This window comes from Bacillus rossius, chromosome 7 (genome assembly GCF_032445375.1).
Source record: "Bacillus rossius redtenbacheri isolate Brsri chromosome 7, Brsri_v3, whole genome shotgun sequence".
In the NCBI taxonomy this organism is placed as follows: Eukaryota; Metazoa; Arthropoda; class Insecta; order Phasmatodea; family Bacillidae; genus Bacillus; species Bacillus rossius.
The window spans coordinates 66,029,385-66,139,223 of record NC_086335.1 but is presented as its reverse complement, the minus strand read 5'-3'; the positions used below and the strand labels follow the sequence as shown (position 1 = coordinate 66,139,223).

Genomic DNA, 109,839 nt, shown 5'->3' with positions numbered 1-109,839 from the left:
CGCGTCAGATACGGTTCACAAAAAAAAAATTGTTTTGCATTAAAATTCGGCCTGGAAATTTTACTCTCATCGCGCCCAATTTTAAAAATGATTCAGGGTTCAGGGGAGGTGCCAATATGGACCCCTCCTGGGTCGCTAGTGACCAAGATGGCCGATCCGTGGTCCCAACCCGTGTCCACCGGACTGCGGGTGCAGTGTTCGCCCCACGACCAGGGCGGCGGGCCCCGCTCCAAAACACCGCCATGGTTCCAAATTATATGAGACCAGAGTGAGATAACCATTAGCGTGGAACCTACTGAAGAATATACTTATACGTGCTTGTCTTCGGAAGTGACTGTCCGAACTGGAACCGAAGTATGCAAGAACGGAAGTAAACGAAACTGTGTAGGCTACTTCTCGCGTACTTCGAGTTGAAGAGAAGTCACCGTTTTGAAAATGTTTTTGAGGTTATATTTTATATATATATTTTTTTTAAATTTAAAAACTAGTCAAATCATTTTACTTCATATTTTACTGATATTAATAAATTAAAAGAAAAAATTATATTTAAATATATTTAGGTATAACGAAATTTCAACATCTACGATGTTGGTTTCAACCAATATATGTTCATACATACTGATTATAACTACGAAAAAAGTTAGAATCATAAAATGAATTGCCACAAATTCGTGAGACAGCAATGAAGAATTAATAATTTCATTAAAAAAAATATATGCTTCGAGAACCTTGCATGGGTAGAATTTACATGCATAATGAAAGTAATAATAGAACACTAGATACTCTTGTACGTGAAAAAAATTGTTAAGGTATTTAGAAAAAAAATCAAACATGGCTACCACCGCAGCCAAGTGCTCGGCTTCCATTGGTCGCACGGAGCAAACGTAGACGGAAGAGCCCAGCATTGCCGAGCTGATACGTACGGGTCCGTCTCCGTCTGCATGTTGTTGTAGAAACTCTGTTCCGGGTGATCCGCCTACGTTTCTGTGTCATTGTCGAGCGGGCCTGACCTGTAGGAAGAAGTTGCTGAGTTTTTGACGTGACAACGTCTAATAAATCGATGAACGCCGGCTGCACGCACGAAAAAGGATGACTCATTGTTCCGTTACGCATTTTGTCCCGTTACACTGTGTCCCGTTACGCTCATTGTACGCTTGCGCCGCATCTATCTCTCTTCCACTCGATTGGAACATCCATCGATTTGACTTTTTCGAGGCACATTAAACTTGAAACACTCCCATTCGTTTCCTACTTTTCCTATCATCGTTCTATCCTTAACATAATAACACAGATTGGAAGAAGTTAAATAGCAAACATGTATAAAAGTTATAGTTAAAATAATCTCTTCGTTAAAGTAATAAACATATTTGAATTAATGAGTGCAAATAAAAGTAAATTTATCAATTAAATTGTAGATTTCATTTCACTCCTTCTTTGTATCCATACAAAATAGTGATAATTCAACAAAAATGATTCAATTTTATACATAAAAGTATGCAATCGTTTGATCAATGTTTTGTTATGACGTTGTCACGTTAAACTATCGTCCGTAAACCGACTTTACAGACAACCAATTTTTTTTAAATTAACAATGGCGAACGATCTTCACGTCGCGTAACAGTTTGTAGTTTTCCCGGCAGGGGCTTTCTCCTGCCTCCAGCCGGCGGAAATGCGAGAGTGGGCATCGTCGCGTGCCTATCAGCATCTCGCGCGCGAACAAGGCTGCAGTCCGGCGCACTGATACGGACACGCAGCATGGCGCACGTTTCCGCAACATAACCTCAACGCCAGCGGCCGCTGCCGTGTCCGAAACCCGCTTCAAGTGAATACTCAAGCGAATTCACAATGCCACGACGAACACGACACGACATAATCCCGACAAGCCGTCGTACAGCGTTCCAGCACGACATAGTTAACAGCGTAATGTCACAATACCACGACAACATTAACACGACAAACTCCATTTTGGCTGTCGGCAAATATTTCCAAGCCAAGAGCGTTTATAAAACGCATTACAGAATGCGCGTAGAAGAGAAAAATAACATGCTATCTCAGCCCATGTTTATTTATTTATTTTATTTTACTGGATGATTTGTGTAGTCCTTCAACGCAGAGTCATACAAAATACCATTAGCTTGAAATTTATTAACTGAAAGTTCTTCGCAGTTCGTCCATTCTTTAATTAAAACTTAAACAATGTTTAATAATAACATTGAACGTAAACACAATGGTATCCGTCTATATAAACAAGCGAAGGCACACTATAAATGTGAAAGTGGACACTAGTAGACTATAAATGTAGTCCGGCTACTGGAGCCGGAGCGTGGAGGTAGAGCCGATGTCCGCCATATTGAATTGTAACGTCACGGCGGCCATATTGGATAACCTTGACATTGACCCGGCCGCCATATTGGAATACGCCACAATGAAATCGAAAGCCCCACGCACTAACGTTGCACATTTCGTTAAGCCTGCCATCTTTAATTTTTACGTCATGTACGCCATCTTGAATGCCGACGTTATTTCAGCCATACTGAGTTCTGATGTCAAAACTCAAAACTTTTTAAGTCTGTATAAAAAAAAACTAATTTTATCTTTCCAAGCGCACATTCACCCTGTTTACAACTAAACTCGGCACTTGGCAGTGGGGGTACGAATTAATTTATGAATTTATATATGTATAATACAATACACAAACACAAATACACCTAGTTTTAGTTCGATTTCGATGAACATACTGCATTCTTGACCTTCGAAACAAGAGGAAGGTCGCTGTCGCCGTGAGATTCCGGAAAATCACCCCCATTCTCTATTCCTACATCCATTAAAGGGAATAAGGCCTCGCTACCTTTAAATTCCAAATATTTTGGTACTGCTTGCAATGAAGCTGACGTGCTATTTTTTTTTTTTTGCTTTGACTTGGCCACTTATTGAAGCCGACCTTTGCGAGCTGGTGAGGTTATCATGACAGTTGTAGTCGCCCGCGATAAATAATAAGTTGTTTCCTCACGGCACTTACAGACTGGAGCCTGTTGATAAACATGTGGTCGCAACAAGTTACAGGAGGTTTGGGCGAAATGAGTTATAACTTGAAATTTAAAAAAAAAATGAAAATTTCAAAATTAGAATCATGCACGAATATGGAAAGAAGAAGAAAAAAACAAGATGGCGGGACCTAATTCCTCTTACGCAGAATCCCGGTACTTTTCATCTGTCACTGCGAAGAAAACGTTCTTTGATTTTCGGCGCCCTGTTGGTTGAGAAGTCCGTGGATGTAGAGGGGTGTATACCAATTGCCCGAGTGTCCACTTGTCCGAGCGACCAACTGTCCGAGCTCTGAGGGGCGGGTGGTGTCTCCCACCCGCTCGACCTTAGAGTAGGTATAGTAGTGTAGTGCAGTGCAGTGCAGTGCAGTGCAGGGCAGGGCAGTGCAGTGCAGGAACAGACGTGGCTGGTCAGCGCCCCGGGGTAACGAGGCCACGCGCCGCCCTCCTGCGCCCCAATGGCGGTCCATCGGGGTCGCGGGAGGGGATCTTATCGGGCCAGTCACGGCGGCCAGCATCCCGGTCCAGCGCCCAGCGGTGGCCTATGGGCAGGGCCGCCAATCCCTTCCGCACGCACGCTCCCGTATTTACTCACAAGTAGGGGCAGGCATTTTTCGCGAAAAAAAATCTGAACACCTTTTAGACTGCAACAAGGTATACCCACACCATCGGTTTCTTCCTCCTGATTGGCGGCCGGCCGTCTGCGAGAGAAGTCGTTGCCTTATCTGACCGAGCCACTCAGGACGCGTTTGCTTCCGCGCTGAATTACTGTGGTTGGAGTTGTAACTTTCGACATGTACTTGAAAGAAACTCACACAATCAAGAAACTCGGACGTTGCTACAGTTTTTTTTTTTTTTTTTACTTTCAGCTAGTCCCGGAATCTTTTCGCGAAATGTGCATGCCCCTACTAATAAAATATTCACACTGGTAGGCGCCAGCACACGGGAAGCCTTCTTTTCACAGACGAGAGAGCCACACCCGAAGTTTCCCGAAGTTCATGCTCGCTTTTTTTCCCCGTTCCATCTCATTGTATAAACCCGTGTGGCATTAAATTTTGCGGTCGATTAGGATAGGTTAGCTACATTATAAATACTCGAAAACATTGTGGATGGTTGGTTATATTAGGTAAGTATAGCTACATTAAAAATACCGTAACATCATTTTATGGTTGCTTAGGAAATAACTTTTTAATATGTAGCTATCCAGGGCTAGGAAACCGTTTACATGATTTCACAGTATCTTTAATGTAGCTATCCTAACCAAATCAACCGTCCACAATGTTTTAAAGTATTTATAATGTAGCTAACCTAACCTTTTACAATTAACAAAAAAAAAACCGAAGATGCACGATCGGAGGTTAGGCTCTCTCGTCTGTGAAAAGAAGGCTTCCCTTAGGACACAGCCAACTGTCTGGTCGGCTGAGTGAGGCAGGAGGCTGAGGCCCTAACACCTTCCCGATCAAAGGGGGGAGTAGTCCCGTCACAGTTCAGTCTCAATTTTACTTGCTCTGGAAGTTTTCAAACTGTTCTGTAAGCCGATTTCCGATATACCCTTAAGGGGCCCGCCTCGTCAGGGGTGTATCTGTATCAGCGAGGCGGGATGATAGGCGCGACGCTCGCTGGTGCTTCTAGCGCGGTGTCTCCTCTGGACTGGCGCGCTGTCTTCTCCCAGTGCACAGGACAACTGTGAGACCCGAGCCGTGACTATAAAATAATATTGTGGAGAAATGAAGATAAAGGTGTTTTGCAATTCCCTTAAGTGCTTTCAAGAATCTGTATCGGCGGTTTTACGCCTAAAAATTACTTTGAAAACATGCGTTTTAGCCATTTTAACTCTTCTAAAAATACAGTTTCAAAACTTAATCCGAAATCAAAAATACTTTTTGGCCCTCAGCGAACTCTTAAATGCTTTTCGTAAGCAGAGCCCACTCGGATATCTTGAGAAGTTTTGAAATCGCGTTGTTTTTCCTGAAGCTCTGCGCACCGTGTGTGTGCCCGGGTGGGCGGGGGCCTTAAGGGGTGAATATTCGGGAGGAGTGGTGGAGGTGCCGGCCTTGAGTCGGAAAACAGTTGGCATCACTGCGCCAGTGTCTAGTACCAGCTCATGCACACTCCGCTGCGGCAGTCTACAGACAGAACACTGCTCGTCACACACGGCCCTCCTTGCGGACACGTCACTGCCGTGCCTCAAACGAAAAAAAAAAAAAAAAAAATTAATTAAAATTTTGAAAATCGAATCATGAAACAAAAAATTGGTTGTCTGTAAAGTCGGTTTACGGACGATAGTTTAACGTGACGTCATAACAAAACATTGATGAAATGATTGCATACTTTTATGAATAAAATTGAATCATTTTTATTTCAAAAAAAAGAATAAATACTTGAAATTATATTAGTAATCAGATTTTTTAAATGCAAGAATAATTAACCTTTATTGCCGAAATTGTTGTTGTAATAAGCAATGAAAACCACATTAACTTTTCACTTCACTTTATAAACAGTCGAGTGGAAGAGGGATAGATGCGGCGCAAGCGTACAATGAGCGTAACGGGACACAGCGTAACGGAACAATGTGCGCAACGGGACACTTTTTCGTGCGTGCAGCCTGCGTTCATCGCTTTATTAGACGTCACGTCAAAAAAATCGGTATAACTATCATAAACGGAAATAAACACACGTGAAAGATGCGATCTTGGTTTCAAAAGTTTTTCAAGGCCTTCAAATTCACATTTATTTCACATACTTACTGTAGGACTGACCAGGGGGGTGACAGTAGATAGCACGAACTGAATCCTTAAAAATTGGATCATACCATGTTTCACCAACATCGGGAAAAATAGATTTCAAGTTTTGATCTCTTTAGATTATTACATGTCCAGTTGTTATTAATTTGTGTTAATCTAAGTTGCTATTACAGTACTAGAAATTAATTCTAGTCTAATTATAAATAGTTTCTTTTGATGCCATTGTTGTTGTATTTGGCTGTAATTTTTTCTTTGTCAAGTTGCAAAGAAATGGTATGATCGCGAGGGTTTTGTTTACAAATTTAAGCGAATGATCATTACTATGGGAGTGGCGCCTCTCCCTTTACTTACTCTATGGGACTCACCGCCATCAGACTTGGTCGAACACCATTTCCGCGGAACAACAGGACGATGGCTTCACCTATGTCACAGCGCGCCGTCTCCTGACATCTGCTAACACCTTGCTCATAACAATGTGCAAGCCTTGTAAAAATAAATGGGTGCGTGTACGCGAATTAAAAGTTATACTTACTTGGCTCGATAAAAAAAAACTAACTTTAATTCTGCATGCAAATAATTAATAGGAATCAAATTATAAAAAAGAACTGCAGTGAAATTATGAACACGGTTGGTAAAGTATGAATTCAATCAAAAATTAAATCAATACTCAGTGTCCATAATTAATTTAAACTAGTGTGTAAAATTAATTATTTAATTTAGTAAAATAAAAGATAATAATTTTAGTTTATAAATGAAAATCAATAAATACGCTGAATTTGTATTTATAAGGCTAGCAGTGACCGCATAAGAAGTTTTAATATCAGAATAAGATTTTTTATTTATTTTTTATTTGGAATTTGTCACATGCCCACCGACAGTCGTAGCCTTTAGTGGAGGGCACTACATGTAATAACAGGAACACAGTTATCAATACCAGTGTATGGACTCCCACCTCCGTCGGTACCATAGGAGGAAAACATCTACAGATGGCCAGCAAAACGAGAGCAAGAGAACCCACACACTAGCAGTGATGATAACAAAACAGACCAAACACTAACAAAGGTTGTTATCCTGGACGTAACACGTCTGACTGCGACTCCGGAAGTCCCGAAGCGCGCCGCGCCACAGCCGCTGGTGAGCCATGAACCCGCTCCGGATACGCAACTGGGCCACGGAATGCAGATAATTGAGCGCCTACCAGCCGCCGAGACCCACTTGCCAGCCCCGCCGCCGGCACTGGGTCCCTCCCCCCCCCCTGCCCCTCCCCCCCAGTGCGGGCCCACACTCGGTATCCACTTTTACGAACACCCCCCTGGGATGTTCCGTCACCAGAGTTCCTTGTCATTGGCCTTTGCCTGCGCTGCTTGGCTTCTGGGTTCCAGCCGCGTCGAAGACAATTGATTGATTTCGCCGATGTTTCGGTAGACCTCGCAGTCGCCATCTTCAGACCCAGCACCGACTGACTGGCCAAAACCATAGACACAAAAAAGGAAGGTTTCCGATGGGTGTACAGCTGCAGCCAAATCAGGAAACACTCTCTCCTCTCAGGAGACAGTGTTCAAGAGCAGGAGAATTTCCAAGAACCTCATAGTAGGTAACTGCCACCGTAGCTAAGGATGAAACATATCTACAGTCTGTCTTGATGTGATTTGTACTTTAGCCGGTCACCCGAGACCTTGTTACTCTGATCTGTGGTCCTCATCTTCACCTTGGAGAATTCCGAGCATTCGTACTTTGCGAGCACGCGCAGGACACGGGTAGAAGCACTGGCTACTTATCGGACTAACGCCTGTTATGACACCTGTGGCCAACCTGCATGACGTCATCAGTTATTCTCTCCCGGCAGTTGCAACACCGAGTCACTTATCATAATTAACATCAGATGGTTTCAAGGTAAAGAATTCTTTTTTTCGAAGAGACATACTTCGAGAGTGGCCAAGCTGTCACGTAAATGGCTTGATGTTCGTACAGTAAGAACCAGATGCATCAGTAGCGAGGAGGAAAAGACGCACTTGCCCTATTTAGTTTGGCGTAACTGTACAATCTGGTCGGAGCTGATGCTTGTACCTGTTGACCTTTTTGTACGAATACCGGGGTTCAAGTTCGGGTTGTGCGGACTTTGTTTTTTACATATTATGTTGCCTCCTTCACGAAGATTTCGGCTTCCAAGAAGTTTTACGGCCGGCTTCTCGAACCAAACGAGGTAATATTCTATGTACGTCTCCGAGCTGTTTTATCTGCACGACCGTGGGTCCGGTGGTGAGGACTCCTGGTTGGTGGGTCAGAGTTCCCGGCTTATGTTACCTTCGAGTCGGGGAGTTGTTTTTCACGTGTGGAAGATTTCCTTTCCGGGTTCACGCTCAAGTGCCACGTTGTCCTGCACCTCGTGTGGCGGAAGGCAGCAGCAAGCCACAGCTGTGTCATCTCGCTAGTTCGCCCCAGTCAAACCACGGCTGTCTCCTAGTGGCTATGACCACCTGGCTTTAAGACGTACTCTTCATCACAAAGTTGCCCTGTCAACGGCATATTTGTTCATTTTAGAAATAAATCTTACAGGGGCGCACACTGAGGGAAAGGTTTGTTTGCCTCAAAAAAAATATTTGTTTATATATGGCGAAATAAATATATTTTGTTAATTCAAACAAATATTTTTTAGTAGGAAATATTCTGTTAACCCAACAAAATGATTTTGTCAACTCAAATGTATATTTGGTTAGGTGTAACAAATTATTTTTGTTACCGAGTTTGGTTAAACTAACAACATATTTTGTTCCACCAAGTAAATATTTGTTTCGCCATACCTATATAAACAAATATTTGTTTGATCCAAACAAACGTTTTTCTTTGTACAGATAAGAAAAATATACACAAATCTTCAATAACCTATACATAAATGAGATTACGGTCATCGTTTAGTCATTAACAAGAAACTTTGTAGCTTCGTCTAGCTCAGCCACCGCTGTAATAATCGGCAGTAATTATCGCAATACAAACACACTGCATACGTTTCAGCCATCTTGAGTAATTACTTTTCAACTTGATTTTGTTTAAGGCCCTGTCAAACACGCCATGTTGATTTTTCGTTTTCTTCCCTTCATTGCTTTTATTGAAGGGCTACTCAAGGGCGTCGCCGGAGGGGGGGGGGAGGGCAGTTGCACCCCCCCCCCTAGAGCCCTAGAGATTCAAAAAAATGTAGCCAACTGCAAAAACATACATAGTTTTCCCACAACTTGCCCCCCCCCCCCCCCTAGGCCATCGGCTGGCGACGCCCTCGGGGCTACTTATAACATTTTAACTGGACATCTCCCTTAAATTTGTTTTTCTGCCACATATATTGTCAACAGATATTCACCGAGTGTACCTAATATTATGGGTGTAAAAGGGCACACAAGTTTTCGAAACTATCATCAGTTGCGCGAAAAATTTTTTTTTCCCGTGCCGTGTTTATTGCCGTCTCGAGTGACCTCGTATCGATGAGACGTCAAGGCCTTGCGGATTTTTTTTTTTCGTAATTACTTTTTTGTAAAGGGTATTTCTAAAATTTCAACTCGACAAACTCATTGCATTTGTCCTGTCACAAATATTCTCAACGGATATTCTCTTGGGCCAGTGTTCAAAGACACAAAAATAAGGGTTTAGGTGTGGAACATTCTACACCTATACCTTAGCCTTATTCCTAGCGCACGATAAATACTCTGCCAGTCCCTTATTTTTAGGGAATGAATTTCAGTGTCCTGTCCATTGCTGATCTGTAGCCCAAATTCCGCACATGCGCGGAATTTGGGCTACAGATCGGCAATGGATAGGACAGTTAACCGGCCATGTAATGGCAGTAACCGGCCATGTCCTATGAAGTAGGACCCACCCCAACATTTGTGCCTGAGGTGATCTCGAGAAACCGCGAAAAAAACAACAGGGATTCGAACCCGGCGCCTCTGGAATGCGAGCGCAGTGTCTCACCGCTGAGACTCGTTCACAATGGCGCGGAGACGGAGACGGATCACGTAAACGGAGGCGGATCACCCGGAACAGAGTTTCTACAACAACACGCAGACGGAGGAGGACCCGTTACGTATTAGCTCGGCAATGCTGAGCTCTTCCGTTTACGTTGCTACGTTGCTAGTAGCCGGGTACTTGGCTTCGGTGGTAGGTCAAAGAAAGATTAACACAAAAACAAGCCCAAAATCAGCATATGCCAAATTTTATACGGCCAGCACAGACTATTGGGCAAAGTTGATTTATTGCAAGTAATTAGTTAGTGTTTGGAAAGTTCGAAATTTAACATTTAAAGTTAAAATCACGGGAATTTATGTTTGACAAGTACGGGAGATGTGTTGACGTATTATCTGCGCATTTGGCGGTGGCCGCTAAGGCTTTGAATATATATACTGTATAGAAGTCGCCAGCCCAGGTTAAAATTTCTAATACGGTTTTGAGGTAGTTGGTTAATTCATCGCCGCAATCGCCACCATCTCTAGGGCATCGACTTGTGGTGGTCCCTAGCGGACAAGTGCCGAACTCTTCAAACACCCCTTCCCCCTCCCGTTGAACGACCTCGAGCTGCAGTGAATGAAGGGTGAGGGGTGAGGGGAATGACAGCGGGCGACAGTGCTGCATTCTAACGTGTACACAACAACTAAGACGATACAGTACGTTACGGCAGCGCACTGCAGCGGTAAAGTTCCCAAGCTGCTCATTTTACGCTCTTGAGAAACGTAGAGTAAATCCTATCCACTCGCGACTTCTATACAGTATATATATTCAAAGGCTAAGGTCTGAAGGTTCTGGTCGGCCTACAAAACGCGCAGGCCTATTAGCACGGCTGCTCTGGGCGACCGCAGCGCCAGCGGACCGCGGTGGCGTGCGCAAGAAGTGACACAGTTGAGGGGCCGCATTCCTCGCACGGGTCCCTGTCACAACTGTTCCCCCCGCGGTCAACCACGGCCGGCTCCTTATCTTCTTATTGGCTGTCAACCGCATTTCTGGATCGCTTTCCCGTGGCAAACCTCGCTGTTTCCTGCGCCACCCCCACCCCTTCTCCCCCTCCCGATCGCACTCAGCCACCGGTCGAGGATGACATGTAGCTAGGGGCTTTTTTCCCCCCCTGCGAAAATATTTCTAGAACACTATAACATCATCTGTGTCACAGAACAAGGAAGACGTAGAAGTGCGACACGTACGGTGGAAACCGAGACAATGTTTTGCGCGACATCTGTTGGATGGGCCCATAACTACTTGCAAGAACAACTCGGACGGGAGGATCGGATCCCAAGTGTTAGCTTTATAATTTGGATTTAATTTTGCAAAGAACACTTAATGCTGTTTTGTAATTTTAAAAAAAAGTTCTACATAAATGAGTAAAAAGATGCAATATTTCTGGTATGCCGCACCACAAAAAAATGTGACACCAAAAATAAAGTGAATAAATTTTTCACTGGTTTGCTTGCCCGATAGTAGCTGATGAATTACTTCTCACAATCAATGTAGTTATGTTAGTAATGTATTATGAAATCTACTATCTAGCGGATGGGCCCGAAACTAATTAAAAAAAAAAAAAAACTAGGTCTCAATCTTGGTAATTAGAGTTTCTACCCCCCCCCCCCTTCCCCCAAATGGTCCTTGTTTCGTGATTGATCGGGTTTCTTTCAGGTACGTGTTTACTGTTAGTGCACGAATCACAGCCATTCAATTTGGAAGCAAACGCGACCCGAATCTTGAAGATTGGCCGCCAGTTACAAGGAAGAAAAACCGCTGGAGCCTGCATACCTTTATGCATTATAATGAGCGGTCAGATTTTTTTTTTCCTCGCGTAAAAATACATGGCCCAACGTATGAAAATGTATGCACCAAATAGACAAACCTCTTAGCGGATAAAGGTCATCGTTACAATAGTAGTGCATGAGGTAGCAAAACGTAAAATGGCGACCGCCAGTGTGTTTACCAGGATACTGCAAGGCACGAAGATCGCCATGTAGGATAGTAGCTGCAGTCACGTGATGGCAGAGATGCTTCACTGTCGCGGAAGCGCGAGGAAATGGCCGCGCAGCGCAGCGCTGGTAGCGACGACGCCATCCAAACAGGCGGGTGCCCCGTCGTCAGACACTCGCGTCTGCGATCCCGTCCTCAACACCCGATCTGCCTAGTCAACAACGAGAAGCCTAAGATGCACATCAAGTTCTGTCCCTGCCCGAACACGCCCGAATGTTCACCTTCGGCCAACCTCGGGATTTGTTTTATTTTTGCGCAAGAAAAATGAATTCAAATATTAAAAGTGGTCGGTTAGGTTAGCTAAATTTAAACACTTTAAAACACTACGGACGGTTAGTTAGGTTAGTATATCTACATTAAAATAAACAGAGAAATATAAATATATATAAATAAACCCGAGGTTGGCCGAAGGTGAATATTCGCGCGTGTTCGGGCAGGGACAAAACTTGATGTACATCTTAGGATTCCCAGTCACAACGTTCAGTTCGTTTTAATTTATTGTACAGTAGAATATTTTTGGTCTGATGCAAGTTTTCACAGAGATATTGGACAAGGTCATGTTATACAATAATACTATGAAAATAACGTCAGACAAAAATTTATCCTCTGCTATTGACTGAGTGCAGCTAGTCAGCAATTAATTGTCACATGTAACAAAGGAAAAAAAAAACATCAAATTTAAAAGTACATACATTAGTACACATATTGATCGATACACAATCAATATTGATAAATCAAAAATGCCTTAATATTTAAAAAAATAAATAATAAATACCAATGTTTCTGCTTCCATGATGTACCAAACCAGTAACAGTTGTAAGTACGAAGTTGACAGAACATTTTTGAAAACAATGTGTTAATTCTCCATTCAACAGTTTGTGTGCGTTTCAGCCCCATGCCCAAAGTTCTGACGCAGACAACTGAGTCACGGAGGTTGGACGCAGTAAACTTCCGCACAGGTCATAGACGGGGGCGGGGGTGAAGCCAGTTTCTAGTCGGACAAAGTTGCAAGGCTACAACTCCGTGCATTGTGACCTATAGATTCCCCTTTCTATGGTTGTGACGTCTTGCTTCGTCGGTTGTTTGAAGATAGTTGCTGATCCCCACCATCCAGTTTTAATTTCAAGTAATTAACTACGACTGCGGTGAAGATCACAGGCCACTAGCAAAACCGTTTAGTAATGTCAGTTCTCAGAAACATGGCGAGAACCTTATATCGCCGTGTCCACAGCCGCGTCGTCTGCTCCTGCTGAGACCACCTGACCTCTTTCACTCCGGTAGCTTCAGCAAAAAGTGTGGCCGAAGTAGCTTGGCTTCTGGATCGTAGCCGTGTCCTTGGCGAATAATTCACCGACGTTTCGGTCGACATTGCACTCGCCATCATCAGGGAGCAGTTACCAACTGAAAGCCTGAGAACATTATTAAGAAGAGTGGCCTCCAACCCAGACGCCCAAGCACTACTCGGCACTAGTCGGCGGTCTCAGCAGCTGGAGGCAGAGGAGATGCGGCCCTCGACAAAGGCTCGGTCCTGGGTCGCTACTGCAGTCGGGGCTCGTGGACTGCTATTGGCTGCCGCCCGTGAAGGAACACCCGGCATTTCCTTCCGGCCACCGAAGCTGGGTTCATGAGCCACGCAAGGAACACAGCGACGCAATAACACAACGCGCAACCAATAAAAAGATAATCACGTTCGTTCATATACCGCAAGACTTCACCTACCTTACAACTTAAAATTGCAAAACAATAAAAAAAAAAAGAAGTTGTTTCCCTGAGCTTCTTTTGATAGTTTATATCTATGACAGCAAAACGTTTCGTGGTACTTGTAGAACTTTGTTGAATTCAACATCATCCCAACACTTGGAATTCCATCTTAAAACAATTGTTCAGCTCCGATTTCTAAGGCAAGTAACACAGACTTGGTAAACAATTCAGACCGTAAGACGTACATGTTTTCGACTTATTTTTTTCGCGATGAACCTGCAAGCGAAGGAATTAAAAACCGCGAAGCTTGAGTGTACCTAATTTTATTTTCGGGAAGGGTGCATGCATGCACCCATAAATATGTGTATATACTTAATTAAACAAAAAAATTACGTTTAAAATGTCAGTTCTCTATAAAGTAACATGAAGTGCTTACCATTTGAACATTGAGCCAAGTTTAGAATCATATAATAGTTTCGTCTCAACACCTAAGTATACTCAACAAATTAATATGAATTATTTTTGTGATGTATTTATGTATTTCGAAATTTTCCTAATCAATACAAATTTAGGCCTTGGATGGCATCCGAGAGAGAAAACAATCTATGTAAATTGGTGTATTAGTCAGAGTTGCAGCCGTCCATAGGCTATTAAAGGAAGGGGGGATACCTCTAAAAAATGTAGATACACGTCATTATAATCAAACATGTGCAAAACTATTTTTTATTATTGAGTTTATGCGGAGCATATACATTGGGATACTTCCGGTTATTATTTAAGTCATAATGAAATTTTCACGGATGTGTCACCATCTCGTATTAACTTTGCAATTTTTTTTTGTTGTTGATGTTTGTGCCAGATGTACGTTCATTTATCTGCCATTAGTGAACTAGTTAACTTGCGGTGTTGCCACAACTGTGAGGCGCGGGAAGCCTTCTTTTCACAGACGAGAGAGCCAAAACCCGAAGTTCCCCCTAAGTTCATGCTTTTTTTCCCCCCGTATCTTTAATGTAACTATCCTAACCAAATCAACCGTCCACAATGTTTTAAAGTATTTATAATGTAGCTAACCTAACCTAATTAACCATTAGTATCCTTTTATCAACACCGCCATATTTATTTACAATGAACAAAAAAGAACCCCGAAGATGCACGTTCGGACGTTTGGCTCTCTCGTCTATGAAAAGAAGAAGGATTCCCATGAGGCGCACACGACTTCCTTCCATAGTCATGTGTCCGAGATGGGAAGCCTACAACTCACGTACTTTCGGTTCCCTGCAAGAATTTACGAAGATTTCCGAAGTTTTGCGTTTTGGTATTAACGCCACTTCAGCCGCTAAATCAGAAGTTTCCAATGAAAACAAGCATGTTGTGACTGACCTAACCTAACCTAACCCTTCGATTTTTTAAATTTCAATTTTTGAGAGAAATCCGAAGTTGCACGAACGTGGTAGGGAACCGGAACTACGTGAGTTGTAGGCTTCCCGTCCGAGATGCTCCTTGATAAACAACTGACAGGAGCTCGATGAGCAGAGCCAGGAAGGCGGGGCTAGTCACATCACGACGAGTCTCCGGCCGTCTGGACGTCGGGACGGGGCGCGGCAAGTGGGGCGTTGACCCTGATCAGGTCGCCTCCTTGAGGGGGGGGGGGGGTCCAGCCAGCCCCGGACGCAGACAGCATCCGTCTTCCTGCACCTGCTCCTCTCCCCACCCCCTCCACACTTCTCTCGGCGGAGAAAGTCCTCCGCCGGGAAACCAGGACACGCGTTAAATCTTAGCGTTTAATTTCTTTTTTTTCTTATTCTGGTTCTAAAACGCCCGGCGAACGTACACAGTTCATTGGGCTTAATACGCTGAGAAGAATTCACTGCTGTGAAAAAAATGGGTACGTGTACTTAGGTACGCGCGTGAGAAGTTAAACTTATTTGGCATCATTAAATAATAGTTTTTTAATTGCATGCAAATAATTCTCCAATGTAGCGTTATCCTCAATGGTAGCATTATTCTCCATGGTAGCGTTAAACGTTTAACGGAACCTTGTTGGAAGTCGCATTAGAAGTATAACTTCAAAAAAAATTGCATCCTGATCCCTCTCAGATTTGTCAGTATTGGGAGGGGTCTTGACATCTGCGTCGACGGAGCTGCCACAGGGTGTTTACCAGAGTGAGCTCTGCCGGGGAGTCCTCCACCCTCGACATCCTCGGATGTTGGAAGAAATGTGTATCTGGTGAGGTGGAAAAGCGTGGAAGCCCTCTCTGCAGGCAGCGGCAGAAGGTTCGGAAACTTCACCCTCTAGTTCAGGCAGGCGGACCCCCCCCCCCCCCCCCCAAAGGTCGTGGCTCAGAGGGAAATTTTAAACTATATAATAAAATTGCTCCGATAAAAGCGAAAAATATAAAAAAAGAAAATAACATGAAAAACTACTGAACTCCGGCTTTGGACCTTATTTTCGACAAGGAATTTTATTAAACTACAGTTCATATAGTCAATATTCAGTAAACAGTTAATACTGCAAAGTTTTCCTTTGGATTTGCGAATTTTGGTTCGCGCCATCCGCCACAGATGGCAGCACCGTGGTTGCACATTTCCGTTCCATGCGACTTCCGTTCTATTCACGGAATTACTCCTCCCAAATGTCATATACCGAGAGCTAGGATTTTACACATCAAAAATAAAGAACTAGTATTTATTACACTGAACGAACATAACCTAATCTAACATTTTACTTTGGTAAACTTCAGGTTGTGGTTGTGGCTTTCATGCATGTGAACTGTCTTCTACAATATTCGGTGGCAGTTGCAATGCCAAGGAGGTTACAAACTGTGATCCGTGCAGGCCTACAACCTCGCTGGACAAGATGCGTCGCGTGTGTACAAGAATTCGGGAAACGGCGTCACTACGTAATTAAAGTGCTGTAAGCCGAAACCGGATCTGGTTACACTACCAAATGGGTAATCTTTAAGAGCTAACAACCGTTACACGGCAAATTACACGGCGGGAAATCGGTGGGGCCGGACGTTCCACTTAGCAGCGGGAACATCAGAGGGCGACTCAAGCGAAGATACGTCTTCCTCAACAACCCGTCGACCCAACAGCCAACACAGAACGTTTGGAGCCCAATAGAGTAACTATCCGTATGTATTATTTATTGATATAAATTAAAATATTATTTAATATAATTAAAACAAAATATTATTAATGTTAAATATTTATTATTGGTAATTTAATATTTACAAAATAAAGAAATAAATTTAATAAAATATTTAATAAGAATTTTGTGATAAAAATGAAAATCGAACATCAAATTAAAATATTAATTTTTAATATTTATTATTAAATTGAATAATAAATATTTATAAAAATAAATGAACAAATTTAATGAAAACTTTTTGATAAAAATGAAAAGTGAATATTAAATTGAGAAAATAATAAATTTTTGAAAAATGAATGAACTTAAATTAAATTTTTGAATTTATTGATAAATTTATTTATTTTCTTTTAAAATATTAAATAAATCAATAATAAATATTTAAAATTAAGAATCTTATAATATTTAGTACAAATTATGTCATATATATTTATTATTATCTCAATATTATTTATTTAACTTGTTTTTTTTTAAATTATTTAATTAATTTAATTTACACAAGTACACGCACCCATTTTTATTATCACATGCAGCTCTATTGCACTTGTATGGTCGCAAACATCGCCAGGCACTCACCAAAGGTTATTTGAGAGCTGCAGAATGTAACACAAGGGATGGTGGTTATGAACACTCGTGTGATGACCTTGCCTCCCTCCTACCTCCTCCATTCCTGGGTCTGCCATACTGCAGAAGACAGCGGGGAACCTCTGCAGACTCCTTCCAGCTAGCTCGCCCCATGCCGTTGCCTCATAGCTTACCAACCCATCACCATCATCACAGACACACACAGGTGAGAAGTTAGGTGGCGGGTGTTGGCAATTTTTGTCATACTAATAATTGCAGACGATTTCCCATCTGGATAGCAAAACATTTATTTTTAATAACGAATTTGCCGATGTGTGGTCTGCACCATCTTAGTTAGACGCCCCAAACATTGTCTGTTTGCACTGTGGAAACTGTTTCGGTGTGACTATATGGTGATGGCGAGGTAAAAAAAATTAGTTTTCTGTAGAGTCAGTTTACGGACGATTGTTTAACGTGATGTCATGACAAAACATTGATGAAGTGATTGCATACTTTATGAATAAAATTGAATCATTTTTATTTTAATAATAAAATAATAAATACTTGAAATTATACTAGTAATCAGATTTTTAAAATGCAAGAATAATTAACCTTTATTGCCGAAATTGTTGTTGTAAAAAGCAATGAAAACCACGTTAACTATTCACTTCACTTTATAAACAGTCGAGTGGAAGAGAGATAGATGCGGCGCAAGCGTACAATGAGCGTAACGGGAAAATGTGCGTAACGGGACACTTTTTCGTGCGTGCAGCCGGCGTTCATCGATTTATTAGACGTTGTCACGTCAAAAAGTTCTATGTAAATAAGTAGGATAATAACTGATGCATTACTTCTCACAACCAATGTAGCTATGTTATTAATATACAACGAAAGCTCCTGTCTAGCAGGTGGGCCCGAAACTTCTTCACTGTGTCTTTGTCTCGACCACTAGAGTTTCTCCCCCAAGGGCCGCACAATGTGAACCTGAACAGAACGCGCATCGTTCCACGAGACTAGACAAACGCCGGCCGGGGTGCGGAGAATGTGTTACGCGTGATCTGCCCCCTCCCTCCCCCCTGGCCGGCCTACAAACCGACTGGCCTCCTCTGCCGACACAGTCTCCGGCCTGCTCGCGTCTGGACCAGACACCCCCCTGCCCCCTCGTGGCCGCACACCTGTGGCCCGATGCGACGCGACGGGGGAAAGTTCTCGCTGCGACACGCGCTCGCAGGCTTTTCCCGAGGTTCAAGGGCACCCCCTTCCCCTCCCTCCACACCTCTTCAAGGGTCCACCTGCCCCGGCTAACACACGGCGCGCAGGGCTACAGAAAAAAAAAACCACCACGCCATTTTGAAAATTGCTCGAGCTACCATAGTTTACGAAGAACATTCAAGAATTCATCGAGAGCCGAAAAATACTTTTAATTTCGGATTAAGAACTTAAACTGTTATGTTTAGAAGAGTTAAAATGGGCTAAACGGCGTGTTTTCAGAGTAACTTTTAGGCATGAAACAACCGGTAGAGACTCTTGAAAGCACTTAAGGGACTTGCATTACACCTTTATCTTCATTTCTTCACCATATAATGTAATTGTTACCGCTCAAATGTCATAGTTGTCCCTACGCACTGGGAGAAGACTGCGCGCCAGTCCAGAGGCGACACGGCGCTAGAAGCACCAGCGAGCGTCGCGCCTGACGAGGCGGGCACCTTAGCGAATGAACGAAAGAAGACCTGAATAACGTCTCGCAGAATACTGGGGCATGTCACCAGGAACAGGAACTTGCTTGGAGCTTTGAATATATATACTGTATAGAAGTCGCGAGTGGATAGGATTTACTCTACGTTTTTCAGAAGCGTATGATGAGCAGCTTGGGAACTTCACCGCTGCAGTGCGCTGCCGTAACGCCCTGTATCGTCTTAGTTGTTATTTACACGTTAGAGCGCAGCACTGTCGCCCGCTGTCATTCCCCGCACCCCTCATCCATCATTCACTGCAGCTCATGGTCGTTACTCGGGAGGGGGAAGGGGTGTTTGAAGAGTTCGACACTTGTCCACTAGGGACCACCACAAGTCGATGCCCTAGAGATGGTGGCGATTGCGGCGGTGAATTAACCAACTACCTCAAAACCGTATTAGAAATTTTAACCTGGGCTGGCGACTTCTATACAGTATATATATTGAAAGCTTGGAGTGACTTCGGGAAGCCAGCCCCGGGTGTCGTCACGTGGTTCTCTGGGAAGGGCAGCCTCGGGCGGAATGCACTGACGAGGGAAACCGGGAACATCCTGAGTACATACTTTGAAAAAAAAAAAAATATATATATATATAACAGCTTTTATTTTTTTTTTTCAGTTAAATGACAATCATTCCCACCTTCTGTTCTTCTCCTTTGGATCGCTAATATATGAAATAATTTAAAATACAGTTAAAATAATACTAGTTTATACTTATATTGTGCGAAATAAAACATCACATCTACAACAGAGTTACTAGTAAAGGGATAACATTAAAAACGGCAGTGTTTCTGTAAGGGCCGTCCCTGGTCGCTGTCAGTCAGGAAGGGACTGTAGCACACTCTTGCACGGAGGACGCGACAATGCCACGTCGCCACCTGTCGCGACTTTCCTCCGCCGTGACCCTGACCCCGCGGCGCGCTCAGTGGCGGCTGCGGGAACTACTGAGCGGGAGGGGCTGGCTCCTTTCTCATTCACGTTTCTTGCCGAGCCGCCAAACGTCATTTCTTCCAGTACAAGAGACGTCAGCTTGGACCCGCCACAGACCCCATCCATATTTACGTGACAGTCTGCTTGTAATAACTAACGGCCCCTATTATCTGTGGGCGCAGCTTCGGTTAAAAAAAACTGCGAAAAGAATACTCCTCAATATATCAGTAAAGGCGTCGCCAGAAGCGGGGTAAGGGGCCTTTGCCCCCCCCCCCTAAAGCCCTTGAGATTCAAAATATGTAGCCAAATGCAAAAAAAATTACATACTTTTCCCACAACTTGCCCCCCCCCCCCCAGGCCAACGGCTAGCGACGCCCTTGGATATCAGAATGGCGTCTGTTTAGGAGGGGGGGGGGGGAAATACACTGAGAGTGGACGAGCAACTGTTTCCGTGTTTTGTTATTAATCTGTATTTTTTAAGACTGAAAATGGCTAAAATGCGTGTTTTCATAGATGTGTGTGTGTGTGAAATAAAATCCAAATAAACCAATCATACTTGATCTTCAGGTTGTTTCCCTTTTTGCTTGATATTCACATGCATATTAGGCCCCGTCTGGGCAAGCAAGTGGGGAGCCTACTTTTCACAGACGAGAGAGCCAAACACCCGATCGTGCATCTTCGGTTTTTTTTGTACATTGTTCTGTTGATAAAAGTTAAGACCATAAACAAGGCAACGGTATTTATTTGTAATTGTTCTTAGAGGAGTGTCCGTGAATGTTTATTTTGGACAACTCATGATAACTAATGGTCAATTAGGTTAGGTTCGGTTAGCTACATTATAATTACTTCAAAACATTTTGGACGGTTGATTTGGTTAGAATAGCTACATATTAAAAAGTTATTTGCTAAGCAACCTAAAATGATTTTACAGTATTTTTAATGTAGCTATACTTACCTAATATAACCAACCATCTACAATGTTTTAAAGTATTTATAATTCAGTTAACCTATGATGTATGTTAATGAATAATTTTAAGAATGACATCTTATAAGTTAAACCCGCGAATTCCCCCCCCCCCCCAAATAAATACACCTGTTCTGGTACGGGGAAAAAAAAGCGAGCATGAACTTCGGGTGTGGCTCTCTCGTCTGTGAAAAAAAGGCTTCCCCAAGCAAGTGTTTGTTACCTTGGTAAAAAAGAGTGGTGCTTGCAGTGAGTGCTGGCTTCAGGTGAGGCTGGACTCAGAGTTTTCACCCCTTCCGCGTCGAGATCCACAAACAGGTTGTTGTTGGCTTGGACAGGAATTACAACAGCTCGTCGCTCCGTCCGTCAAACAACAACATGGCTTCATCCGTCCGTCAGAATATTGTCCCAAATCGCTGCTGCCAAAACAATCCATGTATATCTCTCAGATTTGTTTAGATATTGTTTACTGTTTATATCCTGTTACTCTACGTATCGTATTAGAAAATCCTCGGATAAATTCAGAGCCATGATGTAATTGTTCGGACGTGAGTTTTGAAAGCAGTCATGTTAGTATGCAAGTTGACAGGTGCCACCGAACCATAGATATAGTCTGTCCGTCCATAAAAAGTATGAGTTTAACAAACTTTAGGCGGACGGACGGACGGACGGACGGACGGACGGACGGACGGACGGACGGACGGACGGACGGACGGACGAAATTTTTCGGGCCTTCTGGATTGGCTGCAGGTCACGTAAGCAACGAACGGAAGGAGACGTCTACAATTGCACGTAAACGGAGACGGAACCGTAGGGATCTGCTCGGAAATGCTGGGCTCTTCCCTTTGTGTAGTTTCGTCCGACCAACAGAAGCCTAGTATAGTTGATAGTTATGTTTGTTTACGTTCTAAGTACGTTAGAAATTGTTTCACGTAAGTATTACTGTGTGGTTTATTATTTTTATAATAAGTGTAAATTCTGCCCATGTTACGATCTTGAAGCATAATATATTTTGACGTAACGTCTAATAAATCGATGAACGCCGGCTGCACGCACTAAAAAGTGTCCCGTAACGCACAAGGTCCCGTTACGCTCATTGTACGCTTGCGTCGCATCTATCTCTCTTCCACTCGATTGGAACAACCATCGATTTGACTTTTTCGAGGCACATTAAACTTGAAACACTCCCATTCGTTTCCTACTTTTCCTATCATCGTCCTATCCTTAACAGAATAACACAGATTGGAAGAAGTTAAATAGCAAACATGCATAAAAGTTATAGTTAAAATAATCTCTTCGTTAAAGTAATAAACATATTTGAATTAATGAGTGCAAATAAAAGTAAATTTATCAATTAAATTGTAGATTTCATTTCACTCCTTCTTTGTATCCATACAAAATAGTGATAATTCAATAAAAAATGATTCAATTTTATTCATAAAAGTATGCAATCAATCATTTCATCAATGTTTTGTTATGACGTCACGTTAAACTATCGTCCGTAAACCGACTGTACAGACAACCAATTTTTTTTTATAATAAGTGTAAGTTCTGCCCGTGTTAGGTACGATCTTGAAGCATAAAATATTTTTTGTAAATAAAATTAATATTTCGTAACCTTGAAATGCAATCCCACGTGTTAGGTTTCCGTGGCAAGAAGGGGAGACCGGAGAGACAACAAGTCACATGAAAAACAAACGCGGTAACGCTTTATTGGTTCACAATTGCAGTTCAGTCGTCCTGCAGGTTGTCTGTGACGGCGCGCACGTAGCTGACGGCCATCTGCCTGACGCGGGCGACGGCCTCCGGGCTGCCGTGTCGCTGCTCGAAGTCCAGGTGCTTCCTGAACAAGGTCCTCATCCTGTGCGGCGGCAGCCTCTGCGCCACTGCCCTCTCCAGCACTTGCCTGCGCATGGAAATAATAATAGTAATAAGATAATAAAAGACCTGGAGAGATATTACAAATGTGGTTGGTAAAGTATAAATTCAACCAAATTAAAACATTTAAATACATATTCAATATTCAATTTTAATATAAACACATTATTAATTTAGTGAAAAGATCAAGATACATTTTAATTACAAACGACATTAAATAAATAATATAAATGTTTATTACAATTTATTAATTTTAATTAATTATTAAATAATAATTTATTATTTATAATGGAACATACCAGAAAATAACCTCAATTATATATATAAATACACCTAAAAAGGATTATAAACATAATTTATATAACTAATATTCACAGTTAATAAACGTTTTTAATGATATGGACCGGTATTCAATATCAATCACTAAAGTATAAGATTTAAAAGCACACACACACATATATAATATTTATTTTCAGCCAGTAAAAATTTTGTTATAGTGGTGTGTGCGCATCGTAAAAATTAACTCTCATTTTTTTTTCATAACGCGCCTAAATAAGTATAACTTAAATGAAAATTCAGTTTACCATATTTAAAAGTAATAAAAATTTGAGGGTTTTGTGAAGTTGTGAAAAAATAGAATAAAATACTTGATGTCTTAAATAAAAGTAAGATACAAAAGCTTGAAAACTTGTATTTATTTTGGCAAGGCTGGAATCAGCGCTGGCGCCACTGGTGGTCGCGGTGGTAACTAGGCTTCGTCTCACGTGCTTGTCGGTACGAGAAGCCTAAGATGTACATCAAGTTCTGCCCCTGCCCGAACACGCCCGAATATTCACCTTCGGCCAACCTCGGGATTTGTTTTATTTTTGCGCAGGAAAAATTAATTCAAATATTTAAAGTCGTCGGTTAGGTTAGGTACATTCAAACACTTTAAAACACTATGGACGGTTAGTTAGGTTAGTATAGCTACATTAAAATAAACAGAGAAATATAAATATATATAAATAAACCCGAGGTTGGCCGAAGGTGAATATTCGGTGGTGTTCGGGCAGGGACAGAACTTGATGTACATCTTAGGCTTCCCGTTTGTTCTTGGGTCACAGACAACCGTATCCCCGCGTCGAAAAATGATGCATATAAAAGAAAAAAAAAACAACTTAAATTTAATATACACGAAATATTCATTAAAAAATTTCAATGTATTTTAAATTATTACAAATTAAAATTATTTCTGATGTTATAATTATATTTTTTAAACGATAAAAAGTATTTGACAAAAAATTGTTTTTAATGAAGAATCTCCTGAAGCAAAAAAAAAAAAAAAAACCTGCATTGCGTGTTGTCTCTGGTAATGAAATAAACTTCCTTGTTGTGGATTAGATTCAACAATACAGTAGCAGGGAGGCAAACATGTAGGATTCGCAAAGAAGGGATGTGGATGGCGGGGGGGGGGTGGGGGGGGGGGCGGGGGGGGGGGGGGGGGTGGGGGAAGGGCAGCGCGGACCCCAGATCGTGCATCTTCGGTTTTTTTTTGGTTCATTGTAAATAAATATGGCGGTGTTGATAAAAGTATAATAATGGTCAATTAGGTTAGGATAGCTACATTAAAGATACGGGGAAAAAAGCACGAACTTCGGTAACTTCGTGTGTTGTCTCTCTCGTCTGTGAAAGGAAGGCTTTCCCCGGGGGAACTGCCACCTGTCTCCGGGAGATGACGCTCCTGAGCGTGTTCCGCATTCCGGCTGGCAAGTGGGTCACGTGTCTCCCCCTCCCCCCCCCCGCCCCCACAGGGGGGGGGGGGGACTGGTCTTTGTCGGCGCGCCGACCTACTGGCGGGCCTCGCAGGTGTGGCGCCGCCTGCCTCCGCGGCGGGAAGCCTTCCTTCTTTTCACTGACGAGACAGACACACCCGAAGTTACCCCAAGTTCATGCTCGCTTTCCCCCCCCCCCCCCCCCCCCCCCCCCCCCCGGTTCTATCTCATTGTATAAACCGGTGTGGCATTAAATTTTTGCGGGTCGATTAGGATACAAGTTAGCTTACATTATAAATACTTTAAAACATTGTGGGATGGTGTGTTGTATTAGGTAAGTATGGCTACATTAAAAATACTGTAAAATCATTTTATGGTTGCTTAGCAAATAACTTTTTAATACGTAGCTATCCAGGGCTAGGTAAACCGTTTACATGATTTCACAGTATCTTTTAATGTAGCTATCCTAACCAAATCAACCGTCCACAATGTTTTAAAAATATTTGTAATGTAGCTAACCTAACCTAATTGACCATTAGTTATCATGAGCTGTCCAAAATAAAAATAAACCCCGAAGATGCACGATCGGGCGTTCGGCTCTCTCGTCTGTGAAAAAGAAGGCTTTCCCTCCGCGGTGGTACTCCGTCGGGAAGCCTAAGATGTACCTACATCAAGTTCTGTCCCTGCCCGAACACGCCCGAATATTCACCGTCGGCCAACCTCGGGTTTATTCATATATATATTTATTTATTTATATTTCTCTGTTTATTTTAATATAGCTATACTAACCTAATTAACCGTCCATAGTGTTTTAAAGTGTTTTAATGTAGCTAACCTAACCGACCACATTTAATATTTGAATACCATTTTTCCTGCGCAAAAATAAAACAAATCCCGAGGTTGGCCGAAGGTGAATATTCGGGCGTGTTCGGGCAGGGGCAGAACTTGATGTACATCTTAGGCTTCTCGTGCTCCGTCACCAACACCAACCATTGCCGCCAATTGTTCATCACCGGGCAATCCCTCAGCGCGGGGGAGGTACAAGCCTTTTCAGGGGCTCTTGTCCTCCCGTTGTGTAGTCATAAAGATGTTGAGGGTAAGAGGGGGGAAATGCCCCACCCCCTGCCCTCTTGTATTTTATTGGTCTTATGGCATGCGCAAGGCATCCCACCAGCAGTCGTTGATTGATTACAGGAAAGTGTGTCGCCACACTTGCCCGTGGTGTCCTTTTGTTTTCTGATGACAATGACATTACATTTATACCATCGTCTCCCCATCAGCCCCTCCCCCCCCCCCCCGGGCCAGCCCGGGCACACACACACACACACACACACGTTGTGCAGAGCTTCAGAGAGTTGTGTCTGCGAAAAGCTGAGGGTGGAAGTGTGGTTCTGTTCCCATTATTTCGCTTCTAAACTGCATTTTCACAAGGAGTGAAAATGGCTAAAATAATTTAACACCCGGTACAGATTTTCCAAAGCACTCGAGTGACTCGCAGTACACCTCTATGGTTACCCCTCACTTCTCGTACTACTCTTATCCTGTGCGTCAGTCTGCAGCCCTGTGCTTAGGGGCGATACCGCGCTATAAATACCAGCAAGCGTCTTCCTTATCATTCCGACTGTGCTACAAGATAATATTGGTAACCAAACAAAAAAAATCACATATAAAAACTTTATGCAAGTAATATCTACCAATTAATAAAATAACCATTGTTCATAACTACTGTAGAATAAATTTTATTTATTTTTTTTTTTTTGCTATATTAAGGTTTGAACAATTTAAAATCCAGGAGAAAAGAAAAAAATATATATATATCATGGGTATGTCGGGGCGGACGTGAAACGTCCACGACAGAGTCGCTCTTGAACAGAGTTCGCTGGCTGGCACAGAGTTCTGCAGCCGTGTCTGTGGCCCGGGAACTCCTTTCCACCGTCCACCCGGGCACACATACGGTGCGCAGAGCTTCAGGGAAAATAACGCGCTTTCAAAACTACTCAAGACATCCGAGTGGGGTCTGCTTACGAAAAGCATTTAAGAGTTCGCTGAGGGTCGAAAAGTACTTTTGATTTCGGATTAAGTTTTTAAACTGTATTTTTAGAAGTGTTAAAATGGCTACAACGCATGTTTTCAGAGTAATTTTTAGGCGTAAAACAATCAGTACAGATTCTTGAAAACACTTAAGAGACTTGCATTACAAATTTTTCTTCATTTCTCGGCCATATAATGTTAAGGTTACCGCTCAAATACTGCGCGCCAGTTCAAAGCCTTGCGCTTATAGAGGCGATACCGCGCTAGAAGCACCAGCGACTGTCGCGCTTATCATCCCGCCTCGCTAACACACATACACCCCTGACGAGGCGGGCCCCTTAAATGTGTACATAATCTCCGACGGGCTGTTGCAGAGACTGCTAAGTTCCTTCCACCCCCCTTCCCCAACAATTTTCCTAAGTAGATGGATTTCGACAAACTCCACACACAGACGGCCCATTCCACCGCACTGCCACGTCTGGATCGCGCGAGTTAACACTGAACGGGAAGGACCGAGAGAGTCAGCCCCCTCCACCTCCCCCCCCCCCCCTTCTTACCCGAGGATCAAACCCAAGGACGCATCAGCGAGCTGACAGCACATGCTTACAAACTGCACCGCGCTTGCATCTCCCGAGGATAACAGAAGAAAATTTATCAAGGAGAGACGATGATATACACGTACGCCCATGTTTCGGTCTGATTTGAAAGACGTCCGACGTTTAAAAAAAATAAATATATACAAAAACAACAAAGTAAAAAAAAATTACATAGCTATAATCATCACCTTATGCTTTAAAATAGTTTCGCCTCCAGGTTGACTCTTTTTTCAGCTACCAGTAGTTCTGAAGTAGCTTGGCTTCTGGGTTGTAGCCGCGTCCTTGGGCGAATAATTCACCCACATTTTCGGTCGACATTGCAGTCGCCATCATCAGGGAGCAGTTAGCAGTTAGTAACTGCTCCCTGATGACGGCGACTGCAATGTCGACCGAAAATGTCGGTGAATTATTCGCCCAAGGACGCGGCTACAGCCCAGAAGCCGAGCTACTTCATACAATGGCCGTGAAAGCCTACGAACATCGTTACCAGTAAGTAGTTCTGTTGTCTGCCTACACGTGGCACTGGACTCAGGAGGTCTGGGGTGGAGCTGAGAATCATCCCGCCGATACTTCCCACGTCCCGCGGTCCCCGGGTCTAGCACAGTCGTAAACAACCGCCATCATCCTGTCCTGGCAGACGCCAGACCATCGCGCGCAAACACCGACCCCACTCGGGGAGACACACGGCCTCGTGGCAAGGAGGAGCTGGCATGGAGCTCAGAGTTGGAGCGAGTCAATCTCCGACGTTTAGCTAGAAATTGTAATCGCCATCTTCAGGGCACGCAGCAGCTGACGCGCAGCGGGTGCGCAGCAATTGTATTTGAACACAAGCTGAAAGTTGATATAATTCTTCATCGAGGACAACAAACAGTAGTCCAAGCTGGCCCCGATTTACAAACTGGCATTTGCCTAGAGCTCTAATTGTTGAGGGGCGGGAGAGTTACAGTTACGAAGAAGGACAAAAAAGGTAAAAAATTCGAGGGTCGGGGAAAAATAAGTTTCTGAACGTACGATAATCATATGATTTTCAAAAAATACATGTAAAATCCTACAATTAAATCTGCACAAAAAAAAACTTGTAATATCTTCACGCTTGCGTGTCCTAAATGGCTGAAATTTCAGAGAGTGTATTCTACAGCATGCGCAAACACATTCCCCAATTTTTGTTGACGAGTGCTGCCATCTTCATGTTGAGGTCGGAAACTTTTCAGACAACCCTCGTATATGTATTTACCTAGGTAATCTGTGCTTCCTGATTGTTTGGGAGTGTTGGCATATCAGATGTCTCTGTCAGGGTTTTTTAATTGGTTCAGCTGCTAGCCAATCAGTGGGTACAATGCTGCTGGTACATGGAGCATAGCACCCACTGAATGTGATCCAAAGAAAATTTTGATTGCAGGAAACGGCCATAAGCCTCAACACACATATATTTTAACCGCTTCAGATGGCAAGTAACACATGGATATTTATTGCTGTCAACAAACCCCATTTATTTAAATGTGATTTCTATTTGTTCTATTTGTTGCAGTGGAGCAATTCCTCAGTCTGCCACATATATTTTCAGTGAATAACATTTATTAATAATTCAAAATTATCAATGTTTGGAGGGACTGCAGGCAACTTAACAGCAAACCCAGACACAAAACAAAACCAGGGAGTGGTAATGTATACTAAAGGAAATATTACAGTTTTACAATGACTGCGTGTGGGCGCATTAACGACTAGAAACTACAGTTGTAAATATCCAAGGTGCCAGAGGGCAGTGAATAATATTATTCTTGTATCCTAACTCATTCGGATACATGAATCATCCACCAGCCACTCTGACGCTTTCACAGGCAGGCTCCAGCGCTGGCAACTTGCTCACTCACTCACCGAGAGCCAAAACGACTATGAAGCTGACCTCGAATCCTTAATACCTTAACACATCTAGATCCTTGAATGAAACTGCATATTCATTCAAAACTATTTGTCTGTTCCTTGATATAAAATGTTTAATAAAGGTAACATGGGTAAGGCCAGTTAAAATAAGAGCTGGAGTTCATAATAACTATTAGTAAAGATGGCTGATACATTTATTAAAATTTAAATAAAATCACTCCTTAAATGGTTTAATCATTTTAAGAAAATTGTTTGCAGAACGCACTAAGCAATATGTACTTTATACCAAAGAGAATTCGGTGTTTTTTTTTAATAACTGGAACACAAAAGTAATTGAACCAAGTTTTATCAAGTTCATTGCAAGCTTTCGTGGTCTTTGTCTTGGCTTCCAACTAGAGCCGTGTTTTGGCTTGAAGATGTCTATGGCGAAACATCATGAGCCTTTTTATAATTATTTTAAAAGGTGTGCAATGTTGTGTTTGAAAACTCAAAGGAGGTAACAGAACCATTACAGAAATGTGCAGGATCTATGGAAGCTGAATTTTCACAACGGAGAGGGTCGGACGGGAGAGAAGTAGGGACGCCGGCCGGTCCGGGAAAACCTGTTCCACAGAGAGGTCACGAGATTCACGATCACTCGCAGCCCCGACTTTCTACCTTCACATGTGCTTCCACTTCAAGTTCACTGCTACAAGTGGACACAGTCCGCTCTTCTACAGCTGCAGTGACTTGGCGAGTTTTCATCACGAGCACAAAGAAAATAACAGGAGTATCGACAAGACGTGCATCCATCATGGTCAATGGATTCTATACAAATACTCGCCAAATTATTTGTAAGAAAAAAAAACGTCTTAATCAATTCACATACACAACTACGTACTTACAAAGTAAAAAAAACAAAATCTTTTTTTATTCTCGGTAGAAAATAACAAATGAATAAGGATTTAATGTCTCGTTGACATTGAGGTCAAAGACTCAATAAAGGTTGAAGCAATGTCCAACAGAGCAGGAAAAAGGTGATTAAAAATTCTGTTCAATGGTTTATAAGACATAATCATATATTGTACAGATGCATAAAAGAATTGGGGGGAAGGGGGAAATTCTTTAAGAAGGAAGGATAGTACCATCACGATTGAGGAACAGGTTGTTCGAAGGATAGTCCAGTTGTTTTAGTCTGTCTATTTAATCAGAAATATCTGCATGAGTCTCTTGTTTCACTACTTTGCTATACTTCACACTAAATTTAAGCAGTTCAATGTCTGTCAAAAAATAAACTGATCTAAAAACTCTACTATTTATGTCACTGGAATTTAAATGGATTGTCTCTTTCACCACTACTCACCTGTGCGGCACATTGCAAACACCACTTTCGGTCTTTTGGTCTTTCTCTCTTTGGCCTCTGAGTCCCATGTCTAGGCCACAACAAATTTAGGGTGTATTTTTTATTTGGTGTTTTAATTATTGGCACTCTATTTCATTTTTGTAATTATTTTATTGTAATTCTCAATATCTCTTAAGGGCAGCTTTAATAGGTAGGTATTAGTGATTTAATAAATGCAAGTGGCAGATCTTTTATTAGGTAGATAATTTTTTATTGCGTAGGTATTTTATTGGTGGTTCATTAGCGATGATAATAAAAAAAAGAGTGTGAGCAGAAATGAAACTATTGAGTGGGAAGTTTCAAAACTTGTCCATAGTGCAGCGCTAATTGAACTCAAGACAGTGTAATTGTGTGCTGATAGATGGCAGTAATGTGCAAAAGGGGGAAAAACCTGGCTGATGACGGAGGCGTATGTATATGGTTTGACGCGCTCTGCAGTCAAAGTCAGGTGCTGGTACAAGTGAGTTACAAGCTGCGTTTCAGGTGCCTCGCGGCACCGAATTCGCGGAGAATAAAATAACGGTCGATGGCTGTTGTGTTCACGACGGTGATGGTGTGTGGTTGTGGATTTCTGCGAGGACTGCAGTGACGAAATTGCACACTGGGTGTGTGCCGCCGATGGTATGTGAAGAGAAACTGTAAGTTATCAATTTAAAAAATTTCTACTGCTCGTGCCAAGTATATTCCAGGACTCAGGTGGGACTTCGATAAAAAGAACAGTTTCTAAATTCATGAAGCTGTTAAAAAAATATAAAAAATGTTATCTCGCTGAGTACATTTAAAATTGTGGCGTAATTAAAATCTTTAGTGTAGACCTGCTGGCAGTAACTTCCCCAACAGACTGGAAAAATGTTTTTCGTGGCAAGTGCCTACGACTTTAGCATGATTAAAAAACTGGTTCGCTCACTGAAGAATTACGAGTGGATAATTTTTGCATTATAAATAAGTGGGTACCCACACTGCAAAATTTTCTGATTACAAAAAAAAAATATTTATTACTTGGTTAGGTAGAGAATTTTTGAGGAAATTTAAATATCTTTGAAAATATTATAAATACTTTTTTTTTCAGAAGATTAATTTTTAAATTTGATAATTTTTTTTTAAAATTATTATGTACAGTATTTTATAATTTTTAGGTTGTTAGGCTAGCGCTGGCTGCCTTTTCTTTGAAGCCAGTACGTGTAAAAATAAATATTGCAATAATTATTTTACTTTTAATTTGCTATAATTTTTAATCTAAGTTTTTTACATAATTTTATTAATGAGTGCCCATTATTACTGTGTTAATAACATTACAGGGTTTGGTAACAGCTATTTGTCACGGAGTAATTAACGTCACTTTGTTGTTGTGAGTTAGCTGGTTAACAAATCTGCACATTTTTTTTCCAACTGAACTTAGAAAATACTGAGTTAGTAATATGTTCCTTTTCAGTCATTTCCACGCAGTTCTTCAGTTTTGGTATTTGCAAAATTGTAGAATCACTTGAGACCATCGCTCAGGAGAGTTGGGAATGTTTTGGTCGTGTTTCATGGGGCGCACAATTAGTGCGCGACTCGCGACTCCTGACAGAGAGCGGCGAAGTTGTGCTCGTCCGCGGGTCAAGTTCTGGTTTGACAAACAGGCGGAGGCCACACCACGAAGCCTCCCTCGACAGCCAAACAGTCGCCAGAGAGAAAGAACGACTCAACTTGTTGGCTGATGTATGTATTAAGCTAAACGTATCTTTGGACCGCTGCGAACCAAGTCCCTTCGCCTGATGCCTGGAAGCTGCCAGAGAAGACATCCAGGTCACGCTCTTTGGCCAGGAGAGGGGCAAGAAACGGGGACACAGCAGCACCAGAGTTGCGCGATGGCGGCGTCATGACGAATGAGAGCTGGAGAGCAGAGACAGGACTGTTCTCAAAAACAACTGGTGCCGGGTGGCCACACGACGGAGAGGAAACCTGATCACTGAGCAAGCACCTGCAGGTTTCAGCACGGTTCTGTTGCCTGCCACTGCCAACGTGACATCTCAGTGCGACAGCATGAATCCCAGTATCGTGAATCTCCTACCGCCGCCAAGACATTGCACCACACACAGCTCGGAATCCAATAATAGAATGCACAGGTTGGTAACGAATTTACAGGATGGACGTGTATTTTTGGCGGTTGGTTTCACAAGCAAAACAAAAAAATTACTACAGACATTCATAACCCTAAGCATGATGTTTATGATATTGTACATTTTACACTGATTTTAGTGCAATTCATATTTATCGACTTTTATTTGCAATTTTGATTCCAAAACTACCATCAAATATTCAACCATAAATATCCAAAAAATAATTTATCATGCCAAAATATTAAATAATACCTAAATGCTTTGAAAAAATGTAGAAGAATGAAGTTTTAAATATGATGTTTTTGTTAGACCATACTATGAAATTTGTTGCATACTTTAATTTTTTTCCTTAGTTATGACTGGCAGTAATATTAAAAAATGACACTCCAAAACCTCTTTAATACTTAACACAAAATACTCATACATACACTAACTGCTTTGCTGTAGTTTGATTATTTTTGTAACCTGTTGATGTTAGCCAACATGAAAGTACCGAAACAGACCTTACCAAACATGTTTTAAGTCTCGAGGTAACAGTTTAAAAATAGTGCTGTTACTAATTTAATATGTTTATATAAATTTTTTTGTGGACTGCAAGTTTTATACACACTATTTTAAACCTTAATGTGTGTATAACGTGAAGATTCTAATAACATTGTGCAAAGATAGAAAATATGGGATACAAAGTTGGTGCTGTTAACTAAACACCTTAATATAGAGTAACTTTAACATATTGTAGTGTGGATTAGAAAAAAGAAAAAAAAAGGAGATACTCATTTTCATAAGTTACAAAATCATAGGTCTAATTATACAGTAGTATTAAAACTAAAATTAAGCTGCAGGAAAAGTTGTATTTATGAGTAGGGTCATGAGGAGGGCGGGGGGAGGAAGAATTCATATTTATAATATTACCTATCTAATACTTGTGTTACGTGCATTTCAAGGCAAATTCCGTTGAATCAATCGCAGACACGACAGCAGCCAGTGCATGAAGCAAATGGCAAAAATCACCAAAGATAGACATCGCAGAAAGATGGAGGGAGATGCATCGCAGCTGAAGCAGATGTCGGCAGAAGTCACTCTGAATCCGGAGATAACCAAAACAGCGTGGTTCCACCCGGTCTGAACGAGTGAGAGAGCCAGAGTCGGCCGATGCGAGCCTCACCTGGCGATGTCGACGCTGCCCGACTTGACGAGCATGTCCACGTAGCTGGTCCACACGTCGACCCGCTGCGGGTAGGAGGCCAGCACCTGCTCGAACAGCGTCTGCGCTCGCTCCGCGCTGCCCAGCTGCTGCTCCAGCTGCGCGAACTTGCAGATGGTCGGCACGTCTGCCGGCAACGACCACACACGCCCTCAAGCACACGGCAACCACCACGTACCCGTGGGTGTCGCAAGGATATATTTTTTTTGGGGGGGGGGGGGGTCGACTTCAATTTATTTAGTTGTTGAGGGATATCCATCCCCTGGAAAAAAAGCAGGGCTCCCCCGGGAAAATTTGGGGTTTGAAGGTGCAAAAAGGTGGTTTTCTAGGCGTTTTTCTTTCCTATATTTATATTCTAATTATAGTTGGTTGCAATATATAATTTATTTTTTATAAAAAATATTTTCAAAGAGCAAATTTGTAAAAACACAGTTAACATATCTGCTGGTGCTATATCCACACAAAATCATTAATTTAAACACCAGGAGAAACTACGAAACTACGAAACTAAATATATTATTGGAGGGGACGAAATTGAAGACTTTTATTATTGGGGGGAGAACGTGTCCCCCCCGTCCCCCCCAGTTGCGACGCCCATGACGTACCTTACATACGATACTAACATGGTGTTCAAAGGATAGCCCAATTTTTTTAGTCTGTCTCTTTAATCACAAATATCTGCATGAGTCTTTTGTTTCACTACTTTGCTATACGTCACACTTAATTTAAGCAGTTCAATGTCAGTCAAAAAAAAAAAGGAAAACTGACCTAAATACTCTACTATTTATGTCACTGGAATTTAACTGGATCATCTCTTTCACTACTACTCACCTGTGCGCCATGTATTACTTGCGGGAAAAAAAAATGAACGTTCATTAGATTGCAATGCCCAATCGCCCAATTGATTCATTGATTGTTTGTTGATGAATCCGTGATTAAAGAAAATTCTGGTCTTTACTTTTGAAACATTAAAAATTACTAATCCAGTTTGGTAATACCATTTAGTAAATTTCCTTGTTTTTTTTCCAATCTTGAATGACTCCTTATCAATTACTTAAGTTTTTTCATGTCTTGCAGATTTTCCTTGTCTTACAGAAACCTAACTTAGCTGTCCAGCTGTCTGAATTATTCCCATGAATTCTCAATGTTCTTGTAATATACGTAATTCATATTTACAGTAACACATTTTCAGTGTCATTTCATTGAAATCAATCATATTTGGCATTAAATCACAAATGTGTGTCAGCCATCTTCCATAAGAAGTAAAAACCTAAGCTCTAAAGTTTCCCACAAGAATAAAAAGCCTTTACTATCATTTTGCATCCATATTTCTTGGATGCCTAATAAGTGTAAATAAAAAAAAATAGTTTCACTGTATATTTTAATTTGATTTTTTTTAAAAGAAAGTGCATGTAACTCAGTACATGTTATTGAAGTAAAACCATTTTGGCAATATAAACCTCAACTCGTAAGTATATTGTAAGGGGTTAAAAGACAAAAAGTGAGAGAAAAGAGAGAAAGAAGACAATTTTCTAAATAATCATATTAGGTACTCACTGTTGAATTACTCACACCACACAAAGAAAAAACTGTACATGTTAAAGTTTCGTCAAACAATTCTGCCATTTGGAGCACGCTAAATCTCTGAACAAAAAATTAAATTCATAACAGGTAGCGCTATCTATGCGGGAAATGCTGGGACTGTCTCAACAGTGCTCTCTACGCTGCTGGTTGAACAAGGAGGAACGCGAGCACGCTGGTAGCAAATACATATAAAGTTCAAGGCACTCACAGCTGACTGTATAGGATACCTATATCTATTTTCTACAATAAGCTTATGCGCACACTCTCTGTCGTTTTCTTTCGTTCATCTATATCTCTTAGTTATATTATATTTGGGCGAGGAACGAATCATTGCACAAAGAGGAGAATGAAAACGAGTCAGCCACGCATATAGCATAGTGCTCTCTTTGGCTCAGTACCTTTTCTCTGTTCTTTTCATGTCAGAAACGTTTCCCAACAATGTTTCATTGGTCTTCGGACTTGAAATTTTACTGTCATCGCGCACAAAGAAGTTTCACTTCAAAAAATATTTGATATTCTGAATAATTTGACACATGACTTGAATGAAAACAACCAAGGTCCTTAGAAGCCTAGTATCGGACTTGAAACAGTAACAGTTAACGGGACTTGAAACAGTAACAGTTGAAGGGACTTGAAACAGTAACAGTTAACGGGACTTGAAACAGTAACAGTTGACGGGACTTGAAACAGTAACAGTTGACGGGACTTGAAACAGTAACAGTTGACGGGACTTGAAACAGTAACAGTTGACGGGACTTGAAACAGTAACAGTTGACGGGACTTGAAACAGTAACAGTTGACGGAGCCTTACGCAGTTTCTTGTCGAGACTGGCGAGGGCTCTCTGCAGGAGACTCCGCGCCTTGTCGAACAGCCCCAGCCTCATTAAGGCCGTCCCCGCCTGCACCCACGCCTCCTGCCTGTGCTTATACCTCTTGCACACCAGGCTCACCAGCTGCTCTGCCTCCTGGGAGCAGACACCACACTGCGTGCTAGGCCCAGCCCCGAAGCAGAGCCCCTGTTTCACACCAGCCTCACCGCGCTAGAGGCGACACTGCACGCCCAATAGCAACGGAACTGAACCACAGTGAAAGGTCTATAACCCACACAGTCAAGATTTTATGGCTTTATCTTCAGGTCCATTTACCAATATTTTTTCTCTTTCGGAAATGGAAACATATTAAACTCACAAACAAAAAAAAAATTGATTAATTTACCCGTTAAAAAAATCTCTCGTTTGTGGGATTTACTATACTTTTAGGAAAAAAAACATTTTTCTTCCCCCCAATGAAAATGCAGAGAAGTTTAAATGACAAGTCATAAGCATAAACTAAACTAGTAAAAAACTATGATAAGCTTCTCACAGTAATAGATGTAATGGATGGTAATAAGTTCATGGATTTTGGCAGTGGGTACAAAATGTACGTATTTGCCTGAACAGAAGCAGAGATTTCTTTTACACTGGTCAAAAGAAAGTGTCACATGTTTAAAGACTCTATTGTTGTTGGCCATAAAAAAAAACTGCTAATGCGAAGTTTCGGTGCCACTCTAACTTTAAATCACTTCACTTTGTAACCGCTATAAAACAATACTGTAATTGTTTATTATTAATATTACATACCTGCGCTTTGTTAGAGGTGCAGTAAATCTGGAGCATTTTGAGGTAAACCGTCTCGGCATCATTAAACTGTACAGCATCTTTCAGCACACTGTTTAAACTTTCCTGAAACATGAAAGGGGCAAAAGATATTTGTAAAACAAACAATGTCCTGCCAATGATGTCACACTTCCCCTAGCCAGGATGAGTGATGACAACTCCAGCACTCTATTGCGAGTTGTCTAACATATGTATGCAAAATGAAAAAATTGTTGAATACGCATGGATTTTCTGACATGCTCTCGCACCCAAAAGAGTGCTGGTAAATTCAGAGTAAACAAATTTAGTCATGAAAATATTAAAACAGAAAATTTGAGGAGCACAGTTAGTGGTGGCAACCAATAATATAAAAATTAAGTTCCTCGTAAATTGCAATGACTATTAACTGCATAATTTAGGCACATACTTAATAAAAAAAATTACAATAAAATAATCTTACAAACATTAAACATACAATGAAATATCTGAAAGCCCGGCTCAAAATAAAAATAAATAAATACTTAATTGTCTGCGCTGGATTTTTTATATTTTGAAACTATTTTTTAAATATGTAATAAAGTCTGCAAAAAATTTCTTAACTTTTATAAATAAATAGGCATTAAAAGTCTTAAGCGATTTGAAGGCGCGCACATTTACCACTGCATGAAAATCGGTCAAAAACTCAACATTCGCAATGTGATGCAGTTCTTTGATGAACAGTTAATTTCGTTGTGATGTAAAATTTATGCCAATACAAACAGCTGTGATGTTTCTTGAGCAGGGGCGTGATTATACGGGACAGGGGCAGACTTACTAGAGTTTCCGCAACATGCCCTGATTACTCCCTCCGCGTTTACTGAGCCGATAGCACACGCAAACTAGCACAGGTCATGCCGGCTGAAATTCAGAGTCTGGGTCTAATACAGTAAATTTCTGTTAAGACGTTTTTCAAGGGACTGGGTGCTAAAAACTTCTTAACAGGGAAAACTTCTTAAAAGGGAACTTCTGCTACATAAAATAAAGTTTTCCTCAAATGACACACTGTATTAACTCAAAAATTACACTTACCTATTTTTATCATGGTATACTGGAAATAATATACAATTTGATGAGTAAACTGAACTAACTGAAGCGTTTATCATTCGTCAAATGTTCAGATAAGAGAGATAGAGGAAAGATGCAACAGCTTCTCAGTGTATACAAATGCAAGCAGATGGTTGGTCAAAAAAATACAATAATAAGAGCGTGTGGCCTACGGCAATGGTTTCGCAGGTTTTTGCAGTTCAAATTATTTTGTAATCGTTTGGAAATAACAAAATTTTTGAAAATTAATGATAAATATATTTTAAAAGTTTAAAGATAAACAGTATTACAATTTTTTTTCTTGAAATGCTGAACGTTATATGCGGGAAGCATCTATAAATGCAAACGTTTTGAATGGGAAAAATTAACATAAGGATATTATAGAAGTGATCAAGGGAATAATTTTGTAAACTTAATAAGCGGGAAAACTTATTGAACGGGAACTTCTTAAACGAGTTTTACTGTATATAGATTCAGTAATTAGTATCTGTATTTAAAGTAAGTCTCAATCCCTCTATTCTATTGGGGAGAGGGGGGTATTCAGACTGCGAAACGGTACCCTGCTAACGATTCGATACTGTTTCTCAGTTGTTGTCCGAGCCGAGACGGCTGAACGAACCAGCACACCTGGAGCCCGGGCGAACGGCAGCGACCCAAACTCACCGTTGTCCCGTACAAGTTCTCGAGGTTCAGCAGCGCCACCCACACGTTCAGCTTCTCCGCCTCCTCCCTGAACGAGATGGTCTTCAGCGCCTTCTCCGCCACCGCCCGAGCCTTCTCTATTTCTGTTGCCTGCAATCAGTTACATACTCATAGACTACCCTTGTTGCCGATGGAATCAGTGCTTGGCACAGACACTCGGGCCAACTCTTCAGGGAGATTAATCTGTCATTTAAAATTTCATTTTTTTTTTCATATCTAGCTATAATTATAATATTATGCTATTTATCCTGATTTTTGGCATGAAATGGATCAATAACACCTTCCCAAGCTCTTAAAACTTGCTAAAATCTGATACATGCTAACAGCTGGTAAGAAATAGATTATTCCACATGAACGACTAAAACTTTCATGATAACCACGGAAGTTAAATTGCAATCTGTGGCAAAAAAAAATTGTAAATCCAATAAGGATATGCCTGATCCCCCTGAAGTATAAGTTAAAGAGCTGGGCTTACTACCAGTTACTACTGATGTTGGGGTGAATTCAGATCAAAATCATGGGCAACAGTGGTTGAGTGGGCTGGTGGGTTTTCTCAGTAAAACTCCAGTTTCCCCTCACCAACTTACTCCATCATTGCTCCATCTCATAGTTTCACACCTCATGTGTTTCTTATGACATAGGTGTCAACGATACATTAAACTTTCATTTGTTCATTCATTCAGTCGTGCCTAACAATCATAATCCGCCAATTTCGGAGAGTGGCTGTCATATGGGAGAAGTGGTAGGGGTTATACCTAAAAATAATCGGAGACATAAGTAATTGACCTTCCCAGATGGCAGCATTGCATTGAAATAGCCTAAGGGGTTATATCTTTTCGAAATTTCTAACTCCCTATCTAACTACCCATAACATTCCGGTCATATGCTTCCCCCTTCGCCCGTCAAAACGCCCCACCTAAAATCTAAGGCTGGGTTGCCCCATCCACCAGTTACCTACCGTTGCTAATTTACTAATTTTTTGGACATTAAATTTTTAAAAATGTCAAAAATAAATACTTTCCATAGATAAAACATTTTGTAACACATACACACAACACTGAATACTAAGGAGTAAAATCTCAGCAAAAGCTCTGCAGTCAAATCAACCGGGGAAACTCTTTCCTTTGCCTGAAGTCACGACCGTGCAAGCCAGCCTGAATGCCCTGTTACCTGCAAGTGGAAGGCCATGTACTGGATCCACAGCGCAGAGTTGTTGGGGGATGCTAGAACCAGCCTATCAAAATCATCAGCTGTTTGTGGATTCGCGGAGTCGCTCATCAGCTTCATCTCTATGTCCCGTATACGAGCTTCTTCTTGTCTCGCCAACTGTTTCTTCTCTGCCGCACTTAACCGTTTCTTCTTGGTCACCTAAACACAGTTTTTTTTTATTAGTTTTATGTTAACAAAAATTCAACTTCGTTATATACTATAAGAAAATTAATATGAAATAAAAAAAATCTATTAGTATTAATATATTTATTTAAATGTAAAATTAAGGGTTAAGTTACAAATCGTTTATCCGGACTAAACTAAAGGCAATCCGGACAATCGAAAAGTCGGATAATCGGGTAATATGGCTAATTTGCAAAACAAAATCCTTAAATAAGCAGACTTAGCATTTATTACGATAAAAATCTAAAGGATTTTTTTAACAAAAATGCATAGTATAGATACCCTAAATTGTTTACAAGACATTAAAAAAATATGAACATAAATTTTCACATAATTTCTTAACACAGAATTCGTCCAATTTACGTGTATTTATGCAGATATAGGCCGCACCTTTTTTCCAAAATTATGATCCCAAAAATTAGGGTGCGGCCTATTAGTGAGATAAAAATTAAAAAAAATTTTTTCCCAAAAAAAATTTAAATTTGTCAATATACAATATTGATTAAACTAATTTTCAATGCATGAAAGTCTAAAGTATAAACAAATAAGTACTTACATGTAATAAAAAATAAAGACACGACTCACCTACAATGTAAACAAAGAATGGGCCGCTGCCGACATGCAAAATAAATCTCCACGTGATTTCCACAATTTTTATGATAGCGGTTTCAAGCGGATTCAAAGATCTTTAAGTCCAGCTACATTTTTAAAATTTAGAATTATTTATTTAAAGATCAAGATATAAGGGGATGCAATATTCAAAGTAGCATAAATTTCCAGGTAATCACCATAACAGTCAAGCAGCTGTTTTGACTCCGTTTAACTATTTAGTAGTAAGTGAGGCTGATACTGCATCTATAAACACAGACTCAGGAAACACATCTGTAACAGAAACACCGAGGGTGCGAGGCTCCGATACACAGCTTGGGGCGGGGGTAGCAGGGGGAAAGGATCAGACGCAGGGAGGCGGGGGCAGGCTCTTTCCTGGAAGGTCCTGGAGTGCTGTGAACGACCACGCTGTCTGATACGTTTTCTGTAGCAGCGTACCAAATGTATCTGGTTCACATGATCGTACAGACTAAAACCGAAACAATACCTACCTAACACTTGCTCAAAAAAAGCTAAATTTTCCCTGCAAATGGCGGACAATATTCCACCTTTACAAAATTGTTACAACCCACGACACAACAGTAAACTGGAGCGGTACCTGTCTCTCTGCTTCGTCGTCGCTGGAGCTGTCTGACTCCGCCGCCTTCTGGCCCGACACCGCGGGCAGCTGGCCGGGGGTGGGATTCCACACGAAGCCCACTTCCAACGCAGAAGGCTCTTCACCGGGACTCTGCTCACACCTCACGACTCCTACCCCGCTGCCTTTGGAGTCACTCTGGTCTTCTTTCACGCTGGACTTCCGTTTCCTCTTCCTCTTCGATGCAGAACGCTCAGATTTGACTGACTTATCTCCTTTGTTCAAGCTGCTTGAAAGCTTCACTGAATTTGCTTTACCGTTTTCAGAAACAGTTTCAGCCTCGCCAAACTCACCACTTTCATTGTGGTCTTGAAACGACACATTTTCCATTTTTAATTTGTATTTGGTTTCTACACCATCTTCAATTGCATGAAGTAACTCCTCTTCATTTTCTTCGTTGACGCTAAACCCATTGACATGTTTGGTGCCCAACGAAAGCTGTTTGTTGGGGCAAATAATTGATTTACTCTCCCTGGGGCTACGGTACGGAATTTCTGGCGTAAGCTGTTCATCGCCATCTTTTCCTGGCTTCGCCTTTATCGCCTTGTTTATTCCGAGGTCACTACTACCCTTACTGCCATTCATGAGTTTCTCTGCCTTGTGTGTATCGGACTGTTCATCTGCTTCAAGGTTCTGCCTTTTCCTGCACTTTGTACTTGCTTCACTGCCATTTTCTTTGCACAATTCTTTGAATACACCAACCAACTTGTTGTTGATAACACTGCAAAAAAAAAAAATCCATGTGCTTTATCCGTTTCACAAACAAATACAGTAAAATCAGTCAGTATGACTATTGCATACACAAAACATACTCTAGACATTAGATACTCGTGAATAAGGCATGAGTGTGTGTGTGTGTGTATGCAGAGATTCAAGAAGCCCCGGGCTAAAGTGGCATAAGTGACACCTTTAAGAGGCAGAGCTGTTCCCAATGGCAAAAAAAAAGTTTGCTATTATTATGAGACCCCTAATTTTAGATTCAACAGTTTTGTAAAAACTCATAGCATTATATTCAGGAAAATATGGTATATTTAATTTATTTAATTTTAATAAACGTACACATACTTTTAATTACAAAATGTTTTTGAACGTGTATCGACAATTCTGTAAGGAAATGGTAAGTCAGTGATGGGGCTGTACACAGAGGACTAGAATCGGTTTTCGTCCAAGGTAACGAATGTACAGATGAATTAACAACTAGGCCCTATCCTCTCGTGGACACCGGGGCCACCAGAGAGACGATGCGGGGCGAGAGCCGTGCAAGCAAGCATCCCGCGTGGACCCCGCCAGGACTCGAACCCGGATCACCGCCGTGGTAGGGTACGACGACCAGTGGCGTAGCCAGGATTTGTGTATGGGGGAAGGGAGGGGAGGGGGTGTTAAGAAGCATGCCCCCCCCCCTCCCACCCTCGTATTAAAGCGGGGGGTCCGGGAGTCCTCCCCTGGGAAAAATTTGGATTTTAAGGTGTAAAATAGTGCTATTTTAGCAGTTTTCGGTTCTTAAATTTAAATATTGTAATGGTAAAATTTTTATTAATTTTAATATGAATTTTTTTTTGAGTGATGAATAGGAAATTAATTAAATATTTGGTGCTAAGGGGGGGAGGGGGGGGTGGGTTTGAACCCCTAACCCCCCCCCCCTCCTGGCTACACCCCTGACGACGACGAGCCAGCGGCCCTACTCACCGCCTGACGACAACGCGCCTCCTGTCCCCCACGCAGCAGAGGCTGGCGTCAGGCGACAGCTGGTTCATGTGGCGGCGCGAGGGGACGTACGCCAGCCGGCCCCGGCCGCGAGCCCCGGGCAGGAGCACCAGCACAAACTCCTCTCTCGCCAGGACCACCCGCGCGGCGAGCTCCGAGCCCACTTGCGCACTGTCCGGCAGCTTGCCACCTGTCCAGACACCCGATCCTCAGAGCTCCGCTCGTCACAGTGCAGTCTCCGCTTCCACACACACGGGGCCTCTCGTGCCGGATTATCGAACATCAATATGGTTTGACAAAAAAAAAAAAGTGGACGTCTCCAGGTAAAAGGTAACAAGTCACATTTTGGTGATTTTTAGAGAACAAGACACTTAAACTCTTTAAGTATACTTAGAATATGTAATGCATTTTTAATCATTGGCAACTATGTTGGTAAATATGTTGGTAAATAAAAGAATAATGCAAGAAAAATTTAAGTATTTTAATTCAATTTTTATCTAAGAGTTTTTTGTTTCTCCTGCAAAAAGTGAATTCTCGACTTGTTACCTTTTACCCGGAGACCGTCCAAATTTAATACTATAAATGGGCCAATCTAATCATCAAATACCACCATCAATTCCTTAAAATTTGAAGAAAAAGATTCAAAGAAAAATAATCAGAGGATATGTAGCAAATTAAAAATTAAACCTCCTAAGTGTGCTTTTTAATATGTAATATACAAATAAAATTACAATATGTATTGATTCTGGAAACTTAAGTTTGTGAAACAATCATTTTAAAGGGTTGAACGTTTCGAAACCATAGTTAATATTTTTTATTACTTATAAATTATTTTATTTTTTGAGTCTTGAGGACTAGATTCGAATTCAAGGAGTACAATTAACATACTGACTCTATGGGATTCAAATTCAAGATTTGGATACAAGAAAATTGTGATTTGACCGATCATTGTTTGACCATCGATACACCCATTTTGGGTTATATAGGGGGTAGTGGTGTACCGAGGGGAAAATAAAATATTTTGTATATTACACCCAGGCACAAGAAAAAATACTATACAGTACAGTGATAAAAAGCTGCTATATAGAAAGACAAAAAAAAAACAAAAAGTAACATTATATTACAGAAAGTACCTTTGAAATGTGAAATGTAACCTGCTAGGAAACCCTGTTTTGTAACGAAAACTGATGGTAACGATAAACCGAGAGCGAACTAAATACGGTGGCAGTGCAGTGATACGACCTAGTGGCCAAGGTCAAATAAACGTTCCGTGCCTTGTTTTGATGCTATCCTCTTCGTGAAGAAAGGATTCATTGTAACGTCGACTTTCCCCGTGACTGGGTCCGTGAATAGCACAGTCGCCTTCACCTTGCTTCCCGTCTTCAAGCTCTCTGTAAGAGAGTGGAGGGCAGTTTCAGTACCACAACAAAAACGTTCATGTTAAAAATTCACACATTATAAACAAAGAAACAAAAAATACTTACTAATACAAATAAAACTAAACAAGGATATTTAAACATGATGTAGGATTGTTTGCAAGTTCAAATTTATTATTATGGTGAAATTCAAGATTTTTAAGGAACAATTAAATTGAATTTTTATAAATAATAAGCTTCACCACTGCAGCCATGTTTTATTACTGAGTATTGAAGCAATTACAGTTTTTGTTTTTATATTTTTACAGAAATCTTAAGACTGTTACCCAGAACAGCATTGTCATCTTTACTAAGTGGTGAATAACTTATTGAAGCAGTGACATCACGACAGTGAACACTCAGTGACTGTGACAGCGATTGTGATGGTAACAGTGACCTTGACTACCTAACTTGTGTTTCACACCCTCTTGTGGAATTAAAAAATAAGGAGTTTTTAATGACACTTTTACCACTAACAAGGGATAGAAATCTATTTGTAATATCACAAAATACCTTAAAAAATTATTATTTTTTTATATGTAGTTCAATCCTCATAGTAGATAAGCCCATATTGTCCAGAATTATTTCTGGAACACATATGTAACCCAAGCATTTACTTTGATAGTTCAAAATAAGACAGTAAAACACATCTAGTTTAAATGTGAAGTGCTAAGTATGAAAAACAAATTCAAACCTTTTAACATATACATCTAATTGCATGGCCTGAAATTTGCAAATTGTAGATTAATGCACATGTTTCGTTTGCTGCCAAGCAGGAAACAAATGAACACAAAAATACCCACGTTTATCCATTATTTGCAGACTATCAATCTTTACTAAGGAGTTTTTAAGGATTATTAGAGAAATTTAACGGCTTTTATGGGCTCTTATTCAATTAACAACAAATTATGGACTTTTTAAGGATATTAAGAAGGTTTATGAATTGTGTAACTGACAAGTTAAAACCGTTTTTCCTTAGGAAAATGATATGCATATAAAAAAAATTATTCAAAAATTGTTATTGATAAGTGTGTGTCAAATTTTCTAACTGCAATTTAACAAGGTATTCAACATGCTGCATGTATATTGCTAACTGACAAGATATAGACGAAGCATGGCTCAGAGCCAACAACTGTCAGCTTCACTGGAAACAACGCTCACCTTTGGGCTGGTGGGACGGCGGCACTGAGCAGGTTGCACCTGAACGTTTCAGCTTCAGGACGACTTCAGCGTCCGAGACTTTCTTCACGGTGCCACTGACTTCCTCTCCCGGTGCAAAGCCGGTCAGAGCAGAGCCACCGGTCTTCCGACGACGCAGGATGAAATCGAGGTTATGAAGGTATGAGATTAGAACTTCCAAAGCACTCTGCGAACACGTTGATCAGACAATGTTACTATAAGACCGGGAACTCCTTGACCCATGTACGCAACTACAATGATGCGCCACAGTCCCGACCATAATACCATCACTTGGTCAGCCGACATTTGGCATGTGTTCCGTACGTGCTATGCCCTTTGTGACACGAGTGAAATACTCCGTAGAACAGGTCCGTAAAGATGGTATTTCGTATCAGTTATTTTGTTTTCAATATATGGTAGTTAGGTTTTATTTCACTTTCATATATATTTTTGTCATTTAAAGTTCACAAAATAATTTTAAATGGTTTAAAACATACTAGCTAATGCCCGGCATGCATTGCAATGCCTCATTCGAGTTTTTTTGTAATTTGTTTGAAATAGGTACACTTATACTTACAAAGTATCACTCTATCTCTACCTCTCTATCTATATATCTAGTTTTATAAGTACAGATTAGCCTTTATACAGCTACGATTTGTTTTGCTATCCAATTGCTAACCAGTTAACTTCAACTTAAAAACCGACAAACACTCCATAGACTAATACCTCCGTGGATATGACTCACTGGCCACCTACTGTACGTTATCTCATTTAGACATACCTAACCTTCCTCGTGTTTCATAGTCCAAATGTGCAAAATTTCACAGATATTGGATGAACGATGCATTAACAATGAAATGGCGTAGTATCATCAAGAATAATTAAAGTCTGTTTTAAGGATTGGCTTTACAGAAAGCTCACTTAGAGAGTGATCTTCCTCATGTTTCAATGTTCAAGTGTGCAAAGTTTCATTGCAATCGGATGAATGGTTTATGAACGCATAAAAGTCAAACAAACAAACAAAAATTTACACACACATATATATACCTATACTAAACAGCCGACTCAATTTATTTATGCCTCAATGTGTAAGATTTCAATAAATAAAAATGTTTGAAGTGAACATTATAAGATGTTTTTGCACATTTGTGCAAAACATTGCATATTTTAAGGAAAAAAAGGTTAAATGATGTTAACAAAATATCATATTTAAGTATGCCTGCATGGGAGAAGACAGTTGCGTAGCCTCATCAGTCGTTCGAGTGCTGTGCCAATAGGGCGCACAGTTCGGAGGCTCACAAAATAACAGTCCACAGAAGTGGACAATGGGGTCCGGGGCCATGCCGCATTTAATGTATTAATTTAAACCTTGGTTATTTTTCATTTTCAAACTTTATAACTAGACACTAGGCCCCAGATGTAAGGTGCAGGCCCAGTGTGGCTTGGTGGTCCCCTGGGACGTAGTTCCCGTTTGCTCAGTACCCAGCGGACAATCAGGTCTCTAGGGACATTGTTTCCTCAAGGCACAGCACTGTGAGGGGCAATCAGCAGGAGTGAGGGAGTGTTTTCTTTCGGTTACTTCGTGGAATCGTGCAGAGGATATATAATTTCCAATTGGTGAAGAATTAGTTCCAAAATTAATTTAAATTCTCTTATTTAAATACAACTATTATGTATCAACAGTTTAAAAAAAAATTAACAATCAGAGACAGTACATTAAACCTAACGTGCAATTAAAATATTTTTTTAATTGTTTACCGTGTGAGCAAAGAACGATTGTGACTCGTCGCACACTCCGAAAATATAATTACGCAGCACCCTTGTGTCAGTGGAGTATATGTATCTACTATCTAAGGAGGAAGTAGGTGATCATCATCATTATCATCACCAACTACTTCCCACCAGCGACTGGTCAGCAAAGCACAATAACAAAAATGATTACGTGTATAATCACTAACTTCAAATATATAGAACAGCAACAATTGTCAACTTCACACACTATTGTCAACTACTGTAGTCGTAATATTCTTTGAATTAAAAAGAAAAAAACTGCTAATGACGTGAGTTAGTCTGTTACCTCAGAAACGTTGGTGCAAACATCCGACAATTTTACACTCAGCTGGCGTTTCTTCCGATGGGATAATTTAACACAGCCAATGAGACCCTTGTGAGGTTGGATCATGGAATTCTTCACAGCCCCCAGGTCCTGGAAGAACAGAACATTGCCTCCTACAGCCACACAAGTTCCAAACACGACACAGAATCTCAATTACCGTATATAGGTCTCACTTTCCCCCTGAGATAAAAAGGCTTTTAAAGAATGGTGTACGACACACACACAGCACACAGGCGCGCAGGCTTCACTGCAACGTCAGCGTCAACACAGGCGTCAGCACAACAGAAACGTCAGTGCAAAAACCTTGGGACAACGCTTTGTCGCGGGGCCAGTCTCCGTTGTGAAAAGGGGGAAGGAACGAGGATTGTCCACACTGCCGTGGACCCGAAGTTTCAAATACAGCAGCCAGGCCCAAAAAAAAAGGGCTTTTCGGGGAGGCGGAGATGACGGAAACCTGGCGCGCTGCGGTGCTCTCGTCGAGAGGTCAGCTGTGACCGCGAGACGAGAACAGCGAAGGTAAGGGAGACTTAAAAAGGTCTGATAGAGAGGTGCTTCAGTTCATGGAAAGTGAAACACGGCGAGATTACAAAAAAATTCCACTTTGATGATTTATGTTCTGATTGTTAAAAAATCACATAGCAAGGATGAAAGCAAACTCCGTAAAATAAACGCTGGTACTAGTCTAGTCACAAATTATGCAAAAAAAATTAATTTTCTCTCTCTCTCCTCTCCTCTCTCCCTCCTTCCTCTCTCTCTCTCCCCTTCCTCTCTCTCCTCCCTCCCTCTCTCTCTCTCTCTCTCCCACTCTCCCAGTTTTGATAAATGAACCGGCTGCGCCGGCCGGCCAGGAGACGGCAAACGGCATGCTCGTTACGGCTCCACTGGCCACGCACCTGCAGAGGGGCTCGCAGCGGCTCCGAGGCGTCGGCGACAGGCACTTGCAGCAGCATCTTGCCCGCCGAGTCCACGGACACAACAGAGCACGGGAGCAACTGCCCTGCCTTCGCTGCTGTCAAGCCCCTTCTGATGACGCCCGCGTTCCGGGCATCCTGCAACGCCCCACTCATAACAACACTTAAGACGACAATCAGTAGAGATACAACAAAACTATATTTCAACTCTTGTTAACATTTCCAGAGTAATGAAAGCAATAGCATCTTCAATTCTGTGTCTCAACTCTGGAAAACCATTATGAAGCGGCAGAACGTAGAAACAATCTTTTATAAAGCCCCAAAAGGAAAAAAAAATTGCAGGGCATTATGTCAGGTGAATATGGAGGCCAGCGAAAAAGAGATCTAGCATCTCAAATTGCCCCTACCATCAGATGATGTTTTTGCTACATGGAGGATTACAATTAAAATATAAACGAAACACAAGTTGAACTGAAATCACAGATTCGCTCTTAGCAAATTGCAGAACACAAAATGCTTTATGCTCAGGATCACCATTTTGCATAGGTGGCGCTGCAAGCGAAAAAACAACAAACAAGTACCTACACATGCATGGGCTTATCTCGAACTGTTTGAGTTAATCTTTAATTATGACCATGATCCTTGAACCATCACTCTACAATGCTTACAACTGATACGAATAAAATTTATAACTGGGTCATTCTTTTATGGACACACTGTACTATTTTGGTGGAATAAGTATTACAAAACAGAATATATTCAAATATAAACTGGAGAACATAAATCTTCTGATTTAAAAAAAAATTGATTAAAAATATAAAACTATAAAAAAATTTATTTCTAGAGGTATTTATGATGCCAAAACCAACCTTGAAAAACGCAATGGCTGAAGAACGTTTAGTAAAAATAATGGGTTCTTTCGCACTCCAGCAAAACGCGTTCAACCTTTTGCCAGCAGAAAACATTCCCAGCAGCGAATCCGCCAGCGAGGAGCAATCCGTCAAGTGCTGGGCTGGGATCTCGCCCGACCACGCAGAGCCTGGCAACATTCACGGGACACGAGCGATACAACGTCACGTTCTCAGGCGACAGTTTGAATACTTTCAAATCAACAGAGGCACCGGCGATGCTGCGACGACGTACCATCCTCGAACTTCCCCGACACCAGCAAACGGTCTTCCTTCACTTCGGTGACGCGCATCCTGTACGGCTGGCCGACGCGCAACAAGTTGCAGCTTTCCTCGGCTTCGATCCCCGGGGCATCCTCCACTTCTTCTTCGAACTCTTCATCATATTCTTCATCACCTTCATATTCTTCCTCCTCCTCTTCACAAGGTGGCTGTGACAAATCCTGCACCTCTGTTTCCGATGACGGTGGTTCCAAAGTCAGGAACAAACCCTCTTGTTCCAGTTTCACGTACAAAACGTAACACCTGACCTGCAGCAAAACACCCACCAATACTCAGAAAATTAGTCTCTAAATTAAAAAAAAAAAATACAATTACATGAGAAACAACTCCATAGTCACATCATAGCTTAGCAGTAGATCAATATTGTAGTGCTTATGTACATGCAAACAAGTTGATGGTTAAAACAATGTGCGTATAGGCCTATCGCTAGCGGGTGTGTGGGCCGCAGAGAGGATGAAAAGGAGAAGCCTATTCTGTCCACCTTCAGGGACACAGCCAGGACAGAGGTTCATGAGTTCCGGACCCCTCACTTCCAAGATAAAAATAAAAAAATTGGTTGTCTGTGAAGTCGGTTTACGGACGATAGTTTAACGTGACGTCAAAACACAACATTGATGAAATTGCATACTTTTATGAATAAAATTGAATCATTTTTATTGAATTATCACTATTTTGTATGGATACAAAGAAGGAATGAAATGAAATCTACAATTTAATTGATAAATTTACTTTTATTTGCACTCATTAATTCAAATAGGTTTATTACTTTAACGAAGAGATTATTTTAACTATAACTTTTATACATGTTTGCTATTTAACTTCTTCCAATCTGTGTTATTCTGTTAAGGATAGGACGATGATAGGAAAAGTAGGAAATGAATGGGAGTGTTTCAAGTTTAATGTGCCTCGAAAAAGTAAAATCGATGGTAGTTCCAATCGAGTGGAAGAGAGATAGATTCGGCGCAAGCGTACAATGAGTGTAATGGGACACAGCATAATGGGACAATGTGCATTACGGGACACTTTTTCGTGCGTGCAGCCGGCGTTCATCAATTTATTAGACGTCACGTCAAAAATAAAAAAAAAATATAGCAACCTACTTACATAAGGTTACAGAAATATTATTTTGGAATGATTCATTTATCCTTAGTGGGATACAGTAATATATATCCTTCCCATTATAGGCTCACACACACACAAAATGGCAGTAATTGTGTTTCCAAATAGTCCATGTTTAATTCCGGTTTGCAAACATGTTTTTGTGAGCATTTCTTACACAACAAACTTGACATGAGTGTTGCATGTATAATATATGTATTTATGACTTGTTTTAACGAACTCTTCAATTAACTGACTTAAAAACCAAGTATTAAAACAATTAAATAAAAACCTAAATATACAATGTTTAATTTTCTTTTCCCAATCCAAATCATCGCTTAAATTTCTGTTTGTAAACGTTGCTTAAAGTCCACCACTTCTCTAAATTTTAGTTTGAAGATTAATTTTCTTTTAAAATTCAACTATACACAATAATTAACTCGTAAAAATCGTTACAGGCACATAACAGTCAACTAAAAATCGAAGCACCAGACAAAGCTTACGATATATGTAAATGTTGAGAGAAAGAAGGAAACATCACACAGTGCTGCAACAAAAACAGAAAGGTGTAAATTGGACAAAGGAAACTATAATGGCACGATTCAGCGATAGGGAGTCAAATATCTGAAACCTGTGAATCATGACATAACCATTAAGTACCTGACAAAAACATTCACAATACAATAACTTAAAAATTGATTTACACAGCATATATCTGAGTAGAAAAAAGAATCAAAGAAATTTTTTGTAAGCATAAATGAATACAGTAGAACCCTGTTATAATGTTTTTCAAGGGAGCACAAGAAAAAAAACATTATAAGCAGGAAAACGTTATAAGCAGGAAAACGTTATAAGCAGGAAATCACAATTTAGCAATGTTCGAGCTTTGTACCAATGGACTCACCAAGCTATGTAAACAACTTTAATGTTAAAACCAAAGATAGTATACTTGATACATGAATTTTCTGAAACAAGCCAACAATTTTTCAACTTTGTCTTGTTCCCTGGTTAAATTTTGTTTGTCTTTAAAGATACACTGCCACATTTTTTGTAAAATTGTCTCACGATTCATGATGACAACATTAAGAGTGAGAACGTCTACTCCTTCGCCACCTGAAAATGTTTAATTTTGGGATTCCTACGTATGAATGAAAAAAAAAAATATTTGTAAGCAATAGAAAACACTTTTAGTTATGCCCTCGCTCAATGGTTGGCAACTTAAATATTGGATTATGTACGTGCATCTGAATACCCACTGGAATGGCAAGGAAGAGAAGAGTTGACTAAGGGTGCCAACTGACACGTAACTAAGAACATTGTGTACCTTCAGTATATTGCATAAAATTGTATTTTAACAAACTTCATGTATTGTATGGCAGTGATTGTAAACATAAACATACATAATGAAAACTTTTTATCGTAAGTGTTGGAATAATTTGGTTTTAAAACATTTTTTCCCTTTTTATTGAATGTTAGAAAGCACACATTATAAGCAGGAAATTACACTATTTATGAACGTTATATTCAGGAAATAAATACATTGTCCTTAAGGGGGAAATATTGGGACTTTAAAAATATGACATTATAAGCAGGAAAACATTATATGCAGGAACATTATAACAGGGTTCTACTGTACCAAGCTGCTGTCTAAGCTGATTTAAAGTTTTTTTTATTTCCTGTGAAACAAAACTCATTATACTAACTACATTACAGTATATCACATTTAACTACATTCTGTATGGCAGACATCAAAACCCAGCAAACTTACCATCTGCCCAACGTGAAACATTTTCCCCAGTTCGGTGTCGTCATCTCTGGTGATCCGCGATCGTGGAATGAAACCAGCAACGTCCCCATAAAACTTTATCAGCAGGCCATTCTCGAGGATTCTAATAACAGTGCCGTCGTAACACTCTCCCGGTTGTGCGTCTTCGTACGAAGCCAACACTGGAAGCTCCGAGGAGACGAGAGAAGGCTTCAGGGTTAGTTTCACATTCAGGTCTTCAACTGAGAGAACCTGAAACAAAAAAAAAATTGTCTCTATATTTGGAGGGCTATTTATAAACCTGAAAGCAATTAAAGAGTAAATACTTCCAACCTTCAGTAATGCACAAATATCTAAATACGTATTCTACTCAGCAGACACCTTTACATGTTAATTAACTAATGAATGACACTGCATGAGTCATACTTGATACATACAATGGAACTGTACTAATATGCTTAAGGGATACTATGAGATTTCCCAAATTAGAACATGTTTGTTAATGCACCGTCTGTTTATCTAAATGAATTATGCGATAAAAATTAGGTGCTATAATTAGAAAGTTTGGTTCTTTCTCAAGTACCCAATAAGCAGTAGAGAGTTCATACCACATAATACACCAAATTAGTGCTTGCATAGTAACAAGAATACCCAACTTTATTCTCAATTTCTCCCCTAAACAGTGAGTGCAAGCTTACTTATTCACCCCAAAAAAAAATATATATATATGTTTTAAACATAAATCTGACGTCTCACTTTTTCATCTGCCACCCTTTTCTTACCCTTGCTTTCCAGCGCGAGCCCACGCGATACGTGTCTTCTGGTTGGCCGAGGGGATCATCGGACAAGTGGTGTACCGGCACGATCGCCGTGAACGCTCTGTAATCGCTGTCCTCTTCGCCGAGCACGGAAACAGTCACAAACGTAGGCCCGAGACTGGCCACCTCACACCACACGTGCTGGCCGGCCGCCACGCTGGACGGGTGGATAAACTGCGCTTCCAATACATTACTGAAAGATTCGGAAAACACACATTTTGTAGTTAATTCTGCTATCGGGATCACTTCCGAATTGAAGAACGATAATTATTCTTAACTAGGTAGTTCTGATCGTTTTTCCCCTTCAGCAGTGAGTATTGATAAATATTAAGTCACTTTAGGGAATGCAGTTCCATATATATTAAATATTAGGTATAATTAAGATTTGTACATATGTGTAATATTCAAATCAGTAGTCACTGAAAGCAGTTCAGAATAAGAACTAGAACTATAACAGTTAAAATACATTGAAATATTAAAATGAAAAAATAAAATTTAATACAGTATAAAAATTTTTAATTAACATTAAAAGTAATCCTATGGTGGAAACTTTGAATGGGTTTTTTTAGTGTTTCTTTTGTGAATTTAGTTATGAGCAAAGATAAGACTGATTAAAAAAAATAGAATATAGGCCTGTGTGAATACCAGATTTCAGATTCAAAACAAATTCAAATATCCTAAAAAATGTAAAGCAAAAGTGGGAAAAAAATTTTTTCAAACAATTTTATAATAGTTAAAAAATCATATTTAAAAAAAATACATGTACATGGATTTGTGCCACTGAAACAGATGTTTTCATGTAAAAAGATTATAAATACAAAAACACAACTGAAAAAGAATTATGTTTACAAATTTATATGAATTATTTACTGTGGTTGTAGCCTGCAAACATGGTGATATGCTACAGCTTCACTAAACTTACAACACATACAAAGATTTATTTTTTTGTAAGTGTATGTTATAGAAATAAAATTGAATACAAAAAAATTAATTATCAGCTTTGAATTGATATTTCCAATGCAAATTTTCACACAAGCCTAGAAAACAGCATAAGTTAAAAGGCAAGTTAAATTAATACTGAAAATTAATTTTTTTTTAAAAAAGTAAGTACAGTAGAGTCCTGCTAATTCGAACCCCGCTAATCCAAACAGGGCTAGGACGAAAAAAGAAATATTTTTATAACAATTATGAACCTTGAAAAGCAAAGAAAAACAAGTTCTTTTTCAAGTAATGTCATACGTTTATTATTATGTACATAAGAAAATTATGATTAATCTATTTCTCCTTCAACTAAAAAGAAAAAAAATATGATTACGTACATAGTACTTAAATATTTAATTATTTATATTATGCTAAATACGCTAAATAATAAAGGTGTGTTTTGTGTCTGATCTTTAATATTTGACACATCAGATGTTAAATAGCCCACACCTCATAAAGACCATAAATGGCATTATATAAGAAAATTCCGCCTAATCCGAACAGGGTTCGATCCCAATTAGTTCGGATTAGCGGGACTCTACTGTAGGTAGTTTATAGAAACGGGCGACTGAACGTGTACCTTTCTGTGGAGCAAATGTACACCTGGTCCATGTAGTCGTAGTCGAGGACGCGACAGCGGTGGAGCGTGCCGACGGCGAACTTCGAGCCCAGCTCCCTCGCCCATGTCCGCGCTGGGTCCGTGTCGTCTGCTCCCAGAGCGCGCTGGCGAGACACGTATCCTCGGAGACCGCGCGCTTTGTCCCCGAGCCGCAGCACGATCCCTCGCCCGTCCGCGCTGATCACCTGCGAGTCACGCTTCGACTGAGCTTCAACCATCGGAGCGTCATTCAACTGTTAACTCCTGAACTCACCGGCGTGGAGCTTGCACCCACTGCAATGTGAGAGGACCTGTCTAAGCCTCTTTGCAAAGCTGCAAGACGAAAAAAAAAAAAAAACCTTATTTTTAATAGGCCCGTGCTAATCTCCAACTAAGCGAATCAATCGAAGGTCTTTTTAATATTAGACTATACTTTGCCAGGAAATTTGCTATTCGTGTTATTTGAAACTTCGCTTCTGATGCAAAGCCTCATGTCCGATGTGAAGCTTCACATTTGTTGCAAAGCTTAGAAACACTGGTAGCCTAAGATTTTCTCATTAAAAAAAAATGTTTAATTTTTTTTATGTTGTGTATATGTTTTTCTTGAACAGAGTTTTTTTTTTTTAAATAAATAAAAAGAAGGCGCACTCCATGCTTTAATGAATGCTCAATATAAATACAGCATATGCATGGTTATTTTATAATTCTTATCGAATTAAAATATACATACACACACACACACATCCATCCACCCACGCATGCACACACCGATGTGTGACTGACTCACTCACTCACTCTTTCACTCACTCACTCAACTCACTCACTCACTCACTCAACTCACTCTTTCACTCACTCAACTCACTCACTCACTCATCTGCACTTCCCGAACAGCACAGAACGACAGCTGGACGGAGGAGGGTCCTCACCGCGCAGCCGTCCACCGTGGTCCCGACGGGCAGCAGCTCGAGGGGCAGCTCGGCCGGCCGCGAGGGGCACGCGCCGGGCAGCAGCGACAGGTAGGGCATGCCCACGGTGGGCACCACGTACAGCAGCGTGGCGGGGTACTCCTGCCCCTCGTCGTAGCCGTCCAGGCCGGCCGCTGGGTCCAGCAGGTGGTCCCGGTGCACGTGACCCGTCACGCCGTCCGTCACCCTCACCTCCAGCCCCTCGCGCAGCACCTGGACACACACACCCCCTCTCCTTGCGCCGGTACAGCCACCCGGTGGAGCCTCACGGGCTCATCCACGGAGAATCCCCACTTAACAAAACTGCCTGCACTATCAATTTTAAAAAATTTTAGCACTGGACCTATACACATGTTATGGGTAGGGACCGGAAAAATTTGCGGGTTCAATGACCTGCAGGATGAACTCCATAGTTCTAACGTACACTCTGTCAAATGCCACCCACTCATTGGCTGCTGTCTTGTGAGGTGTCCCAAAAGAGCAGCCTGTAATTCAATAAAGCTTTGGTTGGGTGTTTCTCACTGGCCCGGAGTCATCCAGGTGAGTTGTGAGCCAATAGCAGAGGCAGCACTGGGGTATAACTATTTGCATATTAGCCTATCGCGAATTGAATTCGCGGATTTTTCCGGTCTCTAGTTATGGCTAATGCTAGAAGAAGTAAAACTAGGTTTACCTGGGTTAACTTAGCATTATCCAAGTTTGTTGGGTAAAGTTCGAATTCGAATGATAACTGAAATAAAATTGAATTCGACATTTGCCCGGATACACCTAGGTCTACCCAATGCTGACTGGGTAACGTTAGAAAAAAAAATTATTTATTACTTTAGTTTCATTGATACTTTAACTAACTAACCTAACCTGACTTACCCAAAAATGGCATAACACTTATGCTATAACATTACCTAGCCAGCATTGGGTAAACTTAAGATGTACACAAATAATAGCCAGATTCAAATTTATTTCAGAGATTAGTCGGACTTTACCCTAAAATTCTGGATAATGCTAAGTTACCCGGCTGAAAAATGCTTTACTTTTTCCAGCATTACCTGTTTACACACACACATAATTTTTTACCCTTTAAAGGAAATGTCACTATAAATAAGTCTATATTACTAAGTACCTTGAAAAACTTATTGAACCTGGCTGGCAACACTGTTAAAACATTTAGTGGATTAAAAGGGGGAAAAAAAAAATCATCACAGGGTATTATAACAATTTATGTTAACATTCTTCAATAAACATGACAGTTATTGAGGCTAGTATCAGCAATTATTATTATTTTTTTTTTAATATTTACACACCTCTCTCAGTATGTACTGACATAGCAGAGGTCAGAGCTTAGAAGTTCAAACCTTTTTGGAAGCCAACTTTGTCCTCCTAAAATTACAGTTTGCTTTGACATCATCTGACCATGATAGAGAGTTAGCAAATATCAATATACACTATATAAACTTTTCTAATACATATTGGTACGATATACTCACGCAATTCACAAAACATTTTTTTTTTATTTTTTTTTTATTTTACCCCTGACATAATGAAAGCACCAGGGCTGGACCAAACAAACACAATTCAGAGGAACTCAAGGAAGGAATTGGCTATAGTCTGTAGCAAGCACCTGTTCCAGGATTCACCTCGCGTGACTTCCGGAGATCATGGGAAACAGAACTCAGGACAGCCGGGATAAAAATTTGAACACGGGTCCGCTTGAATGTGAGTCGAACATTTACTGATTTAAGATGTTTTGCGGACAAAAACCATTGCTGGTTCCACCGTATGTCATAAGAAACCTCGATAATGGACAAAAAAAATTGTGAGCAAGCCTTTCAGTTCTCGCCAGAGATGTGTGACATCTGACCTCAGTAACGAGCAAATTCATGTGTTCTCATGTTGCAAATAAACTTATAAAGTTATAATACAAAACTTGCACACTAAATTAAACAGAGAATTCTTTAAAACAATGCTGAGCGTGATAAATATATGAAAAGTACTCATTTTAGGGAAAAACTACAAATATTTTTCCCCTTTTAAAGTCTAACTGGAATACATTTTGTTAAACTTAAATAATCACAACAAAATATAAAAACAACTTAAAGAAATACCTTTAATTTATTAGCTAGGTTAATTGTGTTGGTACGTACATGGCGTCAAAGATATTTAACACATATTGTTGGTTCTCTAATGAATTTACGAACTTAGCGCTATCTTTCTAGTATTTTTTTCAAATTATATCTTGCAGTCCAATAAATCCCAGATTTGGACTTGGTTTTCGACAAAGAATTTATTAAAATACTGCCTGTCTTGTTAAAATTCATAAAAAGGTAATACTATAAATTATTCACTCTAAATCATTAACCTGAAACATTTTAATACACATAACACTAAGTATATGTTTGTTTATTTGCTGTTGCTTAAATTATTGAAATCAGTCTGTAAATACTTCCTACAAACCTTTACCTTAATGAGCTGATTCAACATTATTATATAATATTATATTGTTATTAAAAAGTTAAAACAAAAATTCATTCGACAAGATTTAAACCACGGATCTCATGCTTAAAAAGCACACACCTTACCACCACGCTACTAAAATCGTTGAGAAACAATAAGGATAATATGTATTATAATCATTTTTAAATGAGATATTTTTAGGTCATTTAAAACTTGGGACTACATTTTACTATGACTACTTTATTAGTTTACCAAATATATTACCGGGTAGTTACACTACCGATCATAAAGTTTCATTTGGCACACCAATACGTTTGGTATGTAGTCTTACATTTACCAAAGCGACAATAAACGGGTTTATGTTGTTACACGTGTGTCCGCCATCTTTTTCGAGTTTTCTGATATTTCTGTGCAGATGCAGCACCGATGTCTAGCATTTCCGTTTCATTTTCTAAAATTACTCATACTAAATGCTGTATATCGAGAGCTAAGATGTGTAATTCGAGAATGCAATCACCTTTGTCACAGCGACCTCGCAGCGCGTGCCTGGAATCAACGAATCCAGCGCTAAAGAATCCGTCGGTACAGTTGCGTTCACAAGCCGAGGGTCTGCGGACAGTTCTATCGTGACGGACGTCGACTCCACCTCGGCCTTCACGATGATGCAGCGTAGCACCTGGCCCACACCTTCGGAAAATACATTAGTGACATTACATACGTGACCGGTGATGCCAACCTCCAGACAAACCCATCAGTAATCATATTTACGCATTCTTCGAAACACAAGTAAAGAAAATGTGGTTAAGTTAATGCTAAATTCTAGACTTTACATACAAAATAACTAACACATTTTAATTTCTTTCCCAAATGTCTTCCTTATAATTTAAATCTGATAACCCAAGCATTGCATGTATGGATTCTTGAATCTCACTGAGGGTAAAATTGCTTTTATAACACACATAATAAGCTGTAACTAAAACAGATTCCATCGAACTTATCATACAACGTATTCAGCTGACAGACAACTGGCCATATGTGCAAGATTTATCATACAAAATTATGACAGATACACTATATTTCTGATGTGTCATTTGATGATTATGTTCCCATAAATAAATAAATACCAAAACATAATCCTGCGACTTGAAGTCCAAATAAGTATTAATTATGGGAAATCCATAATACTTGACAGCACTGTACATGACTCACTAGAAGACTCTTTCAGAAAAAAATGTTAGCAAACACTTGAGGAACACCCCATGTTACGCTGCTACAAGTCGCATGGACTAGCACAACTCTACACCGCCCTGGGCGGGACATGACCTAGAACTCACACAACATAAAAAAAATATTCCTCGCTGTTTTCACTGTGCTTTAAAGCAGGGTGAACCTGCATCTTTAAAACCAGAACATTAATACTTTTTGCTGTGTATCTATCGAAACAATAAATAAAAAATTGTTGTCTGTAAAGTCGGTTTACGGACGATAGTTTAACGTGACGTCATAACAAAACATTGATGAAATGATTGATCCAGAAGAAAAGGAAATATCATATTCGGCCTGAGACTGAGCCGTAATAGGTTTTTGCAACCAAACCAGTTAGGCATTAAAAATATTATATTCTTTGAGGAAGAAATTTTTTTTAATTTTTCTATCTTTTGTATGATAAAATCTACCTCTGCATACTTTTATGAATAAATTTGAATCATTTTTATTTGAATTGTCACTATTTTATATGGATATAAAGGAGTGAAATGAAATATATAATTTAATTAATAAATTTACTTCTATTTGCATTCATTAATTCAAATATATTTATTACTTTTGAAATGTTGTGTGCGCCGTATTTATTTTAACAAGTACAAAAAAAAATTTCGCAGCTGCCAGGGTTCGAACAGACAACCTTTGGACTGAAAGTTAGCGGTGCTGACCGCCAGGCCACGAGGCCATGCTTGAAATCTGATAGTTTCAGATGGTATATAAACTTTATAATCATTTTGTTCACGGTAGAGGAATATTATTTCGTTTTTATAACACGATTTTATAATAAATACGCATCCCAAATACACCTAACTTATTTATAATGTGTTACAATATTTTTTAAAACATTGTGCAAAAGATCCCTGGTGTAATTTGAATTACTATGTGTAACTGTACAACACCCATTGCAATATGAATACAAACTTGATAACTCACCTATTAAAAAATCTCAACATGTCAAAGACCTAGGAATTTTACTGGATCAAAAACTATTTTTTCATCTTCACATTGAAAACATTATCTCGGTATCTAACAAAATACTTGGTCTAATTAAATTTATCACCTTTAACACCTCCAATATTGACTCTATTCTCTCCCTCTAAACAGCTCTAATAAGATCAAAACTTGAATATGGTTCTATTATATGGAAGAGCATCAATAACACTGATATTGAAAAGCTTGACAGGATTCAATCTAAAGTATCTGACTATATTAACAAAAAATTAAATACCATCAATAACATAGATTTAAATTCCCTCCTTGGTTCATTATCAACTAGAAGAAAGATCTTAGATGCCATTTTTGTCTTCCACTGTTATTATGGTAATCTTATATGTCCTCATATATTTGATGTTACTGGCATTAAAATTCCTTCTTTTAATAGCCGTAACCCACCTTTTTTGTGCACACTTTTAAATACAAATGATATTATATATAGACTTTTTAACAATTTTAATATGTATGTTAATCACTTACAACCTACCAGAGAGAAAAAACTTGTTAAAAAAATTATTCTTTCGGCATCCAAAGATTAATTATCTTTATGCTCTAATGTTATTACCTAAATTATTTAATACCAGATGTATTAATCTAAGGATACCAACTGTATTTATCCACATAATATTATATGTTCTGTACTTATACATTTATTACTCTCATGAAACATTTTTGTTATTTAAAGTACTTTTCAGAAGTTAAGCACTCATATGGATATTTGTATGTTATGTTGTCTTGTCTGTTTTTGTCCTACTATTTGTTGTTCTTATAATTTATTGTTTTGTTCTTATTTTTGTTCTGTTACTGTATTTGTTTTTTTTTACATGTCTTACATGTTGTGCCCACCGTTGGAGCCTTGTGCTGTTGGTGTGGCATGTAACAAATCAAAATCAAAATCAAATCAAATCAAATCAAACACCATTGTTGGTTCAAAACGTATTTGAATATTCAACATTACTTTTAAATAACCGTACCGATTGTGCTGAAAATCGGCGGACAATCATTAAATTACATAATATTAATAATTCAAACGACGAAAATATTATTGAAAAGTCAAATCGATGGTTGTTCCAATCGAGTGGAAGAGAGATGCCACGCATGCGTACAATGAGCATGAAGAGAGATGCCACGCATGCGTACAATGAGCAAATAGGACACATCCGTAGTGGGATATCCGTAGTGGGACACTTTTTCATGCGTGCAGCCGGCGTTCATTGATTTATTAGACGTTGTCACGTCAAAAAATTGAGTGACTGTCTTGAAATTTGCCATATAAACAAGAACGCCATGACATGTAGCTACACATTAATTATAACCAAAAATATTTTGTTGATTACAAAAAAATCATTAATATGATAAAAATATATTTTCCTACAAACTGTATATGTAACCAGAAAATTCCTTCTTTTATTCCTCTAAACAAGTGCAACAATTTTAGGTACGATGAAAAGACTGATCACCTCCTGAGAGTTAATTTTCTTTGCAGACTATTGAGTCTGGTAGTGCACACAGCTGTCAACAGGGTGGCAAACGCTGAGTTTGGCCTCGGATAGCAAGGGGTCATCGGTTGACTCTCTCCCCGAGTGTACTATAGCCCCCCCGGCCCGCGAGAGGCCCGGTCGAACGAGGAGCACGGCTCACCGAGGGGCTGGCTCGCGGCCCACGCCCGCTCATGCCCACGCACGGACTGCCTCTTGAGGAACGCCCGGGCGGCAGACAGCCCCACGTCCATGACGTAGACGTGCTCCTCGACGCTGCGCACGGCCGCCACCAGCACCACGCCCGCCTGCAGCATGCCGCGGGTCCAGTGGCCCTGCACCCGGCCGGGGTCCGCGGTCAGCCGGACGTCGTTCCCGGCGGGCCCCAGCGCCTCCACCCGCACCACCAGCGGCTGGCCCGCTTGGAACATCCGCTCCAGCGGGTAGCACACTTCCTGCGCACGGACACACTCCATTCCAACATGCACCTCTTCTGCGACTTCACCAGCTCAGCTCTTACATCCAACAAATTCATTCAATCTTAAAATAAATATTTCTGATAGTGATGATTTCCTGCATTTGGAAGCAAACTAATAAATAAGTTCCATTACAGCTTTTTTTTTTTTTACAAAAAAAAATTGTCCGACCACATTTTACTCATCACAATTCCAGATGATCCAAACTTAAAAGGGGGAGAGAAAAAAACTGTTTCGATTTACATTTATAACACGTCAAAACCTCTATTAATGTCATACAATCACAGTATACATACCATCGCTTAAGGAAAAAAAACACCGCCTAAATGGCGTTTATTTTAGTTATTTTTTTTTGTTTCTCCGTGGAAACTGAGGAATTTAGCGTCTTCTCACACAAAAATAGAATTTGCCGAAAATCGAACAGAACGCACTATGGTTTATTTTTTTCCTGACACCGTCTGCCACATAGTTCCAGCATGGCGCATAAAGTTATTAAGCTCTCCTGAAAAATTTAATTTTTTGTCACATAGACGGTGGTTTCTTAAGCGACGATATTTATTCACCCTCATGGTAGGACTAGCTCTGCTGATTTTAAAGATTATTTGCTCAAATAAGGTGTCCTACCAGAGAGTGAAAAAAAAAAAAACGGGTTTCTCGGAAGCAAAAGAGTGAGCGCACCTGCACCTCGGCAGAGGCTGTGTTCCGAGCCAGTTCTTGCAAGGCTTTAGAATAGGGCTTGGAGACATCGTCGAGAGACAGCCGGCCGCAGATGTGGCCGGGCAGCGAGACCGACAGGCAGGTGGGGTCCACTCTGCGCACGCGGCCCAGGATGACCATTCCTTCCACCAGAGCCTGGAAGGAAACACGACACTCGAGCTGGCACCACACCTCGCACCTCGCTCTCAGAGCAAACAGAGCCACAATCTCGTGAGAACACTAGTGTCCTATCTACCTGCTAGCTAATTAACCTTATCTGTCTTTGACAACCAAAATTACAAATTCTACCATCCGCATAATCCTAAACCATATTCAAATACCTATACACACTTACATTTCATCAGGGGAGAATATTCAACGAAACCATTGTTCTCTACTTAACTGTAAAAATTACACTTTCGCACATTTATATTTAATGTTATCTTTATTAATAAAAAGGACAAAGTTAAAAAAAAAATCCATAAAAATATCCTGTTTTAAAAACCTCAAAGAGTTGGAAAATATTGATACTTAAACACTTTTTTTCTCATCATGACAGTGCCAGATGATCCAAACTTAAAGGAAGAAAAAAACAAACTAACTAACAGAACTCATGGATAAGTTACACAGGCTTACTTCTAAACAGGCAATGTTAGCAGACTCACCTTGTAGCTTAAATTCTTAACACGCTCCTCATCTGGGACAAATGTGTTGCCTCGCTTCTTTTTTTTCTTGCCGCCACGTTTCCGCTTGATTGTTGTTGCGGGCTTCCTTGAGAATAACTAGAACAAAACACATTTTTAGCTGACATAGAAGAGAACACTGTAAAATATTATTTTTGCACAAAGGGTTTCCGGGACCTTCTTACATAATGACAAAGAATAAAATACCTACTAACACAGAACAAATTGAATATTTTGAGAAAAGTGTGCTTAATGACAACACTAAACTGAATCATGCAACCAACAACTGTTAACCTCAATTTGAAGATGCACTGGAAAAAATATTTTAAAACTAAAAGACCGTAGACTATGCCACCAGCTACTAATTTGACCTCACGTCGCTGCGGCAAAATATTCTGATGCAGTGCCCGGGAGTTGCTATCCAAACAACTGCGATGCTGTGTTTGTGTGATAAACATTCAGGGGAATGTACGATGGGTCGCTGTCTCAAGATGCGTGGATCAAAGGTTGCTGAGACAAGTGAGTACTTCGGTGCAACAGCAGCACGGTCACTTGCAATCCTGTACCTTCACGGACGCTGCGCATAAAGCTCTCTCAGAAAAATATTAAAAATTGGTTGGAAATTGCCGCATTCGTGATGAATGACTTATGCTGTTGTTGCCCCAATCTATCCCGGACGGCCGGATAGAGCTGACTTCTGCTCAGTCATAAAGCACGTGAGTGAATGAGACCATGAGACAGGCATTGGTCAACAAATGACCAGAATGACACTAAACACCGCTAATGGTAGGTAAAAACTCTATAAAACAAATATAATGGGGCTAGTTAACACAGACAACTTGAACATGTGTTTGGGGCTAGTTAACACAGACAACTTGAACATGTGTTTGAGGCTATCACACAGCTCCCTTAATTTGCTGCTTTGGTTTATAACCAAGTCACCTGAAACCAACGTGGTATTATGTGCCAGTCCAGGACTTGAACTCAACACCTGTGCTGTGACCTTGTCAAAAGTATCATTTCTGCATGAACTTCGAATATACCTGCAGCTGCAAATCATAATCATGCTAGTCCAGAACATAAAAAAAAAATTATTTTCTTTTGGAAAAAAAGTTCTTCTTTAGAACTACTACAAATTATCACCTGAAAGGTACTATTCCTCCGTAGGTTTGTATGAGTCGACGTTTCATTTCCACCACGCGGAAATAACTTGTCATCAGCGAAAACCATATTTATTACAATACTACTGTCCAAAGTAAACAACCTAACCCACGTGGGTTAAAGCATAGATAAAACCAAATAATATTTTATCGACGGAAACATTTTTTTTCCACAACAATTTTTTTCCCTAAAAAGCAAAAGTATTTAAATGTTCAAATTCTTTTGTTGGTATTTTATTTATATTATTGAAGCCAATAATTTATAAATTTAACAAATAAAAGATATTAAAGCTTGATTATAATTTATATTAAAGGAAGGTCTATGAAACTATTTATTAACATTTAAAGGATAGAAATAGGATATAAAAAGCCATCTTATTAATTAAAATAGTATTCATCAAGTTATTATAGTTTATCATATTTTTTAAGCAGAGGTCAAAACTTTAAGATATCTTCAAAGACCATAACATAGGCCTGTACACACCGAAAAATCTTGTGTAACGACCTTCGATCATATCATAATATGCTCGATATAACTACTGATCAAGTAATACTGCAAAGATCGAATATAAATCATCACTAGTCATATTAATTTGTATTTTATATATCACTATCATTCAGGGGGTAGCCCATCAAGCTAATAGTTGCGCTATATTGGTGAGAAACCCAACACATTGAATGAAATATAGTGCGTTCATTGTAGAAACAGTTTTTAAAAATTGTTATTTGAAAGTGAATGTTTCTAACAACGGAAATTCCAAGTTATAAATATTAACCATCATCTAACATTATTAAACACCGAAATGTTTGGGGCGGAACACCATGGTGATGTCAAGGTTAAAAAGAGACTAGGTACCTCACAAAACCAATTCCCGACGATTCCTAACTCCATACAGTCCTTATTAATTTCAAGCAGTTTATAAAATAAGGAAAATTAAACGAATGAAAATATTTAGGTCCCACAAAACTGTAAAAATCAAGTTGTCCATAATGGAAATATGCCATATGTCCGAAAACAATTCTGTTCAGTGTAGCTCACGACTCAGGCGTGATAGCGCGGTGATTCGTGTGAGTGTGTATAGATGACATCGTACGGCCGAAGGCCACCCCAATGCCCGACCTGCACCCGCCAGTACTCGGCTCCGCTAATGGAAAGCACCCCTAGCCATGGCCCACCCGAGTCAAGTGAGCGGACCGCAGCCCCAAGGTAGAGAATAGCGAACCATTTCTAATTACGCATGCGTGCACTCACCGTGCCTACAAAATTCCCCATGCAATAATAACGTAATCAAAAACAATCAAAAGTCCCTAATTAATAAAGTGCGACGTAGGAGTGCCCGGCTCACTCACGTGTAGTTTTCCGCTAAAACAGCTGTGAGTGCAACCCTTGCGACCTTCAGCCTAATTTCAGTAGGGAAACGTGTGACGTAATTCAAACCACCCCAAATTAGCATTATCGTTCGCCACTGGAGTAGTTTTCAAGAAACAGACAGTCTCCAGCTTGACTCTAATATTCAAACTTATTTTAGACAAACTTTGACGCCGCCGTCAGTGCTCCCTCTGAGAGCACAGGCCGTTATGTGTCCTCAACACCTGATAAGTGCCGCGCCCCGAACGCGCCCGCGCGCGCAACGTAGTGCAGTGCCCCGAACGGCGTGACGTCAGTCACGGCCTCCTACGTGTGCAAAGCGCCCGGCCGGGTGTGGCACTGCGCAAGGGTATTGTTTCTCATGCATTTTATAATATAAACAAAATCTAAGAAATCTAAACCATTCAATAATTAATGTTAATTAAATGATCATATGTTAAAAGGGTATAATTCACAAAACTGGCCGAAGTCATCTTCCCGCGCTCCGCAGTTTTCCCGCGGAATTTACCCCCTCCCTGGCTCCGGCGGCCAGGGAGGTTAGTCAGTCGCCATCCAGCACTCGCCCGGGCCGGCAGCCCACGCACGGGGAGCCTTCAATTTTCGCGCCAACACCATATAACTGCAATAGGTAATTATAGTCCAAACGTTTTATATCAGCTCCCCGGTCGGCCCAAATCGGCCGTTAGCAACCACGCGCGGTCTTTTAATAATATGTGTATCCCATCAGGGATTTTTATATTTTACGTAAGCAATTAGGTGACCTGTCGTGGCACCTGCGCCTCACGCTTTAACGTCCCACCACGGGACATAGTTCTTTGCCCACGCAGGGCGGCACTGCGCCGAACGCGACCAGAACTTTCGGACGAGTATTCACCTGGGGCGTGCCACGGCCACGTGTGTGATATCGCTCCCGATTCCACCGTGTCCGTGCCCAGCTTAACGTGGCCCAGCCACCCCGCGGACTATCCGCGCATGCATATTCTCCTGTGCGGGACTAATCGCAGTAATTCAGTGTAACGTGTTTTAATAAGTAAATCATTCTCCTGTGTGGGACTAATCGCAGTAATTCAGTGTAACGTGTTTTAATAAGCAAATCATTCTCCTGTGCGGACTAACCACAGTAATCTAGTGTCATGTGTTTCCTTAATTAATTTGCGGGACCGATCGTCCACACACGTCACGCCACGTCCGTGTACTCTCGCAGAGACCCTAGCAGGTTCAGGTGCGCGGAGCTTAGGTCGACGGTGAAGCGGCCAGTCACGTGAACGTGTGACCTGTAGAGTGTGCTACGTAATAAATCACCAAAAGAATTCGTGTGTTTCATTAATAAGGCGTCCTGGGAGGCCATAACAGCCCGGGGAGTCCTTTGTCGCCGCATCCCTGCCTACCGCCACGAGGCCAGGAACCCCCCCTTGAGATTCAAAATTAACCTACCAGCTTAAATTTACGTAAATTCAGATTAGGCAACGGGGACGGCGTCAACTTATTAAATGTCATTTCTATAACATATATAGATATTAGATTAATCATTATGTTTTATTATGTGAATTTAGAGCCACTTAAATTTAATTAATTATATAGATTTTTATGAATAACGGAACTTTAGAAACTCTGGCGCGACAGGGAGCTTACCCCTCCCCTCGTGCCAGGGCTGCACGGGAGTACAGCGCGACTCGCGGACCGGGACGGACGCACGTCCCACGGGGAGCCAGCATCTCTTTGTTTCACCGAACGTCCATCTGGTAATTATAGTCACCACCAAAACCTCTTTTTAATACTCCCCGTGCGCGCCCGGTCCTTTTTCCGGTGTAGGGCCTAACCCAGCCGCATCAATTTAACACGCCCCACACAAAGCATTACGTGTGGCCGTGCAGTATTCGGTACGGGCCGTCTCTCGCCACCCCAGAACTTTATTTAATCGCCTAGTGCACAGGCACAGGCTACCTTCAAGAGTAAACGTGTTTTAATTTAGTAGCGAGCCGCGGTCCACACAGGTGGGCCCGCGCGTCGCCAATTACAGATTACGAAATTAGCCGATGCTAATTTAACGCTCATCTCCCTCGACTGCAACTGGCGTGAGGACTTAAGTAAACGCACGTAGAGGCACGCAGGTGCCCCTCTCAGATAACGTGTGCAATGTAGTCGTGTACTTAAAAGCACCACAGAGTGCCGTTTTATCAAGTGTAATTGTAATCATAGTGTAATCAAAACTTCTACGTGTTCCGACGCCCCATTGGCAGTCATGTACCGCCGAGTAAACCTCGCGCCCAATCTAATGAACCAGTGTCAATCGTGAACAATAAAAAGTCCACCCCGCACCCCCCGTGCGCGACGTGCAACCCGTAGAACAACCAAAACAGTGTATGTAAATTAATTTAAACAACCCAACCCAATCAGGAAACAAATTTCACCACCGCCGACGGTTCTAGCGGACCACGCTGGGGCAACGAACCCACGACCATCACACGGTTAGACACCGAGCTAGCCTGGCGCCCTCCCGGAGCAGAAAACGCTAAGAAAGCCAGCCACCCCGCTAGGACCTGCGCCCGATCTCGAACACGAGACCGTGGCTGACGGCATAGAGTACTTACATTACTCACAACACTGGGCAATACAGATTCTACATCCACCAAAAACCATTTATTTTGATATTACGCCTTCAGTATCTCATTTATCATATCACAGGCCAATATTAAAGGTGGGTTTAAGGTGGGTTTACGATTGAAAATTAAGAATTAAGACTTAAGACTTAGTCGGATACTTACCATATGACTCTATGTAAACTAGTGGAATAGTTTATGATTGTCGTGTGTGAATTTTGACGGGTCGTGTGCGAACCATATGATGACTTAAGACTTAACAGAAATGGCTATATTTTATATTTTTCGTTAAGACTTAAGCTGGGTTTACGATTGATTTCCTTAAGAATTATAACTTAACATCGAGCACACGATTAAGTCAAAACTACATTTTCCAGTTTATGATTGACATAGAAGTCGTTAATTCTAACCAATCACAGCACAAAACACATTGTCGGCCATTGTTCGAAACGGAGAAGCAGGTTTGAAATAGGTTATTGACAAATGGGATAACTATTTTTCGAAATGGATGATGATTACAAATGACAAATATACGAATTCTAACCCAAAATACTGCCTCGCTCGGTCCAATAATAAGACATAAACTTCCAGTTGAAAGGTTCCGGTTTGTTGTGATTGGTCGCTTCCCTTGAGTCTTAGAATCAAGACTTAAGACTTAGTCGTGTACTTACCATATGACTCTATGTAAACTAGTGGAATGGTTTATGATTGTCGTGTGTGAATTTTGACGGGTCGTGTGCGAACCATATGATGACTTAAGACTTAACAGAAATGGTTATATTTTATATTTTTCGTTTATTTACTTTCTAAAAAAATACAATTTACTATTCAATGATGATCATCTTTATTCCATGTTAAATGTCTCAAACTCAAAACATAAAACACACTACATGCAAGGTGGCTAGTGACGTCAGCAGTCTGGACAGGCGAGTTCCGGAGCTACGGTGCAATGCGGACAGGACTGGGACTCAGGCTCCGACTACTGCCCAGGAAGTTCCGACATCTTGTTTTATTTCCTCCTTGTTACAGGACTGAATCAGCTCCATCCCTGTGCTGTGTAGTGATGGGCAGAACGGTTCTTTTGACCGAACCGGTACTTTCGGATCAGTTCCGTGAAAGATTCGTTCATCTCGGTCATTTCGTTCTTTTCTGTGAATAGGATCTGGCTCTTTTATCAGGTGACGTAACTCGTTCATCCTTTAGAGTATTGGCTACGTGTTTGCTTCCAGCCTCCCCTCGTTATCGCGTGACCTGATAACGAGAGGAGGCTGGATCGCGTGGGTGGTTATCTTTATCTACTCTGCATGGGTAAATGAAATTTCAAACGTCTAGTTGTATACTGACTGTTATAAAATTATTGACTGTTGATCGCTGCAAATGCTTCATGCAGTGATTCTATATAATACGGGAGCATTAAATCTAAGAATGTTAGGTACGAAAGTGATCTTTCTTAACTTTAATTTGTAATCGCACTATTATAGCTAGTACTTGAACATTGCTTTTCGTAGCCAGTGAATCACAGTTGCGTATATGAAACAAGATTATTTATATTGTATTACTTTTTAAGTTACAAATATTAATATACAGGCTATTTACACTCTAGAGAGAGTAAAGTGTTTACATGTAGACCAACACATTTAGAGAAAAAAAGACAAAAATTGAATACTACTACTGCGATTCAGTATGAAGAGAGAAAAATGAAGTAGGTACATTAATTAACACCTAAATGGTAAGTGTGAACATTTGTAGTTACTTTCCCTGTTATTTTTAATTCATGTTTTTTTTTCCCCCAAATTTGTGTATGTGAATGTGAAAACGCAATTTTAAAACAACAACTTAACAGTTGACATTTTCAGGTATAGATACTTTTCATGTTACCCTATTTTATTTGATCAGTTATCGTTTGCTCTTATGAACATGCTCACACTGTGATTACTAATTCTTCAGACTCCTGACGTCATGAATCATTTCACGAACGAATCAGACCGGGCGCGTGGCCGGTTCTCTCATCTCGTTCTCTCCGCGTTTTCGTTCTTCCGAATCTTTCAAGGTACCGGCTCTCAAAGAGCCGGTTGGTTCTCTCGTTCTCTCCGCATTTTCGTTCTACCGAATCTTTCAAGGTACCGGCTCTCAAAGAGCCGGTTCTTTACATCGCGAACGAATCGCAAGATTTCGTTCTCTCAAAGATTCGTTCTTTTTGAACGAATCGTTAACGAACGACCCATCACTAGTGCTGTGTGGTGAAATCATAATTTGTACTATTGTGTTTGTTTGTCTTTTCGTTTTGTCGTGTTTTTGTCTCATTTCAACTGTTGTGCTGAATTATTTTGGGTTCAATATTTTTGTGTTGTCATAATTTGTGGGGGTTTTTTCGTTCTCTTAGTACATTTTTCTTTGTTTTTCTTTGTTTGTTGACCATATTCCTGTTTCGGAATATTTTGTGGTGTTCATATCCTTGTTGACAACAGCAATTGTTTGCTTAATTTTGTGTGTTTATTGTCTTTTTTGGGTATTTTTATTTGTTTATTTTATTTATTAGTTTTTCTTCAACAGAAAAAGTTCTTAGCAATGGCGTATGTCCAAAAACTTAAATCAAGTCATGCACTCCCATTGCACAAATCTTTTAAAGATAACATCATAGGTCATGTCCAAATTCAAGTATGCAGTTGTGTACTTGCAACCGTGCATACATCCCTTACTACCTTTGTGGCGAACTTGATAAATCCAGACAGGTTCAATGTTCGCACCCTTAAAATTGAATTACCCAGCCGAACAGATTTTTGCATTTTTTTTTGTTCAACAAATAAATGTTACTTGAAAACCAATTTTTAACGGGAATTAGTAATTTTAAACGTTTTGTATTGTACACATTTACGGTGATGCTGGCTGGTACCCACAGAAAGTATGAAGACGTGACCGACGTTACTCAGTGGTTGGTGATATTTGGTTTTGCCCAGTGCCAGCTCTCAGTGAGCAGCCTCCCTACGGAGGCAGAGTGAAGACCATTCGGCCCTGTGACCACAGAACACCCGACTATTTCGGGAGAGACTCTAATAGCAGGAAGCAGGTCTGTATAGGTACCTATTAGTTGTTCCATGAGCTGTACCCATAGACACGCCCCTTCACACATCTCTTGCACAGACGTGGACAGGACAAGGAAAGCATGATAGATTGAACACGTCGGAAAATATAATTTACAGTCTAGTGGCGATATTACTGTTTTTTTATTGTTGCACCAGGCTCTTGGCAGCAAGGCTACATCCAGAACAATACACAGAGGAATTTAGAAATCACATAGCACTTGATTGCAGTCAAAAAGAGAGTTTGGCGCGTATGTGTGCCAGATACTTAAGTTCAGTAGCGGATCCAGAGGGGGGGGGGGGGGGCTAAGGGGCTCAAACCCCCTCCAAAAGCATCTGGGTCCACTATTGTTTTAGTGTTTGCCTTGATAAAGCCTAGCCTCAGCTGGGTCAAGCCCCTCCTAAACCAAAATCCTGGATCCGCCACTGCTTAAGTTCCTCTGGAGTTGGCCGGTCATGTACACAAGAAGCTTGCTCATGTGCCTGATGGTGCAAGGAACAATAAATAAAAAAGGAAGGGGGATTAACTCTCGCACTAAAAAAACAATTGCAATGGTTTGCTTGACAAGTTACATTAAAACAAATTAAACTATTGCCATTAAATATCAGTGATGAACGATATTTGCTGGAGCTCCCAGTAAATTGAGACCCTGAGGGTGGCTCAGGCTGGACTGCTCACAAGGACTCCCCGTAGTGTCATTTCCGCGCACGTGGAATGGAAGAGTCGTCACAAACACAATAACTTTAAAGATGTGCTACCAGTCTGTTTTAAACATACGCTGAAAAACACATAAACAATATACACTTTAATACAGGGGCGTAGCCAGGGGGTGGGTTTTAGGGGTTCAACCCCCCCCCCCCCCCCCGTCCCCCTTAGCACCAAATCTTTAATTAATATCTTATTCATCACTCAAACAAATTTCATATTAAATTAATAAAATTTTTACCACTACAATATTTAAATTTAAGAACCGAAAACAGCTAAAATAGCACTATTTTACACCTTAAAATCCAAATTTTCCCGGGGGAGGACCCCCCCCCCCCCCCCCATTTAATACAGGGGGGCAATGCTTCTTAACACCCCCCATACACAAATCCTGGCTTCGCCACTGCTTTAATATCATCTCAGTCTTTCTTCCATTTAAATTTGTCTCAAACCACATGATTACACTACACTTAGGGCTTTCACTGACCACAGTAGTCAGATGCAGGGAACGTTTTGGTACTGCGGCACGCCGCAGACGGTCCTGGAACCCAGGTCTTGGCTACTGCCAAGGGCATAAGGGAGGACGTAAAGACAGTACCTTTGTCTAACATTTATGATCAGTATGTATGTGCATGCATGTGTTGAACAACTTCAGTTACAAGTCAAAAATAACGGATTTATTTAAGGATTAGTTTAATCTTCAAATTTAATAATTAATTTTGACTATGTCTCTCAGACACAGACACTTTCTTTTTTTACAAATATTTACTTGTAATAACTGTATTTATTTATATTATTCTGTGTGTATGTAAATGTGTATTACATTTTATAGTATTATAGTTATTAGCTTGATAAGTATTACTAGATTTATACATATTAATATAATACATAACAATTTGTTTTTATTTCAAAAAGTGAAGTAAATTAAAAAATGTCCAGTAATATAATAGTTTGTGGAATTTAACTGCCTCTCTCCCTCCTCTGCCTAGCTTTGAGCCCCCCATACGTTCATCCAACAGTCTTGGTGAGCAGAACTTCAAAGTCGGTGCAGACACCATGTTGCTGCGAGCCTAAGAAGAAACATTCCAACCAGTCACTTTGAAGGGTGTTATCCATGGGGAATCCAAGTTCCACTACCATCAATAGATGGCAGTTAGAGGTGATGACGAACAGCCTATTGCAGAGTTGAACAGCCTATTGCATTGTTGTGTCTCATCATATTTCATCAACGTAACAATTTCTGTAAATATAGGATAGTATAATTTCCTTTTTTTGTGTATGATGTGCTACATGGTATCATGCCCCAAATATTGTGTATATATTCCCAAAGTAACCTGGGAAAATAAACAATTACAGATTAATATTTTTTTTCTGCTTTCCACACTTCTTCCCTCCATCTCCTTGTAGCCACCTTCGGGACAATGATCAACTCTTATCTCGATAAAGGCCTTTCAGTTCACGGTCATCCTGCTCTGTCCTGGGACGCCATATTGAATGAAAGGTATTGATTTATACTTATGAGTTTCAAAAGAAAATTATTTTAGTCATAAGATTATTGAATGAAAAGGATTGATAACTTTAAGAGACATACTTTACTTTTGATACCTACTTAATTTTGATTTATTCATATTAAATTAAAAATAACACTACTTGTTTCCAAAATTTGAATCAAAGAATGAGTACATAAAACCCTACATTGAATAATAATAATAATAATAAAAAAAACAAGAACTGAACACAATAAGATAATAAATGTGAGGGAACGAAGCATCATAAATATGTTTGCTCACTCACTTATAGCTCAATTGTTGTAAACATAAAGTTGCAATGCAAAATTATGGAACAGACCAAAACAAGTCATATTTTGGATAAATTCAAACTCATTTTACTGAAAATATATATAACAAAGATATATTATTTAATTACATCTAAAATTATTGTTCTATATTGATAACTGCACAATAGATCATGGGTGAAAGTACTGATTAAAAAAATACAAAGTACAACATAATCTGTATTGAGAGAAAACTACTCAATTCCAAAAAAGTATTGATACTTTTCCAGTGTTTATATTCCAATCTTATTTCTCTATTACGGTACCAGATTTCCCATTTGACACCCTTGATTAGTCAACCCCTTGACTGGCCAACATCCTCAGACACGTCAACTTAATGACAAATGCTCGAAAATCATTAAATTAGACAGAATGCCCTGTAATGAATATGGCTCAAATATCACAAAATAAAAAGTGTACAACCAATTGTGACAGCTAATTAACCTTAATTAACCTCGAACAGCTATCTGGAACAAGGAAGATGCCCACATTAAGTTACTATCTGTTTAAAAATAATATGTTTATTAAAGTACAAAATAAATGCAATAAGTATTGTAGCATATTTACACTTTACATTGGAATTTTCTTTTACATAAATGTGAAAATATTTTAATCAAAAATATTTTTTTAGTCTTAGCAAACTGAATAATTTACAAGTTTTACTCTTACAGTACTAATAAATAATTTTAGTCAACCTACGAGTTAAAAAAACATAGCTATATACAGGACAGACCAATTAACATTCAAGTAATTAATGAATAAACAAAGTATTGATAATACTTTACTAGCAGACATTATATTTACTGTACCTTTACGAGCTTGAATAAAGTTAAAGCTTGAATAAAGTGTTTATTAAAATAATATTTTTAGTACGTATAATGAAGGTACAGCTCAAAACAGGCACAAATTTTGTCTTATGCCATATTGAGACCATAGATTTTTGATTTGTTATAGTACCTAAAGACTGTGTGTGAATTCCTCAGTTCTGGGATGATCATTCCACAAAATGATTGCTTTCTGTGTACCATCTGTGTTTGACACGCTTCTTGTCTCTTAAAGGTCACCATTTACAATAACAAACTTCTTCACTCGATCAGGACCTAAAACTGAGAGATGTTTAGGAGCATCCACAATGAAGTACACATCACTTGACTTTCTTTCACCCACATTTGACGTTCGCCAACATGATGAAACGGAAACGATGGATGAGGGTCGCTGGTTGTCGGAATGATTTCCGAGGCACACGCAGGTGGATGCATTTTGCTTTTCGATGCCCGCGACAAGGTACGTGAGTGACTGCAATGTTTCCCGGCCGTCGGTAGCCCGTGCCTCGCCCGGCCACACTGCGCAAGTCTTCTGCAAAGGGTTCGTCAGTAGAGCATGATGGCACCATTAGTCTTCTCTTCCAGCATGGGCTCTGGACTTTTCTTCTCTCTCGTCCTGGCGACGCCGACGTACAGGACCACGATGTTCACAGTCAGCATTACCACTGCGGCCACCACAAACCTGGAAAAACAGTGTTCTGTTTTATGGTTTAATTTTTAGGCCAATATTGTTTTCAAACAAGATATTTCAGTGTTTATTTTTTTTATTTTTCCTGAGCTCTGTTTATTAATAAAGATGGCTCAATTTTAAACAAATTGTTCAATGATACTTACTTCACCAAAAAAATGGTATTTTGACTGATACAGTATGCACTTTAACAACATAATAATCTGTCTGGGAACAATAAAAATAAATCAACAAGTATATGTGCGTTTGAAAATGTGCCAATGGTGTAATGTAAAAATTAGTTACTAATAACAGTTAAATATAAAAAAAGGCAATTTTTTTTGCAATCTATTTAGAATATTAGTACATACATTTTGGTATCAACTACATGCTAAATAATTTAGATTCATCGAGTTTAATATATTAAAATATTAATTTTTTGTAATACAAATTTTTTATATATCAGCTTTAATTTCAGTGTTAAATAATTTATTAACATGCTTTTCGGTGTTATTTCGGCTTTATCACATTTCACCATAAAATCATGTCCCTAATTATCAACCTAAACCTAGTCTTTTTTAATGCTTTTACAGTAACAGAACTTAGGTACAGGGCCGCAACTAGGGGGGGGGGGGGGGGGGCAAGCGGGGCATACGCCCCGGGCGCAAAGCTGTGGGGGCGCCGAAATCGCTTGCATTGTAATTCCTACTACAACTGGTAACCGGTAAAAAGTTTTTTAACTTGCATGCCAGGAATGTCTAATCTGATTTACAATATAACGTCTCAACATATTTAATGAACAAGTCTAGTGATTATACGGACTACTTTATGGACATAGTGGGTTCATGCATTGAAGGTACAGTAGCACAGAAACTGTTACATGTAGGTATGGAAAATTCTTAAATAGCACCATTTTTCCGTGGGATGGCCCCCGGACCCCCCGCTTTATTGGTGTGGTATGTGCAAAAAAGAGGGGGGGGGGGGGGCGCATGAATCCATTCATGCCCCGGGTGCCAGAGACTCTAGTTGTGGCCCTGCTTAGGTAGATGTGTTAGTTCCATGAAACAATCAACCCAAGTATAGCACCAAAGCATTGAAAATGTGATATTATATAAAAATCCATGAATCACAAAATTGCATGAAGTTAAAAAAATAGGTGTGTGGATAAACCATATCTATAATTGAAGGAGTCACAAAAAAACACTTTGACTGAAGAACATTACAAACAATTTTCTCAACTTAGTCAACATTGGCTGTAATACACAAAGTTCATTGCACTCTTCTAAGACTCTGAATAAAAACCCACAACTTCTTAACAGCCACCTTGTGGGAGTTAAAATGAATGAGCTGCATTCCAAAGAGACACCAACACTAAAATTTTACCTCAACAGTGGATTTAAGTACTCATATGTAGAGTTTTAATTTAATAAAAGGCCATCCACAAATATGCCTTATAAACTGCAGTTAAAAAAAAAACATTAAAAACTTAATCTTTTTTAAAATCCAAATGTGACATTTTAACATTGTTGCATCATGAAACCTTCAAACCAAATATTGAAGGGGGAAAAAAATGCAGAAACTGTGTGCATTGAATTTTGCTACTCTCTTTCAAACGATGCAATTATTGGGCAGCATCTTGAAATCACACAGGGGTATACATCACGACCAAAACAACTGCACGCTTGCACACAGCCTTGTGCGTAGAGCCGAATGTCGCCCTTGGCGCTTCCAGATTCTCCCGCCCAAATCGACAACAAACGTGAAGAGACGGCGGCCCTAACGGACACGCACCAGAAGGAGTAGCCGAGGCTAGCCATGTGCTCGGAGTACCACTGGTTGTCCCGGTCCTCTTGGGACATGACGTTGTGCTGCAGCTTCTGGAAGAACTGGACGCCCCACAGGGCAACTGCAGTCACGTTCAGCACCACTGGAACACGCGCACACTTCCACGAGTCCTGCTGCACCACACTTGGCGCACAACTTTACAAGCCTTGCCGCAAACATATAAGGTTAGCACCAGCTTCGGCTATCATGGAAAACAAGTTGTACCAGTTCATTTTGGATCATCATCCAAGTTGACAAGGGCGTAGATATAGTGGGTAGCCCCCCCCCCCCCCCCCCTTCCCTCCTGAATCAAAAAGCCCCCTCTCTGATGGAGTTTGCTTGCACATGCAATATCCTAACTGAAAAACCAGAATGATAAATATAAGGCCCCCCCCCCCCCCCCCCCCCCCGCCTTCTGCAGAGAATCCTACAGAATTTTGCCCCTGCAAGTTGTTGATACGTAGTTATTTTTTCTTGTAACTATATTAAATTTGTGAGGCATTAACATTTTTTTGTTGCTTCAACTAGACATTTTTAAAAAGGAGAAATAAAAACACACACAGTAAAATTACAAACTAAGTTATGTATGTAATTAAATGTTTCTTTTATATGCTAAACAGCTTCAAATTTTTACACCCAATAACACGAGAGAGATTGTGTAAAGTAAAGCTGTCCCTGTCTGGCAAAAGCAAACACTGCTAAAGATTACCTCTTAAGGGGCCCGCCTCGTCAGGGGTGTATGTGTGTTAGTGAGGCGGGATGATAAGCGCGACGCTCGCTGGTGCTTCCAGCGCGGTGTCGCCTCTAAGTGCAAGTCTCTGAACTGGCGCGCATTCGTCTCGTCGTCACAGGATAACTGTGAAATTTGAGCGGTGACCGTAACATTATATGGCGGAGAAATGAAGATAAAGGTGTTATGCAAGCCCCTTAAGTGCTTTCAAGAATCTGTACTGATTGTTTTATGCCTAAAAATTACTCTGAAAACACGCGTTTTAGGCATTTTAACGCTTCTAAAAATACAGTTTAAAAACTTAATCCGAAATTAAAAGTACTTTTCGGTCCTCAGCGAACTCTTAAATGCTATTCGTAGATAGGCCCCACGCGGATATCTTGAGTAGTTTTGAAATCGCGTTGTTTTTCCTGAAGCTCTGCACACCGTATGTGTGCCCAGGTAGGCGGGCCCCTTAACAAACATTTACATTAGAGTTCACTAACAAAAGATGTCCTTCTATACTAGGTTTAATAGAAATTCCTTCTAGGTTTCTGATTAAATATGAGTTGTTCACAATACAGAGGGTACCATATTGTCCAAATATGATTTCCATAATATGCATACTTACAAAACTGGTAATGATCTGATGGTATTTTTGAATATGTTAGTATTTAGGGTCATTGGCGAAAATCTGTAAAATTCCCATGGGGGGGGGGGGAGTAAGTTTATCATTCCCATTCCACTGTTAAGATTTTGCAAGCATAAGCGGGACCTCTCAGAGAGAGGCTTTTTTTGATTCAAGGGGAGGGTGGGTTCCTGGTATCTATGCCCATGATTAGGGTGATAAGATGCTGTGATTTCACTTGAAAAAAAAAGATTCAGTCACTATTAGCAATAAATATTTTCCTAGCTATGAGCTAGCTTTATTTAATCTCTACCTCCAACCATTACAACTGCTAGGACACTAAACAAGGTGAATCCTGGTGGTGTAGTGGTTACATCTATCCTTTCTAGCTGGTAGTCTGGGTTCAATTCCCAGCAGGGTTAAATAAGGTTTTGGTTTTACGTATGGATGTTGGTGTCGACCGGTGGATATTCTCCGAGAACCTCCATTCTGTTCTTCCACATACAGTGAAAGGCCTTTAATCCGGAACTTCAGGACCACTACCATGTCAGATTAGCTATTTTGCCCGAATACACGTAACCCGCTAGGAAACAGAAAACTCTGTATGTACTGAAATGAAAATTGGCAGTAACTACAAATTCTTGAGTGAAATGAAAACCCCAGCTGCTCATTAACGCGACCTTGGCGGCCAAGGTCAACAACCGGAATCACCTGCAAAAAATCTAAGACCCCTTCTACAATGGCACGGAAACGGAGACGGATGTCATGGAAGGAGACGGATGTCATGGAAAAGACTTTCTACAATGACAAGCCGACGGAGACGGACCCGTAGGGTTAGCTCGGCAACGCTGAACTCCGGTGCGACCAATAGAAGCCGAGTGTTTGGCTGCGGTGGGTAGCCATGTGTGTTTATGATATAAATATGTTAATAATTGTTTCAAGTACAAGAATATCTAGTGCTCTATTATTACTTTGAAGTATTTTTTTTTATATTTATTTAAATTCTGCCCGTGCCATCATTTCGAAACGTAAAATTCACTCTGAATTAAATTAATATTTCGTAACCTTGAAATTCAATCTCACTGGACGCCATTTGACACGTTTTCGTGCGTTGCGGAACAGCACACTTCTCCGTTGTGGAAGGGGCCTAAACGCGAGCAGCTCGACTGGTGTCGAATGAAAGAACCCCCCTTGGTTATAGACGGAGCCGCCCGAGGCTTCGGGACAGAACCCGGCGAGGAGCGAAAAGGATCGAGAAGGAATGAGAAGAATCGAAAAGGAGTAAGAAGGAATGAGAAGAATCGAGGAGTAAGAAGGAATGAGAAGAATCGAGAACGAATGAGAAGGAGCGAGAAGAATCGAGAAGGAGCGAGAAGGATCGAGAAGGAATGAGAAGGATCGAGAAGAAATGAGAAGGATCGAGAAGGAGCGAGAAGGATCGAGAAGGAATGAGAAGGATCGAGAAGAAATGAGAAGGATCGAGAAGGATCGAGAAGGAATGAAAATGAGAATGAGAAGGATCGAGAAGAAATGAGAAGAAATGAGAAGGATCGAGAAGGAGCGAGAAGGAATGAGAAAGAGCGAGAAGAAATGAGAAGGAATGAAAAGGGAAGGGTGGAGCAGGAGCGAGAGCGAGAGGACTCACGGGCGGCGCAGTTCCAGACGAAGAGCCCCGGCGCGCCGGCCAGGGCGCCCGCGGGCGTCGTGGCGGTGTTGATGACGGCGAACACGGCGGCCAGCGTCACGAACAGCAGCGACGCCGCCAGGCAGCCCACGGTGCCGACCCACAGCCCGTGCACCAGCAGCTCGCGGTCCGTCCTCATCAGCTCCAGCACTGCAACACGCCACACCACGTCGCCGCGCTCTACTTCTAGCTGTCATAACGAGAAGCCTATGATGTACATTCTGTATTGCACAGACCCGAACAAGCCCGATTATCTACCTTCGGCCAACTACGGGATAATTTTTTATTACTTTACAAAACTGTGGATGGTTGGTTATTTTAGGTTAGTATAGCTACATTAAAATACTGTCAAATCATTTTGATGGTTGTTTAGGAATTGGCCGAAGGTAGATATTCGGGCTTGTTCGGATCTGTGCCCCATTCCCGCAACGTACTTACGCATTTACGTTTATTGAGCTCCCTCCACACACCCCTAAACCGGGGCGAGGGGGGGGGGGGGGGTAAATTACTCTTTCAAACAATACTAACCCAGCCCTGTAACTTAAATTTCGACGATGGTTTTGCTAATTCATTTTAGAACATATTTTTTATACTCTTTCCAAATAAATAATTATCCTCAGGTCATTTTTATTAATGCTTACGAACAAATCTCCAGTGGAATCTCGTCATAATTAACGTGGCAATAAAACATTAGAATTTTTTTTTCTAGTGCGAAATCATGAACTTAAATAGGTATTGACCATCACCCTAAGTTACAAGATAACAAAAAAAAAAAATATTTCGTTTTCCCAATAATCCCCCCCCCCCCCACACATACATACCAACACAATCATGTCTATAACTAAAAATTACTGGAAATATGTTTAAATCAAAAATACTTTTTAGGTCGGCAGAAATACGTTAAAATAAGCCAAATGTAAATGTAACTTTTAATTAAATTTTACTTCCCATTAACTGGGAAGTATTCCGTACATACCACCCAAAACCTTCTCCAGTCCACACACTTCCCCCCCCCCCCTCCCCCAAATCGCTGGTTTGGTGCCTAGGCGTCATAGAACGCAGAAAGCCTACTGTGTAAACCCTCTCCACCCCCCCCCCCCCCAAATCACTGGGTTGGTGCCTACCGTGTCAAGGGCGCAATATAGGATTGACATCTGGGAGTGGCACCGGAAGTATGAACACCTCTGCCCATTAAAAGCAAGGGGACGACACTTAATATGTAGACACTAATAACAGTCTAAGTATTAGATATAGATATTAAGTAATTTATAGCTATGCAGCGGTCTTTGAGAAATATTTAATATACAAATGGCCAAAAACTGCTTCAGAAATATTTCTTATCTATTGCTTCTTTTACTCTTCTGACCGTGTGTCCCACCCCCGAATCTGCTGCTGTCCTGTGCTCATCCGTGCTGTACATGTGTTGCCCAGTGTCATCGCTATGTTCGTCTATGCATAGTCCAAGGTTGTTGCTTTATTCTGTTTTTATACTGCTCTTGTTGCAACTGTCTCATCGTTTTCAATCGTCGTGATTAATTCTTTAATTCTCTGTATGGCAACCAATAACAAAATCAGTGGCGTATGTCAACGAAATATATTCAAAACTGATAAGATTATTAATTTTTTTATGTATTGTTTATAATTAATTACATACATTATATACATAAGGTTTTCAGTTCTTAATGGCCAAACTTAACGGCGTTTTCAAAAATCCATTTGTAAACTGTGCAATACGCAAATACGCAACGCAATCATCGAGTTTCTGACGTCCATTTTTGAAGATAGGTGTTCCGAAAACTGATGCAGACGTTATGTGCAAAGAAAGGAACAGTATTATTTTACACCTGTCAAACTTTCACGCAGAGCAATGTAAAGAAAATACAACTTTTAAATCAAATTATGGACCGTTTATTTTGTTTTCAATATAAATATGACTTATCAAAATAGCCCGGGGTGGAAAATTGTTTTTCTACTGTTTTAAGTAAGTAGTTTTAAGTTACAGGGTTGGCGACGTCACACGACCCGTGGTGTCCTTGCGCTGCTGCGCAGTTTACAAAGCTCGGCCGAAGTGTGTCGCCGCGCGTCAAGCTCCACATGCGAGGGAATGCCTCGCGCGCCACAGCCCAGTTACTTCCGGGGCGCGGCCATCTTGCGTGGGACGCTTTCTCCCTCCCGCTCCCCCACCGCGTCAACAGTGCAGTCGAGAAGAACGCGACAGCAGAATGAACTAAAGGTGTAAAAGTAACGAAAAAAAGCGTACCCGTATGTATCCGTTACTATAACAATTAGTACTCGTTACTATCGTATCGTTACGTTACTCGTTACTTCTGATACCGCATAACATGCTATGTTATGTTACAGCAACGAATCGAGTCGTATGGCGTACGCGTACAGTATGACATCGCGTAAATAATAATTCGAATATAAACAATTAACAATATTTGATCATTAACAGTTTTTGTTAGCCAAGAAACAATTAAATCTCATTAGAGCGGCTTTATTATATTATCTCTTTTAAGATAAGAAAAAAAACGTGAAAATACTCGATAATAAAAAACAAAAACATACCTACATATTTCTAATTTGTAAAAAATACTTTCTTACGTTGTTTCTGTTCCAATCTCAAACTTTGTCTACACACACAATACCAAACAGTAAAAACTTGGGACGACGAATTTCCAAATTATACTTAACTTAATAAACAAACATCGTTATTTGTAACGTACGTTTTTAAATTCATCGAATAAGCGCGCGCATGCGTAAAACATATGAAAAATGCGAGTAACGAAATGCATTCGTGTGTAACGTTTCGTTACTCGGTACTAGATGGCGCACCCGTTACTCAGTACCGAATACATACTGTTTGCTACAGCTCTAGAATAAACAGTTTGAGACTGAACAAATTCGCGGGTTCGGGAACCCGTACTACCATTAACACCCGGGTCTATGACTTGTGTACATTAGCTGCTGTCTGCGTGATAAATAGAAGAGCAATGGTGTATCCAGGGGGAGGAGGGGGGAGAGAGAGAGAGAAGACAGCTGCCTCTCCTTCCAAAGTGGAAAAAATATATATACAAAACAGAAACTAAATATACAAACAACAAATAACACATGTTAATTATATTATTGTGTATTTAAAAAAAAAAGTCTTAAGAATTACTAATGGTTAGAAACACTGCATTCACCATCAATATGTTTTCGCAAATAAATATCAAGATGCTGTACGTAGATAATTTGTAACTAATCCTCACAAAAATTGCTCAAATGTATAATAAATATTTAATACACGATGGTGTTCTTGATGTTGTATTAGTGTTTATTTTTGTATGGTAACACGGACACTGCTCTTCCATGAAAAAGGTTGAATTACGAACAATCCCAAACCACCCCTCCTTCCACATAATTTTGAGCTGGATAAAAAAATATAAATATTTCGAGACTAGTTGCTTTTTAAAACACTGTGGCATCGTTTTGGGCCTCGTGTGATTGGTTGGGTTTCTTTCAGATGAACCACACAAATTTTGTGCAAAAGCATGCGTGTCCCTAATTATTTTATTATTATTATTCAAGCTGTTGAAATGAGCATCACGGTCAAAGTCATGACCGCGCGTGAAACTCAGAGGTCTGTTCCCTGTACGTGTCAGCGAAGCCACGGAACAAGTGAATGCGTCGACGAAACGAGCGGACGCGCATGACGTCACGATGGTTGAATTCGCAGAAAGCGACGGAAAGAAACGCCGGCGCTATCCGCGTCTTCACAACAAATAAAGATTTAAAATCTTACGTAAGAAACAATGATATTTAACGCTGAACATGCAGATAAAAATTAGGCTAACTTAAAAAACTCGTCAAAAAAATTGGCATATCTCTCGCGAAATTAAAATTACTCTAAAAACAAATTAAGATAGTTTTCTTATCCATCTCTTATTTTTATTGCGGTCTTCTAGAAAAGAAAAACAAAAGAAACTAACTTCTAAAAAAAGGCCCATGTAATAATAATTTGATTAGCATATTAAATGGCGTTCAATGAAAATTTTCGATTATTATTCATGTCGTAACTCGTGGCCAGAACTTTTTTTCCCCTGTTTACCGCAGAAACTTAATATTCAGAGCAATTTGTGATCAGAATCCAGCATCCTCACCTACTTACATTCAGGAGCGTACGCTGGGTTTCATTTCGCGAACAGGAACGTAGTCCGTTGTCTGTTTTCAGATACTTTCCTTTTGTTGGTGGGAATTATCAATTTTTCAGGATTTGGGAAGGGAAGGAAATTATTCCCCCCCCCCCCCCTTTTTTTTTACATGTAGGGCCCATTCCTGCATCCTCGCGTTTTCTGTGTTAACAATTGATCGAATCAGAAAATTCTTCGAAGACGTGTAAAAGCCGTTGCCGCTGCGGCCTGCCCCCTCCACACGCACGCAGAGTCCTCGCCAGCTGCTGTTTCCGCTCAGGTGCAGCGGCCTTGGCCGCGTCGCAGGGTTGCCACGTGCGGCGCAGGGTTGCCACGTCTCCCAGCACAACACGTCCGTCGGGTTCATTCTTTGCGCGAGAATCCGAGATGTTACAACGACGACGGGGTCACGCGCATGGAGGTACAAATAGTGAATGTCTGTTCTCAAGTTGAACCTAACAGGTTAGCAAAACAAATCGAAGCTATTTAAAGGCTGACATGATTTAACGGCTTGAAAAGAACTCGCTAGGAAGAATCATACATATGCCATCATGCAGTGAACATTGCTAAAAAAAAAACGTAATACTAACACTTCTGCAAGGAATTAGCGTTAAACTTCATTATAAAAAAAATGTTCTGCTATATTTAGGATAAAATAGGGGTGGGTGGGTGAAAGGTAGTTCTCATTTTAACTTCAAGTATCAACATGGCAAAGATGGTACACACCAACTCATTTACTTCGAGCCACCCATCATGCCGAAGCTCCTGGAGTGGATGCAGGTAGTCCCGGCAGTTGTGGACAGGTGCGAATGCAGAATTTCAAATCGGAGAAGGGGAGGGAGCACCTACTTCTCCACTGTCTGCTTTCAACTTCTTTCCATTTCTTGGTACATTTTCAATTATAGAATTTCGTACGCCCTTGGTTTCAGAAAAAGACACATGGGAAGGGGGGGGGGGGGGGGAGGTTTATAAGGCAACCCTGACCTGATATCTACTTCAACGAAAAATGTAGCATCGCTCTAGAAGTTGTAATTTGGCGAGTGGATTGAGCACTATATTCAATTTTAATATTTGACTAAATGTCAAAATTTTCAACTACCAATGTTGTAATATTTAAAAAAAAAATGTTTATTAGTAAAAAATATTTCGTAGAAAAATATTACGGTAGCATGCCAGTTTCTGACCAGAGCCGTCGGGAGTTATTGGCAAAGGGATCACGAAAAAAAAAAAGGGGGGGGGGGGGGGAGCAATATCCCCGGGGTCCGGGTGTTTCCAAATTTTTTTAAGTATTAATGGTCCGCCCCTTTTTACATTAATAAAAATTAAGATCATTTTAAGGAGACCCTTAAGGATTTAACTGTTTTCATATGTATAGCCTATATCATATTTCGTCTTTATTATTTGTTTACCATAAATTAAACTATTATAAATATTTTTATTTTAAATCCGCTGCTTTATCATTCACACAAGAATCACAGGCGAAAAGAGTATTTGAGGAGCTGAATACCACAGTGAAACACACACTCACAAAGTGCAAGGGTGAAACATGACATGCTGTCAACACTCCAAAACAAAATAATAAATAAACACACACTAAATAATGTGATTTCAATATTGATGCGACTGGAATATCATCTTTATCAAGGAGTTTTATAGGATACATGGTAAAAAAGTTATGGAGAATTAAGGACTTTCGTAAAAAAAATGTAATTAAGGACTTGCGGACTCAATTGTTGTGTTCGCAAAGTTACAGGCGAGGCCCCGGGCGGTTAGACGGTCCTGCTCCTGACACCTGCGGGCAGCAAGGTCGCCCCCCAGTCCCGAGAGTGGGTCAGTGGCGGGGGGCGGAGTTGGCCGAACTGGGCCGAGTTCCCACGATCGCCGCGGACATCGCGCGCGATGTGGAGCGAGCCATCGGCGCGGCTCTTCCTGTGCGCGAATTCATTTATACTTCATCTCCGTGAATAAAATATAAAAATGTAGCACCGCTCTAGAAGTTGTAATTTGTGAGTGGATTGAGCAATATATTACATTTTAATATTTGATTAAATAACAAAATTTACAACTACCAATGTTCATTAAAAAAATGTTTATTAGTAGAAAATATTAGTAGAAAAAAATTACGTTGGCTTCCTTGAACGACGTAAAAGCATGCCAGCTCCTGACCAGAGCCATCCGGAGTGCTTGGCAAATTGTTCTGAAAGAAATTGGTTGTCAGTAAAGTCGGTTTACGGACGATAGTTTAACGTGACGTCATAACAAAACACTGATGAAATGATTGCATACTTTATGAATAAAATTGAATAATTTTTATTTTAATAATAAAAGAATAAATACTTGAAATTATACTAGTAATCAGATTTTTAAAATGCAAGAATAATTAACCTTTATTGCCGAAATTGCTGCTGTAATACGCAATGAAAACCACATTAACTTTTCACTTCACTTTATAAACAGTCGAGTGGAAGAGAGATAGATGCGGCGCAAGCGTACAATGAGCGTAACGGGACACAGCGTAACGGAACAATGTGCGTAACCGGACACTTTTTCGTGCGTGCAGCCGGCGTTCATCGTTTTATTAGACGTTGTCACGTCAAAAAAAAAAGGGTTGGGGGGGGGGGGGGGTGAATTTCCTCTGATAACAATAGTGTTGTAATTTTTATTCTACCATTATTAATTTGAAATCTTACAAGTTACGCGATACTCACATGTTACGTTTACAGTTTTCACGGTCCGTCCCTTTATACATTAATAAAAAATTAAGGTCATTTTAAGGAGCCCCTTACGAATTTGAATGTCTTCAGATGTACTTAAATATCAGATTTCGTGGTTTCTTTTTATAGGTGCTCGGATACAGGCCCACTCTGGTAGGAACGTTTAAACAGTTTTGATCGTAAAGTCGTTAGGTACGAACAAATATTGCCACCACTCCGCCTCGTTTATGAGTTATATCATTTCTAATAAGTGCATAACCATGGAGAGAGACAAGGCTGACTGCAAGAGAGGGGACTAGCCACGTCTCTATTACGATATTGGCGTGAAGTGACGGGATAAAATATCTTGGAACACAACATGCCCCAGGAGGGATCATGCCCCGCTCTGGGCAGATAGTCTTTAGCCCTCCCCCCCTTTTTTTTCAATATCCAATTCCCCCAAAAATCATATATTTTTTTTTTTAATTCAAGATTATTTATCATTAGATTTAAAACATCACATTATGAAACTAAATAAGGTTTTTCATCAAAGACATACCCTACTTGATTTTTTTTTCTTACTTAAATTTAATAAATAATTGTTGCAGTTTCATACGTAATGAAACACGAGTTAAAATACACTATGCACTTGTTAAAAGAGTTTTAAATCCATTTATAAAGTATTTGGTTTAAGGCCTAATGTTTTCAAGCGTACCTACTTCAACAGTTAATAAAAAACTAACATTTCCACTTGACGTGTATTTTTGAAAACCAAATCATTACCGTACGTTAAAAAATAGTATTTTTCACGTATCTCAATTTTTTTTCCTTTTTTTTCCCCCGCACTCTTGGCAAATGTCCGGTTGGCCCGATTGTAGATCAGGGCCTGGGAGGGACTGTGCGTTCCCGCGAACCACGCGAACCACGCAAGCCAAGCGAACCACGCGAACCACGCGAACCACGCGAGCCGAGCGCGGGAAGCGGTTCACACGGAGCCCGAGCCGAGACACGGAAGTCCTACAAGCTCTTCCTGATGTCGAGATGTGCACGCGACGCCAGTCAAGTCCCGATAGCTGTTTCATAGTCCCACTGTGGGTCGTTATCACAACGCCGAAATACCATAACGCCGAACGTACAATAACGCCGAATACCATAACGCCGAATGCCAAATTGACCGCAACGCCGACAGCTAAAAAACTACTGTGTACTACAACTCTACAACGCCGAAATACAGTAACGCCGAAGAATGTTGCTGCGAGGGGGGGGGGGGGGGGGGGGAGGAGGCACAGGAGAAAAATAAAAAAAATCTGAATGAATGTGTGTGTTTCTTAAATGTATCTCAACGTCGAAATACCACAACCTAACCTAACCTAGGCTAGCCTAGCCTAACCTAACCTTAGTGACAGTCCTACAATGACATTTTTCGTCAACGTACTTAGGCGTTGTGGTACACAGGAGTTTTCTAGCTGTCGGCGTTGTAGTCAATTAGGCATTCGGCGTTATGGTTTTCGGCGTTACTGTACGTTCGGCGTTGTGGTGCTTCCCCGCCCACTGTCCACACAATCTTGAGACCGTACCTAGCGACTGCAGAAACACGCACCGCTAGGCGTTCGGGTGTTGGATCTTCACGAAGTGTGGATGCCGGCGTGTTTTCGGAAGCCGTTTTCACATTGGACACTTCACTGCGTTCGTGATAAGACATAAACTAAAAGGGGGTGCCTCCCATTTGACGTCAAGATTTTATATTTACAGTAATTACAGATAGACTTGTAGACTTTTTGAATTTTTTAACTTTCACGAAATTAAAAATATATACAGCGCACACGTTTTGCATAATTAGCTGCCAAAGTTACATTTTTAACGTTTTTGGGTTGTACAAATAAGGAGAATTTAATTTATTGCAGAACTGAATTTTTTTTTTTAGGTTTAACTGCAATGCCACTGGCTACTTCATGATATGGTTTGCATTTCTATCACAAAAACTCATTTAATGTTTCTTGGCTGTCAAAATCGTAACAAATTTTAGAATTTTGAAATGCCAGGTAAAATTAATTAATATTTTCTGAAAGAAATTCAAACCATTTCTTGAAGTAACGATTATTGGCCGCGGTTTTTTCCCCCTTGGTTCTGAAACCGATCGAAATACGTGCCGATTGCGTTTGTTGTGCAAAACATCGATAAGAATGCCATCAGTGTCCTAGCTGTCAGTTTCGGGAGATCCAAACACCCGCCGGTTGAAACGTCTCTGTTGCTGCTCCAATTCTTCCTTGGCCAGTATACTGCCTGCCGCTTCGTTCCTCAGTGACATGACAGCAATGGCGGCTTCAGGATGACTTTTCGGGAGGGGCTATCGCACAAAGAAAGGTCGTAGTTGCAAAAAATGAAAGTGGTCAGATAATGGCCTTGGAATATTATTTACAAATTACAGGTTTCAAATACTGAACCTTAGTAGCTCCATGCAACTTCTGATGATGTAAAAGTTTAACACATGAAATTAAATATTTAAGTAAACATAAATATACACTAATCAATAAAATTGGTCTCGGGAGGGGCTATCGCCCCCACCGCACCCCTTCTGGAGCCGCGCTTGCATGACAGCTTCTTTGTTCCTCAACATCCAACGCCGTGGCGTCCTTCAAACAGAGCCGTAGTAAGTATTTATTCTTTATAATGGATTTTTCGGAATAAAGAAATCGTTTGTCACACTGAAATCTAAGGTGTAGTAGAATTTTAGTACTCCAATGTTTACACACAGAATTTCTAAGTAATGATTTTGCCTGAGAAAATAAAAACTGGACATTTTATACTGTGTTAAAATTTTATTTGTTTTTATACTTTGTTCCTTAAGTCAACTGTTTGATTTCATTAAGACAAGTCATAAATACATAGATATAAATGTTAATAAATACATGGAAAAAAAACGTAAGTTTGTAGGAAAGACATACTTAAACTTGTGCAAACTGGCATTTTATATATATATATATACATATAATATATTCTATACTTGGGATCACAATTCCCGCCTTTTCTGTGTACACTCGTATGGAGGAAATACGCTAACTTTGCCTACTAAGGATTAAAATATTATTTCCAAAATGGTATCTTTGTAAACTTAAGTAGCTAAATTGGTGTTATTTTCTAATTCTGTTTTCGAATTTTTTTTCTTTTAAATTCAGGAAGGGGCGGGTATGGATCCTGCTTAAATCAAAACGACTCCTTAGTTTCTGCGCTTGTGATGGATGCAAAAGTGAGGTTAACAGCGTCCGAGTTGAGAAGATCTTTAATCCGCTCTTGCACTACGAGCTCCAGTTGGCTCAGGTCAACTTGCCTCGCGGTCACGACAAGGAGTCGAGAAAAGCACTGCTTGCAGGATACTGGGAAAAGCACAATAATGTTGGTATTCACGTAAACTTCAAATGCACTCACGCAGTATCCTAAGACACGACCACATGCGGTAACTAAAAATAACATAAATATAGCTACAAAAAAAACCTGCGAAATTAGAGCCGCGAGTTTACAAAGAGTTAGCTGACCCAACTGGTGGGGAAGTATTCTTTCCTCCCCCCCCCCCCCCTTGCCTCCTTGCCGTACACCTATACGTAATTAGCTAGTATGACACAACAACTACTAATATCAGGTACACTTCAGGCCCGTGTGCCAAATTGTTCCACAGAACAATCCAAGTGATTTTGCAAAAAGTATAGTAGGGCGCATCTTTGAAATAAAAGTGCACAGAGTTTAGTCGTAGGAACTTGGGTTTCTGGTCTCGCACACACTAAAAAGCTCAAGGATGGCAATATGAAGTATCAGCCATGGCATGCAATCTGTCGACAATTCCCTGATTCCACGCGTGAGTCCATCTGGTATCTGCACCGGCAGCCGCGATGCGCCGGACAGACGGGGCCGGGGCGTGGCCCGGGGAGGGTCCCGTTACCCCGGGGACACCCAGCGGGCTCCACGCCTGTCCCCGTTACCACGAAACCCCGCGGTCGAGGCCGGTCCGTCCGTCAACCAAGCCCAGCTTGCATGCTGCCAACTATTAGGCTTAAATTCTTCCCTGTGTCCATGCAGGTTTTAACCTGGGCCCAACTTATCTAGTTTTTTATTATCTTTGAAAGATTTGTGCAGTGGGAGTGCATGACTTGATGTAAGTTTTTGGACATACGACATTGCTAAGCACTTTTTTGTAGAAGAAAACTAAAAAATGAAAATAAAAATAATTAAAAAAAATTACCCAAAAGACAAAAAACATAAATTAAGCAAAAAAATTGCTGTTGCCAACAGGATATAAACACCACATAATATTCCATAACAGGAATATGGTCAACAAACAAAGAAAAACAAAGAAAAATGTACTAAGAGAACGAAAAAACCCCACGAACGATGACAGCACAAAAATTTTGAACCTAAAAAAATTCAGCACAACAGTTGAAACGAGACAAAAACAAGACAAAACGAAAAGACGAAACAAACACAATATTTTTTCCAAAACAGAAACAAGCGACGTTTCGGGAACTGCTATCTGCTCCCGTCCTCGGGCAGAGACGCACATGGTACGAAAACACAGGTGCAACTCTATCTAGTTTTTAGTCTAGAATAGTCAGTGAGGGGAGTTGGTCATGGCGCCAATCGCTGCCATGGCTGGCCAATTCCCCTCCTAGCACATGATGCATGCTACCTCTCCTGCATGGCCAACAACCTGCATGTTTAGAGCGTATGGGCTTCGGCCTGAGACGCATTTGGAGTCTTTTTCCTAACCCGGACCCCTCCCAAACACACTTAGTTTTTTGTTAGGTTAGGTTAGGAAAAAAAATCGCTTAAATTCTTGAGAAAATCTAACTTGTAAAATATTTGTTAGTTTGGTGATCATGCACTTATAATACATTAGACTATTTTTTTCGCTCTAATATTTATTTAAGTATATTTTCAACTTGCGGTACATCATTTATTACATTTTTCGGGTCTCGATACAAATTTTCTCCGGTGATTCTTCCTTTAAAAAAATTAATCATCCTCATAATTATTTAGATAATTGACTTGTGATAAATGTATACAAAATATATATTTACTAACACTACCAACAAAGGTTGTTTTAATCGCGAAATTTAATTGGCTAAAATTAACACACAAGAATACACAAAATATTCTTGAAAATATAACTTAAGAAAAAAAGAACTAGGCCCAATGAGAATGTATTTCAAATTTATAATTATACGTATCTTCAATGGACGGTAGTTGATTTTCTTGCAAAGAGCGAAGTCAAAAAAAGTGATCGATACATCGCACTCGTTGTTGGACGTATACACGGAAAATATCGATTTCTATGAACTTCAGTACGGATGTATGCAGTTAAACTTTACCTATGACGATGAATGACAAGTTTTTAACATATAAGGAAAGCGGTGTCAAGTCACCGATATGTGAACGATTACATTGAAGAAACATTCACTGACTTAGTATCACCTGATTTCAGCATTCATCGCTGATTTTAATAAATATATTGTTAAAAAAAACAACGCAATCCTCGCTTCGACTTGTTCCCAAGCTACGGCTTCGCGTAAACCAAGATCAACTTCCGGGAAAATTGGGCACGCGGGGCTTTTCTGCATAAAGGAGAAGGGCAAACAGCCGCGTTGCCAAATAACCGACAGAAAGTGAAAGCGCCGTCTTTGAGAACATCTCGGCGTTCTTTCCGCCGAGAGATCTCGCGCACTGACTTGTGGGAAGGCGCGGCGAGCCGGGACCAGACCTAGTGCAGTCACGCGTAGGGGCGCAAGTGGGGAGGGGGGATTGGGGTGATATTAACCCCCACCCTCTCCAATAACCCACCCGCCATCACTCGACATCATAAAATGTCTTTAGATCATTTGAAAGCAAACAGCGAGCAAAGTGTTTCTATATCCTCTTCGCACACTATATTATATAATATTATATATATATATATATAGAGAGAGAGAGAGAGAGAGAGATAGAGTTATATAACGTCAGACACGCTACTAGTCAAAAAAAATAATTTTTAGGAACTAAAAATATATATTTGTACGTGGTAGTGGGTAGGTAAGTCTACAAACAAACTCTTGCAGCAGTGAGGTTAACTACTTAGTTTCTTTATTTAAGAGGAATACCATTTACAAACAAGTTAAATAACCAAATTCATCTTACATTAATGCAATGTACACTCCCAGCCAGAATAAGTTACACACCAGCTAGAAGAAGGTACACACCCAGCCAGAACAACGTACACGACCTCAGAGCCACAGTGTCCCCGCGGTCGTAAATGAACCGTATCGTCAGAGCCAGCTGTGTGTGAAGAGCATTCACCCTGCAGCTTCGAGTACACAGAAGGATGGGGGGGGGGGGGGAAACAGTTTTCTGGCTACCAATACCTATTTGGTCTAAATATATCCTACCAAATAGTTCGTTTTTGACAGCGATGTGAATTGGAAGCGACCAAGTAGTGGCTTGTAAGTGACTACGATTTTTAATACTGAATGGCATTTTGTTGTTACCACCAATTTTTTTTTATTTGTCCATATTGGTAAAATATTGTGCAGCGCCCACAACTTTTTTTTTCCCCCGGTGCACACAACCAACTCTGTACCAGATAATTAGAGACCCGGAAAATCCGCGGGTTCATTTCGTGTTATGCTAAAATTCAAATAATTATACCTTAATGCAGCTTCTGTCATTGGTTCACTGACTGAGGGCCGATCAGAGACCCTCACTCATAGAAGTGTCGAATCACAGGCCACCCAGTCGAGACGACTCACAAGTCAGCAGCCAATGAACAGTTGGCATTTGCCCGAGTGTGTAGAGGATATTGGAGTCCATCCTGGAGGTCATTGAACCCGCGAATTTCCCGTGTCTGTGTGTTTGTGTATTCTAAATTTGGCTTCCTTGAAGAACATTTTACAAGTCAGTACATGTGTTGGTCGGCAGACGACAAGCGACCGTGGCGCTTCTGGCGAGGGAAGCCGGCAGCTCCCGCGGCGAGGTCTGGTCATGCCAAATACACCAGAGACTAATACCGGACAGCTCCAAGAAATTTGTGTGAAAACCTTGCGTTGTTGTCATGTTACTCCGATAGATGGCAAACGGTATGCCCAGTATGAACAATGTATCTGTTTAATACATATGGTACCAACATTATGGCAACAAAAATAACTTTTTTTTACTCTTGGAAAAACCTTTTTTTAATCATAGAACAGATCTATGACAGATATAAACCTCCAGTTCTTAAATTTTTAAAAATTAAATTAATAATGTTTGACACCAGATAATATTAAATATAATTTGACACTATATATATATATATAAAATTGTTTGTAGTTACACCTCTTGCCGCTAGGTTATTTTTCACACTCTCGCCTGTGTAGTTAGTATAGAGCTGTCCGGTAATAGTCTCAAGTGTATTTTTTTTGGTCATGTCCCTTCTGCAGTCTGGAGTCCCCTCCTTGCTCGCGGACGTATCGGCAGCTCGACACCCGGGTGGGAGGGGACAGCCGAGTCCGGCCGGGTGGGGGAGTCGAAGACCTCGGGGTCCCAAGGTCGACCTTGGCTGCGGCCTCGCGACCGGGGCGGTTACCCGACAGTCTAGCGCCAGCAACGCCGCTCACGCTCGTTCCGGGGCCGGCGGCGCGATCCCGCAACGTGAAGCCTTCTTTTCACTGACGAGAGAGCAAAACGCCCGATCGTGCATCTTCGGTTTTTTTTTGTTCATTGTAAATAAATATGGAGGTGTTGATAAAAAGTTAAGACCATAAACAAGACAAAGGTATTTATTTATAATTGTTTTTAGAAGAAAATACCTAATTGAAGAAACGTACTTCGTGGATTTGTATATTTTTCATACCGTATAAAATCTAGGAAGTCTTTTGTCCTCCACAAATATTCTCGGGACGCCCCATTTTCCCTTGCAATTTTACGCAACTTGTAATTTTCAGGTAAGGACATGATAACTAATGGTCAATTAGGTTAGGTTAGCTACATTATAAATACTTGAAAACATTGTGGACGGTTGATTTGGTTAGGATAGCTACATTAAAGATACTGTGAAATCATGTAAACGGTTTCCTAGCGCTGGATAGCTACATATTAAAAAGTTATTTGCTAAGCAACCATAAAATGATTTTTACAGTATTTTTAATGTAGCTATACTTACCTAATATAACCAACCACCCACTAAACAGTCTGTGTGGCTTTTTTATACTGGAGATAATAAACGCGCGCGTAAAAATAAAAAATAAAAACATCCAGGGGGTAGGCGCTCCCGTTCGGCCAACTTCGGAAAGGCTCGGCATTTGCAGCCAGTTGCAGGAAGTAGCGTTGCTGCCGCTAGACTCTTGTGTTACACGTATGTAGACGCAACATAACTCCGAGCCTGGGTGACGGTTAGAAAATCGTTGTGTGTATGTGAGTCCCGACACCGGAGAAGGCAGACGTGGCGCGGGAACCAGCGATAATGCGTAACAACGGGGGCTACAGGCTACTGCACAGAGTGAAAACTTACTCCTTCGGTGAAATCCGACGAATACGTTCGTTAACACATCCGTGGTACTTACTAAACGTTTTCGTTTACAGTTTGGATCTGAGGTTTGTGTGCATGTAGTGTATCACTTTTGTTCAGATGCCTCCAGTGTTGTCAAAAGTTAAGAGTAAAAAAACTGCACTCGCAGGCGCGGGAAATCGTCTATAACGTTCTGCAGTTTATGGAAAATGAAGCGCGATTGCAGGAACCCTCCATTTCACTAGAGAAAGCACAGCTGAGAACAGCTAAGGCGACGGGTGTGTCTCGCATGACTACAAACAATTAAAAGGGGGCTAGGAGGAATGAAGCTGGTGAAGGAACATCTTTCGAGACGCCCAACAAGAAGCGAAAGAAAACATGTACAACACGAACTTGACACCTTTGATGAAGCTGTGGTACGACGTACTGTGTACAATTTTTACTTACCTACTTGAAAAAGTGTGCCGACTGTCGAAACTGTACGACGTAAACTAAAAAATGACATAAATTACCAAGGTAGCAATACAACCTTAAGGACCACTTTGAAGAAGCTAGGATTCAGGTGGTAAAAAACCAAATCGCAGCGCTTACTTTTAATAGAAAAATCAGATATTCGGCAAAAACGTATAGAATATCTCAAGAGTATGCGTCAATATAGAAACGATGAACGCACAATTATATACATGGATGAGTCGTACATATTGTCGTCTCATGTAAAAAATAAAATGTGGAGTGACATGTCCTCAAATGGTTTACTAGTGCCTGTCGTGAAGGGTCAAAGATTAATAATGATTCACGCAGGTGGCGAAAAGGGTTTTATCCCAAATGCTCTTGCAATGTGGAAGACGCACCAGGCAACAGGGGATTATCACAAAAACATGAATAAAGATAATTATGAAAAATGGCTCACCGAACAATTAATAAATGTAAAAAAACTTTGCGAGGAGATATTTAACCGAATGGGTCCAGAAGATTGGATACCGATTTGCAATCACGTCACACTCCAGAACGAATACTGGGATAAGGATGTGCGTTTTGACATTGAAATTGATAAAGTGATTGTTCAGTTAGGTGATGCAAACAGTGACAGCTGTGACGTTTACACATCAGACTCTTCGGATGGAACAGTCAGTGGCGTTGAAGAACTGAGGTAGTGCTTGGAACGTCAGTGGTAAGTGGTCAATGTTTTCTGCTTTTCTCTACCTGCTGTGAAAGGTCGCCGTATCTGCTTATACCCCCTCCTCATCCACCCGACCCCCCACACGTGTTGCAGTCAACACTCCTCGTGTGTGACGTAGCTCAAGCTCGGAGTTATATTGCGCCTAGTTTAACATCGCGACCCGTTCAACAAGGGAAGCCTTCATTTCACAGACGAGAGAGCCACACCTAAGTTCCCCGAAGTTCATGCTCGCTTTTGTTCTCCCGTTCTATCTCATTGTATAAACCGGCGTGGCATTAAATTTCGCGACCGACTAGGATAGGTTAGCTACATTATAAATACTTTAAAACATTGTGGATGGTTGGTTATATTAGGTAAGTATAGCTACATTAAAAAATACTGTAAAATCATTTTATGGTTGCTTAGCAAATAACTTTTTTAATATGTAACTATCCAGGGCTAGGAAACCGTTTACATGATTTCACAGTAACTTAAATGTAGCTATCCTAACCAAATCAACCGTCCACAATGTTTTAAAGTATTTATAGTAGCTAACCTAACCTAATTGACCATTAGTTATCATAAGTTACAATGAACAAAAAAAAAAACCGAAATTGCACGATCGGACGTTTGATTCTCTCGTCTGTGAAAAGAAGGCTTCTCGTTCAACAATGGCACGGAAACCAGAGACGGATCCCCCGGAACAGCGTCTGCTGCTTCCACGATGCTCGGAAACGTCATAAATGGCAACCGATAGGACTGCATTTCAAAGTTACGAAATATTAATTTAATTAGAAAATTTATAATGCTTCGAGATCATAACATGGGCAAAATTTACATGTATAATAAAATAAACTGCTAAGTAATAATATAACACTATACATATTATTGTACTTGAAATTTTTTGACGTGACGTCTAATAAATTGATGAACGCCTGCTGCACGTACGAAAAAGTGTCCCGTTACGCACATTATCCCGTTACGCTGTGTCCCGTTACGCTCATTGTACGTTTACGCCGCATCTCTCTCTCTCTTCCACTCGATTAAAACAACCATCGATTTGACTTTTTCGAGGCACATTAAACTTGAAACACTCCCATTCGTTTCCTACTTTTCCTATCATCGTCCTATCCTTAACAGAATAACACAGATTGGAAGAAGTTAAATAGCAAACATGTATAAAAGTTATAGTTAAAATAATCTCTTCGTTAAAGTAATAAACATATTTGAATTAATGAGTGCAAATAAAAGTAAATTTATCAATTAAATTGTAGATTTCATTTCACTCCTTCTTTGTATCCATACAAAATAGTTATAATTAAAAAAAAGATTCAATTTTATTCATAAAAGTATGCAAAAATTTCATTAATGTTTTGTTATGACGTCACGTTAAACTATCGTCCGTAAATCGACTTTACAGACAACCAATTTTTTTTAACGTATCTAGAACATAAAACAAAATTGGCTACCACCGCAGCAAAAATACTCAGCTTCTACTGGTCGCACGCGGCAACGAAAACGGAAGAGCTCGGCATTGCCGAGCGTGCGAGTTCGCCTCCGTATCTCTTTGTTCCGTGAGATCCGTCTGAGTTTACGTGATCCGCCTCCGTTTCCGTGTCATTGTAAAACGGACCTAAGGTGGGTTTACAATTGAAAAACTAAAGAATTAAAAAAAAAAAAAAAAAAAAACCTACACCGTACGCCAACGACCACGCGATTAATACCGTGAATGTCCAGTTTGTGACTGGATTAATGGTCTATTAAGTCCAGCCAATGAAAACAGGCGAAAATGCAGCCATATATTCTGCGTTTTCAAATGCATTTTTGTTAAGAATCGTTGCCGATTGATAATTATTTCAACGTAATTTTTTCATGGTTAAATACCTACTTGAATAAAAAGGCACATGGCTTCGATTGAACCTAAAAATGGAACATCTTAGCTCATAACCTAGAATTCGTACACAAATCACAAAATTTCCGAATAAGATCTTTTTTTAATACTTCTTCAATTTTCTTCTAAATATCTTAAAGTTTATTGATTGATACAAAAAATTCCGTATTTTCTATTCCTTTCGGAAAAATACAAAATATAACCGTCTGTGTTAATTCTTAAGTCACATACAATTCGCACACAATCCGTCAAGACTCCCTCACGAGAATCATAAACCATTCCACTAGTATAACTAGAGCCATATCTTCCTTGATTTGTGGTCATACCATAAGTACACGACTAATTCTTAATATTCAATAGTAAACCCACCTTTGACCGCGTCTTACCGCTGAACTTATTCATTCCACAAGTTTGCAACCACAGCAACTTCACAATTTATTTTCACAGCGAACTACAATAACACGGAGGTTCGATTACCGGCGAGGTAAAACCAAGATTTACCCGCAAGGTGGAAAACTTGGCGGACGTTTCCACGAGCCGGTGGGTATTCTCGGGGTGCTTGTTACTCCCCCCTCCCCACCCATTATCTTCGCACCTCGTTCCACTTCAGCCCACGTAGGAAAAAAATATATATATATTGCCACCACAATTCTTTTTTGTTAATATAGATCCCACAAAGTATTTCAGGGGAAAAATAGCTGTCCTGATAAACCAATTATAAGTAACACATATAAATGTTGTTTCACACAACATTACTATATGACTGTTTGGATAGGTATAAATAGTGTTTTTTGTCGGGACCAATATATATATATAATATATATAAATAAAAAATATATGTATAATATTTGGGATGCATTACAGAAGAACCTACCACAAACCCTCGCGCAATAACGCAGTGTTCCTTGCAAGGTCTCTCACGTGCTGCAGGTGTGCGCGCGAGCTCGTTCCGCGCAGACGCGACGGTTGGGAGGCCTTGTCGTCACGCACTCCTCGTCGCCGGCCCTGGGGCACGCACCGAGTCGCTGTGCGTGACGGCAGCGCGCACCCCTCCCCCACAGTCTCACGAGGCGCTAACCCCCCCCCCCCCCCCCCCCCCGCCGAAAAGATGTTGCTTCTGCTTCGACCAACGCACGTCGCGTCGGCCGCGGGTGGAATACAATCAGACAGCCATAGAGTAAATAAAGGACAGCAGCTACGGTGCACACTCTGTGCAGTCTTACCAACTCTTCAGTCAACCAAGGCGTTGAAACTACAAACTGCAATCTGTGGCGTACAGCGTTGTTACGAATTCGACAGATCTCGTTAGTAGTGGTATATCAGTGGTACAGGAGTGGAGAAGAAAAAAAAAAAAGAGCGAATCGTGCGTTTGTACGGATTTAATGACTAATTTTTTTCGCGGATTTGCTAAAACATACAAAAGGTACAGGAACACGACAAAAATAAATCTCTGGGAAAAGAAAATATTTTTACGGACGGATGAAGTGGTAAATCACTTTGTCTAGCCACGTGGCGCTGACGGACGGGCAGATTTTGGACGGAGGCAAGATATCGGGCTGTTGTAATTCCTGTCTAGACTTGCAAAAGAAGGGACAGTATCGTGCGGGGGAGGGCGGGGCTGGAGGTCAGTGAAAGTTACGGGCCGAGGGTCGCCCACTCCCTGCGCGCGGGAAGCCCTCCGAGCGCCACGCCGCTTGTACCCGGAACAAAGGCCGGCTTTACACGAACGAAAAAGTTCAACTCCGCTTGACTGACGAAATAAGTTTTGACACGAAAAATGTATATTCCTTCGTTGCAGTAATAGTCGGTCAAACTTTGTGTCACAAAACAACCGTCAGATGTGAAGCGCTGATAACTACTATTCTAATAATGCGTCAACAATGGTTGAGCCCACAACGGATAGATCATGTCTGTTACAAGCGCGGCTCCTGAAGGGGGGCGGTGGGGGCGATAGCCCTTCCCGAGACCAATTTTATTGATTAGTGTATATGTTTACTTAAATATTTAATTTCATATGTTAAACTTTTATCTCATCAAAAGTTGCATGGAGCTACTAAGGTTCTGTATTTGAAACCTGTAATTTGTAAATAATATTCTAAGGTCAATATCTGACCACTTTCATTTTTTGCAACTACGACCTTTCTTGTGCGATAGCCCCTCCCGAAAAGTCATCCTGAAGCCGCCATTGTGTCTGTACGTGTTTGACGCACAGTATTTGTTTTACCTTTGAAGTCATGGTAGGCTTTGTGTTCTGTTTTAAAATGTAGTAGCTTGGAAACGCGTTTAGCTATGACTTTGATTCAGGAGTCATTGTGATGAGCTTACGGAGTACTGTTAGCACCCAAAGTGAGACGATAACATTTTCCGCAGGAATATAAGTGACAATCGGTATTACACTGAATATTACAAAATATTAAAGATTTCATCTCACGAGACTCGTAAATATGCTCGGAATTATAGAAAACGCAAGTCAGAAGAAAACTCGCATCGAAAAGAACAATAAAAAAAGACTAAAAGGTCCAGTGACCGAGCGAATGAGAGAGCTATGGCAACGTCGAAAGGGAAATTTGGAGAAAAAAAAAGCAAAGGCGCAAAGCGATTACGTAGCTGGCCCATAAGGCATACAGCGGCCAGTGACGTCTACGGATCATGTAACCATTGTATTAAAGTGATTGATGATTAAAATACATATAAATACGAAATGGTTTGTCTTATAAAAATTATTTCAGCTGAAAGTTTTAGATAATACTTAGAAGATTTACAATAAATTGTAACTGCCATAATATGGCAAAATTCACATACGTATGAAGTTATATCTTGTTAGAGTAACACCAAATGTTAGTTAAAAATAAATGTTTAATATGATCATAACTGCAAGTGATGGAAACAAAAACGGAGATTGGAGGAAAAAAATAATTAATGACTCCCTTAATAGGCACATCATTAAATCCGTACAAACAGTTTGTAAATCTTATTAATATAATTTAAAACTTTTGTCTGAAACAATTTTTGATACAATTTACCATTACAGCAAAGGAAACGAAAAAAAAAAAAAAAAAAAAAAAAGCAGCTTTAAACGACATAAAAAAAAAATTCATTACTCCTATATTAAGTTGACTATGGTTAAAAATTATGGACGCGACGCGTTAAATGCGAATATTTTTATAATCAATCACGTTTGACACATCCGGCGACATAAATGGAGAAAGGTATTTGAAAACTGATAAATTTTTTAACATATTACCAAGGCATCAAATGATAAGAAAGCAATTTTTAAAAATTTGAAGTAAAAAAAAGATCTGAATAAAAGTTAAAATATTTTGGGAAATTAATATCAGAATGGTATCGCACTGCCATTTAATCATATTTTCTTTAGAAATATTATGAATTAGTGAGAAAAAAAGTGTGTGTATTTATGTACAGGCGGTATAGGTTATTCATACCTTAGTACTTGGCGTAATAAAAATTTACTTTTTTTTTGCATGCAAATAATTAATAGAAATAAAAAATAAAAGACATGGAGTGATATTATAAATACGTTGGTAAATTATAAATTCAATATAAGTAAAAATTTTAAATAAATATTCAGTATTAAATATTAGTTTAACATGGGAATAAAATTATTCATTTAATTTAGTAAATTAATCGGGATGATTGAAATTAATAATAAAAATCAATAAATATGCTGAATGTTTATTCTGAATTATTAATTTTAATAATTTGTTAAATGATACATCCGGGATCATAACCTCACTTATATATTTGAAAATACGCTTCAAAAAGTTTATAAATATATCTTTCACTAAAATTCACAATAAATAAATGTTTTAATGATATTGACTAATTTTAAAAATCAATAACTAAAGTATAAGATTTAAAAGCATATATATAATTTTTATTTGTATATGATTTTTTTTTTCATGCAGTAAAAATTTCGTTGAATGGTGCACGCGCATCGTCAAAATTCACTAATAATTTTTTTCATAATGCGCCTATAGAAGTTAACTTAAAAAATTAAATTATAAGTAGAATAAATTGGTCTAGAAGCCATAACAAAAAAAAAAAACTAGGTAGATGGAAAATTTCTGGAAGTCACACCTTGGTAACAGTGGTATTTCAAAAGCATCGGTAATTTAAGGGCCGATGAGGGGCCCTGTTACCCAGCTTGCCCGGCGCTGGAACAGCACCTGCTTGCTGATGACGGCAATAGGTAGTCTTTCTTGGAAATCCGAAGAAACGTCACCACATTCACGTATTGCCTAGGATACGAACTCACACCTCTCATATCGAAGTCTACAGCAGATAAATTACATAGTTGCAAGATGGTGCAAACATAAGTGAAACAATCATTATTGCCCGCATTGTTTGACTAGCGATCAACTTTGATCTAATTAATATTTATTAATGTAAAGAGTAAAAACATACAATATATAAATAAAAACTTTTACTCACTGTCAATAGGGTACGTCCTCCATCCATAAGCAACATTCAAGTCTTTCCGGCCTTGAAAAAGACCAAAATTTATCCTTCCGTCAGACTCATCGGGGTTTGAAACTCTTTTCGCACGGGCGACCACCCAAAACTTTGTTCCCAGAGCGGCCACTATTAAGCCTAGTACCAAGCATGAGCCAAAAAACGTCACAAAAATCATTCCCCTTTTGAAAAAATTCATTTTGGCATCGGACGTTCTCACTTCACGATCATCGTCCTGTCAACAGTCCAGGCAGTTAATGGCCGTGCTGCGATCACGTGTAAAATGTCACGACATACCCACACACGAAGAACGAATCGAACGGACGGAATAATTATAACCCTAGTCACACCATACCATCGCTGAATTACGCACGCACATGCCCTTCTTTGGGACAGTTACATGCGACGTACGCACAACGAGCGACACGAACTTCACATCACTCAACTACCAGCATAGTAGTCTAAAAGAATTTCGACTAGACAGGATGGCAAGACTGCGAGAACCGTAAGATTCATTGATGCTGAGTCAGACGACCGAATATTCTACGTTCATGCAAGTTCGGATTATTTTCTTTGTTGATGGGATAGAAGGTTAAGTCAGATCTATTATTATTTAAAAATATATCCCGAGAATTGTTTATTTTACTTTTCCTGGAGGATAAGTTTTTGTATTCTAATGTGTTCGTATTTAAAATAAAATATTGGATTGTTGTATATGTATGGTCAGTTATATCAATAATACGTAAAATATTAGTTAAAATATGTAGAATTTTTTTTTTCCAGAAGGGTAGGTTTTTGTACGTCTAGGAGATTGTAAATTAAATAAGTAGATAGTTGTGTAAAGTCAAAACATTTACAATACTCTAAAGTCATGCAAATGTGTAGATTCTCACAAAAAGGTTTCTTTTCCCCTCCACCACAGAAAAAAACAGGAATTTTTGGACTGATCGCAGTTAAATGAATCTGACAGCGAGCAAGGAAGAAATATATATTCCAAGGTACACAGGTTACGGTTGGGTATGAGTTACGTTAGGTAGCAGCACCAGCTATAGCAAAGATGATTTAAAACCCATTTACAAAATGTTATATAAATGGTAATGTGTTCAATTTAATACTCTACCATCAATAATTTCTAATAAATTAGAACGCCTTAGCACAGGGTTTCGTTAAAGCCAACATAAATTACATAAAGGAACATTCATAAGAAAATTCACTCATAAAATAATCAATGTTTTAATCCCAGTTATTTTGTGCTGATTCCTGTATCCAATACTAAACAATAAGATCACAAAAAACAAATAAAAATGAGTGCATACGCGTATGTATGTACGTTAGAAGTTGTTATACTTACTTGGTGTAGTAAAAACCTACCTTTAATTTTCATGTAAATAATTAATGAAAATAATAAAAGGACTAGGGTTATAATATAAATATTGTTGGTAAAGTATAAATTCAATCAAATTAGAAAATATAAATAATTACTCAGTATTCAATATTAACATAAACATGTGTTTAAATTTTTATTATAATAATTAGTAAAATTATATGGATTAGTTTTAATTCATAATGGAAATCCAGAAATCTCCTGAACCCGTAATCTAATTTATTAATTTTAATTATTTCTTACATACAAATGTAATAATTTATAATGAAAATATATTGTAGGTTACATATTTGAACATAACCTCACAAACACTACTGCCAGGAGACTACTAAACCTTCCACAGACGCTCCCTGTCAGCGACATTGGAAGCTTACAATTAACCTGTCATTGTTAATACATACACGGACATAACCTCACTTACATAAATACACTTGAAAATACACTTTAAAAAGTTATAAACACAATTTATATCACTAATACTCAAAATAAATTAATGTTTTTAATTATATGGACCATTTTTCAAAATCAATCACTAAAGTATTAGATTTAAAAGTACATATATAATTTTTAATTGTATGTAGACTTTTTTTCATCCTATGAAAATTTCGTTGCATGGTGCGTACACATTGTAAAAGTTCGCTCTCATTTTTTTTTCATAATACATTAAAGAAGTATAACTTTTAAAAAAAATTTTTATGGCGCTGTGCAGAAATGTCAGATATTATATATACACACACACAAACAAGTGTACAAGATGGCAGTATATTATAAATGTACTTAAATGCATACATAATGTTACGTGTTTACTTAAATATTAATTAATTATTTGTTTGCCATGATATTTAATGCCTCAACGTTTTTTCGTCTATTTTTAATTATGCTGACTTCAGAAACTAATATCGTCGGTCTAATTAGCAAACCTCGTAACTCCACTTTTTGTCAAAAATTGTTTTTTGGCACTATTATATACTCAGTTAAGTGTTCTATTACCATTCCAAAGATCATAACAATAAACAATCCCTATGGGCTACAATCCTATTTTCAGAAAACCTCTTATCTCCAGCTGTCGATTTTCTGCATATTAGCATACCTCGTAACTCCATTTTGTTAGTAAACAAATACATGGTTATTGTTGGACTGTCTATTAATTTTTTTAAAATATTATTCTAATTGTTTCGATATTGTTTGAACGTATGGAGCAGGTACATTTTATTATTATCTCACACTTTAACTATTGTCCATCGGTTATTTATGCGTGCAAAACACTTATTGCAATAAATTATACTTTTCAAACTTTTGTAATACAGGCCATAATATCAAATGTTTTTGGAGGTAATGTCTAAACTATTTTATACAATTTAGCTATCCATTCTTCATTTCAGAATGTCAAGAGCCAATAATGATTTCGGCATGGATCTCATGAGTATTCCTTATAGAACATCATACATTCTTTACGATATTGGCACTTTCATTGTTTTCTTTTACTGTTTTCGATTTGAAAGCCAAAGATGGCTTCTGTTATCTGTGGAACGAGACTGAGATGGGCCTTGGTTCAAATGAGTTTGCTACAATAATTTGCAACTTCATCTTGTCGCAACTACCTTTGAGGAACGATGCCGACAAATTGATACTGTATTGTGATGGTTGCTGCTATCAGAACAGAAATGTGACTATCGCCAATGCACTCTTACAGATATCGGTGACAAAGTGTGTAACGATAAAGAAAAAGTTTCTGGAGGTCGGACACACACAAATGGAGGCAGACTCCATGCACTCGAAGAAGAAAAAAAAGCTGAAAAACAAGAAGTTTAATGTTCCAGCTGACTACATTGTAACTTGCAGGGAAGCACACAGAAATCCACGTCCATATGAAGTTCATTATTTGACTCACAGTTTTTTTTTTTTTAATTTGATCATGCTCAAGTGTATAGCTCTATCAGACCAGGCAGAATAACTGGGGATCCATGTGTTACCGGCATCAGAGCCTTGAAGTACACTCCAGATGGGGTTATTTCCTACAAGTTGGGTTTCACAGAAGAGTGGAAGAACTTGCCTATTCTCAAAAAGAACATTACTGATAAGCCATTTAATCGTTTGCCAGCACTGTACACTGAGAGGCTGAAGATAAAGAAAACTAAATACGACCATTTGCAGTCCCTGAAAACAACTATGGAGTCAGACTATCACTTATTTTATGATAGCCTTCCTTTTCAAAACTGAAGCATTGATTTTCTGAGGGGTAATTTTTTTTTTTTTTACAATTTATTGGAGTAATATTTATTGCCTCAGTTATCAGTATTTAAAAGCTAGTTTTATCTTGATGTTCTTTCAAACGAATTCATAGTCAATGTTGATTTTATGTACTATACAATATTGCTGTTGTGTATTGTATACTGTCCTTACTGTTCAATATCGGAAATAACCCTTGTATTGTTAGAGATACTTTTTTATAATACACGAATAAATTTGGTGCTATAACTATTCATCTCAAAATTGTTCTAATATCAATATTAAGTTTACGCCAATAAGAAGATTTATATCTTATCAAACCTCGTATCTCCATATTTAGTTTGAATTTATGATTGTAAAACCTCGTAACTCCATTAAAAAAAGGTTTAATAATTAAAAACTGACACAGAGTTTGTTGACAAACGTCAGAGGGTGTTTTAACTTTTATGTGATGAATTAAACACATATTTAGTACAAACAAAAAAGTTATTCAGTTTTTTGCTTCTCTTGTAAAATTTGTCTTCAGGGAGTTACGAGGTTTGCTAATTAGACCGACGATATGCAGCAGCTACATAGACTCCTATCAGTCAATCATGGCTCATAATGATGTCACGAAGTAATGTCGTTGGACTAAACTGCAAATTAAATATTGGCTTTGAATATTTGTTATTTTTATAGAATATTAAGCTTTGTTTATACCATTAAAATAGTATACATGCATGCTGTATCAGTGTTATTTAGCTAATTTATGTGTAGCTATAATGTTATATTCTTTATGTTTTCATTATTTCTGTTTCATAAACATCATATTTTCATCTACTTGTTGTGATGAATGATAAAAAGTTAAATCTTAAAAAACAAAATTTTTAATACTATTTCATGCATATAATGAGTTATTTAGCAATATTTAAACTAATAATTTTATTTTTGAAGTTATGTTACGGCCAGGGAGCTGTCACTATTAAGCCAATGCGTCACTTAGGGTTGTATTCCAAAACATTTGGGTAAAGTAGCGAATAATCAATACCATGATGGTATACAACTGTAACCTAACTTACAGACTGTTTTCTAGAATGTAACCCAATTCCTGTTAGGTAACGAAAAAGTAACTATTTTAATAAACGATACCTCACATATGAGGCTAGAAACTGATTCCAATGCATTCAAGCGGACGTTTGGCAACCATTGATGCATTTGCTACGCCAAATATCCTACAGATAGCAATACCAACGTGTGAATTAAATAGTGTATTTTTTATTTTTTCAAGTTCTTTTAAAGTTTTGATTATTTCTTGCTATGACCGTTAAAGTTGACAAAATGTTTAACAGAATAGTTCCTCTATCATAAAGTTTCATTTGGCACACCAACACCCTTGGTACGTCCCCCGTCGATCACATAAACGATTATACCATAGGAGTTAATGGCGTCACATGTGATTCAGCCATCTGGACGAAATTAACGAAAAAGTGAGCTCTGTGCAGGTGCGTAATTTTGGCAACAGATAGGACATCAAAATCGGTTTCCTAAAAATAAGGGACTGTCCGTGTCCTATTGTGTACTATAAATATGGTTAGGGTACAGGTGTAGCATATTCAACTTCAGAACCCTGGCTGCTATGTCACATCGCCGTCTCGCTGAAGTGTGTGCGTCAATGTGCATGGACGGGAAGTCACCACAAGAGCAGATCATCACAGATTAGGGCTACACTATGAATGGCCAGCACCACCAGGGTATCATTGTCGCCCGAGTGGCGGCAAGAGACCAATGTTCTTTCTTTGTAATGAAGTGGTTATATTAATAAATGTGTGATCTTAAGACAACACTTTTACAGGAACATGGTACATTAATTAAATATGTAACCACCCATAACTTAGCAGGACCATTCCCAGAACTTGGCCTGGATTATTAAACTGTGCATGGCAGCAGTTCCTTGTGGTGCATCGCATCTAAGAGCTAGATCATTTAAACTTCTTCCACCACTGGAGCTAGCTGTGCCCATGCACCACGGAGCCCCTCACGATCCACCATCACTATCATCACCGAGTAAGTCGATCATCATATTTCAACGACTCCATGGCTAGCTTCCCACAACATTTAATGTTTTACAATCTTAGTGATCTCATCTATTTATTTTAATATGGCCCGAGAATTTTTGGGTCTCACCCTGTGTTCATCCCACTTGGATTC

General features: G+C 39.9%; 2 protein-coding genes and 1 long non-coding RNA gene across 4 annotated transcripts; 1 reads left to right on the top strand and 2 right to left on the bottom strand.

The window, feature by feature from the left end:
• Positions 1–22,502: 22,502 nt before the first annotated feature.
• On the bottom strand, positions 22,503–65,330 carry LOC134534248 (protein RRP5 homolog). 2 transcript variants are annotated; one of them, XM_063372534.1, is made up of 23 exons: positions 65,204–65,330; positions 64,043–64,159; positions 63,360–63,533; positions 62,369–62,660; positions 58,989–59,158; positions 55,982–56,233; positions 55,038–55,261; positions 53,441–53,669; positions 52,662–52,910; positions 49,749–50,043; positions 49,475–49,644; positions 48,588–48,743; positions 47,656–47,784; positions 45,561–45,765; positions 44,259–44,375; positions 42,967–43,174; positions 41,242–42,001; positions 39,813–40,010; positions 38,604–38,732; positions 36,843–36,944; positions 36,035–36,188; positions 33,601–33,766; positions 22,503–22,721 (listed from the first exon to the last, which is right to left on the bottom strand). In XM_063372534.1, exons 1-23 carry the CDS (start codon positions 65,288–65,290, stop codon positions 22,547–22,549), a joined length of 4,758 nt encoding a protein of 1,585 aa, XP_063228604.1. In that variant the 5' UTR covers positions 65,291–65,330; the 3' UTR covers positions 22,503–22,546. The 2 variants fall into 2 exon arrangements, with proteins under 2 accessions (XP_063228604.1, XP_063228605.1); XM_063372535.1 differs by having other exon boundaries at positions 63,366–63,533.
• A 4,929-nt stretch (positions 65,331–70,259) lies between these two features.
• Positions 70,260–74,446, top strand: LOC134534247 (uncharacterized). Its single transcript, XR_010075472.1, has 3 exons — positions 70,260–70,918; positions 72,147–72,256; positions 73,965–74,446. It is a non-coding gene; the product is annotated as an uncharacterized LOC134534247 (long non-coding RNA).
• Positions 74,447–75,314: 868 nt separating this feature from the next.
• LOC134534246 (clarin-2) lies at positions 75,315–104,520 on the bottom strand. The gene is made up of 4 exons (XM_063372533.1): positions 104,019–104,520; positions 81,107–81,295; positions 78,092–78,227; positions 75,315–76,315 (listed from the first exon to the last, which is right to left on the bottom strand). Exons 1-4 carry the CDS (start codon positions 104,236–104,238, stop codon positions 76,180–76,182), a joined length of 681 nt encoding a protein of 226 aa, XP_063228603.1. The 5' UTR covers positions 104,239–104,520; the 3' UTR covers positions 75,315–76,179.
• Positions 104,521–109,839: the final 5,319 nt, after the last annotated feature.

Excerpts from the sequence above, each read along its gene's own strand:
- LOC134534248 (XM_063372534.1), bottom strand. The coding sequence starts at position 65,290 with ATGGTTTTCGCTGATGACAAGTTATTTCCGCGTGGTGGAAATGAAACG. Across the intron at positions 52,911-53,440 it reads GCTCGCGCTGGAAAGCAAGG|GTTCTCTCAGTTGAAGACCT; the intron begins GTAAGAAAAGGG and ends TTTTTGTTTCAG. Across the intron at positions 42,002-42,966 it reads AGGCGCGTTGTCGTCAGGCG|TGTTATCAACAACAAGTTGG; the intron begins GTGAGTAGGGCC and ends TTTTTTTTGCAG.
- LOC134534246 (XM_063372533.1), bottom strand. The coding sequence starts at position 104,238 with ATGAATTTTTTCAAAAGGGGAATGATTTTTGTGACGTTTTTTGGCTCA. Across the intron at positions 81,296-104,018 it reads GAGGACGTACCCTATTGACA|TGCTGGAGCTGATGAGGACG; the intron begins GTGAGTAAAAGT and ends GGCGTGTTGCAG. Across the intron at positions 76,316-78,091 it reads AGCCTCGGCTACTCCTTCTG|GTTTGTGGTGGCCGCAGTGG; the intron begins GTGCGTGTCCGT and ends CTGTTTTTCCAG.